Consider the following 144,179-nt stretch of genomic DNA (forward strand, 5'->3'; position numbering starts at 1 on the left):
GGCTTGGATTTGGGAGTCCACAACAACAATGCAAAACAAACTTCCCCTTGTGGAGTTAGTCTACTGTTAAAGTAAAAAGTTACTGGCTTCAGCATGTTTGAAGACGATGAAATGTTTCTGATTAATGAAATGGTGACACTATGAACCTCCTCTCCCACATTGGCCACTTATTGTAGCACTTGGATAAGATAAACCATTAACAGATAACATTTCAGATTTCATACTAACAAAAGCATTACTTTCCTGCTGAGTCTTGCAGTGTGCAAGTAGCCAGAGGTGAGTCTTGTCTGGACTTAGAAAAAGATCCAAATATATAAATATATTAAATATATTAACATTATGATTTCAAACTGTACATTTGGAGCTACAGGACGTAACACAATGTTCCTCTCTAGTTTGAGTACACCTGTTCTTTGTTTTGTCAATTCAGGTGTTACACTGGGTGTGTCAACATCGTGTGTCGGCATGACGACAGCAAACAACATTGCTGTAATGATGTAGTGTTAAGGCCGGAGGGCAGATGATGTCCTTTTTTGATGCACCATATTTACAAAAAGTGACAGTTAAGATGAGAGAGATTTACTCATCGTCTGGATGAGTGGAAGTGTCTGAATCAACTGGCGTACATTGCTTAGGTGTAAGTTTTATTGAAAGCTGATAACAGCATTTCTCCTTATTAGTCTTTTATATAGCAATGCTGACACTTTAAATGTTGTAATCAAAAATTTGTCACACCCAGATGTGTTCATGTGTCCTGAGACACATCTTTTCACTGGAATTAATTCCGGTAAGTCTTTGTTAATGCACCTTAATCTCAGCGTGTATATTTATTGCTCTGTCAAAACTGACAAAAAGAGGTTGGTTTCTGAGGCAACGCTGCAAAAACTTAGTTTATGTGCCTCAGGACACTGGTGTCTTTACAGGACCTGCATTTTCCAAAGTGGTTTGGTCTCTTAAACTGGAGAGAGACATTAGACCCCACCCACCATGTAAGAGACAAGTTCTACTGCATTTTTAGAAGGAACATGCAAACCATCCATTTAGTTCTGAGCTCTCTGTTTGTATGCTGACTGGTTAATAAATCACTTTCACTGGGGTAACAAGAAAAAAAAGAACAGAGAAAGAGAGAGAGAAAAACTTCACACTCCCAGTAAAACAGGATGAAACTAGTTCAATTTTTCCTCTCTCACACCTTACACCATACTAAATATATGTTTCATGTATAATACCAAAGCTTATGTGCTTGTGCTCAATAATTCTCTCTCTCTCTCTTTTTTTTTTTTTTTTAAATCTGTGTTTCCCAGTAAAACAAAAACACCAAGGCTTACATGCTCACACATGCACACAGTATAAACTGTGGTGCTCAGCTTGGGAATTTCACGGGCACTGGTGGACTTCTGCAGATGGGTGACAAAACATTATTTCAAAGGATTCCATTACATTTTTTTTTAATCTAAAAAAAGTCTGAATCATAAATCAGTGATGAACTTAACCATGTCCTGTGAGGCGAAGATGACACTGATCTTATTTTGAATGTTTTATTCCCACAAATATTTATTTTACATCATTTTTATAACAACAACCCTTCCCTGTGGGAACTTTCCTCAGTACTGATCAGCTGTGCCACACTGAAAACATTAAATCTGTTTGTTAAATAAAATAATACTAGTAAAGAACAATTAATTTCTTCCTAAACCTAAGTGTCAAAGTTATGAAAGCCAACAGAAGGAGAGGCTAAATAGAAAACTTTGTCAGTGGTAGCCACACCCAGCAATGTGTTAGTCACTGCAGCATGGTTGAATGGTGTATGCAGCAATCTCAAGTAAGTTGCTTCATAGCACAAAATAAGGATGACTTAAGTGCAAAAAATGTTTGAGCTTATTTCACATACATTTTAATGCTTAAAACGTTAGCCATCTCATTTTGTAATTGGTGTTCTGCATAAAAGGCACTCTTTACTTATTCTTTATTTTTTCATTCAACAGTTGTATACAATATTTGTTTATCTGTTGAGAATTTAATGTTGAAATAAATACCTTTATGAGGATTAAACTCTTTATATTTTTACTTTTACCACTAATAGAGAATGTAAGAAGCTGGAAAGAGGAGGAGGAGTGAATGGTCAAGAGTAGCAATGTGCAGGAGATCAGATATAAATGGTGGGGCCAGATTGTGGAGTACTTTGAATGTAATGTGGAAAAGTTTTAAGCTAGTTCTTTGTTTTACCGGGAGCCAGTGAAGTTGTTACAATCTGGAGGGATTTGTTGGGGAGATCAAAAAGAAGTGAGTTGCAGTAGTCAGCCCGGGAGGTAACAAGGTTGTGGACAAGGATGGCAGTGGTGTAGGGGGTGAGAGAGGGGAGGAGACGAGAAATGTTTCTCAAATGAAAATATGTAGACAGGTGGTAAGTGAGGTTGGTGGAAGTGAAGAGGATTGTTTGGTAGAGAGGTAGAGCTGGGTGTCATCCTCATAGCAATGAAAATTAATATTGTGTCCGTGAAAAATGTAACCAAGCGGAAGATTGTAGATAATAAAAAGGAGGGGCCCCAGGACTGAGCCCTGAGGCACACCTGCAGAGACCGGGAAAGAGTTTGATTGATGTGATTTCAGTCGAATGAATTGTGTGCAACCAGAAAGGTAAGGAGTGAACCAGGCAAGGGGGGTGTGAGTGAAGCCAATGGATGACAGTCTGTTGAGGAGAGTGCTATGAGAAATGGTGTCAAATGCTGCTGTGAGATCAAGAAGGACGAGAATGGAAAGTAAACCAGAATCTGAAGCTATAAGGTCATTGGAGATTTTGAGGAGTGCCGTTTCAGTACTATGAAGGGAACAAAAACCGGATTGAAAAGTTCGTAAATATTGTTTGTGATAAGATGGTTATAAAGTTGAGGAGCAACAGACTTTTCAAGGATTTTGGAAATGAAGGGTAAATTGGAAATTAGACAAAGGTTATGGAAATTAGTGGGACCCAAGCCAGGTTTTTTCAAGATAGATGTGACTGTAGCGGTTCTGAGTGCTGGGATGGTTCCAGAGACTAGAGAAGAGTGAATGATATTGGTCATAAGGGGAGCAAGTGAAGAGAGGCAGGTTTTAACAAAAGCTGTAGTGATTGGATTGAGCTGACAACTAGAGGGTTTGGATTTGAGGATAAATTCAGAGATGGCTTGGACGGAAGGGAGGATAAAACTGGAGAATGTGGTTATGCGGGATGAGTAGGGGGGCGGCGAAGTCTACTCAAGAGACTGCAGCTCCCCACGAGGCCAGGTGTTGGTGAATGTCAGAGATTTTGGAGACAAAGAAAGGAGAGAGTGGGGAAGAGAATCAGGTGGCTTTTTAATATTGGTGAAGAGAGAGAAGAGAGTTTTGGAGTTGTGTTGATTGGACTGAATTGAACCAGAGTAGTAAACAAATTTTGCTAAGGAGAGACTGTCCTTGTATAGTATTACATGATTATTGTACATTTCTTTGTGTGTGTGGTGAGTCCAGTTTTGTTATAGTCGTTCCAGTTGTCGTCCTTGGGATGTAAGCTGACGGAGGGCAGGAGTGAACCAGGGTGCAGTGCGGGTGAAGGAGACGGATCTGGTTTTCAGTGGAGCATGAGTATTCAGAAGAGTATAGAGATTGTTGTTATAGTGGGAAACCAGGTCATCAGGTGAGCAGTGTGCATTTCGACTGGGAAAATTGATGATATCAGGAGAAAAAGTCACAATGGGGAGCAGGGCATTCAGCCGCTCTGCTCCCCACCTCTGGGACTCTCTTCCCCCGATGTGCGTACCATAGACTCACTTCAAATCACAACTCAAAACACATTTGTTCAGACAGTCATATGTCATCTAGTCACACACTCACCATCTTTATGTTGTCCTCTATTCTGTTTTGTTTGTTTTGTTTTGTACTTATGTTTTTAACCATTTTAATGTTCTTCTGTACAGTGCCCCTGGGTGTTTTGAAAGGCTTTTTTTAAATAAAATGTATTATTATTATTATTATTATTATTATTAAAAGAGTTTTACATCTTTCACACTATACTCGACAGATTTCAGATTTGGTTTCAAGTATGATACAATTAAGCCATTTTACATTATTATAAATATTACAGTTTTGACAGTTGCAAGATAAAGTTATATTATCGTTCTTGCATTTTTACTGTATTGCTAAAATAAAAATGATGTCACTGAAAGCCTACTGTATGTTATATCTATTTAAATTTTTGACATCTGCACATAAGTCTTATGCATCTAAATAAATCTGTAACTGTCATCAAGCTGATGAATAAAAATTACTAATAGAATTATAACTTACATCTTTGATAATAATCCTTCTATTAACACTGAAAAATATTGTTTTTGTAACATGTCGCAACCATCCCAAAACAATGTTGCAACCGTCCCTGAGCCAGGGGACAGTTGCAACATCTAACTCCTTACATTCAAATGCAAATTGTGAAGAATGTACTTTCTGTAATCATCTTTAAATTGTTTTGACTATTAACAGACAGAAGTAAGTATATTGTATAAAAATTTGGTTTCTCTAATCCGAACCATCTCTGAGTAACAGTGTCAAATTCAAAGTTGCAACTGTCCCTGATCTCCCCCAATTACAATCAATGGGGTCGAAGTCTGTACAAACAACCAACAAAAGGTTACAGAACAACTCAAAACTGACGCATTCCCACTTCAACACAAGGATTAAGAAGTTTTTTTTTCTCCAGCCGATGGCTTCTCTGCTGACATTTCAGCTTTTTCTTCTGGTGGCATTTCTCCTCATTGTAAGTAAACATTGCGTAACATTAATTTGGATCTATTATACTGTGCTGAAAATCGGACTTTTAAACAGGTGTGGCTCCTCTCTGACTGAGAAGCAGCAGTTCGGTTAGCCACAGTTAAACAGTCAAGTACGCAGCTACATAAAGACAGGACATCTACATGGCTGGGTCGCGGAGCAGTTTTTAATTTCCTCTCCAGTAAAGATGCTGCTTTCATGAATACTGGATAAAGGAAGGGTTCATAAGGTTCTGGTGTCACATGTCACTTATTAGTTCTTTTCAGAATAGTGTATAGTTTATGGCATTTTGTAATTATGCATGATGATTGACTTTCTCCTCTTTCTTTGTTTACCTGCAGCTTGTGCTTGCAAGTGGAGAAGGAAATGGCCGAACGCTACAGAGACAGAAAAGAGAGTGGTTTCTAGCTCCCAGAAGACTCAAGGAAAACCAGGATTACACCACCTATGACTATATTGCCAAAGTGTGTACCTCTATGTTTTATTTCCCTGAGAAAGTCTGGTTATAACTGACATCCTGCTATTTAGTTCAGGTTTTCTTTTAGATAAACTGTATATACACACTCAGACTGATATTTTAATGTAGGTAAAATCATCATTTCAGTTTTTAAATTAACCATATTATTATTGAACTCATTGAATTGTCCACACCGGTTTCATCCTTAGTCTATCTTTGTTTTGTTTGTTTTTAAACGTAAGTGTGTAAGACAGCAGCTCCACGTACACCCACACCAGCAGGCCTCCGTCTTCGTAATGAGTCATTTCAGACACAGTTTATGATAATGGTTTTCTTTGTTCAGATATTTTAACAATCTCCATCTTGTCTTATTGTTTTTATAAACATTTTTTTAGATGTCTTTTAAGACCAACATAGTCTGGATGACTAACTGCAATGATAATAATTTCCAATTACATTTAAATTCTTCAACAGAAGTACTGTACCTAAGCTAGCCTTACACTTGTATTTTAAGGGGGTTAGATTTCCAGACGGTTTCATTCTGGATTTATTTGTATTTCAGATTCGCTCTGATATCGAGAGTTTTACAAGTATAATATATTCTATAGCCGGACCTGGTGTTGACGAGCCTCCTTTTGGAATATTTAGTGTTGACCAAAGGACTGGCTATGTGAAAGTCCACACTATTCTGGACCGAGAGGACATCCCCGTATATCGGGTAAGGGCGCTTCAAAACCTGAGTTATAAATTAGTAGAAGCTGTGCAATAAATTGTGTGTAGACTATGAATGAATTCTAAGCTATTTGTCTATTTCCTTTTAGTTAAAAGGGATTGTGAAATTCCTCAATGGGTCCCGTGCTGAAAATGATATTGACCTTGTAATTAAAGTTGTGGATGAAAACGACTGCAAACCTGTCATTAAAGCAGCACAAGTTGGCTTTGTCAACGAATCCAGTTCAATAGGTATCTTCAGATCTGCACTTTTATTACTAAGATGGCTTAGAAAACTCTAAAAGTAGTTTACTGCATTTAAACAACTGAATTTTTTGGGGAACTTTAGGCACTGTTGTCATGAAAGTGACAGCTACCGATGACGATGAGGAGAACACTCTCAGTTCCGCCATCTCCTACAGAATTGAAAGTCAGAGTAACATAGCTGGGATGTTCTACATCAACTCAAAAACTGGAGAGGTCATTGTTCGAAAGAACACTCTAGATAGAGAGGTACGTTGCAAGTGCTCCTTTTACATTAAGTAATCAATGACAAACATGCATTTTGTACATTCTTTAATATGTTTCTTTTTAGATATAACCAATTTTTGACATATCACTCATCTTGACTATAAGGATGACTTGAATCAACTAATCTGTGGACTCTAAATGTATTTATTTCTTTTAGAAACAAGACATATATAAGTTGAAGATTATTGCCTCTGACTTAGATGGACGACCCGGAGGAAACACTGGAACTGGAGAAATTGAGATTAAAATTCTGGACATTAATGACAATATTCCAACTCTGGAAAGAGAATCGGTAGGTGTGACACCGCCGCCGCAACCTTTTGTCCTTCTTTAAGTGATGGTGTTGATATGTTAATATGCATTTCCATTATAGTATGAGGGGAGTGTGGAGGAGAATATGGTCAGTGTGGAAGTTTTGAGGATAAAAGCCATCGACATGGATCTAATTTACACTGAAAACTGGCAGGCTGTGTACACCATTGTTTCCGGTAATGAGGGGGGTCATTTCACTATCACCACTGATTCTAAAACCAATGAGGGAATCATCACCATAAATAAGGTAAAGAGTTGTGCTGTGTATCTATTTTTATTTTGTACTGTAAAATGACAAATGCAAATTGGCTAAAAGTACATTTAAAAAATATATCTGAAAACATGCTAACTCTGTGCATTATCTGCAGGCCCTGGACTATGAGGAGGTGAAGATGCTAAATTTAGCTGTGAAAGTTTCCAACAAGGCAGAGTACAACTTTGGCAGTGGGGTTGTGGTAGAGACCCCATCAAAATCATACCCCATCAAAATTAACGTCATCAATCAGAAGGAAGGCCCCCGTTTCCAGCCAAGTGTAAAAGTGGTGACTGTCTCTGAGGACCACACGTCCATCTTCATCAACAAAGTCATTACTACTTATGCTGCGATTGACAGTGACACACTAAAGACTGCCACCAACGTGAGGTACTGTCACTAAGAGAGGACTTAAATATGAACCTGGGGTTAAATAACACTGAATTTCCATACTGTGGTCACTTTTAAGATTAGCATAAAGAAAACATCTGAATTACATTTTTTTTATATAAAGTTTTGATATATTTGATTTGCTAATAGATCTTCTGCACATTAGAGTATAACACGTTAGAACACATAATAATAAAAAACAAATTATTTAATATTTAAGATGTAAAATGTAACTTGTCTTTGGCCTTCAAACTGCTCAGATACAAATAAAACTTTAAACTAGGAGAACATATATCAGCAGGGTATCTGTACTTTTTAAACAGTGCAAACATTTTTTATTTATGACAGCAACAGCAGTAGCCTATCTGTACAGACTTTATAAACTGTAACTGAAACCTTAATGAAACTTAATGAAATTAAGGTTAAATTATCCAAATTAACTGACTTAGACCTACCAGAACTTTGTAGACCAAGTATTTATCTATCCCCACTAGTAAATTTATAAATATATAACATTTTCAAACCCTAAATTTGCTGTATAATTTAGGTAAAATCTGTAAATTTGTTCCACACTCTTAAGGTGGCTATAGCTGGATTAATTATTAATCCACCATGTCTCTAATGTTTGGCCTTTATTTATTAGCTTCTCTTTTCCAATTTAAAAAAATGTGAATAGAAGAAATAGTTGAATTATTACTGAAAAGCCCTTAAAGTCGATATCCAGACACATTATTTACTGTTCCATTTTTGAGGGGTTTTTATCTTTACATACATGTTTTTTGCTACATTGTCAGGTATGCAAAGATCCAAGATGAAGGTAACTGGTTGACTATTGATGAGAAGACAGCAGAAATCAAGTTAAATACTTTGCCTGACCGAGAGTCCAAGTTCTTGATCAATGGAACATATTATGCCAAAATTATTTGCGTCACCAATGGTGAGTTCTGCAAGATATTTTCATGTTTTTACTGCAGTCTGATCGATTGTCCCACAAATATTAATCTCTGATTCAATCTGGTTTTCAGAGGCGCCCTCAAAAACAGCGACAGGGACAATAGCCATTCAGGTGGAGGACTTCAATGATCACTGTCCTGAACTGACCTCCACAACTCAGAGCATGTGCCTTGAGGAAAATGCAATTTATATCTCAGCTGTAGACAAAGATTATTTTCCTAATGCAGCACCATTTGATTTCACTGTGATTCAAAAAGGCAGCGAACAGAAGTGGACAGTTGAGCCTTTTAATGGTAAGACCATCTGGATAGAACAACTGGTACTTAGCACGTCATTTCTAAGAGAAATTCAGTATTTAGCTCTTCTTTATTTTCAAAAGGAAAAGTTTGTCAAGAATTGCAACCAGTTGTGTGTGTGCTTTTAACTGTTTTTGTAAGAATAACACAAAAACACTATAGTTACAGGATTAAAGTAGCAAATCTATTATACTATAGAATAATTTGACTGTTACTCAAACTGAATGGTGCTCTTATACTTTTGCTATTCAAAGAACAATGTTGTAGGAGAAGTACCTGTATCAAAATAATGAAGAACAAAAGCGTAATTACAAGTTACAAGACCCCACAAACAGTTTCTTTTAATAACTTCTATTGCAGACTTTAACATTAAGGTCTTGTCTTTCTATAGAAACTACAATCATTCTGCGACACCAAGCCCGCTTGTGGCCAGGCATCTACAAAGTGGAATTAGAGATCAAGGACCAGCAAGGAAAGTCATGTGCCAATGTCCAGATAGTGGATGTGACGGTGTGCACATGCCAGGCTCCAGCGTCTTGTGAAGCATTTCAGCAAGACTTGGCCTAAGTGCTGTAGCATGAAAACAAGTCAAGATATATATATATATTTTTTTTTAATTGAATTTAATATCCAAAAATTTTAATAAAATAAGAAATAATAAATGTAAAATAGGTGTGCCCAGCTCCAGGCTTCAAAGGCCATAATCCTGCAGGTTTTTGATGTGTCCCTGCTCCAAAACCTCCTGACTCAAATTGATGAGTCATTGTGCAAACCTTAATACGCTGTTGGATCTATTTCGTTTAAGTCAGGTGTGTTGAAGCAGGAAACATTGGAAAATTTGCAGGACAGCGGCCCTCTCGGACCGACTTTGGGCACCCCTGGCCTAAAATAAAATAAAATAAAAACATTAGTGATGAAGAATTAATGTGCAGCAATCCGTCTCCTGTATTGTTTGTCGGACAAGGGGAACTTCCATCTCACTTCTCGGTTCATTATTGTCCTGAGCTCTCACAGAAAATGTCCGCCCTCTTGTTGCCAGCGTTACAGGAGTCAGTGTTACTTTTGCTTAATTACTGTAGATTGTAAAACTGGGGTCCTCCACTATGAAGGTAAAAATGTGCCAAAATGAACAAACTTGTAGATTTGATGTGAAAAAAATATAATGTGAGAACTTTCGCAACAACAAAACTGAACTTGTATGTCAGAATTTTCTTCTGTAAAGAAAACTAACACAAATGTGAACTGAGTTTGAAGTTACAGAGAACGATAGCCCATGCAAGATAGTGTGGATAAAGTTTGTAGTTCTAAGTCCAATTTTCACCTGCAGAGGATTTTCACACAAGCATGCTTTGAAAGTGAACACATAGAAAAGTATTTACAGATGTGTAGATTTATGTTTACACAAATAAAATTACATCTGACAAATTATCATCGTTATTTTACTCATACTTATTCCTTTTTTTGCAGATGTTAATTTTGTTTTACAACTTCAACATCATGGCATGGCGCCCACCGTGGTGAATGTGTTTGCTTGCATTGCTCTCGAATGCTAACTTTTTTTTCTTTTTGAGTGTTTTTGTGAATATTGCACTGCACAGATGTCGTGCAGTATTTACAACAGACAGGCATTACTGAACATTAGCAACTTTCACAGCACTGAGTTTAGTGGATTTGTACCAATAGATCTACAATTCATCGTGCACTCACGTGACCACCACCACCACCAGGACGACACCGGAGCAGCAACCTCAGGTCAGCCAGCTAACACGAAGTAGAACCCTTCAGAGACGGCAAAGAAGGTGCGGCAAAAGGGGAGGGCTCGACACTTGGCTTAAAGCCCCTGCTAGCCAACCACCGATACCCAGCCTCTTGCTGGCTAACGTGTGTCCCCTTGAGAACAAACTAGACAAGTTATGTGCCAGTATTACAACACAGGTCGTGTTCAACTACAGACACACTCCATTCATAGAAGTGATCGGATAGCAAACTAGGGAAAGGCAAAAGGGGGAGGTGTGTACGTGTTTATCAACAACACGTGGTGTGAAAATGTACGCACTGTTCATCAGCACTGTTCGCCTGATGTGGAGTGTTTACTGCTTAAGTGCCATCCCTTTTATCTACTAAGGGAGTTTACATCTGTATTTCTGTATTTCTTATTTTCAGTTTACATCTCTCCGCGAGCCAACTCTGAAGCAGCGCTAGGCAAGCTCCATGACGTCAGCATTCTAGAGACCACTCATCCTGATGGTGTGTTTATTGCTGCAGGTGACTTTAATCAGTGTAACCTACGGACTATACTTCCCAAATATCATCAACACGTAGACATTCCCACCCGTGATAAGAACAATTTGGATCTTGGATCCAATATAAAGGGTGCATACAGGGCTGCTTCGGACATTCGGACCACATCTCTTTGTTCCTGTACTCGGCATACAGACAAAGACTCCGGGGCTTAAAGTATTCCGGCACCGTGCCGGATCTCCTCTGAATTGTCTCTGAATTAGCTCTGAATTGTAGAAAATGAATTGAACAATGAACAATGTTAAAGCCAGAAATTACACATATTCATCTTCGAAAATAAGGCAAGGCAAGGCAAATTTATTTGTATAGCACATTTCATGTACAAGACAATTCAAATTACTTTACATAAAACATTTCAGCAGGGTGCAGAAAGCAATACAAGTGCATTAATAAAAAAAAACAAAAAAGAACAAAAAAGATTAAAAGAAATGCAATTAATGAAATAACAACAGAACGTAGATGCTAAAATAAAATAGATAAAATGCAAGAAATAAAATTTCAGTGTGGGGAAAGACAATATTAAAACATGATTCCAGCTTAAAAGAACCAGATGTAGATTTTGATTTCTAAATAAAAACTAGTTCCATGCAGCAGAGAACAGGTGGGTCCTTAACCTGGATTTAAATAAACTGAGGGTTTCAGCTGATCTGAGGCTTTCTGGGAGTTTGTTCCAGACATGTGGCACATAGAAGCTGAATGCAGCTTCTCCATGTCTGGTTCTGACTCTGGGAACTGATAAGAAACTGGAACCAGATGACCTGAGAGTTCTGGTAGGTTCATACTGGGTCAAGAGGTCACTGATGTATGTTGGTCCTAAACCATTCAGAGCTTTATAGACCAGCAGCAGAACTTTAAAGTCTATCCTCTGACAAACAGGCAGCCAGTGTAAAGACCTCAGAGCTGGACTGATGTGGTCCACTCTCTTAGTCTTAGCGAGGACTTGAGCAGACAAGTTCTGAATAAGCTGCAGGTGTCTAATTGATTTTTTAGGTAGACCTGTAAAAACACTGTTACAATAATCAAGCCGACTAAAGATGAAAGCATGGACTAGTTTTTCCAGGTCCTGCTGAGACATCAGATCTTTTACCCTCGATATATTCTTAAGGTGATAGTTGGCTGACTTTGTAATTCCCTTAATGTCTTTTTCAAAGTTAAGGTCTGAGTCCATCAAAACACCCAGATTTCTGGCCTGGTTGGTGGTTTTTAGGTGGATAGACTGAAGCTCTGTGGTGACCTTTAATAGTTTCTCTTTGGCTCCAAATACAATCACCTCAGTTTTGTTTTTGTTTAACTGAAGAAAGTTTAGACACATCCAGTCATGAATCTCCTCAATGCATTTACCAAGAGCCTGTACAGGGCCTCGATCTCCTGGTGACATTCTAATATATATCTGTGTGTCATCTGCATAGCTATGGTAACTAATGTTGTTTTTCTTTATGACCTGTGCCAGTGGGAGCATGTAGATGTTAAACAGAAGAGGCCCCAGGATGGAACCTTGGGGAACTCCACATGTAATTCTTGTCTGCTCAGATGTAAAATTAGTAATTAGTACCTTCTATTCTCTAAATAAGATTTAAACCAGTGTAGTGCAGTACCAGAGAGGCCCACCCAGTTCTCCAGTCGTTTAAGCAATATATTGTGGTCAACTGTATCAAATGCAGCATTGAGGTCCAGTAAGACTAAGACTGACATTTTTCCATTGTCTGTGTTCAAACATATGTCATTAATGACTTTGGTCAGAGCAGTCTCAGTGCTGTGTTGCTGTCTAAAACCTGACTGGAAGACATTGTAGCAGTTGTTTTGTGTTAGAAAGTCGCTTAGTTGATGAAAAACGGCTTTTTCGATTATCTTACTTAGAAAAGGAAGATTTGAGATCGGCCTGTAGTTGCTTATTTGTGTCTTATCTAGATTGTCCCTATTTAGGAAAGGTTTGATTACAGCTGTTTTTAGAAGTTCTGGGAAGACGCCGGAAATTAAAGACAAGTTCACAATCTGTAACAGATCTGGCTCCAGAGTCTTTGAGACCTTTTTGAAGAAACCTGTGGGCAGGATGTCCAAGTAGCAAGAGGAGGAGTTCAGCTGACATAAGATGTCACCCAGATCTTTGCTGTTAATGGGATTGAACTGTGTCATGGTGCTTAATCTGGTTTTCAATGGACACAGTATGTCTGTTGAACCTGCTGTTGATGAACAAACTGCTTGTCTGATATTCTGGATTTTTTCAGTGAAAAATTTGGCAAACTCATTGCAGGCCTCGGTGGAATAAAGTTCAGGTGCTACTGACACAGGAGGGTTTGTTAACCTGTCGACAATAGCAAATAAGACCCGAGCATTATGATAGTTTTTGCTAATAATGTCAGAGAAATAGGACTTTCTTGCATTCCTTAGTTGTAAATTGGAAGAGTGAAGTTTCTCTTTATACATGTGATAATGAACCTGTAGATTTGTTTTTCTCCATCTACGCTCAGCTTTCCGACACTCTCTTTTTCCATGCTTCACCAGTGTGGAATTTCTCCATGGAGACTTTTTCTTTCCAGAGACAACCTTCACCTTAATAGGAGCAATAGCATCTATAATATTTAACATTTTAGCATTAAAACTAGCAACAAGATCATTGGCTGAACCCCCGATAGGGCAGGTGTTAAAGACAAGATCTGGTTAATCATTCCACTTGTGTTTTCAATTATACACCGTTTTGTGATGACGTCTGTTGAGACATTTGTGTGAACAGGAACTATACACTCAAAGAAAACACAATAATGATCAGACAGGCCCACATCACACACAGTAACCATGGAAACATCCAAACCCTTAGAAATCACTAAGTCTAGAGTGTGTCCTTCAATGTGTGTAGGCTCTGTTATATGCTGAGTCAGCCAGACTGTTCTCCAGACTGTTACCCAGATCTTTAGTCGCTTTGTCCTGAGGGTTGTCTACATGGATGTTAAAATCACCAACAATAATTACACAAAGTCTAAACAGACTGCAGCCAGCAGTTCAATAAACTCATCATAAAATTCTGTGCAGCGCCCTATGTCATGTTTCTGTGTGTGTTTGTCTGAGTTTGCAGGTAGGGCTGAGCAGGTTGCCATAGGGACGGAGGGCGGAGGCTGTAGCCTCAATTGACACCACCTGCAGATCATCAGCATGCTCGTTAGTCGGCTCTACTCTTGGCTATTTAGGATCTAGCAGGAGCTCCAGTCTTCGCCAGATTGTCATTCTTTGCAGCGTGGTAATCAGGCCTCTTCCTCAATTAAATCTTTTCTTTTTCTTGGATTGTTGACCGTGTCATCTCTGTTCCACAGCCTAAGACCTTGATCCCTCGGTTAAACCACAGCACCCAGGATCTGGACTACTCCTCGCATCAAGCCACCTGCCTGCCTGCTCACCCTGCCTGCAACCAAGCTCACATCACCATCCACAGAGAACATCTCCTGGTTCACCCCTCCACTGTCAGTCTCACGCAGAAACACAGTAAGCCGCTGCCAAGCTGACACAACCCGGCATCTTTCCCTGAACCGCAATAACCCTCTGCCCTTTCCTAGAAAGAGTTGCCCGGACCTGGACCAAGCCACCAACACTTCTTATTAATAAACATTATCGCACCTTTCTCCTTGCTGTCTAAGTGTTCTGCTTTTGGGTCCACTTCCTGGTACCGTGGCCCTGGTGGGCTATAGAAATTTAGATAAATTATATTATAATAAGCTTTCAACTGAAGAGCCACGTATTCAAAAGAAAAACTTCCAAGAGATAACTACTTACACTGAAATGATTCATTAGATAAAACTGCAACCCCCCCCCCCCCCCCCTCCCCCTCCTTTTCAGTCTGACCTCACTGATAAAACTAAAGTTGGGAGGGGTTGATTCTATAAGAGTGGCTGCACTGTTATTTTGGTTTAACCAGGTTTCAGTTAAAAACATAAAATCAAGGTTGTGCTCAGTTATAAAATCATTAATTAAATGTTTTCCCTACTAATGACCTAACATTTAATAAAGCTAACTTGATGGGTTTAGAATAGTTTACTATATGTTTGGGGGCACGCTGTGGCTCACAGGGTATGTTAACTCTACTTGGAAACCTTTTAGAAAGCAGCTCTCTGTGTTCTGACCGAGCTGCATTTCTCCTTCTGTCGCAACACAGTACAGATATTTTTGAATCTTCTAATAAACAGGGGTCCAGCTGGACCTGGGAAAAATCATGACTGCTGTTATCTATGCAGCCCCTATTCTGGGGGACAAAAGCATACTGGGGCATGGGGTTAGTTTGGTCGCAATAGTGACCAGCTGCTTCATCTGGGAAGTGAAATCCAGGAGGGGTGGGGAGGATGGAGAGAGGGAGGGTGACTTGGATGGAGTATGATGAGATGAAGGGGGTGGGTCCTCACTAAGAGCTATGAAATTAACTGGATGTGTGGTACATACAGCTGACAGCCATGCATTCAGACTAAACAGCCTACTGAATCTCTCCACTCCTCTGATGGGAGGGAGAGGGCCACTGATGAATATCCTGGCATCCAGACAGCTGATCGTATCCAGCAATTCAGTAAAATCCTGCTTCAGCACCTCAAATTGTTTTTTCACAACATCATTCGACCCCACATGCAGGATGAGGTTTTCCACAGTTGGGTGCGCTGCCACAATTTGTGTAATTTTGCCTCTCACATCTGATACCATATCCTTGTGAAAGCACAGAATTTTTGTACATTTTCCACACACATTTCTCACGCCTTTCACACCGAAGTCACCAACAATCAGAGTCTGAGGCCCAGCCGTTTGCTTTTCTTGTCACCTTTTACTTTCTGATTTCTTTTTTGGTCTAACCTCGGTGTGTAGGGAGATTTCATTCCGATCATCAGATGTAGATCCAGAATCCTGCAGCAGTGGAGCAAACCTGTTCTGTAGTTGCATGTCTGGTTGTTGTGGAGAGGATTTGTTAGTTTTCCTTCTGATAACTGGCCATGACTGTGTCTTGCTAATGAGAGGGGTTGAGGATATGCTTGGTCTGGATGGTAGCCAGCCGGTCGCGTCACTAATCTTAGCAGACTGGGTTCTGCCTGTTACTCGTCCTCCCATTTCCCTGTGAGATGATTTACTCTTTGGCTTTGCACCAAGAGCATTCCAGGGAGGACTATCAGTGAAAGAGTTATTAGCTCGTACATCGTCCTCCTTTTTCTTTCCAGCTAAGTTTGTGCTAATTAGCTGTGTGTTAGCACAATCTTGTCCACTGTTTTTTATTAAAGGCAGGGTTGTTTCATTTCTAAACAATCCATTCACATCCACATTCACCTCGAGCTGTTGAATCTTTGTTTCCAGCATGTTGAACCTCTGTAGAAGTTTGTGATAGTCATCTGTAGAGAAGGGAGGCATCTTGCAGTTAGTTAGCTTTAGCTCCTGAGTAACTGTAGATAAGGCTTCCGCTATATGTAGGCCACGCTGACGTGACACTGACAATGTTGTAAGAGTCTTAAAAAATAGTAGTATCGAACCAAATCTACCACAAAACAGTCCCGGTGATTAATAAGTATCCAGGAGCTGTTGCTCATAAGTTTCTTGATTAGAAAAATAAGAATATTGGCAGAAAAATGCAAGCAGAGGAGGAGGACAAAGCAGAAAGCGTCAGCAGGGGACAGAAGCAGGAAGCATATAAAAAAAATAAGCAGAACTTGCTGCTGCATATGTTTTCAGTGTTCAGCAAATAGTGACAATATGCCACACTTCGTTTTTCTCCGCCGACTTAACCTGTAGCGAGAACGTTATCTCCGAGTGGTCTTGAACGCAGCATCCAAGCGAATGGTTGTTTCACCGAAATCAGAAAAAAAGGACAGTAAATTCATGAAACCGGGGAAAGACATCGTAATTGACAACAGCCTTAGAATCAAATGGCGCTGGGCATGGATAGAAGAAGGGGTGGAGACAACAAGTTTTTGGGAGCTGGTGCCAGAAACTAAGAGAGCCAGGTAGGCCTACTTGTTTCTGTGTTGTGATCGAAGAAGCTGGTTTATGCAAATAGTGGCAAAAAAGTTCTATGACGCCACGAAGGAGACCCCTGCAGCAGTTCACGCTCTCCAACACAAGTCGTTTGCCAGAAGCAACAGCCACAGCTGACGTAGCGGCCCTGATGACTAACCCATGTTAAAAAGGAGAGGAGAGGAGTCAAAGCCCAACCAAAAAAGAAAGAAGAAATAGAACAGGAAAAAAAAACGTGTCAATGAGCTGTGATGATTGCACTGGAGGCTTCAGTTTAGCAGTTCTCAGTTTCTGAAGTAAACTATTTATTCTATTCTATTCTACAGTCATTTAGCAGACGCTTTTATCCAAAGCGACTTACATTTGAGAGTAAGAACAACATAAGCATGAATTCAAACAAGATGGGACATCATAATTAAGTGATAGTCAGACCGCTTTGAGTCCAGTTGGACCCAGGTGCTAGATATTTATTTTCTATCCATTTCTAATGCAGTTTAATCAGGTCTTGGAGCACTTTAACATTTTTGTTGCTGTTGTTAATTGAACTGACTTGTAGTTTAGTGTATTAAATTGCATTTGTTTATTTTGTATTTTCTATAACCTAATTTGATATTGTTTTGAACAGAAACTATGAAAATGTTGCAATTTAAAATTACAATGTTATCTAAAGTTCAGTGTTGCTCTGCAACTGTTTTTTGTTTGATTGTTTGTTTGTTTTTTTCCATAAATGGCCCTTTACTAAATTAAATGATTGCTAAATTAATAATTTAAATTAATTAGCCTGACTGAGTTTCACATGTCTTATGCCCTGCGAAGCACAATGTCAAAGGTTGTTTGCTTATAGTGTGTATGCATCAGATCCACTGCACCTCCACTCCCCGGAAAAAGTTCAGACTCAGGCTTTTTTTTTAACTTTAAGCCCTGAGACTCAAACAATTAAATCCATTCACCAAACAGGTTAAGCTCTGGACACCTGAGACTGAGGACACACTGCAGGACCGTTTTGCTGCTACAGACTGGGAGGTGTTTGTGGGGGTTGACTCTTCTGTCAGTGTACAGGAGTATGCTGACTATGTGACTGGATACATCAGCACTTGTGTGAATAACATCGTGCCCACCAAACAAGACAGGAAGTTCCCCAACCAGAAGCCTTGGATAAACAATCAGATACGTCATATGCTGCGTGCTCGCTCCACTGCATTTAAATCTGGCAATGAGACTGAGTGCAAAGCTGCAAAATACAGACTGAGGAAGGCCATCAGAGCAGCCAAGCGGCAGTACAGAGAGAAGCTGGATGACTTCTACTCCACTGTTGAGCCTGGGCACATGTGGCAGGGTCTGCAGCACAAAACAGACTACAGGAGCAATAATAAAATTAATAAATAATAAATAATAAATAATAATAATAAAATCTCTAGGGTAGTTGTAGTTTTTCTGTTTCCTGAAGTACTGTTGCTCATATTTCTTGGAATGTCTTATCTTTAAATTGTAATTTTGCTGTTACTTTTTCCATTCACATTTTCACATCTTTTACCCTTTACCACCAAGGATCTTTGCTAGGAGGTTGTGGTTTTAGCCAAGAGACTGTTATAAAATTTTTTGCAATTGTAATTAGTAGGCCTATTTGAATTATTTTCTTAGTTTTTGGTTAACACAGTTTTTGGTATAATTCCCAATAAGAATATTTACAACTCAAGACTTAGTTTTTCCTTACAAATGCTTTTAATCTTTCTCCTTACGTTGTCTCTATTCTTTGATTACGGGACAATGCCAAAATATATGTGTGTAGCTTCCTGACAGGCCACATCCTTTCCACCACTTGTCAGAAATTTTACTATAATTTGATGTGTAAGTTGGGACAATGAAGTATTGCATTTTAGATTTCCATTCAAACTCTTGCCATGAAACACTACTCAACATTGTGTGTCCAGCTTGAAATCTTGAATCTTGAACTTAGGAATTACAACTTCATGAATCTGCTGCTGCAGTCACAGATGTGTTCTCACAAGTCACAGCGTGATGAAACTTTTGGCTCATTCCTTCTGCATTATTTGAGCCTAAACTAACTTCTAACTTGTGTCTGAAGATGTGAGAGCAGAGAAGGGGGAAGGGGGGGGGGGGTTAACCAATCAGAGTGAAGGGTCAGGAGACCAATGTGCCAGAAAATGATTGTTTGAATCCTAACTATGAATTTTCTAACAAATAAATAAATAAACAAGGATGGATCATTAGATCATTTTTGTTTTTTCTGGTCCTAAAGGGATCAGTTTATTTGTGGAAAGTTGGGTAGTTTGATTGCAGTTGCCAATATACATGGAAAATGTGCTGCATTGTAAAAATTCTTTAGAAAAATAAATACACCACCAACTCTGTGGGATACTTAATCATTTTATACCTCTCATCTTTAGACATTTATGAGTGCCACATGAACACTGGAAAAGATGCAAACTGATGTTAGCAGCCCAAGATGAAGGAAGGAGGGTTTAAGTAATTGCACACATTGGCAATGTTTATTAATGTTTCTGCCATACCATGAAAGTTTCAAGTTAAATAGTATAAGTATAAATACAATGAGCCACAGTGCAATAATTGTGCATTGATACACAATGACTGTTTATATACACAATATATTTACCATATAGAATAGAATAGAATAGAATAGAATAGAATAGAATAGAAATACTTTATTAATCCCTTTGGAGAGTCCTCAGGGAAATAAATGCTAGTGCAGAATATAAACCTTGTTAAAGTGACATGAGTAAATGACAGTGTTTCCAGCAGAAGGTAGGACTGGCCAGGGTCACTACAGAGTAGAGTTCACAGTTCAGAGAGCCTGAGGGAAGATGCTCCTCCTGAGTCTCTCTGGGTTCCCCTTAAAAGAAGATAACTAAATACTACAACGGTTTAATGTCCACCATTATATCTAACAAAGCTTGCAATAACTAAATGAGCCTTATGGGTCATCAGCAAGATAACAAAAACTTTAAAAATCTATTTACACAAAGTAACATTTGACCCTCAAATTGCTCTTTTCACATTTGTCTAATTTTACATTGTTAAGAACAACGCTGAATTTAATATTTGGTACGGATAATTGCTGGACTTCTCTGGTAGCTCAAAGAACTTCAGTTTGATGTCTCTATCAGTTATTATTTTCCAACGCTCTTTACTTATCCACAACAAATTATTTTTAATTAATGTTTATGGTATAAACTTTGCTCAAAATCCTGTTGAACACAATCTGATACTTGTCTGCTGTGCCCTAATAGATACCCAGAAGCAGAAAACTATATTATAATATTTTTAATATATCACATGGTAATAAATGGTAGATACCCCCCCAACAAATGTTAATATTTTTTTGTTACATTTTGTTACAGGGCCAAATAAAGACCTCAAATTTAAATAATTGGACTTTTTTTTTTTTACCATTTTTTCATGGGGCCATAACAGGTTAAACACAAAAATAAAATGCGGTCAAAGAAATGCATTGCCTTTGTGTCTTCTGTCCTAGATCATCAAAACTAGGAAGGTAACAGGTACCCAATGCTCTGCAGGTACTGCAGTGTTGCTAAATAAATGTCAGCACAGAAATTTGTCCATCCCAGTGGGTTCACAGCAGCAGTCAAGCCAACAAGTTCCTGCTGGTTCAGTGAGCATTCAGTCTTGGGTATGAAGATGCCAGAGTTGGGCTCACTGGGCAAGAGGCTGCTGCTTTCCCAGTCTACTTGTGAAATCTGTAGCACCTGTAAGATATAAGTCAAATATAATTATGTAGAAAACAAATTAAAAGTCTTAACAACTCTAATATTTGTACAGAAAACAAGCTGACCTCACCTAATTCCTGGGAATTCCAGCTGATTGGGAGAGAGGTTCCCTCTGCTAAAAGGGGATGACCATCAGAAATGACATATCACATAGAATCATGAGTATCCAGATATCAGTCAGTCTTTTCTGCATGGTAACACATCAACAACTATACATTTTGATAATAAACTTGGCAAATGGGGCTACTTTTGTATTCATGTTGGAATGATGGATTTTGCTTAGTAAAAAGAAAAAAAACTTGCCTTTGTTTGTGAACACTTCTCTGGTGCAATGCATTTTGTAAAAACCTTTAAAGAGTGGCTGTTTCATTTTAATTTCCATAGTATGATGTTTCTATTTAGACATAATTAAACTAGAATATCATATTAAACATTGTTGCTGTTACACAAATCTGCACAAAGGAAATCATTACATACAGTGTCTGTTATGAACTATTTCACAAAGTAATCACAGAAGGCTGCAGGTGTTTCATTGTTTTTTTTTCATATTTTCTAAACCATTTAATTATTAAAAATAAAATAAAAAAAAATAAAACAGATCAACTTATGGATGCATGAATGTACAACAAATTAGGCATTACAACTTATATAGGGATGTCTTTTCAATTAAAGGGTTATAATAAAAGTATAATATCTATTGTGTTAAACCAATGTTTAACATTTAATCCAGTTTTAACACAACAACCGATCTTGCTACAACCAACGTATTTAATGTGAATTGTGGGTACCATGCAGGCTGGTCTTTGTTTAATGTAGAAATGATTACTCAGACTGCTAATGTATCTATGCCAACTAGCTGTCAAATTTCATACAAGCCAGAGTGGTAGTCACATGAGCTCATTGTAATTCTTTAAACGCTTTCTTGGCATGTGTTTATCTACTCCTAAAACACACAACGGAAGACTCAAAACAACGTTTTTTTACAGAAGTAACTTACCCAGCTCATTTTGCCATAGCAATAGCTGACAGGATTGTATAATTGTGAAGACAGAAACGTACTTACCAAAACCAAGCAGGTCTAAATATCCTGTCACGAGCTGGCAGACTACAGTTTCTGAATGTGCGGCTACAGGCAGGGACTCAGCACGGACACACCTTAACACACCCTCCAAAACGCTGACGGTGACGCTGAGTTGCCTTTTTTTCTCATAACCTTTAGAAAAATGATTAGTACGCTTAATTTTACAAAATTTCTCCCAGGTCTGCACAGAGGTTGACCCCTAGCTTGCTCCTCCCCCCTCTGCAGCTCCACACAAGCATTCTGGCAGCAGGAACAGAACTGTGTTCCTCACTAACACCACAGGAATGTGAGGCTGAATGAAGCCTGGTCTGGGGGAGGCTGTGCTCCCACTATCTCTATAAACTGCTGATAAAACTGAGGATGTGTCATTTAAAACATATCCCATCTGAATCCACAGCAACTGTCAGGTTTTGTTCTGAAAGTGCTTAGGGAAGTCAGGTTATCTGGGGGGGGCTGCCACAGGAAAGGTGAGAAAAATGTCAGGAAGACAGCTTGCTGTGAGTCATGGGTGTGGACATAATGAAAGGGCTTGGATTTGAGAGTCCCCAACAACAATGCAAAACAAACTTCCCCTTGTGGAGTTAGTCTACTGTTAAAGTAAAAAGTTACTGGCTTCAGCGTGTTTGAAGAGGATTAAACATTTCTGATTAATGAAATGGTGACACTAAGACTGAAACTCCTCTCCCACATTGGCCACGTATTGTAGGGAAAGATAAACCATTAACAGATAACATTTCAGATTTCATACTAACAAAAGCATTACTTTCCTGCTGAGTCTTGCAGTGTGCAAGTAGCCAGAGGTGAGTCTTGTCTGGACTTAGAAAAAGATCCAAATATATAAATATATTAAATATATTAACATTATGATTTCAAATCTGGAGCTACAGGACGTTACACGTGTTCCTCTGTAGTTAGAGTACACCTGTTTTTTGTTCTGTCAATTCAGGTGTTACACTGGGTGTTTCAACATCGTGTTATGAAATGCAGTTTTCAACAGAAGTCGGCATGACAACATGACAACTTTGCTGGAATGATGACAGCAGGACAGATGCATCGTTTTTTGATGCACCATATTTACAAAAAGTGACAGTTAAGATGAGAGAGATTTACTCATCGTCTGGATGAGTGGAAGTGTCTGAATCAACTGGCGTACATTGCTTAGGTGTAAATTTCATCGAAAGCTGATAACAGCATTTCTCCTTATTAGTCTTTTATATAGCAATGCTGACACTTAAAATGTTGTAATCAAAAATTTGTCACACCCAGATGTGTTCATGTGTCCTGAGACACATCTTTTCACTGGAATTAATTCCAGTGAGTCTTTGTTAATGCACCTTAATCTCAGCGTGTATATTTATTGCTCTGTCAAAACTGACAAAAAGAGGTTGGTTTCTGAGGCAACGTTGCCAAAACTTAGTTTATGTGTCTCAGGACACTGGTGTCTTTACAGGACCTGCATTTTCCAAAGTGGTTTGGTCTCTTAAACTGGAGAGAGACATTAGACCCCACCCACCATGTAAGAGACAAGTTCTACTGCATTTTTAGAAGAAACATGCAAAAATAAGCCTGATAACAATTTGCTTAGATTTAAAAAAAAAAAAAAAAGGTGTATGCCAAAAACCTGTCTCTAATTCTTCTTCTTCTTTTTGTTTTTTTACTTTTATTTAATTTTTTATCATGTACTTCTCTGGCATCGCAAGACACCACTGCAAACCATCCATTTAGCTCTCTGTTTGTATGCTGACTGGCCAATAAATCACTTTCACAGAAAAAAAAAGAACAGAGAAAGAGAGAGAGAAAAACTTCACACTCCCGGTAAAACAGGATGAAACTAGTTCAATTTTTCCTCTCTCACACCTTATCCCATACTAAATATATGCTTCATGTATAATACCAAAGCTTATGTGCTTGTGCTCAATAATTCTCTCTCTCTCTCTCTTTTTTTTTTTTTTTTTTTAAATCTGTGTTTCCCAGTAAAACAAAAACACCAAGGCTTACATGCTCACACATGCACACAGTATAAACTGTGGTGCTCAGCTTGGGAATTTCACGGGCACTGGTGGACTTCTGCAGATGAGTGACAAAACATTATTTCAAAGGATTCCATTACATTTTTTTTTTAATCTAAAAAAGTCTGAATCATAAATCAGTGATGAACTTAACCATGTCCTGTGAGGCGAAGATGACACTGATCTTATTTTGAATGTTTTATTCCCACAAATATTTATTTTACATCATTTTTATAACAACAACCCTTCCCTGTGGGAACTTTCCTCAGTACTGATCAGCTGTGCCACACTGAAAACATTAAATCTGTTTGTTAAATAAAACAATGCTAGTAAAGAACAATTCATTTCTTCCTAAACCTAAGTGTCAAAGTTATGAAAGCCAACAGAAGGAGAGGCTAAAGAGAAAACTTTGTCAGTGGTAGCCACACCCAGCAATGTGTTAGTCACTGCAGCATGGTTGAATGGTGTATGCAGCAATCTCAAGTAAGTTGCTTCATAGCACAAAATACTGATAAAGACTAAAGTGCAAAAATGTTTGAGCTTATTTTACATACATTTTAATATATACATATATATATATATACATAAATATATAAATATATACATATTTAACAGCAAAACTTCAAAAAGCACATTTAACACATTTCATACTAATATCTGGAGTTAAGGGTGCATTCACACCTGGATAGTTCACTAGAGTCTGGCCGATCAGGGACTCAGTTCAGTTAGGAGGTGCAATATTCTTTTACACTCAAATGAATCAGGCCTTTTAAATAACGTGTTCCACTCTGAACCGAGAATTACTGAAGGAGAAGACGAGACACACAATGAAGAAGAAAAGATGGGGTAATACACTGAGGTGGAATGAGTAATGTTGACCCCAAAGGATGGTGCGGGTGTAGCACCGCCCCTGTTTCACACACATATTTTCAATCCAGACTTATAAAAAACATCTGTACTCAGAGTGTGTCCACTCCTAGTTGCTCCCCTCTTGTTTGAGTCCACAAGTTTCTTTTGTTGTTGTTGTTTTTTCAGAAGGCTGCACCTTAACATTGTGGCTATGCAGGCTGTATAGAGCAGGATCTTTTCCCCGCCTGTTATCAGCACTTACGACCAGTGAAACGGAGAGAGGTCCCGCCCAGCTGTAAAAGTTCTCCCTGCCCTTCCATGGGGTCGAAGTCTGTACACACAACCAACAGAAGGTTACCGAAGAACTCAAACTGACGCGTTCCCACTTCAACACAAGGATTAAGAAGTTTTTTTTTCTCCAGCTGATGGCTTCTCTGCTGACATTTCGGCTTTTTGTTCTGACGGCATTCCTCCTCATTGTAAGTAAACGATGCTTAACATTATTATTTTGGATCTATTATACTGTGCTGAAAATCGGACTTTAAAACAGGTGTGGCTCCTCTCTGCCTGAGAAGCAGCAGTTCGGTTAGCCACAGTTAAACAGTCAAGTACGCAGCTAAATAAAGACAGGACATCTACGCGGCTGGGTCGCAGAGCAGTTTTTAATTTCCTCTCCAGCAAAGCTGCTGCTTTCATGAATATTGGATAAAGGAAGGGTTGATGAGGTTCTGGTGTCACACGTCACTTATTAGTTCTTTTCAGATTAGTGTTATCTTTTATTTTTTAGTACTCATGGTTTGTTTTTATGGCATTTTTATTAATAAAACACAAGATCATCATATTTTTGACAAGCTTCAGCAGAATCTTTGCTTTGATCAAACCACATCTTTCTAAAACTCTCTAGATTCCCACTGAGTGACACAGAATAGTAGTGAAATTATCTTGGGAAAAGAGAGCAACAGCATTTTGTAATTATGCATGATGATTGACTTTCTCCTCTTTCTTTGTTTACCTGCAGCTTGTGCTTGTAAGTGGAGAAGGAAATGGCCGAACGCTACAGAGACAGAAAAGAGAGTGGTTTCTAGCTCCCAGAAGACTCAAGGAAAACCAGGATTACACCACCTATGACTATATTGCCAAAGTGTGTACCTCTATGTTTTATTTCCCTGAGAAAGTCTGGTTATAACTGACATCCTGCTATTTAGTTCAGGTTTTTTTTACATACAGTGTATATACACACTCAAACAGATATTTTAATGTAGGTAAAATCATCATTTTCAGTTTTTAAATTAACCATATTATTATTGAACTCATTGAATTGTCCACACCGGTTTCATCCTTAGTCTATCTTTGTTTTGTTTGTTTTTTAAGTGTGTAAGACAGCAGCTCCACGCACACCCACACCAGCAGGCCTCCGTCTTCGTAATGAGTCATTTCAGACACAGTTTATGATAATGGTTTTCTTTGTTCAGATATTTTAACAATCTCCATCTTGTCTTATTGTTTTTATAAACATTTTTTTTTAGATGTCTTTTAAGACCAACATAGTCTGGATGACTAACTGCAATGATAATAATTTCCAATTACATTTAAATTCTTCAACAGAAGTACTGTACCTAAGCTAGCCTTACACTTGTATTTTAAGGGGGTTAGATTTCCAGACGGTTTCATTCTGGATTTATTTGTATTTCAGATTCGCTCTGATAAGGAGAATTTTACAAGTATAATGTATTCTATAACTGGACCTGGTGTTGACGAGCCTCCTTTTGGAAGATTTAGTGTTGACCAAAGGACTGGCTATGTCAAAGTCCACACTATTCTGGACCGAGAGGACATCCCCGTATATCAGGTAAGGGCACTTCAAAACCTGAGTTATAAATTAGTAGAAGCTGTGCAATAAATTGTGTGTAGACTATGAATGAATTGTAAGCTATTTGTCTATTTCCTTTTAGTTAAAAGGGATTGCGAAATTCTTCAATGGGTCCAGTGCTGAAAATGATACTGACCTTGTAATTAAAGTTGAGGATGAAAACGACTGCAAACCTGTCATTAAAATAGCACAAGTTGGCTTTGTCAACGAATCCAGTTCAACAGGTATCTTCAGATCTGCACTTTTATTACTAAGATGGCTTGGAAAACTGTAAAAGTAGTTTACTGCATTTAAACAACTGAATTTTTTGGTGAATTTTAGGTACTGTTGTCATGAAAGTGACAGCTACCGATGACGATGAGGAGAACACTCTCAGTTCCGCCATCTCCTACAGAATTGAAAGTCAGAGTAACATAGCTGAGATGTTCTACATCAACCCAAAAACTGGAGAGGTCATTGTTCAAAAGAACACTCTAGATAGAGAGGTACGTTGCAAGTGCCCCTTTTACATTAAGTAATGAATGACAAACATGCATTTTGTACATTCTTTAATATGTTTCTTTTTAGATATAACCAATTTTTGACATATCACTCATCTTGACTATAAGGATGACTTAAATCAACTAATCTGTGGACTCTAAATGTATTTATTTCTTTTAGAAACAAGACATATATAAGTTGAAGATTATTGCCTCTGACTTAGATGGACGACCCGGAGGAAACACTGGAACTGGAGAAATTGAGATTAAAATTCTGGACATTAATGACAATATTCCAACTCTGGAAAGAGAATCGGTAGGTGTGACACCGCCACCGCAACCTTTTGTCCTTCTTTAAGTGATGGTGTTGATATGTTAATATGCATTTCCATTATAGTATGAGGGGAGTGTGGAGGAGAATATGGTCAATGTGGAAGTTTTGAGGATAAAAGCCATCGACATGGATCTAATTTACACTGAAAACTGGCAGGCTGTGTACACCATTGTTTCCGGTAATGAGGGGGGTCATTTCACTATCACCACTGATTCTAAAACCAATGAGGGAATCATCACCATTAATAAGGTAAAGAGTTGTGCTGTGTATCTATTTTTATTTTGTACTGTAAAATGACAAATGCAAATTGGCTAAAAGTACATTTAAAAAATATATCTGAAAACATGCTAACTCTGTGCATTACCTGCAGGCCCTGGACTATGAGGAGGTGAAGATGCTAAATTTAGCTGTGAAAGTTTCCAACAAGGCAGAGTACAACTTTGGCAGTGGGGTTGTGGTAGGGACCCCATCAAAATCATACCCCATCAAAATTAACGTCATCAATCAGAAGGAAGGCCCCCGTTTCCAGCCAAGTGTAAAAGTGGTGACTGTCTCTGAGGACCACACGTCCATCTTCATCAACAAAGTCATTACTACTTATGCTGCGATTGACAGTGACACACTAAAGACTGCCACCAACGTGAGGTACTGTCACTAAGAGAGGACTTAAATATGAACCTGGGGTTAAATAACACTGAATTTCCATACTGTGGTCACTTTTAAGATTAGCATAAAGAAAACATCTGGATTACACTTTTTTTATATTAAGTTTTGATATATTTGATTTGCTAATAGATCTTCTGCACATTAGAGTATAACACGTTAGAACACATAATAATAATAAAAACAAATAGTTTATCTAATATTTTCTCACTTTTTGCATTTAAAAGGGTTAATTTTATAGCACATTTTATTAAGCATCCAAGCCTTTAGTGAGCATATTCACAGACATTTTTAAATCGAATAATTAAATAGAATAAATTTGTTACCAAATTTTTCAATCTGGTATTTACTGGCCATTTTCTGCCAGATTTAACTTGTCTTTGGCCTTCAAACTGCTCAGATACAAATAAAACTAGGAGAACATATATCAGCAGGGTATCTGTACTTTTTAAACACTGCAAACATTTTTGACTTATGAAAGCAACAGCAGTAGCATATCTGTACAGACTTTATAAACTGTATCTGAAACCTTAATGAAACTTAATGAAATTAAGCTTAAATTATCCAAATTAACTGACTTAGACCTACCAGAACTTTGTAGACCAAGTATTTATCTATCCCCACTAGTAAATTTATAAGTATATAACATTTTCAAACCCTAAATTTGCTGTATAATTTAGGTAAAAATTAAGGTGGCTATAGCTTGATATATTATTATCCACCATGTCTCTGATGTTTGGCCTTTATTTATTAGCTTCTCTTTTCCAATTTAAAAAAATGTGAATAGAAGAAATTGTTGAATTATTACTGAAAAGCCCTTAAAGTCGATATCCAGACACATTATTTACTGTTCCATTTTTGAGGGTTTTTATCTTTACATACATGTTTTTTGCTACATTGTCAGGTATGCAAAGATCGACGATAAAGGTAACTGGTTGACTATTGATGAGAAGACAGCAGAAATCAAGTTAAATACTTTGCCTGACCGAGAGTCCAAGTTCTTGATCAATGGAACATATTATGCCAAAATTATTTGCGTCACCAATGGTGAGTTCTGCAAGATATTTTCATGTTTTTACTGCAGTCTGATCGATTGTCCCACAAATATTAATCTCTGATTCAATCTGGTTTTCAGAGGCGCCCTCAAAAACAGCGACAGGGACAATAGCCATTCAGGTGGAGGACTTCAATGATCACTGTCCTGAACTGACCTCCACAACTCAGAGCATGTGCCTTGAGGAAAATGCAATTTATATCTCAGCTGTAGACAAAGATTATTTTCCTAATGCAGCACCATTAGATTTCACTGTGATTCAAAAAGGCAGCGAACAGAAGTGGACAGTTGAGCCTTTTAATGGTAAGACCATCTGGATAGAACAACTGGTACTTAGCACGTCATTTCTAAGAGAAATTCAGTATTTAGCTCTTCTTTATTTTTAAAAAGCTAAATTTGTCAAGAATTGCAACCAGTTGTGTGTGTGCTTTTAACGGTTTTTGTAAGAATAACACAAAAACACTGTAGTTACAGGATTAAAGTAGCAAATCTATTATACACTAGAATCATTTGACTGTCACTCAAACTGAATGGTGCTCCTATACTTTTGCTATATTGTCTTTCTATAGAAACTACAGTCATTCTGCGAGATCAAGCCCGCTTGTGGCCAGGCATCTACAAAGTGGCATTGGAGATCAAGGACCAGCAAGGAAAGTCATGCGCCAATGTCCAGATAGTGGATGTGACGGTGTGCACATGCCTTCAAAACACTAAAACCTGTGTGGGTCGGAGTAACAAGACTGCAGTTTTTGGAGCAGCTGGTGTTCTGCTTCTACTGCTTGGTCTTCTGCTGCTGCTTTGTGAGTAGACTAGTTGATTACCAATTATTTTTTGTTTTGTTTTTTTTCCTTCGTTGCCTCTTCATGGTTACACATTTGTAAAGTTTCCAAACACAACAAGCTGTATAGACAAATTAAGAAGAAAGAGTGAGTCATAAGTTACGAAAATAAGATAGTAGTTCCAGGATGCATTACCCAGTTAGGAAGATAAAGTTCAATGCTGAAGAAAGCAATTTGCTGCTCCAGAGTTTACCTTAATTTGATTTGAACATGCATGTGTAAAAATGTCTTTTTCAAAGTGTAAATTGTGTTTGCTTCTCAGTGGTGCCCCTTCTGCTGCTCTTCTGCCTGTGTGGAGTTGCACCAGGAGACTTCAAGCCTATTCCTTTTGATACAAAACAACAACTGATTGCATATCACACAGAGGGGCAGGGAGAAGACAAGGTACTGGCACACTAATGTATCTTACAAAAGGTTTAGACATTTGGCACACTGTAAATGCCCCATCCCTGACTGGATCCCCCATGTTATTTCTCACAGGAAGTTCCGCTTCTACAAGTCCCAGTGATGGTTGAAAGTGGCACACTGAACACCAAAGACATCAACAACTATGGGGGGAAGGGATATCTTGGAGGTTTGGTTGAATCAGGAGGAGAAGCCTTAGGTGGTGCTATTAACATGAGTACTGTGACAGCTGAGAATATGCACCTGTACAACCAATACGGACATTTCAGTAGGCAAGAAGGAATGGAATTTATGGATGGAGGGATGATGGCAGGACAAGACATGGGTTTTTCCCGTTACACCGGCGGGGCCTTCAGTGGGATGGCTCTGTCTGATCATTTCTTGGGGGAGTACTTTTTAACAGTGAGTATATAAATTTAATTATTTAATTGTATAGCTAGAAATTCAGTTTGTTATGAGCTGGATCATACAGAGTTGCAATATACACTACTGTGTTTGTTCAGCTGTCATTAAAGTCATATGCATACTATTTTTTTTTATTTGCAGAAATCAAACAATGCTTCACAACAGTCTCAGGAGAAAGACACGCTCCTGGTCTATGACTATGAAGGTCAAGAGTCGCTGGCAGGTTCTGTAGGTTGTTGCAGCCTCCTTGATAATGAAGATGACCTTACATTTCTCAACGACCTTGGGCCAAAATTCAAAACCCTGGCTGAGATTTGTCATGGATCCACCCTGGAGAGTGAGTCAGGGATTGGAGGAATTTCTAAACCCCCAGTTAGGCCGGTATCTCCAGCCGTGCCGTCCACTTCGACCCACACACATGCCCATACACACTCAGAAACAGTCAGGGACAGGGATCGGGTAAACACCCTCAACACCTCCAATGTGGCATCTGGGTCCTCTACGTTTATCCAAGAGGAGCGAATCACTAAGAGATCCCAAGGTTCAGCAGCCACTTCTAATGTGCATGTCCAGGACAAAATAATCATTCCTAATCAGACGCTGCTCATACAGCAACCCGCCATGTACTATGCTGCTACACCCATGTATGTAGTGGAATCAAAGCCCCAGATGGTGCTTATGACAGGAGGAGCCCAGCAGGCTGTTGGCCAAATGGGGCTAAGTCAAGGGATGGTGCAGGTTGGTGGTCTGCAGCACCCTCATGGCATGGTACTTGTTGAAGGGAAGGTCGGAATGAGTGGAGCAACAGGGCAGGCTGCACAGGGCCTTTCACTAGGATCTGGCTCCAGGTCCACACAAATGTTAGTGGCTGAGAATGGATCCTCAGGAAGAGAGCAAGGCTTTGTTCAGATAGAAAAGAGATCCACAGAGTCTGACTTTGACATGAGAGGTCAAGGTGTGCAGGTGAAATCTTTTTCACACGGTTCACACAGTTCTACAGGTTTAAATGAGGAGTCAACACTGATAGCTGCACCCAAGTTGCAAGGCAGCCAGAGAGTGGTTGTACAACATAAAAAAGTCTTGGTCACAGAGAGAGGTTTTGAGTCTTAACACAGGAGCCTAAATTAACTGCTTTTTTAGATGCCACACCTTTAATGATATATAGAGTGAGATGCACTACAGCACATCTTTTTGCAAAGAGATATAACTTTTTTTTTAAAGTAGGCATTGCATGATGCCTGTCATGATAGCTTAGCAAAGGGAAGGACTTGCAAACACAGGGTGATTTTTTTCATGTCTTAGCCAATGAATGACCAGTTAGGTGCCATGTGACAGCTTTAAAAGCTCTGCAATTTTATTTCAGGTACCAGAGTAAGGAAACACAATACTAACTTGCTGTTTATAATTACCTCCTACTACCCACACAAAAATAAAATCACTTACTTTGTTCTAACTAAAGCTAGAAGCGAGAAAGTGCATAGAGTAAAAAGACAAAAAACAAAGATAACAAGGAAGACATGTGACGTCTCTGCCTAACCCAGCTCCCAGCCTGCTAAGCCTCCTTCTGAAGGTTGTACAGTCACCATAGCACTCATTTGAAAAACCAATGTTCCCTTAATGCAGCTTAATAAACACAACCAACCCTCCTCAGCAATGCCTTAAAAAACAAGCAAAACAAAGTACATGTGCATTCCTGAATTGTATAATAAAGTGTTAAGTGCCAAAGCTGCAGGCATTTTGTATTATAGCACAAGTTTCCTATTTCTTACAAGTTTACACTATTTTGTGCCATAATTACTGTCTGTGTTTTCTGTTTTTGTTTTTTGTTGGTGTGTGTGGATTGCCAGAATTATACAAGATGAGCTTGCAAAGCACTGAAAGGCATGTTGGTGTGACACTAATACTGCTGTTATCAGTATGATCAATAAGTATTTTCATATTTTATTTGCTGTAAAATGTTGCTGTGTAGTAGTAAAGCAGCTTTAAAATTATGATATTTCTGTTTTGTAAGTTTTGCGCCTGCTGTCATAATAAAATCAAACAATGAGATAGTTATTAATACATTTGTCTTCTGTCAACCATGATCTTGAAGTGATGTAATGTTAAATTAAACAATTGTGTGTGTGTAATATCTTTAATTATAATAAGATGACTTTTAATTCTTGCTGAAGGTATTGGGATGAAATGTTAGTGACTTAGTTTAAAGATATTTTTTTAAAATAAAAAGTTTTCTTGATCCAAAATGTTTCCAACTCTTTTTTGAAAATGTTTGTTTCAGCTGAGACATTCAGAAGCTTGCTTTGTTTTAAAATTCCCTCCCTAAACATCCTCACGTTCACTCTGCAGCAGCTCCACGAATGTAAGGTCAAACTGGATTTAGAGATCTATTCATAAGAGACAGAAATATACATATATATATATATATATATATATATATATATATATATAGATTTCAACATGGAAAAACTTAACTCCAGGCTAAAGAAAACAGTAAATGAAACTAAAAATAAGGTGCATGAAACTTCTGCATAGTCCCAGAAACTCTTCATAGACTCTGAAATATGTTTGTCCTGGATGTTAGTTGCATTTTTTTTTTCGGGGAGGCTAAAACATCTTTCAAAGTGGAAGGTTCACATTTCGTTTTTTGCTCTGTGAAGCAAACAGGAGCATTCCTGCGCCCAACAACAGGGTGCTCTGTTCAGTCAGCTTTCACACAGGAACAGCAGAAAGAGGAAAATCAGGTTTCAGACACTGATTATGCAGGTCAAACCCAAAATAGGCTGAGTGGTCTAAATTGAGATTTAGCTTTTAAAAGCCTACAGTTTTCATTTGGGAATTCATCTTTTAAAAGCAGACATAGTATGTATGTTGTGTGGTTTTTTTTTTTCAATTTTATAAAGAATATTTAAACACTGCAGAGAGAATTTGTGTCATGGGAACTGCTTTCATGCATGGCTTGAAACAGGTGAAAGAGGTAAGAGGGTAGGGGAGCTAGGAGAAACTTTAACCCTTTCAGAGAAACTTGGCTTTGTCTGGTCTTCTTCATCTGATGTAAAAGTTGTGGCCACAGAAATCCACATTCAAGCTTGCTGTTAAACTTCCAGCATTTTTACACTTCCTTCTTTCTCTCTCTCTCTCATTTTTAAATTGTCAAAATGCTACAGTCATACAACAAATACACCTAAATGTTCTTCATCAAATTAAAAAAAAGGAGAGAAAGACAAACAAGCGTTGACCCACTTTTTTCTGTTCTTTTTTTTCTGCTGTGTTTTTTTTTTTTTTTAAACCACGTTTGCTCTTAAATTCATAATTCATGTTAGAAGCACATGTTTTTTATCAACTGTCAGGAGCATTCTTGCTTTCTGGGGTGTGACTGGGGTGTGGCAGAACCCAATCAACTCTGAGAGAAAATTTCACAACAGTTCTCACTTCATGAGTCTTCCTGAGTGGCATTGCAACATGTTTCTTGACAGGAGGCCCAGACATCATACCAGTTTGAATATCTCACTTTTGTGTCATGCATCACATTCTTAGCTTATCGGTGATCAGTTTTTGTTTTGACGCTATTGGGAAGACTTACTGCTGCACAAAGCACATCAGTCTAATGCCTATTTGCCAAATAATGCAAGAGATAAAGATGTCATGGTGGCTGTGTTCATTATTCAAACATGCTTCTTGAAACTCAAACCACAAGAATGCATTTAGTCAAGCATAGTCTTATGTTTCTGTTATACATGCTTATATAAAGAAATGGGGACTTGAAGAGACATGATTTGGCTATAATTAAAGCTTTATAGTCAAATAAATAATATGATTAATCACTTCTTAGTACATTATCATGTTATGATGGTGACACACAGAACTTGGATATTATGCAGGTCAAACCCAAAATAGGCTGAGTGGTTTAAATTGAGATTTGGCTTTTAAAAACCTACAGTTTTCATTTGGGAATTCATCTTTTAAAAGCAGACATAGTATGTATGTTGTGTGGGTGTGTTTTTTTTTAATTTTCTAAAGAATATTTAAGCCCTGCAGAGAGAATTTGTGTCATGGGAACTGCTCTCATGCATGGCTTTTCAACCGAAACAGGTGAAAGAGGTAATAGGGTAGGGGAGCTAGGAGAGACTTTAACCCTTTCAGAGAAACTTGGCTTTGTCTGGTCTTCTTCATCTGATGTAAAAGTTGTGGCCACAGAAATCCACATTCAAGCTTGCTGTTAAACTTCCAGCATTTTTACACTTCCTTCTTTCTCTCTCTCTCTCATTTTTAAATTGTCAAAATGCTACAAAGTCATACAACAAATACACCTAAATGTTCTTCATCAAATAAAAAAAAAAAAGGAGAGAAAGACAAACAAGCGTTGACCCACTTTTTTCTGTTCTTTTTATTTTGCTGTTTTTTTTTTTTTTTTTTTTTAAACCACGTTTGCTTTTAAAGCATTCTTGCTTTCTGGGGTGTGGCTGAATCCAAACATCTCTGTGAGAAAATTTCACAGTTCTCACTTTATGAGTCTTCCTGAGTGGCATTGCAATATGTTTCTTGACAGGAGGCCCAGACATCATACCAGTTCATGTCATATCATCACTCACTTTTGTGTCATGCATCACATTCTTAGCTTATCAGTGATCAGTTTTTGTTTTGACGCTATTGGGAAGACTTACTGCTGCACAAAGCACATCAGTCTAATGCCTATTTGCCAAATAAGGCAATAGATCAAGCTGTCATGGTGGCTGTGTTCATTATTCAAACATACTTCTTGAAATTCAAACCACAAGAATGCATTTAGTCAAGCATTTTCCATCATATGTTTCTGTTATACATGCTTATATAAAGGAATAGGGACTTGAAGAGACATGATTTGGCTATAATTAAAGCTATAGAGTCAAATAAATCATATGATTAATCACTTCTTAGTACATTATCATGTTATAATGGTGACACACAGAACTTGGATATTAACCTGTATAATACACCAAACCCTGTTAAAATGGCTCACAATATATTGTATTGTAAAAATGTATAATGTTTCCTAAAACCTCTCTGCATTGCTGTTTTCTGCCAGTTAAACACAAACAAGAAACTGCATTTGTTTGGTACAGTTCTCAGTTGCTTGTAATTTGTTATTTTTGGAGGGCGTGTATCTCACAGTAACTCACAATAAATTATCATTTTTAAAAGTTTATGGTCATTAAAGAACTTATCAACCACTGCAGACATGTGGTTCACAAGCATTGTAGATATTCAATAATTCTTGGACAAAACTGCACAATTTGAAGAAAGCATAGCGTGAAGGATGGTTTGGATCTTTTATTTGAGACCATTGACCATAAATGCATGATAAAGTGAATGTTACAAAACTGTGATAAGGACAAGACTGTTTTTTTTTTTACTTGCAAAGCATGACTTGGAGAAACTAACACTACAGTGATTGCATATTTCAGATTCTACCAGACTCAACAGCTTTGTCAGTATAAGCAATGCCTAAATGCAGCATTATTTGGCTAAAACAGCAACATTTCATAATGACCTGGGCAATAAACATCTGCATGTCTACCACACTTGATATTATCTCATTGCACTTCTCCAGCAACAGCTATTACTAAGAACTGATTTAATGTCATGTCAGTGTTTTTTGTAATCAGTGGCGAACATCATGGCGGACCTCTTCCTCATCTTCTATCTCATCTTCTTCATATTCACCCATTTCATCAGCTGTGGCATCCTGGTACTGCTGGTACTCAGACACTAGGTCATTCATGTTGCTCTCAGCCTCAGTGAACTCCATCTCATCCATTCCCTCTCCGGTGTACCAGTGGAGGAAGGCCTTGCGGCGGAACATGGCAGTGAACTGCTCAGAGATCCTCCTGAACAGCTCTTGGATGGCTGTGCTGTTGCCAATGAAGGTGGCAGACATCTTGAGGCCCCTTGGAGGGATGTCGCAAACAGCAGTCTTGACATTGTTGGGTATCCATTCTACGAAATAGCTGCTGTTCTTGTTCTGGACGCTCAACATCTGCTCATCCACTTCTTTCATTGACATACGGCCACGGAAGATGGCTGCTACTGTGAGGTAGCGTCCATGACGAGGGTCACATGCTGCCATCATGTTCTTGGCATCAAACATTTGCTGTGTGAGCTCTGGCACAGAGAGGGCACGATACTGCTGGCTGCCCCTGCTTGTGAGAGGTGCAAAGCCTGGCATGAAGAAATGCAAGCGGGGGAAGGGCACCATGTTGACAGCTAGCTTACGGAGGTCAGCGTTAAGCTGGCCAGGGAAGCGCAGGCAGGTGGTCACCCCACTCATGGTGGCTGATACCAGATGGTTTAGGTCTCCATAGGTGGGTGTGGTCAGCTTCAAAGTGCGGAAGCAGATATCATACAGGGCCTCATTGTCAATACTGAAGGTTTCATCTGTGTTTTCCACTAGCTGGTGGACAGAGAGGGTGGCATTGTAAGGCTCCACTACAGTATCAGAGACTTTTGGGGAAGGCATGACACTGAAGGTGTTCATGATGCGATCTGGGTACTCCTCACGGATCTTGCTGATGAGCAATGTGCCCATCCCTGAACCCGTGCCTCCACCCAAGGAGTGGGTGAGCTGAAAACCCTGGAGGCAGTCACAGTTTTCAGACTCCTTTCTCACCACATCCAGGACTGAGTCCACAAGCTCAGCTCCTTCGGTGTAGTGACCCTTGGCCCAGTTATTTCCTGCGCCACTTTGACCTGCATGATGTGAGGTTTAAAGACAGTTAATGTTGAGATTTGTATAACATTTATGAAAAAAATGAATCCAGGAAAAACAGCAAATGAGTACCAGTGACAATAATGGCAATGCTAACAAGGTGAATAAAAAGTAACCTCTAAAAAAAAAAAATATATATATATATATGTATATATATATATATATATACTTGCTAGAAATTAACATATTGAACATAAAAGATTAGAATATCACCATGCTGACAGTGACACTGAGCTAAAGGCACCAGTACACCTCAATAAACCTTACATTAGTAAGCAGAACTCTAAACTTTCTGGGCACATTTGACAGCCCAGATATTAAAATTAATATCATATCCATAAAGCATTACTGGATAATTGATCAATCAGCTCCTATTTGTTACAGCTTATTGATGAAGATGTATTTCCTGGTAAGAAAAAGTAGATAGTTATTCTGTACTGCAGAATTTGGATCCTCTCTTCTCATTTGTGATCATCAGAGTGTGTCCTGCTTTCTCTTTTTTGTTCTTTCTATTTTGCTAAGTCACTGGCGCTCTCTCCGTCTGACACAGCTGCATATGGCCAATCCATCACACTATTGGCACTTCACTAAGAGACTGCAGAAGCATTGTGCTTGGTATATACAGTGCTGTGCAAGGCTCTCAGGTGAAACTAAGCCCAGCTTTATGGGATCTGACAGCAGTTGCTGACATGATGCTGTATGTGCAGTTGATTCGGGATGTGTGTTGACATTTGGATTTACAGTCCACTCACCAAAGACAAAGTTATCAGGCCTAAAAAGCTGCCCAAATGGTCCAGAGCGAACTGAATCCATGGTTCCTGGCTCCAGGTCCACCAGAATGGCACGGGGTACAAATTTGCTGCCTTTGAGGAAAAGGAAGGAACAAGGGGAGGTAATAGATTGAGGACTGAAGTAAGATATAAACAGTCTCATGATGACATGTTCATGATAACAGAACATCCTTAGAGAGCTACATACAAAACAGTCTTCATTCTTTAAAAAAGTTATACTTGCCTAAACAGAATACACAGTGCTGTCTGCTAAGGGCATATGCCTGTCTAAGTAAGCGTTTTTTAAAAAGTGCGTTTTACTATGCTCCACCCTCTCTGTATGTGACACACCTAGCAAGCAAACTGCTGCAGCATGCTGCACTGCTTATTCTGGACTAGCAGGGCTTCTAAATTGCTGAGCTCTGCAGAGTCTATTCAGAGGTGCTGCTTTCCACTATAAATATCTTTTCTTATTCTCACTGCTAAACTTTTAGGTTTACCGGAATTTTTAAAAATTATGCCAATCTTCAGTCTGTGTATTTTAAGGAGAATTTGGTTATTTGGATGTTCAGTCCTCATGCATTAGTGACTCATTAAGTGATGCTGATGACTGCGTGCAACATGGAAACAAATGCTCAATAATGCCTGCTGCTGGGGAATATGATAGGGGTAGACATCTGTGCGTGCAGGCCTTCATTTAGTCAAAGCACAGCTTGATCTCAACCCAGGCAACACCTGGAGTTAAATGCCTACTGATTTGTTGCTTTTGCAAAGCTTCAGCCTAAATGATGAAACACGAAAAAAGTGATACATGATGGATGCATCTCAATTCATCAGGAAATGTCTGCCTGACATAATGTACAGAAGCTAAGAACAAAAATGTAGGATGAATTAGGGATGACCTTCGACATGTCACATCAATAATATCAGATATTGACGTGACACTAAGATGGAGCACTGGAGACCAGCTATACAGAGACTGCAGATACCTGTACTCCCTAGAGAAAGACAGAGAGAAGGAGTGGGGGAAGGAAGGAACACAGAGATATATTTTAGCAGGCTCACTGTCCTAATTTTTCTTTTTTTTTTTTTCTTTAAAAAAAAAAAGAGCTACTTTCCCCTGCAGCTAAATCAGTGACATTGACATACTGTAGCATTGTAATGAGGCCTATATAGCATAAGGCCATGCAGTGATAATAATGAACAATTTATGCGAGTAAATGATTCTGATGAAAATAAGTGACTTTATGAAAACAAACTTGGAAATGTCATTTTTGATACCTGATGCCTCATTGTAGTAGACATTTATCCTCTCCAGCTGCAGGTCACTGTCACCTTGGTAACTGCCGGTAGGATCTATGCCATGCTCATCACTTATCACCTCCCAGAACTAATGCAAGACAAACACCACATTTCCTTGATATTGTTGGGAGAAATTTAGAAAACACACATGGTGTGAAAACGAGTTTAAAACAATTTGCGTCAAGACCTTTTTTTTTTTTTTTTTTTTTTTTTTACTGCGCATCTGTTTGAAGGCAAAATGACACACAGCAGTTGGGGCCACGTCGCTGCAGCCGCTGTCTTCAAAGCCCAGATGGACTGAACCCCACCCTGCACCTTTATAAAGCCATTAACAGTTTTTTTGTTTTCTTTTTTTCCAAAGGAAAAATATTCCCCGTGTCACGTCAGATTTTTTTTAATGACTCGACTTTTAATAGTATTAAATCTAAAATAAAAAAGGAAAAGAAAACATGTACAGAATTAAATTAGAATAATTATCTTATACCTTCGCCCCGATCTGATTTCCACATTGTCCAGCCTGGATGTGAACGATTTCCCTCATGGTGATGCGGGCAGAGAGCTTCCTTTCTCGACTTAACCGAGGTCCACTCTTCAGTCTGTTGCCGTTGTGTTTCTCAAAATCAGCACTTGCTTCCTTTCTTGGGTGAACGTTGAGCCGGCGAGATAGATAAACGTGCTGCTGATCGCATGACGTTAGCGCGACACAGCATCCCTTTCAACCAATAGGAGCGTCCCGGTTTGATGCAGCGGAACGGAGGATCATGCCGCATCATCCTCCTGACATCACCCTGTCCCATGCAGGGAAATTTTAGCTTCTTTTTGCTGGATCGAGGTTGTTCTGCACAGTTCTGTTAAATGTTTGCACTGCCAAGAAATTTCAGACCCTGGTCGGTGTAATACAGAAGATTGCAGCTACAGCTGACTAATGTTTAGCTAGCTGCCTGTGAAAGAACCTGTAGTTCATAACAATACATTAACATAAAAATGATTAGTATTCTTACCTTTATCTTCCATTAAACTCACATATAATGCTACATTACTTTAAGGAAAAGGCTACTAACCGATTTGAATTATTTAAAGAATATCATAAAAAATGAGGTGAGCTCTTTTCACGTTCCTCGTTGGTCTTTTTTTCCTCCTAACGAATGTATTGCTGAGTCTTACACAGTCCCACCTCATGTTAGCTGTTAGCTAGCATGGAATTAGCACAAAATTTAGTATTTTTAAAATTTACTGAATTAAAAAAAATCTGTAAAATGTTTAGCATAACTGAACAACAGCAGATATTTTAATAAAGGTGAGTAAGAATACAAATAAAAGACATCTTTAACAGTTGCCCAACGCTAACATCTGAATGCTAAATCTGAGAAAACATATAAAAAAACACTATACCTAATCCTTAATCCCTAGCCATGCATTTCTAAATAATAAAGAATGATACTACAATGGAACACAATAATTAACTTTTAAAGTTATGTGTGGGAAGTGATCAGAAAACTGTGGTCAAGTATATTATTAGCAAAGATTAGCAAGCCCTTTTGTGGCTATAGCATGTATGTAACATAGACAATTTAAATTTTATTTAATTTGATATTAATCTTACCATGAATTATAATGATATACTGCAATCTCTTGCAGCTACGCAAAGTGTCATAATTAGTAAAGACACCTAATTCAGGTGCACATTTAAAAATGCAAGGACATGGTCACCTCTGCCAGAGACCAGATGGTCAAAGCTGGTCCCCTTCCTTGGCTGTAATATCTCCACAATGATGTTCCACTAAATTTTGGACAGACATACAAAGATTTATCCAAACAACTGGAGGTTTCTTCTTCTATAAGAATAACATTTAGATAAATCATTTTAAGTGAAAAGTTAAATTCAAAAAAGGCTTAAGAATTTGTGGCAGTTTCCCTTTTTTACCAGGTTGCTAATCAATTCTTGTTTGCAGCAGTTATATTTTTTTAGTATAGTACTTTAATACTTCAGGATCAGTGTTTAATAAGACCATAAAAAGATTATAGAAAAACAACTCACAGATAGCTATATTTGATCAATAAATAGTGGTTTATTTAAACAACAGGTATGGCTTATATACAAGTGCATTGTCTGTTAAAACAACAACAAAATTAAACCAAACAAGTGGAGCTAAATGTACAATCCATGGTTTTTACATTCATTCAAATCTCCAGTCAAAGAGATTTTGAGTCGTTCGACTGAGAGAAGCAAAACCTGAAATATGCGCACTGGGAACTTGATGTTCTTTTACTAGACTTAATAGCCAGGTTCAAAACAAGTCTCACCAGTCCACACTAAGATTTATGATCCTTCATCTTGTGGACACTGGATGCCTCCACAGATGTTCTATTTACAAGTCCAAATCAATCTGTCTTTGTTTTTTCTTTTTTTGTTTGTTTTTTTTTTTTTTTTTGCTTTTCCAACAATGAATATCTGCCAATCTACCCTGTCGCTGGTGCTTACATTGCTTTTACTGAGCGTCATCTCAAACTTACTCCAAATAAAGACAAGCTACGTGCATACTATAGCACTGTAGTCTCTCGCCTCAGCACTGAAACAGCTGCATGGCAGAAAGTGGAAGTAACAGATCTCACAGGAGACACTGGTTGTGTTGTGCTGTGTCACTGACTACACTGGTGTTTTATGGGATTTTGGAAATACACAGTTTAAATTCTGCAATATGCACACTGAAATGGATACCGACATTCACAGACAATAACAACTCTCGAGTTACATGAGGCTACAGACCACTGCAGTCAACACGCTCTCAGATGCCAAACGTTTCTCATGAAAACCAACATCAAGGCCCTCCCCTACCCCCACCCCATGTGGATCTATTGCAAAAGTGTACAGGTAACTAGCAATTTCCCTTTTTTTTTTGTTTTTTTAAATTGTAAAGACATCAACTCTGCCACCATATGATTGCAGTTCATTGTGCTTCGAGGTGCAACATACACACCAAATGTCTGACATTAAACAAATATATGAATATCTAATGTGGTGAAAAGGGTAAAATACTACCCTAAACAACTGGGTCCAAGTAGCATTTCAGAATCAACTGCAGGTAGATTTGCTCAATCATTTATAAACCCAAAGACATGCAGCTTTTTGGATGAGTACATAGACTTTGAGTTTTGGTGAGTAAAGTACCTGTAAGGTTCTTTATAGGTGTATGGTAACAGAGTCAAATAGGTGTGGTGATGCCTTTGACACCGTAACAGTTCACCAATAGTCCCTGGATATATGATCTATTGAGTTTTATCACATTTGAAATGACAAGACATCATTCAGTAGGCTCGAAAGTTTTACAGTACTGTGTAGTTATTATTATTATCATCATTATTACCATTGGTATTATTAATCATTATTGTGAGGCTTTTTGTAAACAGTGGCATATCCATCATCACACATCCTTTTTTAGTCAAGTATTATAAGCTCAAATGTAAGAATTATTACAACGCTCAAGTTACACATGTATTCAAGTCAAGTATCCTGCTGTCCACAGATGGACATGGGCTTTGGAAGAAAAGTGCTTCCCTAAGAAATACTCAATAAGTTTATGTATTTATAAGGGTATTTTCTAATTGCCATTTTGACAAGTGTATAGTATTTTCAATTTAAGGTAAGCTTAGTTTGTGTAGCTGTATGAAAACACTGATGTACATTAACTATGTTAATGCTATATGATTTGAATGCAACAACAGTTCACAATCACATCAGACATTTTGGAGTCTGTAGGTTTCATTTTTAAAAATAGCCTTTTTTCTTTTTTTTATGGTTTTGTTAACGCCTCCACAATAATGTGCATGCTTTGTCCCCCTCTGCACAAATAAAGTGCCACAAATACTGTAAGAATAAAGCATAGCTCTGTACAATAAGGGCACACCATTGGAGACTCTCCACATAAGACCTTGAATTTAAAAAACAAATCTGAGTCAAGGCCAAAAGCTAGTTATCCACTTACTAACATGATCACATTTACCAAAAAATTGCACCCCAGAAATTTCATAGGCTGAAATTAAATTTGGAAAACTAAAGTTTGATCAGATACTTTCCAACTGCTTATACGATAATCTTTTTGTGCTGACAAAAGCAGATAGCCTCCATTTCATCTGACTTCTAACCAATCAAAAGGTGACAGCTTTCAGTCTTCTTCTGTATTTAAGAATAATTTAATAGCGTATTGTCAGGTATTTCCCCAAATAGGTAAATACTGTACTAACATTTTGGCACTATGTCTACATTTACTTTTGGTCAGGGTAGTTTTTGGCTTGCATATATGAAAAAAAAAAAAATCCAATTTGGATTGTTTATCATTAAAATGGAAAAAAGTATTTTGCAACATTCAGAATTTTTTTTCTCCATATAAGTAAGGCGACATTTATTGATTTATTGTATAAATATGTAAGATGAACATTTTATTTGAGCAAAAGTACCACTGATTTTTTTTGTTTGCTTTTAGCATCATTGCATTTCTTCACCAGTGCTGATGACATGTCTCAATGATTGTGGGTATTGTCTTCAAAATGACAGACAGTGATTTCCCCATTCGTTTACATCTGAGTAGTTCTTACGCTGGTGATATCCAGAAGTTATTGTCACATTGTCACAAACCAGCCTGTGGCACTCTGTCATTTTTGTGTAGTCACATTTATTGGCTAAATGCACGAAGACGGGAGGAAGGTGGAGGGATATTGAGAAATGTAAAGCAGCTCCGTAAGACAAATCTTTTCTACTCCAGGGGGGAACAGTCTTCATGAATTACCTGAAGTCTGAGCAGGACAGTTAGTCCCCCACCCCCACCCCCCACACCGTTGCCACCTCCTCCAGCGGTGTTAATATGGGTGGCTGCCTCTTGGTGCAACACTTAAAGCTTCATTTTCTGTCTGCAGCACTGAATCACGACGACAATGTACTGTTGACGGTGCTGTTTTCTGTGCTGGTACTCTCTCTGCCCATGATAGAGAGGACACCAGAGTCTATGGGGGAGGACACAGAGTCCATTAAAGAGGAGAGAGGTGCTGCTTCTGTGCATGCTGAATCTGTGATGGAACTTGGTACTGAATCCAAGACGAGGGAAACTGCTGATTCTGGTACAATGTCTGTGACAGTCAGCGTAGTTGATTCTGGTGTTGAGGTATTCACAATGTCTGTGACAGGGAGAACAGCAGGAGGCGCTGCAGTCTTTACCGTATGCGTTAAAGGGGGAGTGGAAGAGTCTGCTGAGGTCAAATGGCCTGAATCAATAGGTGGGGGAGGTGTAGATGTTGGTGAAACAGTATCTGGACTTGGGGGAGAAGAGGAATGAGTTGAGAGATCTTTAACACAAGGAGAGGTAGAATCTAACTGGGGCAACTGAGAGTCTCTAATGTAAGGAGTTGATCCATCTACTATTTCTAACTGGATGGGAATGCCAGAATTTGGGGTTATGGAAGGTGGAGGGTCTGTCACAGGAACAGGAGACGGAGAGAGACTGTCATGTATAGATGGAGAAGGGCTGTCTGCTAAAGTGGCATGAGCATCCTCAAGCAAAGGTGGATCAGACTTTGTGATGACTGTGTCGGCGTCATCGCCTACTGGGTTAGGAGACTCTAATGTAGAGATAGGTGGAGGCTCAATGACAGGTGTTGTACAGACCAATACAGAGGTGAGCACAGTTTGGGGGATAGAGGAAGAGTCCAGTGAAGCAGCAGGGTTTGAGTCATCTTCACTTGCAAGGGAAGGAACCATTTTATTTATTTCAGTGGAGTTACGATCGGTCAGTGTTTCAATGGAATTCAGGACTATTGCAGAAGTTTCTTCAGCATCAGATAAAAGTGGGTCTGTAACCGATGGAGCTTTGTGTAAGGGACTGGAAGACAGCAGGTGCTCTTTAGTAGCATGTATTGCACCATCTTTACTCACGGCTGTTATAGGGGTTGGGGAGGAAGATGAAAGTGAACAACCATTGGGGTCTTTGGGCTCAGGTTCGCCAGGGTGCACCTCCATAAACATGGCTGCTGACACATCTCCTGGCAATGCAGCAGTTATGTCGACACCTGAAGAAGCGGTAGAGTCCATGGTTGACACCACCGTGGCGGCTGCCTCATGGAGTGGCGTGTCATGCACTCTGGTGTAATCCCTGCTGCTCTCAGACTGGTGCAGCAAGAGGCGCTGTTCTCCAGGTTTCCTTGGGGGAAGCAAAGGTTGGCGAGTGTAGCTCTCACCATCAGCCAGGGTCTCAGGGAGGGCTTGGTAGCGTGTCTCCGGCAACAGGAGAATGCAAATGATGCAAATGAGGGTGCAACAGGCAAAAATGATGTGGTGAAGAAAGTAGCCCTTCTGATTGTGTAGTTCCATGATGGGTGCAGTGAGCATACCAAAGCCAGCGCTGGCTAGCACCAATCCCAGACCACCACCCCTATGAGCAGACAGAAAGTGTTAAACACCTAGTAGCATGTAGGCATGTTCACACATAATTTAAAACTACATTTAAATGCTGATATCTCCAACAGTTAAGACACGTCAAGTCCTAGATATTTACCTTAATCACATAAATTTCCATGTATAATTCTGACCTGTTGTATTATCAGACAGCAGCAGAGAGTGCTGCAGTTCCACCAAACCTTACTCTCAACGTAATTCATTTCTCTCCTGTAATTGCCTACATTAACCACCAGATGGAGCTCTGGAAGCACTTTCATCAAAACAAAACCTATTAAATAACCCCACCCAATTAACATTAAGAGTAGCATCGTATTCTCAAAGGAGATGGATAATTTGCACAAGGTCTGGATTATATTGACTCTAAACCATGGCATTGTTTTCTTCAGCTCACTCATTTCATTACATCATGTAACAGGAGGTGGCGCTGTTAATTAATCTGCTGGATGTGCTGTCATGACAACAATAATACCTGTGATGACACTGTGGTGAAAATCCACCACAATATCAAATGCATTACAGAAATATTAAATGCAACAAAACAAAATGTTAAAAAGAAGTCTTAAAAATTTCAGGAACTAGTCAAACTCATTACTTTTACACCTTTGTTTTGCAAAAACACTGTTTCCAAAGTGAAACCCTCTACTCCCACCCTCTGATGATAGAGTCAGTAGATTTACCTGATCACAGTGGGAGTGATCTCAGCACAGAAGAAGATGCTCAGGTTGCTGACTGCGTGGGAGGAGAACATACCGATGATGGAAAAGGCAATGGAGAAGTTCTTTTTCAGCGTATCTGATTTATCTGCTGACAAAGCAGGAGAGACACATAGCAGTTTTCACTCAGCAGTCTTTGTAATTAGTAAAAGGATATCAGTGTCATTTATAGGGGATTGGGGAACATATTTTTCTTGTATGCTTTTCTGACATTTTTATTACTATCATTTGCATCAAGCATTATTCTTTAAAATGAGACAATAAAATATTAAAAGACAGGGAAACGAGTTTTATAAGATATTGTACTTTTTGTGAAAAAAAAAAAAATCTGGTTCAAATGATTTATTTGAAACTGATTCAGTGACTTGATTTCTATAGCTTATCAAATTTGAGTAGGTTAAGCACCACTAAAATATTTATCCATTCTTTAAGCAAAATACTTTGGAAATATCTGAGGGAAGCAATAAAAACAAGTAAAATAGAACAGATTTTAAATTAAAATTACCTCAACTGTGCAATATGATAAACATGTTATATTACTCAGGCACAAAGGAACTTGGAGTTTTATAAACTGGATCATGAAGTCATGCAGGCCTTTTATGGTTTTGTGATGGTACAATATAATTTTCTAGCTGCACCAAGACATCCTCCTGGTAAAGTGGCAATAAACTCGGTCAAAGACAATGGAATGCCTTTCAACACAAATGTTTATTGTGATGACTTACTGAGAAATAGGCTTACCAATAAAAGCCAGTTTAATCCTAAAATGAGTTGAATACAGAGCATTATGAATAAGACATGTAGAGGAGTGCATGGAGATCAGAGGGGACTGCTCTGTAATCAGTGCTTGCTTCCCACAGGAGCTCAATGTAGAGAGAAATGGAGAACAGTGCTCTCAGTAACAAAGAGCCTCAGCATCGTCAAAAGGAAGGGGATAAATATGTGAAAAGATTGTCATAATTACATCTAGGACCTTATTATAAGTGTCTGCAGGGCTAGTACAGGCCAAATGCAACTTCATTTCCAAACCTCTGCAGGAAAATGCAGCAACCTAAATGGTTGGATTCATGGTTTAAAACAATGCAAATATCACAGTGGAAAAAATGAAACTCATACATGATTAGTGGGACATCTAGAATATTCAATTACTGATCACTTCTTCCAACTCAAACATTATCAGCAAACACAAGTAAAAGGACTATAAACAAACAGATGAACATACCAATATTCAGGTGATAACTGTACTTCCCCAGCACTAGAAAATTAAAGAGATTGACACGAGTGAGAAAAATCATTACAAACACTCCAACAAGATATTCAAACCAGATATGCACAGATGTTGAGTTAAGCTTGTTAATAGTGTCATAACACAAGCAGTTTCAGAGAGAACATGACACAAGTGATGACTCTGGTTAAACATTAAATCTAGCTTTGGTTGAAACTGAACAAAACTGGGATGTACTGTTTTCATCAACTAGAGGACTTTTGGTACTTATTGACTACACCAGCACAATCATGTTTTGTTAGCTAAAACCCAGCTTACAGCAAATATGTTTGACATATGAGGGAGATAAGAGATAAAAACTACCAAAGGCCAGAATGTTTCTCATCAGAGGGCGGCCAGTGCATTTGGACTTGTGACAAACAGAGATCACATTTTTATAAAGCATGATTTACAAATAATGATGCAAGTATTTTCTCTAATACTTTCAAGTGTTGCAGTTTGTAATAAAGAGTGTGACAGAGTGGAGACATGTACCAGGACTCTATACCAGCTAAATGGAGTTCAGCCATCAATAATTTATTTATCTGTGTTTTTACTACTGTGACATGTCAAAAAGAATTAAAAATGGCTTATTGAATGTTAGGTGGACATCTGAGTCCCTATGAAGACTCTTGTCAAATAGTAGCTGAATTACAAACTCCCAACCAAACACAACTTTATAAGTTTTTGTATTCTGTTAATTACATAATTCAAGTAGCTGCAGTGAACTGCCTTGAACATCTGACAGAATAAGATTGTTAGCGCGTGTGTGGAAACATTATAGACATGATTCCTAAAGGTAAAGGTAAGTAGTCTGAATAATATTATGAAAAGATAAGATATGTGGGAAAGACGAGCCGGATCACAGAAAATGTAGTCTGCCGTTTAACTGACACCAAGTGTAGGGACAAAATTATCCTTAAGAATTCACAGATTGCATTTTGTGGACTGAAACACACTGACATTGTAGGTAGTTGTTTACAAACTGATGTATACACTCCTGTTTGTGCAGTGAGCCTTGCAATCCATTATGTTTGTAATGACTCTAGAGATTATTTGCACTGGGATTACAAGCATTAGACTACAAACAGGGGAAGAAATAGTGTGCAACTATCTTTTCTGGAAGTCATTTATCAGTAAAAATAATTTTTTAAAAACATTTTTTTTACCTGCAAACTGGAAAAATAAGAGTGACAGGATAAGGAAAAAGACATTTCTTTCATTTTCTTGGATTAGTTAACACTGCAGCCACTTCAAGTTGGCGAGCTTTTGAAGTCTCAGTAACTGATTCCAAAGTTTTTATTTCAGGTTATTTGTGCCCTAAGAAAATACACTTTACATTAAATCGGCTTAATTAAGCTAAATAAATACCCAAATTTTCATTTAACTTGTTGGAGGTATAATTATTGTTATATGTGAGAAAATGCCATCAATAGAAACAGCAGGTGTTAGCAATCTTTCTTGGCCCGAATTACCACCGTTTATCATCAAAGTATTTCATTTTTGCTAATCCTATTCTAATAGATAAAAGGAAAGTTACATGCTGGAATATGTAAGTCCAGGTTTAAGACAAGCCAGGTTTTTCTTTAGCTTATACACTCTAAGCTAAAATAAGCTAAGCTACTAACTTGCTGCCTGTAGCTTTATATCTGACCAAACCAGCTGCATTTTACTCATCAAAAAATGTATAGAAAGAAAATAGCTCTCTATCTAAAAATGTTAAATGAGCAATTTAATATAACAGGTCATGATAAGCAATCTCTAAATTTATTCTAAATTTCATCAATACTTAGCTTAGTACTCACAGTTGAGCAGACCCAGCTGCAGCAGTGAAGCCAGGGCAGTGACTATCATGAACATAAGAAGGCCACCTCGTCGGCCCATCAGGCCTACAGCTGGGCACAGGGCAATGCATGAGGTCACTGCAATGCCTGCCATTGTGTAATAGTCTGCATAGAAGCTGTGGAACATAGTGGTTTCCTGGGTATCCTGATCCATCATGCTGCGAGCAAAGCAGTGGTGGATCCCATAACCTGTTAGCCTGGGTGAAAAGGTACAAAAGGATAAGCAGCTAGCTTAAGGCAAAGGGGAAAACACACACAATGCAGTGGCTAAACAAAAGAATATTTGATTTGAGTCAGCAGTAACACAGAAAATATAAACGTTCCAAACAATTCAAACAAAAGCTGGGAGGAGAGGGAAGAGAAACAATTTAATATCATCTGTTGGCTCTTGTGTAAGTCCATGTCACAAAACTGCACAGACATAAACACGGAGTTGATGGCACAGAACACACCTCACAGGCACATACAAAAATACAAGCAAGCACTCACATCCTCTCTTCCTGGTTGTCTAATGTTTCCTAACGACAAAACTCATGAAAAATTTACGCTGACTGAGGGAGTCAGGGACACCGTGCACTGAAGCAGATATAAAGCTGGGTCTGCTGAGCTACAGATGAGGCTTCAGATGGAGAGACGAGGAGAGGGGAGATCCCATCGGAGATGAAAACAAAGAGCAACCAATCAGGAAGTGAGGGCTAAAGATCAATGATGTATTGAACTTGCAAGTTGATGGTGGTCTCTAGAATGCACAAAATGGTGCAACTGACTGGCATTGCCCACACATGCATACAAGCATGCATTCCTGTTTTTTTTCTCCACGTTTTCAGGTGCAACTTGAAATAAATGTCCTGCTGGGTTTCTGGGTTTCACCAATACATGAAAGTAATACTTACGAGTTGACACATAGAACAACAATGTTCTTCCATAGGTTCCTTGTCCCCACCATTTTCACGATGCATGTCTTTTTGGGTTTCTTTTGAAGAGCTCTTTGTAGTTCTAGAAACAAACAAACCATGTTAAAACTCAAAAGATGCTCTTAAAGAAGGTGCATTTACATTATGTTACAACACCACAATATTACATGTACAATACACTGCCTGGCCAAAAATAAAGTCGCCAACTGGATTTAACTAAGCAAAAAGGACATACTAAGGAAAGTCCTCGATACCCTATACAATTTTCGAAACTATAGATGGGGGAAAAAAAATTTCTTTAAATCATAGTTAGAACACCACAAAAACAGCACAGCCCAAACAATACAACAAAAATATATTAATAAATATATGATTTAAATGGTCAGATAAATTATTTTAAAGATCTATTAGCTCTGCAAAGATATATTTTTCTGACAAAAAATATCAAAACTAGAAAAACTTAAACCACTAGTTAATGTATTTATTAACATAAATAACAATAAGTGTCCTTTTCCTCACAATACTTGAGAAGAGCTCAAGTAACAATGGAACAAACTAGTTAGGATCATTTTTAACTAGATTAATTTAAAAAAAACGTAAAGATTAACTAAATGTTTTTGTCTACAGCCTACATTAATATCTAACTCTAATCCAAGGTGGGATCAGTGAGTGGCAGCTTTGTGTGATTAATTTTAAGTCTGGTCACGGAGCAAAGGTGAGCATCTGCTGCTCTAAATGTTTGGTGAAATCAGATCAAAGAAAAACAACAGTAGAACTCAGGGCTATGTTTAAAAGTGAAAGTAAGACCATTTCCACACGCCCAATGTGAAGGGAATTTAAGGGATTGGGACTGAACAGTTGTGTAGCCATTAGAAAACCACTCATCAGTGAAGCTAGGGAGCACAAAGACTGGACTCTAGAGCAATGGAAGAAGGTCATAATGAGTCCAGATTTACCCAGTTCCAGAATGATGGGAGCATCAGAGTAAGAACAGACACAGAAGAAGTGATGCAGCCATCATGCCTTGTGCCTACTGTACAAGCCTATGGGAGCAGTGCTGTGATCTAGCGTTGCTGCAGTTGCTTAGGTCTAGGTTCAGCAACATTATGTGGCCTAAGAATGAGGTCAGCTGGCTACCTGATTATACTGAATGAGCAGGTTATTCCATAAATGGATTTTTTTTCTTCTCAGTTGGCATGGGCATATTCCAAGATGACAATGCCAGAATTCATCAGGCTCAATTTGTGAAAGAGCGGTTCAGGGAGCATGAAACGTCATTTTTACACATGGATTGGCCAGCGCATCCCCATCTTTGGGATGTGCTGGAGAAGGTTTTTTAAGCAGTGGTCAGACTCATTATCATCAACACAAGATATTAGTGAAAACTTAATGGATGGAAATAAATCTTGTGACATTGCAGAAGCTTTTTGAAACAATGCCACAGCGAATGTGTGCCAGAATCAAAGCTAAGTGCAGTCCAACAATGAATATTAGTGTGTGACCCTTTGTTTAATTGAATTTTTTTTAATAAATTTTGTTTTTCTCTTTTGTTTTTTTTTTCTTTTGGCCAGGTAGTGTATATTGGCTGCAAGCATTAATACATTTCCACATGCCAGGGCTGAATATTTAGAAGAGTTTCAGCTATCTGAGTATTTGAATATATTTAAGATGGGAGAGAGAAAATGCAACAACCCAACAACTCAAATCTTTTAAACTGTACAAAATCTACGAGCTCTTGAAACTGTTTTTTTTTCAGCTTAAGGGTAAAATTATGTAGATTTCTTTTCTTTACCTTATTATAAACTCATCAATGGACCTGTACAACAAAGCAGGTTCAACATATCCAGCATATATTCTGGTTAATCGCCTCAACTATGCCCTACAATATAGATTTCACTAAATTATAATCAAAAATGTTAGTTATCAGCTCTGTGAGTTAACCCAGGTTTTTTGCATCTAGATAAATGCCTGTTTATGTAAAGAAGGAGGCCATGCAATGGACTTGTTATCTGTCCAGGGTGTTAATTGCCTCACGCTTGATAATTGTTAGGAAACGGTCCAGCTCTCCCTGTGACCCTGCATTGGAATAAGCAGATACAGAGTGGATGGATGAATGTGAAAAAGGTGGTGTGGACACCAGATCACCATTTAGTTGCATGAATTGCTCTCGTACTTAATGAGCAAATGTGACTTTTATTACAACTGTGTATCTCAAGCAGTATGTCGCAGATTCTTTTTTTTTTTTTTTTTGGTCTATCTATTTATGTAGGAAATACATTTAAGAGCAGCAGAAGCATGCTTATACTTATACAGAAATCTTTACTGTTCCAAATTGCAAATGTTATTTGTGACCGTTACCGTTACCTGGTTAGCATCTATGGTCCAAATGATGACAGCCCTGCATTTTTTCAGAATATATTTCTCACTCTGTCCACATTACAATGTATGTACAATATTGGTGGTGATTTTAATTGTGCTTTAGTGACCTCAAAAGATAGCTTCAATAATCTCTGCTCACATACAGACAAGGAAATATTTAGATTTGGTTGAAATATGGAGGGAACAACATCCAGATACTATTGAATATTCCTGTTCCTAGTAAACATATGACATATAGAAATGGAAACAATTTAGTATGTTGGAACAAGATTTTTGCACTACACACAACTGACTGAAAGCAACTGAATTGCAAATTATGAGAACCACATATAAATAAGTTATCCATGGACAAAGTTGCATTTAAATTTAATGTGGTTAAAACAGTCAAGGAGAAAAATATGGTAAACTATTGGCCTGGCGAATAAGGAAACAGTCAGACAGGAAAATCCACAGCGTCAAGACACCTGCAGGCGGGGTGATTTTAGAACAGACAATAACACATTTAGGAATTTTTACAAGTCCTTGTATACATCATAGTGTTTAAATGATTTACAGTCAAAATTCCTATTTAGATCGGTTAAAGTTCCAGACTGTTAGGTTTTAGTTGTCTAGTAAGTTAATTAACTTTTAAGACATTTAACACAATGGATCTGAACAGGAATATACATATATAAAATCTCATTTAAGTAATTTGTTGCATACTCTGTCCAAATCCTAATCTTGTTTAAAAAAAAACAAATTTAAAAATAAGTTTCAGCCTCAGACTTATTTTTAGAGAAAATGTGGAAGAGAAACTTCCTCTGAGTCCATAATTATTTATGTATTTATTTTAATTTTCACAAAGAATTAATTGTTCTGTAGGTGGATGGTGATAGACTCTGATTAAAAAAGGCTCTCTTTGGTACTATTGGACTATTTTATTATATAGTTTGAAAGAGCAGAAAGGGGATCAGACCGAGGGAGTGATGTGCAGCAAAGGGGCCCAGGCTGGGTTTTGAACCTGGGCCATCTGCTTGAGGAGCTGTAGCCTCTGCAGATTAGCCAGCTGCACAGCCAGTTCAGCTAAATGCTGTCTCAGGAACCACCTTAAAGACACCCAAAAAAAAACAAACAAAAAAAAAAACCCCCCCCACAGAATTCAGTCAGGAAATTGCTAAGCCACTAGTGCTACCTTTTAGTACAAGTCCTTGGACAAAATGTTCACTATAATTACAATGGTCAGCATGGTGCAGTGTATAGATGGACGTGTGTACAACATCTTGTAGCACAACTTCAGTCTGCCTCGACATTCTGGAGGTAGTCTGAGACAGGTTTGCAAAGAATTTCTCAAAACCTTTTAAAAGTTTGGAAAAACACAAACCAGAACTACAGTTTTGTTTAGAAAAGCTTTTCTATTGCTGCTATGTCATGTCCTTTCTTCTCAGGGAAGCACTCTGCTCTCACTCAAGTGTACTCTGTTGTTTTCCCGCAATAACTGGCATCCTATCAGATTACAGAGCAAAACTTTTTTTTATGTGAGACTTCTGTAGGGATCCCTTTGATAAGTTGTCAATCCAAATACAAGGTAAAATAGAACACAAGTTAAATAATTCCAGAATTTTCCCTTAATATTTCTATGTGGGTTTGCTTTCTCTAATTCAAGTTATTAAAGATTTATGACGGTCGAAGTGCTTTGATGAGTCAAGTACAACCCTGCTTTATTTCAACCACACAAAATTCCATAGAAATTTTTAATGAGAAGTTTACAACCTATACAATAAACACCCTGCTGCTTTGTAAGGGAGGTCTGACAGTGCACACCAGTGTTCCTGAGCGAGAAATGTCCCTGCCCTACAGGTGATATGTGACACAGCACCTAGTGGATGTTATGGTATCAGACTGCAGGTTGCCATAGCAACACATCTCTACTGTACTTTGTCGTTGACTCAGAAATATGACAGCACTCCACACCACCCCCTCAAGGTTATGTCTGGCTGAAAAACTCAGTCTTTCCAGTGATTTCTTGGCAAAGCGTCAAGCTGCTGAGTAAAATTATTCCTTCTTTAGATCTGTGATTATCATTCAGCTGAATTGAAAAGATGGCGTAATCAGTGCTTCACATGCATCACTCATGTGTAAGTGCTAGAACTCCTCTTCTGTAGCAGCAATAAGAGCATTCAATGCTCAACAATGAACTTAAAAGTAAGAAAATGTACTGTTGGGGAAAGCCTATCACTATAAACACAAGACAGGATAAATTAAAACCTATGGCAATGTGTTCTACCCTACATGCTGAATCAACACACACCCTATGAATTCTCAAACAGTACAGTCAGTTTCACGCACTTCTTATTTTTCAAAGTAATGATAACCACACTAACTAATCAGACAACAGAAACAGAAAGAAATTACCATGATAGTCCTGCTGTAGCTCAATGCAAATGTGATCTTCTATGACAACAACATAATTCAGTCTACTTTGGCCCTGCCAGGTCTCCTGTGTGCACACAGTTACCTGAGGTCAAAGTGTTTGACCTGCAGCCGTCTACAATCTGACCATTGTCGAGTCAGCTCATGTTCACCCACCCAGGAAATAATGAAATTAATGAATGTCTGAGAGTGTCATAATGTAATGTTCAACACCCACTGCAGCCTCTTTAGTGGCATGTTGCTATGGTAACTAGACAGGAAATCGACATAACCTTGTCAATCTGTCTAATTTAGGAAAAGGAAAGGAAAGCACAGCTGGAGAAACAAATGCGTTTCAAACAGTGAACAGCAAATGTATAAAGGTGACAACATAAAGTGTATAAGTTCAATACTACACATTATCAACACATCAAAATGGGGAAGAAAAATACAGAAGTTATTCTGATTTCTGTAAAGTTGACATTGACACAAGTTCATCACCTGTGAGGATGTTATCTGCATCAAGCTCCATGTTGACTTTATTCTTCTTTGCGATGTGTCCCATGATCCATTTGGAGCGGCAGTACTGCTGAGTGGCCAGCAGCCAACGCAATGACTCAGGGAAGATCCTGTCAAAAAGATGGGGGATGGCCTCATTAATATGATATTAAAAAAGGAATCACAATGGAAAGAGTCCTTCTGCTGAAAGACTGAGATCTCACTTAGCTAGAAGTGCTATGGTGCATCTTTATTTAATCTATTATTAAAGATGAAGGCTTCTTTCTTGCCTGTGTTCTACCTCTCCACCAAGTTTTATGAAATTTGATTTGCATTTTTTTTTTTTTTTTTTGTGACATAATGAACCTTCATATCTCCCATGGCTGTCACCATGGCAAAGAAACATGTCAACACTGAAGAAAAGTGCAGGATTAATCTTTGCTATGGTGTAGCTTTACAGTCATTTCCACAATTACTTCATTAATTCAGCTTTTGCCTATAACCTAAGTTTGGTTTAATCAAGAAACTAAACATGGCCCCATTCTTTTTAAACTAAAGGCCAAGTGGAGCTTTCATGCATTTGTATATCTAGGTAGTGTGTGTATGGCTGTGTGTAGATCAATGCAACAGAATGTAACACCAATGGCCACATGGCTAGATTGAAAAATAAATAAATAAAAAAAGCCCTGAACCACTAAGTTTAGGTTTAATATTAGGTAATATTTCTAAAAGACGGCATATGCCAAAAGGTTTCACCTCCAAACTGCTGAGGTGTGAGGATCATAATTAACATTACCTCTGAAGGCACATTGATTGATTGATTGATTGATTGATTGATTGATTGATTGATTGATTGATTGATTGATTGATTGATTGATTGATTGATTGATTGATTGATTGATGTGCTTTATTTCGAGCAGACAAAACAAAAGTATGTTCTACTATCAGAGTAGGAGTACTGAATTATTTTACCAAAAATATAAATAAATAAAAAGTACAAATCCAAATATATGCAAGAAATAAACTTTGGAAAACTAATTACAGACTATCTAGCATGAAAAGGAGCAGGATGAAGTCCGCGACCCCCCTCCCCTTACTAGTCACAATACTGTGTCCCACACAAATGAAAGACCGGTATTATTGTTTGATCAGATTTGTGCTTTGAAATACTTTTATTTCTTAATCAAAAAGGTGGTGCACCACCACACCTGTAGTTTCACATCATATGGAATGCTGATTGACAGTGGAGGAAGGTAAACAAGTTAATTTACTCAGGTACAATCATAAGATTGCACTATACTTATGTATTCCACTTTCATGGTAAATATATGGAAACATCTATAAATGCTGATTGTTCCAAACCTTTGTCTTTTACACATACAGATCCCAGCTACCTCACACAATAATGGCACGTTAAAATAAATAGTAGAAAAACCACAAGTAGATTTTGTTGGAACGTTAGTAAAAGCATAACAGAAGTCAGAGCAAGACATTGAATTTAGCTGGAAATTCTTTGCTGGGAAATGTACTCATATTCTCTCCAAAAGATGTTAAAATCTTCCAAAGCATTTAGGTTTAATTGAGACTACAGAAAAACTGGCCATTGTAGATAATAATTTATACCACTTTTTTAAAAACATCAGATTCAAACAGTAACAAAAACACATAGCTCAGTACCTTATCACAGCACATTGCTAAAGTGTTTTTCTTACCAAATGTAGGACAGCATAAGCAGCAGGGGACAGATGATGACAGCTTGAAGTACCTGCCAGTCACGACAGAGGTACGCCACACCGGGCAGGAGGAGCTGACCACCCAAAACCACAAAATTGGCCACCATTGTCATGGAAAACCGCCATCCTGGCAGGCACAGCTCAATCCCTGGCAGACAGAAAAAACAGGTGAGAGATTAAAAAAAAAAAGTCTGCATTAGTTGTTGCGTGAAAACACAGAAAGGACCCAAAAGGTTTTTGGCTTAGTATATAAAGAAGATTGAAATAATATAAATTGGCTTTCAGGCAGACAACTGTCAGACCTCTCTGTGGTATAGATGGTTGACCAGACTGGAGAACCTAAAACAAACTAGTTAGAACTGATTTGTTTATTGGGCAGTTTAAAAAAACATGTTAAATTTACCAGATCCAACAACAGAAGAAACTTCCAGTGACATTACAATAGTCAAAACCAACACAACATAAATTATGTAAAGACATTTGGGTTATCATAATCATCATATCATAATGTGTTTACTGTGGTCCCTCAAGAGGAGTTTTATAGTAGTATCTCATTATTCATTTTAAAATAATAAGATCACAGTTGATGATTCAGCCACTAAAACAGGACACGCCAGACAAGGTGAGGTAGACAGGCCAGAACAAAGATCCTGACAATGCTATTTTGAAAGAAAAGACACATCTGACACAACAAAATACTTACAAATAACGACTCCCACTGTATTAAATACACATTTAAACACTTTGCCTGTTGCCACACTTTTAAAACTTACAATGAAACCACTGCAATGTGAGAAAATAGGAAATATTGCTCATATGTGATGAAACATTTCTTATTCTACATTCTTTACTGTTGGAATTTCTTAGTTTTGTTCTGCTAGATGTGAATATAAATTAAAACTTTTGGAAATTTGATTGGAACATTTCATAGATCAAATCCTTATCTGATTAACAAAAAGGCAAAACTTTATACCGTCAATTAATCGCAATGTTTAGTTGTTGTTCAGAGACAGTAGACCAATGAAAACAGTAAGCTGCTGTGAGGGTGAACTAACTAGAAAAAGGCTCCTTGTACTCATTTCTCTGCTATCAGAATGGCCCCGATTCATTCACCCAGTCATTAGCATGCACACCACAATGGCAGCCAGCAACCCCAGACAGTCCAACCCTTTTCTTACTGCAGTACAGAGGCTAGCTTCCCATCAAACCACAGAAAATGAACGCTACTGTTATGCTGCTGTTCTCAATAAATCAATTGTCCTGCTTCATTTATCCTTTTTTTTGATACATCACATTTTTCCCCCTAAGAGGTCTCCTTTGCTGCCCAGAAACTTCAGATGGGCCTTTCAAGGTGACAGGGCCAGCATAATACAGTGGGTGTTGGCGGCCCCCACTTCATTCCAGTGGAAAAGATAGGAATTTCAATTAGGACTTGCCCCCCTCTGAGGACATGAATAATGTTCTCTGTTCACAGACACTATCGCAGCTGGAATGACAAAGCCAATGAGTGGAGAGCAGGGCGATGGGTGGAAGACCCGCTGAGTTTGAACCACCTAACCTCAAGACTCCATGTCTGCGTCCTGCTGGGAGGAAAGTGCCGGTTCACTGCTTATAGAACTGCTTGGGATTTGAATTCTTCTTCGGTTATGTATAAGATGTCGTGTGCGTTGAACAGGTCACTGCACTGTAAAGAATTCATATTGTGGTAAGCTGTGGAGAAATGTTCATGTGCACCAAAATACAGACGTGGCATGAAAACTAAAAGAAATTGAAGCAAAAAGAACCCTTGTTTTTTAAGAATGGAAAGGCTTTTATCTACCATGTAGGAAGGGTCACAGACTGGTTTCATTAGTAGGAGAATGTGATGCATCGCCAGCTATAATACTTGTGGGAAATGTGGGACCAATTTCATCGACAGTATGGTGTTCCACTCCACCAGTGGAGTTTCAAAGACTTGTAGAATTAATGCCAAAGCACACAGAGCCCAACAACTTACAAAGACACTTAATGTAATTTATTCCCCTTCAATTTGCTACCTGCCAGTATATATAGTTTAACTAATATGAACTACTGAATGAGCACCTGAGGCTGAAAGACAAGGCCTGAGCTACTTACTCCTGGTGACCCTAATCCTTTAACAAACCACTAGGTCAGCATTCCCCGAACGCTTTGCTGAAGCCTCTGTCCCATTGACATAAATCTATCAAACTAATCTGATGACACAATAAATAACTTTCCAAAGTTGCAAATCAAGGCATTCTAGAGAGACGAACCAAACGAAACACATAAGATGATACAAAACAGACTAATTTAAATACATTTGTAGACATAATGACACCGTGAGGACATAAAAATGACATCATCAATGATCAGACCAATAGCCAATTAGTAAATGATAATCCCCAAAGAAGATTTGACTGGTTTGCTGACTTTGGCAATACAGGAGTATGAGCCACACTCTGGCGCAGGTTGCAGCAGCTGCTAGACATCTGTCAAGCAAGCAGCACTATCAAGGAGGCCTATTGTTTCAGCAGTGAGAGAGGTTGGTTTACCACTACAGGCACTAAGTGCAGCCACTCCTTGTATTCACAGGCTGATGTCATGACCTTTTGCTGGTCACATGAGTTCCATGGCTCTATGCCATTATTCCTTTTCCTAATCCCGCCTGCTTGATCTGTGAAGTATAACGATTCTGATAGGAAGGAGGTAGCATTTTCTACTTTGAAAAAAAATTATGGCATAGTTACCATTTACTGTTGGTTGCAATTGCATCAGTCCAACAATCAAGGCGTTCTGGCAGAAGTCACAGGTGAATAGCTGCCATCCCTAAGCTAACAGTGTATCCCTTCTTTCCCTCGTGTCCTTAACTTTACAACTGGGAATTCCAGATCATCAGAGTAAACTTTACCATTAACCCGAATCTTTGAATCACTACCCACTTCTCTGATTCATTCAGCAACTAAAAACAAGTCTGGTGTCTGTTCATTAAAGAGTGATTCATCCTGCTATAGACAACCAATTAAAGCTCTATAAATGAGTCTTCCTGCATAGCCAGCTACCAAGATATACCCATTAAAACAGAAACAGAAAGAAGGCCACAATGGAGATAAACATTAATGAGATCAACACAGCTGTACAGCTGACTCACAACTAAAAATCAGCATTTTTTTCTTATAGCAACACTGTTCCAACAGCATAGGCAGAACACATAAATCACTTACTACTGATTAGTAACAGAGAGCAAAACAAAATGTCACTACATCCTATACAGAAATAAGCCAACATGAACACAATGTGGAGCTGTGTCAATGGTACTTGCCTCATGACATTCAGGCGTTAGCATTGCAAAGAATCCATCATTTACAAACAGACCAGAATTACAAGGTCATCTGCAGATTGCAAAAACACATTCATTCATAACTGGGCTCTAATGGAGGTGGTGCAGCTCTGAATGGTCGCACTGAACGGTGGGGTGATAAATATATGATTGTTGAGGGGAGAATGTGCCCGTCAGCCTCTCAGTTTGGAGTTTAGAGGACACTTATGCCTTAAAGCAAATATCAAATTGGTGTTGAACTGAACTAAAATCTGTGATCTAGTGCCTATGAAAGTCACAGCATGTGGCTTCCATTGTTTAGACTTTCAAAGTTTTTGTCATAGACAGATTCAGGCATATGCAAAGCTGCTGATGAGATCTTTTATGTGGCAGACAAGTGCTGTGCTGTCAACCAACAGCACTTCCCTGATTAAAGTCCAACGAACCTTGGTCTTTGGCTGGCATTACTGCAGACTGAACTGTTTTTGAAGGGAAGGCAAACTGAAACCTCTCTGGAGTATAGTGATTACATAGAGGAAGAACCGAACAGCATTGAGGTGACTGTAAAGTCCTGTTTAAGCCACCATTAATTAGGAATGTCTCAGAATAGTTCAATGCTCTTAAGGTATCCTTCATATTCCAGTAGAAAATAATCACCTGAGAAACCCTGGCAGAAAGCCAATGCACTAATGGAGCATGAAAACACTTATGCTGACTAGGTCAAAGGCCTTTGTCAGATCAATTAAGGGCATGATAAAATGGTCTTTGCCTATTGGCATTTGGTTTAGTTTTTGAAGCTGGGGGATCCAACAGGTAGTAGATTCAATCATATTCTGAGCATAAATGTGCAGGTTCAAACTGCAATTTTTTTCACAATTACTAGCAAAAAAAAAAAAAAACAACAACTTCAAAATAACTTTTGCAGGAAGTATTTTCCCCCCTCGCTTCTTTAAATATAGAGTGACTGTGTTAGTACTCAAACATCATGAGGTATCCTCCACGCTTCTCTTGTGAGCACCAAAAATGGGCTATTGACTTAGGATAAGGCTATGCTCATTGATTAGTCTCTTATCTGGAGATGCACAGAATGCCATTTAGCCCTAACTAGCCACGAGCACTTCCCTTTGATCTATGTGTGCAGACATTCTTAGCAATCAGGCCAGTAAAACACCAACAGGGGAGTATTTTCTTTTGATAATATTTATGTGAGAATGTGTTTGTAACTATCCCACAAGTCTACCAATTGCATCTCTTTCTTTGCATGCATAAAATAAAATAAAAAATAAAATAAAAATCAGCACGAAACAAGCTATCAATTCTCAGGAAGTTACTATCTGAGCACGGAGTGACCAACATAAAGCTGAACTGAAACACAGACTTGCCAAACACAAAAGCATGATCATCTGAAAGAAGAACTGAAACAACATTCTTAAAATATTTATCAAAGGAAAGAACAAAGGCTGCCAACAGTAATTTGGCCAATAACTGGACTTCACTCAGGAATGTGTGGTGTAAGATAATGTGAGGTTATGGCATACATAGTCCCACACACAGTAAAAGAAGTAACAAATTATTCCCTCTACCTCAAACACGTGCATTTTATATCAGGCCATGCAGTCTTTTTTTTAAAAACAGAAAGAGCTTGACTCAATTCCAAAAAGCAAAAACATCCTTACCTAACCTAACATATGCAAAGAAACATTTTGGCAGCAGAGGAAGTTTGCTGAGCAGCACAACATGCTAGCGCTGCACAAAAGGGAACTTTAACCCTGCTCAGAGAATAAAAAAGACTGAGTGCGCACCTTAACCCATTTATCAGCAGACAGCTGGAGCAGATTATGGAGAGCAGAGAGGATGGTTTACCCTATGTTGCATGAAAGACACTTTCCTCTCTGTGAAAAGTTGTTGTGCTTTGTACACAACTTCCAGTCTACATCCTATCCTGCCTCTACGGACACTGCACCACCCCCTTCTTTCATTACAGTCATTAGTCATAGTATGGTCAGACTAAATCAAAAGTTGTATTAGTGTAAAGTGAATTCAGGCCAGATTTAGCATACACATAAATCTCTTTAACAGAGAACACTGCGTGTCAGACTGTTCCTACAATAAAAGATATGATGTTCTCACAAAGGAACAATCTAGTTAGATAACAACACAAAACTTTTATTTTTCTGTGCTGCCTTGAGCCCCTTCTGTGTGCATGGATAAATGCCTGAGGAAAGCGGAGGGCACCGCTGAGAAAAAGCTTCTCATTATAGCTCACACTGAGGAAGGCAAAGCTGACCTGGCCTGGCTAACCTGACAAAACACAAGGTGGGACTGCAGCAGGGAATCTCCATGGCACATCATCCGGTCAAACAGAGGAAGATTGTTCCACTGTGGAAAAAGAAGGTAAAATACACACCAACAGCTGGGGGTACGAACATGACCAGAAAAAGACAAATTAAATATACATTTGGGATACATACAACAAGTTCTTATATTAGCAATTTGTTATACTGTTCCTAAAAGTGAAAATGTGCTTAAAAGTACTTGATTTTCTCTATTTTCTACAACTTCAGGGTGTCTGAAAGTTAAAAAAAAAAGATACCGTTAACTTTGTTATGAACATTATTTTATCAACACATGCTTTACTAATAGTAAAATCACATCTTTTCTGACAGTGATATGTAGGGATGGACAATATTAAAATCTCAGTTATAAAATAGAAATAAAACTGCTTCCTTTGGGGAAAACATGTGTTGATAACATTTTTGAGACCATAAATTTACCATGCCAGCTTGATAATTGTTAATAAACAAATAATAAGCCCATTTAGGTTTATATTTATATGGATTTTACACTGTTAATTTATGTTCCATAAATCTATGAAATATGTTGTGTAGTCCATAAAATACTTTGAATTCATTATGAATCATTGCACGAAAACAAAACTGCCAACATGAATTATCATACATACATACATACATACATACAGACATACTCCTTATTGAGCTACAGTTAAACTAGCTTACTAACATCAGGGGCAGTTAAAGCATAGCTAGTCATGCCTGTTATTATATATACTTCCCTCCCTTGGCTCACTAGTAAAGATCTGTCTTTTATTTCCACCTGTGTAAATAATGACTGTACTAACAAAGTACATGTACAAAAGGAGTGACAGCAAACACTGTCCACACAACATCACTTTCTGTGCATGTCAGCAGCAATATTACTTTATGGATACAAATACGAAGTGTTTAATCCTCCCTTGCGATAACCACAATTTCTAATATGCATACACTCGTCTCCTGTATAGAAATCTCATTACTCTATTTCTAACTCCAAACGCACAGAACAAGAAAAAAGCCAAATTGGTAGCCTGTAAAGCTATAGTGTAAAAACACAGCGTGATGTGTGGTGACATGAATATGAGCAAGACAGAGAACTGGATCAGTTTTATTACCTGGATTTTTAGCGAGTATAACCAGGCTCGGCTTGGGATGTCGTTCATATTTTTATTGGGCTATGTTATATCATATATATCATATCTTATTTTACCTTTGTAATTTGCAAACATGCAGCTCCATGTTTAGACAAAATAGGACATCGGGCAATATAAGACTTTTCATCTCCATTTCTCATACTATTATGTTAATAAATCCTAATCCTAAATTCTCTGAAATCCTAATCCTCAAAGACATCCCTTAACACTGCTTTAGTTTCCTCTCTTAGTTTTGTTCAATTCCTACATGCCAGTGGGATAATGATTATGTTGTTTGATCCCATAAACACACACAAATGAGTAAAGATAGAAAAATAATGCAATTCAAAATTAAAACCATAGCAAACATATTGAAAAAGAAACATTGATTTCAGACTTTTTAAAGCAAAAAGAAATGTTAAAATCTCTCAATATAAAGCATCTTTTAAATAATGTCACATACAAGTTACACTACATTATCTCATTTCATCATGTTATTAATTATGAAATTATCACTACATTGAGCCTTCCCTGAAGCTGTTTGAAACCTCCCTGGGGAGGCCCATCTCCCAGTTTGAGAACATCTACCTCTGTACTGGCCAACAACAGCGAGCTGATTGGTTTCCCCAAACATGTGTGGGTGTGATAACATGTAGATCATCACATGACCATTCACGTCAAATGTTATACACAAGACAGTATAGTCTTTCATGATGTAAAACCCAAGACTAAGACAGAGCTGTGTGGTTTGTCAGCCATTATGCTTTAGTCTCCTTGTGGTTGTGGCTTTGTATGTCTGCTGGATTTCACTTTATATCCGCTTCCCTCTCATACACACACCCACCCAAGACATGTAAAGGCATGCCTCCTCCGATTCAAACATAAAAAGGGAGCAAGTTCTCCAGGTCAAATACATTCACAGAAAAGTGTTCTCCTTTCTTCAAGTCAGAGTAAAATAAACATCCTCCTTTTTTAAACATTCCTAGTGAAAACCAAGATATTATAGGTGTAAGATGAAAAACAATAAGGAAAGTAGGAGAAACTTCTTTTTAACTCCCCCAATTCAGATAGTCAGATAGTCACAGGGGCTCTGGACCTCTGCCACCCACAGAGAGCACAATCGCTGTGTCTCGAGCTGATCACAAATTTCTCACACAAATACCTCGTGCAGCCAGCTAGCATGACTCAACTGACTGAAGCACAGTGTGTTTGTAGGTTTGTGGGGCAGCAGGGGGGCTTTGGGCTAGGGGTAAGGAAGTTAAGGGTGTTAACTGTTAAAATACTTTAGTGGACAGTACCACGGTGCAATAGGCATATGAACCCTGTGCTGTGATGCTAAAAAGACTAGCTTACACTGATGGCGCACTGTGGTATAAATAGAAACTCAGTATCATATGACTTTCTATAGCTATCGGCTTTTCTATTTTGCTGTTATACTCTGGAGTCAACACACTGTATGTCAGCAATGGAGAAAGGTGCGTTATATCACAAAGCTAACTTAAAATAGAGAAACACCAAATTTCTCCTCACTGCATTGGTGCAACTCCCTCTTAATCAAGCACTCGTACATTATAAAAATCTTTTTTACCCTCCATCAAATTCAGGCATTTCTCAGCCTTCCTTTTTTTAAATCTTACTGCTTACACATTAATAGTTCACACTCTCCAATTATTTGAGACCACCCTGCCACCAACTCGGTCTTCTAATTTCTTCTGCCTCTCTGTGTGGCAGTGAGCAGCAACACTACATCTGTCACTTGAGTCTTGCTGCGGGCTTGCCTTCGACAGGCCATCCTGGTGGAACAGATAGCACTTGTGTGCAAATTGGTTCAAAACCTTAAAAGAGGCTCACCTGTCGAAACTTAATGGCTTTTCTGATTGATGCCTCAAGGACTAAATTAAGTGATGAACTTACTTTCAAATCACCAGATTTATTAAAAGTGTAAATGTTTTAGTTAAATCGATTTAATTATCCCCATTTTACTGTTGTTGTTCAATGGATTGAAATGATGGCACAGAATGTACCCAATCTTCAGGATGCATGGAATAATTCTTAGCTAAACACGGGTATATAAAGAAAGGGAGATTATAGTATAATGTATCCAGTACAAACACAGCTGAAGCTTTCCTTTGTACATAGAGGTAAACAAAGAATATCATGTGTTTACATGTCATGTGACAGACATGTCATGCATCAAGACTGTTGTTTGCTTAACTTTTTGCATGTGGTCCACTTTTATGTGAATTCAGATAATTTACTTGACACAATTATTCTTTCCAGTAAGGTGATATTGAAACAACTGTGTTCCTGTGTTCTTGAAGAAGATCAAGTGTAGTTTTGTCAATACACAGAAGCTACGGGGCAAATATCATGTGACAAGAGGCCACACATGAATGGAAATAAAGGGTGATGATATGCCAACAAAAAAATTCAAACATGGAGCTAACCTACAAATCTCTGCTCAAGCTGAGTATACTCTGATGCATTAGTGGGAACAGATCTAATATGGTAGATAGTGATAATTTCTGAAGAGTTATTAGCTGTTTAGCCAAAGCCACTGAAGCAGCTCATGTGGAGAGATTGGTATTAGTATTCAATGAATACCTACTGCCCGAAATGGGAAACCCTGCAAAAACAAAAAGCAGGAATTATATCACTGTATGTTTTTTTGCTTGCTTTTGCTCATAAATGAAGAACTGGTAGTCTGATATATAATTACTGCCTGCAGGACGAAACAGTGGAAAATACTGTATTTACTGTTGATGCAAGGGGATCAACAAGGGTTATTTAACCAGGCTCCATAGCCCTGGCACTAGTGCTTTATCCAGGCGTAACAAGCGCTGAGCTTTCACATTGCACTTTGAACACGGGTACATACTCTAAGGTTACAGATGACTGTAAAGCTGCAGCTGACTATGTTTACTTTTCAATCAGCACTTTGTAGCTTTCTGCATTGAAGAGTATATCAAAGAATACAAATTACAAAGAACTAAAGTAAAATAGGTTTCAGAAATGTCCGGCAGAATGTAATAAAATCAAGACTAAGAGAGATGGTGGAAAAACCTAAAACTTCAAAAAATAAGTCCAACAAACAAAGAACTATAAAGGAAAACCATCTATATGTTGGCAGACAAAGACTCAAATGGAGTTTGGAATATTTTTCTGCTCTAAATCAATAGTGGAAAGCGTATATCCTTTATATCCATTGGAAAGGTCAGGTGTTGCTTAACTGTCTTATTCTTAGTCTTATTATTTTCTCTTATTATATTATATTATATAGCAAGTTGTGTCACTCGCAACACATAGAACAAATGTTTCATAACCATTCATTAGTTGCTGATGCACTGAATAAGAACAAACTGTATTTTTGTTTTGAGTTGTTTTTGTGTTGTCTTCAATAACTCCCTGTCTCGCTACCTGAATGCTTTTTTTTTTTAAGTTTAGCAGCTTTTTCAGGTCACTGGTGATCCAAGGCCTGTTAATAGGGAAGCACCACACTGTTCTTGTTGGGACAATGCTGTGCACACAGAAGATATAATCTGTCACACACTCAGTCATGGCATTGATGTCCTCTCCGTGTGGCTCACAGAGGACTTTTCAATCTGTGGCATCACCGCATCCTCTCAGAGCATCTTCAGCTTCATTAGACTAGGTTTTAATAGTCTGAGTGATGATTGGTTGCTACTGAACGATTGGTTTGTAGGTGGAGGTAAGAAGAAACAGAGTATTCCTAAACGAGGCAGGGCAGAGAAGCTGTATGCATTTGCATAAAATAAGTCCAATATCTTATTTTCTTTGGTGGAGCAGCTGACAATATGTTGGAATGTTGGTATTGTAGCAGAGAGGGAGATGTTGTTGAAGCCTCCAAAGATCGCAGTGAATGTGTTAGGATGCTGTGTTTGTAGCTTAACAATGATGAAGCCGATGGCTGTATCTCCAGCAGTACCAGGTATGATACATAACGCTATAGTCTTAAAGCAGTGTACAGACACATTAGAGTCCAGGATGTGTTCATGCAGCCATGTCTCAGTGAAACACATAATCCCACACTCCCTGTATTCTTTTAGAGACCTTGTTATCACCATTTTGTTAGCTGGCAATCTCACAGTACCTATTAGAATGGTTGGAAGAAATGGTTTGAATTGCCACCATTTTTCTCTCTGCATCCTCTTCACTTCCTCTTCAACTCCTTTGGAATTTGGTGTGTTTTTGTTGTTTATCTTGGTTTTGAAGAACTTAATCAGTGGATACCACTTTTCCATTGCCATAGAAACTTAAAATAACTGTCTTGAAAAAAAATCCGAACGAGCTTGAAATGATCTTCTTGAAAAACTAACTTGACAGTGATTGTCTTGGAAAAAAAGTTGATTGTATTTAAAAAAAAAAAAACAATTAAACAGTACGTTCAGGCCTACCACAGTTTGCTGCCACCATACACTGTTTTCTAGAGTGGAATGACAACGCAAAAATAATCATGCAGGTTAGTAGAAGTGTAGTGAAAATATGTTAATTCTGCAAAACTGCTATTAACTCCATCACCCTCTAAATTCCAACTGCCAGGCTGAAACCCTCATGTCACAACAATGGATGCAGATGTCATGTTAAATTTCCTAAAGCTCAACACTGTATAGTTTATCTCCACCCATTTACCTCCATCTGCCGTGTCCTCGCTCCTTTGTCCAAGGAGCAGTCGTTAACTGTTATTCTATTTTGGGTGAGTGGTAAAGCTTTTCAAGGTGTACAGTGAGGAGTAAATTAGAATGACAAGGACACTGGGGGCCCCTTTTTTCATTATGTCGTCCTTGTTCCTCTCCCTCCCTCCCTTTCCCAACCTCCCTCTGCAATGGACAGTTATCGTAGCCAAAGAGGCTTTTAAGGATCCATCTCTGAGACCAGAATGTTCATCAGCTGCAACAGCAATTATCAGGGAGCTATCAACAAGTCCCTTTCCTCCCATTCTAGCTCAACGGTGCCCTGAACAAATCACTCAAACCTTTGCTGCTCAGAGAGAAGGTCACATGAACAAAGAGGATTCGTCCAAACATACACTACTGTCAGCACAATCTTCTAGCAGTGACATGTGAAAATGGGGTTCAGACAAGTTGCCACTTCATCCCGAATCCCTTCTGTCATTATCAGATTATTGATAGCAGTAACAAGGATTAAAATCTCAGTAAGCGATAGCTGGTGCACCTAAATGAAAATAAAAGAGTTCAATTTAAGTATGAGCAGACTGACAGTTTCTCAGTAATGAGAATATATCCCAACAAAGACATTTAGCTTAAGTGTTCAGAGGACACTGCAACACAGTTACTCTTCTTTAAGCTGAATGCAACCCTCAGCTAGAGACTAGAACTACGGTGGAATGGCTTTTTGATTAGGTCTGTCAGGTTGTTAGGAAGAGCATCAACGGAGGGAAGCTATGGGGGATTATGAGGGGACAGTATGGACGAAATTAATATAAAAATTATTTAATTAGACAACTTAAACAGAAATTTAGTCGACTAAACAATGACTTGACTGAGACATAACCTCCAGAACCACAATGACCACAGTTACACGCTTTTAATTCGGAATTAACTATTTAGAATTAAGTAATTTGGAATTAAAGTATTCTCCTTCGCGTTTACATGGAAATAGTGATTCTGAATTGAGGTCTACATGAAAAACACGTTTAATCGCCTTTATTTAATTCCGTTTAAGATCTCGGGGTTGGGGAGAGTTCTGATTAGACAAGAGGCGTACAAGATGTATTTACGTGTACCACAAGAAAACAAACTCCTGCTTCTTTTCTTTTCAGCTACAACATGGAAGAGCACATGAGAACCATTTTCAAGGGAACGAGCATGCGCAGAGCAACCAGAATTAATTTAAAGGAGAATGAGCATATACACGATCGAGGGATTATTAAATTCAGATTTAAAATTAGAATAAACCAGCTACTTATTTTGGATTTAAGTTAAATTTGGAATTTTTTTTTTTTTTTTACATTCGGCATTAGGTGTTTACTATTTAATAATTTTTAAAGGCGATTTCATTTTATTCTGAATGAAAGGGGAATTAAAACTCATGTAAATGTGGTTAATGAAAGAGATAAAATATACAAGCAATTAACCAAAGTGGAAGGAATGCTTGTATCATTTAGAAGTGGTTAATCAAAAAAAAGGGCTGATACCAAAAATCGATGAAGTACTACAACATGAATCCATCTTTAATAGTAGGGATGTAACAGAAAAATGGAAATTGGAAGCAAATGGAAGCATAACTGATGAGGACTGGCAGGAAACACTCGGGTCTGGACATAAAGAAACCAGCAGCCTCATGGGTGGAGTTTGAGTGGAAAGTGGTAAAGATGTGTTATTTTATCACACAATTTTTACCTCAAAATACAGTAATACAATAAATTCATGTTGGAGGGAATGTGGTTTGGTGGGGGACTTTACCCATATAATTTTGGATTGCCCAACATTCATAGATTTCTGGAAAGGTGTCCAAAAAGAGACAGAAAGAGTCCTGCATGTTTACACTTTGATTCAACTTTGTTCATACTAGGGATTTTATGTACGGATCTCACAGACAGAAACGATACATATTTAATACGAGTCTTGCTTACGACAGCAAAGACAATTATTACAATCTCCCAGCTGAAACCACAACGCCCCAGTATCATGCAGTGGAAGAACAAAGTAAAATAGGTTTTTATAATGGAACAGCAAGACTTCAGCTAAAACTAGGAACAGTTGAGAAAAGATGGAAACCAGACCACAAATAATAGAGCTCTAGACCTCATGATTTTTTAAAAATCTTTTCTTTTCCAAATCTTCTTCATCTTGGATCGGTAGGTACATCTAACTGTACTATAAACTCAGTTTAAGGATTGCAGGTATGTATTGTATGTGCATTTTATTTGGTGTAAATGCTGTATATGCATGTGTAGGTTGTATGTATGTACATTGTGTAAATGCACTCATGTATATCAGACTGAACTGATATGAGGGAAATGGGTGAACTAATGAGCATTTCCATGTGACTTGTTACTGATGGATAAAAAAAAAAATAATAATAAAATTTATTTGTAGGTATACAAGATCTAGTGGTGACTCATTTTGTGCAAATAAAGAATAAAAAGAATCTTTCAATGAAAATCTAGATTTCCATTTTAAAGAGAGAATTTAATAGCAAAATATAATACTGATAAAAGAAAAATACACAGAAAGGATACAGCCGCATTTATTTTTGATAAACACTGAACCTGAAGTGCAACAAAAGTTCTTCTTACTTTCTAAACAGGCCAAACAAACCAGTTTGACCAAAAGGAAACTAAAGAATGTAAACCAACACGAGGAATATACCATCCCATTTCTTTTTACAGAGTAGGCCTTTGTTTTCCACAGTCATTTTCTTCCATCCACATTCTATACAGTTTATTCAAATTCAGGGTCACGGGAAAGCTGGAGCGTATTAGAAGACGAGAGGTCTCCACCACAGGGCCAACACAGAGAGACAAACAACCGTTCTCCTTCACACTCACCCCTAGGGAGAATTTAGAGTAACCAATTAACCTTGTCTTGTCTTTGGAATGTGGGAAGAAGCTGGAGTCCCACCCGGAGAGAACCCATGCATACACGGGAAGAACATGCAAACTCCACACACAGAAGCCCCAGTTCGAACCCCAGCCGAGGCTCGAACCAGCAACATTCTTGCTGCGAGGCCACGGTGCTAACCACCACACCACCGTTCAGCCTTCCAGTTATTTCTACATTGTAAATTACACAATTTTTCCTATCAGCTAATCTTAGTGTAAAAAAAAACAAGAATCTCCTTGAAAAACCAGAAAATAAGCAGGCTTTAAAGTGTTAAAGTGCAACCTGAAGTGCAAGTCAAGTTAAATGTATCTGCTTCTTCTACTGTATCAGCTGCACCAAAGACACTCCAGATAATATAATTAGGCAAAACAATCAATATATACATTTAACAGACACATATAGAACCCAAAAACCAACAAATGTGCACCCAAATTACTCAATCTACACATAAATCTTTGTTTTTCTCCTCTTATTCATAGAGCTTTGGTTCTTATACTTCCAAACTCCAAATTATGGGACTAAAGGTGATGTCAAAATACCCTAAAGGGTATGCTAAACATAAATAAACCTAGTGGGATTTGTTTGTATTGGCCACATTCTGTTAGAATCAACTTTGTGCATTTAGCCACCATGTGCATATTCAGCTTCATGAAGATCTTGTTAAAGCCATTAACTGTGTAAGAGATGAACATGATTATGCTAGTCCTTTTGAAAACATTTTGAGGCCTAATTTTTAAACCTGACCTTAAAGAAAAAAATGTTTGGGGGGGGTATGACTGGCTTGACCGACATGCCTAGCAGTCTGCGAGAGTGACTGATAAGAAGTTTGAGAGGGACATGCCAGGAGGTTTGTCCACAGGGGAGCTTGAGTCTCTAGCACACTGTTTCGATTTATGACTAATTTTATAATCATTATCAGTGAAGTAGACAATACATCTTTCACACATATTATGTCTTCTTCTCAATTGAAATTTGAAGCATTTTATATTCACTTTTATTGGGGCTGTCACACAAAACATTGCAAAACTGTAAAAAAGCTTGCTAGTGCAAAATAGAGCCCTGATCCACACTCCATTCAAGCTCACAGTGGAAATGCAGCACTGCAGATTTTCCCCAGTTGCTCTACACTCTGAATTTGTGAGCTTGGTTTATCCCACAGTGTATCCAGTTGATCATATGCAAATCCGCACAGACTTTACTATTAACAGTAAAGTTAAGGTTCCACATAGTGTTATGTTTGATGATATTGTTAAGAAATTAGGAAATATCCTATATCAGAATTTATAAGCATTTTGTTTAAGGGAAATTTTACAGACTACAAAATAAAAAAAAAAAGACTATGCAATTGATTAGATGGATATGAACAAATAATCGCAAAATTAACCACAATAAAGTTTTTTAGTTGTAATATGCACATCAAATTTAGCTGTTTTTCTAACTGCTTTGACCAAATGTGGAGAGAATATTACTATCTGACTTAAAATAATAGTAAACACAAAAAGGGAATTTGGCTTCTTTCTTTAAAATGAATTAGGATGGCTACAGCAAAATGTCACAAAACTTACAAAATGGTCATCCACAGCAAGTGGATGACGTCATGGTGGCTATGTCCATACAATCTTGGTAGCTAATAGCTACCTTAGCATCAGGTAAAAGCTGCAAACAACTTGCAACTTAAATTTTTCACTGGCTCATACATATGCTTTTGTTTTCAACATTGTGGAATCTGTCTAACAACAAATATCTAAAACCAGCAATGAGTGGGACTTTTTCAACAAAGAATACCCCGCCATATTTAGTTCATATTCTGAGTTACTTACTGAGGACGTAGAGAGAAAGGGTGATCCCTGCCAGGCAGAAGCCCTCAAAGAAGCGCAAGGTGCTGAACATGGGGACGTTGACAGAGAAAGCCACAGCCAGACCAAACACCAGCATGAACAGTACAGATATGATTAGGACTGGGTGTCGGCCAAACCTACAGAGTAAGATAAAAGTGAAAATGATGCTTTTAATACAGTAAAAATATATGTTTTAATTCTACATATCTGCAAAAGCTGTAAAAATCTTACCAGTCTGCTAGAATTCCAAACACCAGGTATCCAAAGATTGATCCCACCAACAGGGAGAACTTAGCAATATGAACTTTCCATGCCGAGTCACACACCAGACTCCACTGTTGAGAAAAAAAAAACAAGGAAATTAAGCTGGATAAAAAATACGAAGGTGGGAAATCCAAGTTATTTTTGAAAATGATGGCTTCATAAAGCAATAGAAGTTGTTAATATAACCTGGTAGTGCTTTCTTTCATTTATAAATATAGCATGTTTATGCTAAACCTACAGTGACATCTGAAAGGGTCACACACATCCAAAAGGTTGGTGGCATTTGGCCTTTGCAAATAAACATCAGGGATTGCATGCTCTATTTAAGCCTGTTATAAGGATAGAGACTACATGAGCAAACATTTTGTTTATTATTCATTTTTGCTCCTCCTACTGTGTCAGGATAGCATATGACAGGCGCTGCTTTTTCTCATTTCCCACAGTACCTCTCAACAGCAGAATTATTCCTGGAGTGCAAACAATGCAGTAGGTGCTTGTTTTGGCATGCACCACACACACACAGAGACACACACACAAACTTTTTTCTTCTATAGAGCAGAAGAGGTGAATACTGAGGTTTTTATGGGAACACATGCTTTGCAAGCTGTCCTTGCCAACAGAAGAAACACTTTGGAGCACACAGGGGGTGTGGTGGCCACAGCAGGTGCAGTGTGTGTGTGTCTGATCAGCACTGAGTAAAAACATGCCCCCATAACCACACACTCTCACTGTAAACAAAATGTATAAATAAATACTGTATGTTGAGATCTGCGGAGCTGCAATCCTTCATGACATCAACGCATAGTGCCCTGTAAAGAATGGAACGCTCCAGGATTACCCAGAGCCGCCCAGCCATCACATGACCCAGGCATGCCACCCATTCATGGTGTCAGTATCAATGTCAGCAGAGAAAAAGACAGAGAGAGGAAAACAAGTTCCTGTTGCGCAACCAAGAGTCTGTGGAAAACCAAGGGTGCATGAAAAACAGAAGCTACTCTCGTCTGACAGCGTGATAAATCTATAAATACACTGATATGATACTTTCAGACTGTGATTACTCAGGGTCTAGCAGCAGTTTGATGATTTTGCAGAACAAACGTGTTGCTGACCACATGCAGATGACCAGTAATGTAAATCGCTAACATCAGCTTTCCCAAGTCACATGTCACACTCAAAGCAGCAACGTCTCTTAAGTGTTGAGTAACCTTGAAATGTGTTGACAGATTAGCAGAGCATGGTGGGTTTTCATTACAGACCTTCATTAATGTGCTTTGTTTAGAAGCACCAGCCAATTAGTATGTACTATGAACCATGTCTCTTTCTAAACCAATACTCATGAGCACCAAAGAATGTCAAATATTCAAATAAAGGGAAATCCCATCTGTAACTTTGATTCAGTGCCAGCACGAATCAAATACTTGCAGCCTGTCACCTCTGCTCCTATTATTTCTGTCACTTGGTTTTTATTGTCTTGTTTGTCTGGAATAAATGAACAGAAGTGTGTCTAGAGTTGGGTTGGACTCATGTGAATCTTTTAGCAGACAGAAAATGGAGAACAATGAAGGACCTAGAGCAAATGAGTCAAAATCCCCTAGGAAGTTTGTTGACTTCTCTCAGGTGACTGACCACCAACGATTAGTCTGCAGCAGCAAGGCTCAGATGAAGGCGCTCTCAGTCACAGCTGTACATTTCTGCACTCGGTGAACTACTTGGTGGTGGGTGGAGGTTTCAAGGGAGGGGGAGAAGGCCTGGAGGGAGGGAAAGAAATGGAGGAAAGCATGGGAGGAAGGACCCCCTCCTTCTTCTCATGCTACAGAATTTTGTAACAAAAAGCCAAAGAGATAAGTAGGAAAACACAAAGAATCATGCAGAGATTTTAAACATATGAAAAGGATGGCAGGCTGAAAGGAGAGTGGGAGATAAGTGATGCTTAAAAGCAGTTGTGAGGAAAAAGCAGAAAACACATGGAGAGCTTGCTGCATAGATACTGCCTAGCAACAGACCATCACCAAGGTTATCTGACTTGGTCTGCTCCAAAGTCTACGTTTTAGCATGGCTGCCCTGCTGTCACAAAGGAGTTGAAAATCCTCCAGTGTGTTGTTAGGAGATGAAGGGCATGGGAGGATAAACTATCGTTAAAAGTGTGTGAATGAAAGCAAAGTAATAAACATAATGCACATTCTTTCAAGTTTTGTGAAAGAAAGAAGTCAAAACTTAACAACAAACAAAAATATAACATGAGCTGCAGTTATAGTTATAGTTTCCTGATATCAGCAAAGACAGATGGCTAAACAAGAAACCCCTGTCTGTAGGTCTATGATGCACAGCTGACCGTTAAGCATAACACACATTTATCCCCAAAATGTGCATCAACAACACACAAACACAATCAGAATTCCATCACAGGATCCTAAAAACAACCTTAAAACTTGGCCAAAGGTCAGAGTCAGACATCCCTACGTTGTTAATGCTCGTTACAAAAAAAAACCACCACTTATCAGGGACATGCCTGCAGCACACACTCTTGTCACACACACTCACAGAGCCTCAACAGAGTTTTATCTTCTAGTCACACAAGCGCCTTTCCTCCCAGCTGACGCTGTGAGAGGCTGTCATTGTGTGTTGACTGGGTATATGCAGTAGGGTCATCGCCTTTCGACAGCTGAGCGCATTTCAAAAGAGTCCCACACTGATCTAGGGTCTGTGGAAGGAGTCAACCAGCTGGGTAAACAGTATGAGGGACACAGAGCAGAGAGGCCTGCAATGGGTGTTCAACTACAGTATCATTTTTCAGATCTATGGGTGTGAAACCTCGTGTACAGCGATACCGGGGCCAAATGTACCCACCAATGTGCTTCTGCAACATATTATCTAAGTTACTACCTTATAGGACAAATGGAAAATCCTTAAAGTGTTCATGCTGTAGACTGAGGAAGAGGATTGCTCAATAGTTGCTCATTATTTCTCCATTCATCAACTCAACTGTTTAAATGTTTCAGATCAGTAATAGGTTGAAAATTAATTGAGGACTTTTTTATAATGAATAATTGATTTAAGTCAATCAATATGCAACAATGCATCTCATGATGAAGCAATTGCTGCTGTTTTAGGAACTTCTGATAAATTTTCATATTTTAGACAATTTAGAGACTCAACTAAAGTGATTAAATATAATCTATCATAGCTGTCCACCAGCCATTAACATCAATGGATTATTACAAGAGAAAAAACATAAACGGTTTAAAACATCCAAATGCCAAGTGTATCTGACTGTCACACAAAAACTAAACTCATGAGGCATCAGTATAGTGGTTAATTTGTGCTTTAAAAAGGTTCTCAGGCCAGTATTTCAGGAAAGCTGCTACCTACCTATCTGAATGGGAGCTGAGTGGGTAGGCTGCACAGAGACTATGTCTGAGTAATGATACATTCTCATTTCTAAGGCTCAGCTCAATTAATAGGGACCCTGAGGAGAGCTTTGACTCAATTAGGATGGGTCTCTACATTAACCATTTTGGATCCTTCACCACTTCAACCTCTGCTGCCACTCGCCAGGCCATGTTTGTATCACTCTAAGCAAAAAAATAAATAAATAAATAAAAAAGTCCCTATGAAAAGTCCCATATAATATGAATGGACAAGCACAGAAGTACAGGGTTAGAATGTATTTGTACATTCTAACTCTGCTCTGCTTTTTAAGGATTGAGTGTCACAGATAACTGAGACCACTCTTGTGCAGTTATGCCTATGCAATCCAAACACAAGGAGAAATGCCAGGTCATCACTTCCTGCTGTAATGCCACATCCTAATTCCTGTGCTATGGTGGGAAAAAGGGGGTCTTGGAAGAGAGAGGGGCTAGCTGTCAAAACAGACAAGACTAGTGACAAGTGTGCAGGTCAGTTATGCTTCAGATTTGGCTCCTCTTTGGGATTTGTCTGCATGTTATCTGATTCAGCTTCCCCTGACGCCAACCTTGTCAGAATGTGGATAGCATAGGTCAGGGAATATGAGCAGTTTGCCAGATAATTTAACCAACTGCTCAGACGTAGTGGTGTCAACATGACATTCACAGTTTTGGAGCAAAAGTCAGTACAAGCTTTAGCATCTACAAATTACAAACCTAAAATGACTAAAGCCGAATGTGCTTTAATACTTCCATGGACTTATTTTTATTTGACATCATGACAGAATCGCCTGCATGTAATATGGATCCACCCAATCAATGCTCCTCACGGATGACTTCATCTTCAGCTGCAGTTTCAGAGTATTAAAGCAAGTGTTTGCAAAACAGTTTATCACCATGACCTTTAATGCAACCCACGTCCCCAATGGATGGTAAATGAAATCAAGTATTTAACTGTGCCTCAGCTTGCAGCTAAGTAAAATGCCACCGCTGCATTTTATTTGCTTTATTTCAATGTGGACGTTATCAGTTACAAGCAGATGGACTGTTGGCATTACCCTGGAGGCAAGCTAAAGGTGCAAGACCCCCCTCCACAAAGCTCAGCGCAAAGCCAAGCTTCAAATCAAACTCTCAGCGATAATTGTTCTCATTATGACATGCTCCCCAAACTCCTAATAGGTTTTAGAAGCAATAAGATTAAAGAGCAATGATTCTCATTTCAGCATGTGAATGTAAATCCGTAGTTAATAGTTTTATTCATGCAGATGTCTTACTTCTGCTTCTCTGTTGTACTCAGTGATGGGAATAAAACTTGAATAATATATTTTTTGTTATTGGGATTTAGTCATTGCTTTCAAGATGACAGTCCAGTTACAGTGACTGCAAGCAGTTTAGTCTTTTAAGTGAAGCCTGTACAAAAAAAAATCTACCTTCAAAGAGAAAGGCATCATTGCTGAGAGCCACACATACTAAAAGTAGAAGTATCCACTGAGAATGCTGTAAGAATGTCTCATCTGTGTTTGGCAAGGGTAAAGGCAGGGCGGCCAATGTTTGGACAGGGATGGAGTTGCATTATTCTAGAGCGAACACTCATGACCTTTGCTCCAAATAAAAGGCCCAGTGTCTATTATTTCCACTTTTAGTTCCACAAGAGCAGGCAGTTTTACCCAATATGCCAATAGTGGCGTCTCCCTCTGCGTCAGGTCACCCATTGTGTCAGCTGCTACGATGACTCAATATCATGTTCTCACTTATGGAATTCTACTTGTCTGGGCTCCAATAACAATCTCTATAAAAAGAAATTAAAAAAAAAAAAATACTGAATAAAAATGACTTATCCAGGACGCCGCAACGTGAAGTATTAATGGAGGCTCAACCACAACCACCACATGAAGGCTGTTAAAAAGGACAATTGGGCTGCCTTCCTGCTTGTAACTGTGTTTTTTTACGACTGGAGTAAATAATGCAATAAGATCAGATTCAGATCTACTAGTCAAGTTATGTAAATGGGCCTCAATAGGTGTTAAAATGGACTGTCACTAATGCGGCGTATAACAACATCATGGAGAGGATCTCCATCCTCAAGATGGGCAGCTTACCTTAGTAACCACGTTCTGCACAAGCCCGGTGTGCAGCTCGAACGTCCACTCGCTGCACCGACATTGCATGTTGGCCGTGTCATTGTGGCTGCTGTAATTTCCACCGGCATAAACAGAAGCTGACCGCGCGGTGATGTTTTTTGGATTGTCCAACAACGAGGAATAACCTAAAGTCTGATTAGTCAGATTTGCCAAAGGCTGAATACATGTGTTGTTTGGCTGGGCAAGGAGGAAATTATCAGAGTACTGGCTGAATCCAATAAATAGCGCCGGAATCCATGTCAGCACTATCAGCTGTTTCTGGTATTTCCCAAATCCCCCGAGAAATGGCAGAACACTGTTGTCGATGCGTGTCAGCAGCCCCGGCGAGGTGGTTTCTGGGGACACGAAGCCGTTCTCCGGTTGATGTTCCCCCGTTTCGAGCTGCACCACGGCCATCGCGGTTTCGCCCATAGATGCCTCCGATGTGTAGCGATGCCGGGGTTGCAGTGCTACCCCCTGTCGACTCTACAATGCGTCAATGCCCCCAGCTCCGGCGGTGAAAGCCGTGCGCAGTCAATCACTGGAATGGAAATAAGACGCACCTCCTTGTTATCAGGAAGCACTTCCCTCCATTCGTCTGCCACCAAAACCCGCGCAGGGCTGACTGCGGACACAAACTCCGAAACAAAAGGCAGATTACAGTGGATTAGGTAACGAATATGAAAACTATTCCATCTTTTGTATCGTTCAAATCATTGCAGACTGTTTCTGTCGGTCAGCCGTGGCAGTTGAGCCCACGGAAGTGCTTCCTATTGGAGCCACAGGTAACACACCTGCCCATGAAGGCTGGGTGTTCCTGACTATCTTAACATGGCAGCTTGTAACCGCTAGCAACCGATTTTAAAAGAGAATGGATTCTGATGTCCTGAGTCAAAACCAAAAAAAAAAAAAAAAATCTTTCTCAGCCTATATTTTTACTAAAGAGACTTGAGTTTTTTGTTTGTTTTTGATTATTGTCCTCTTTCTTTTTTTTAGGTAGGCAATGCGGTTCAATGCGACTTGTAGCTATTTAAATGGTTCTCTTCATTATACTGTTCTCATTTCGACATAATCAGACTAAGATGAAACCTAACACTTGACAAGTTTCAATTATTTGTTTGAGATGGGGGAATTACCATTATGATTCCACTTAAATGTCATTCATAACATAATATTGTAGGATCTGGGAGGGTAAAGGGAAGAGGAAAAGAGATAGAAACTGTGCTGTTGTCTCCGCCCACTTAAAAAAAGAAAAAGCCACTGACAGAGCAACTCCGGGGAAAAGCCATTTGAATAAATACCTTGGACATGCAAAGAAAAATAAGGTGCGCCTAAAGAAACACGTTGAAGGATATATATATATATGTATATATATATATACATATATATATATATATATGTATGTATATGTGTATGCCAATATGAATCAGATATTAAAGCAGATATTTTACCATTCCATCTAAGAATTGAATATTTTGACTTTGATTGCAGAAACACTTAAAGCACTGGAAAATTAATTGGTTCTAATAAGAAAAAAAAACTAGCATTTTATCTATAGCATTTGTCTATAGATGGATGGATGGATGGATGGATGGATGGATGGATGGATAGATATACATATAGATAGGTAGATATATATATATATATATATATATATATATATATATATATATATATATATATATATATATATATAAATAACTTCTTTTTTGATAATATGATTAACTATTTTGACAGTATTTCACACTTTTTTAGAAATGTACATAGTAAAGCATTATTGTGCATCCATCCATTTTCTATACCCACTCTTGAACAAGAGACAGCTTCAGAAGTGTCTCCCCTGGGCTAAAGACAAAAAGGAATGGACTGCTGCTGAGTGGTCCAAAGTTATGTTCCCTGATGAAGGGAAATTTTGCATGTCCTCTGAAAATGAAAGTCCCAGAATCTGGACAAGAGAGGAGATGGACAGAATCCACATTGCATCATTGACTTTAGGTTCCACAGTCAGTGATGGTTTGGGGTGCCATATCATCTGCTGGTGTTGGTCCACTGTGTTTTCTTAGGTCCATGGTCAACATAACCATCTACCAGGAAGTTTTAGAGCACTTCATGCTTCCTACTGCTGACCAACTTTATGGAGGTGCAGATTTAATTTTCCAACAGGACTTGGTACCTGCACACACTGCCAAAGCTACCAGTACCTGGTTTAAGGACCATGTTATCTCTGTTCTGGCCAGCAAACTCCCCTGACCTTAACCCCTTAGAAAATATTTGGGGTATTATGAAGAGGAAGATGCAATATGCCAGACTGATGGACTCCATGGTACGCCACATTGCTGCAGTAAATCAGGCAAAAGAAGCCCCAACTAAGTACTGAGTGCTGTCCATGCTCATACTTTTCATACTTTAAATGTTGGGATTTTAATTAGTTGTCAGTTATAATCATCAAAATGAAAAGAAATAAACATTTGAAATATGTCAGTCTGTGAGGAATGAATGTCTACATTATACAAGTTTCACTTTTTGAATGGAATTACTTAAATAAATCAACTTTTTCATGATATTCTAATTGTATGCCAAGCACCTGTAAAGCCCACACTCAGCAAGCTTCATGATAATTAATTATGGTCTGAATTTCTTTTAAAACCTTCATAAAGACCCATTCATCCATAGTATCATATTAAAGAACTAATTTATTTCTAAACACATTTTTCTGTGCTGTAATGCCTGTTATTTTTTTTAAAAGCTTTAATGTTATGTGCACATTGTAGCACTTTGTTAAACTAACCTTGTTGTTTGTGCATTAAATAAAGTTGCAGTTATACCAGAATTCTCGAAACTAACGAAATTCAGTCATTTACCAGTATAATGAGATCGTGTTGAATCTTGGTGGGGTTTGAGTCACATCCTGAAAGGCTGTATTTATCTGGATGTTTGACAACAGATTGTAACGCCGTCTGTGGCACACGTTGATTTGGCAGTGCTGCCCCCTTACGGTCACAATGCGCTATTACATGACTATATTTCGTAAGGCGTTAAATCGTGTCCATTGCATTCCTGCAGGTTAATCCAAACTTAAGCAAAGGTTTTATTTTCACTATTTTAAACCTCTTCAACTTTATTACAAAATTATGCCTATTATGGGCCCTATGTTGAAAAACAAGATCCTGTTGTTACACTAGGAAAAAACTTTGATATGATCCCATCTACAAGATTTTTACAAATATTTTATTAATGAACACTTAGTTGTTTGTTATTATTACTGCGTCAGCTGCAAAAAAATAAAAATAAAAAAAAGCCTCATAAATAAGGACCAGGGGGGCATGTTTTGGCTGTAAAGTCTTGTTGCAGTTTGTTTTACTCTGGTGATCTCTAGAGGCAGAACAATGTAAATGCTGTTTGATTGCATTACCTTGTGCACAGTTTTTTTCCAATAATTTTGCAGCGTGTTTAATATTGTTGAACTGAAGTGTAAAGATCTTTTGTTTAGAAAAAATGTTTAAAATTTTTTTTAGATTAAATATGTATTATAAATTTAAACATGTTCATTGATTTCTTTGACTTTTCCATGCAGGTTTAAATGCATTCCAAGATATACCTGTAAACTGCACATTTTAAATACAACTAATAAATGAATTATGCTAATTTTTTATTATTATTATTTATTTATTTATTTATTTTTGCCTGTGGTTTCTTCTATTGCCAGACAGGTTAGACTAAAGAAAAGAAAGAAAAAAAACACAACAATAACAGGGCCTACATTTTTCTTGTACTTTTTTCACATCTATCAACTAGACAGTGCTTTTCATTGAAGTGTGTGAAATAATCTTTATGTCTGTGCCAACAGAAACCAGTTTACCATTGTACCGTCACTGTATTGCAGTGTGCTGTTTGTTTTCATTCAAACTTGATTATTACACTCCCTGGCAACTAACGCAGGTGTGTCCATAATCCGCCCCTGTGTGTTATGAGTCATCTCAGTGTAAGTGTGTGAACATAAGTGTGTTCTCGCTGGCTATCTCTGTGCCGTTAAACAGCTCATTGGTTATACATAAGGTGTAAAAAAGAAAAAGTCAAGGTGTGCCTACAGCTTTCACTCTGCAGTAATTCCAATCCGTTTTACTGTGAAAAAAATTCTTAGGCAAAAGAGATTTCATAATTATTTAATATGATCAATGTGATGTTCTTGCCTTTACAAATAATGTTACATAAAAGTGGTTCTACAGTTTTAGTATACTTCAGATGCAAAGTTCAACAGATAATAAAATGTGTGATTTATGACTTTGAGGATGGTATCAGCTTAGATAGGAAAGGACCACAACAAATTCATGGGTGGGGCTCTTGAAGTGTGGACTGTGGATAGATGACGGCGAGACATTAATGTAGGCATGCATGAAACAACCTTCAGTTTATCTTATTTCTGATAAGATAACATTGTTGGTATGGGCCTGCATTTCCAAAGACAGCACACAGGTTATGTAAAAGTGCACATCCAATCATCTTTGTTTTCAAGGCTGTAAAAACACAAAGGTCTTTGTTTTCCTGTTTTGTATCTTAACAACACTGAGAATTTCCACCAGCATCACTATGTTGATCACCAGCATCACTATGTTGATCAGTGTTTTAACTAAATTCTCCTTGACATCAGGAAATGTTTCTATCTTTGCAATGTTTCTGTGTTTGAGCCACACGGTTTTCGAGGACTAATCATCATGTTCTCTGTAATCTTAACTGTGTTTTGGGGAGTTTTTTGACCTGAGGGGGAGTTAACATCCTGCAGTAACGGACAAATTCCATGCTTAAGGATTCTCAGAGCTTCTGCTGTTATTTTTATACCACTTTTCCTGATGTTTCACTATGTTAGAAGAAACAAAAATGGAATCAAAAATCTTTTGATAATTTTCATTTCTTGCATTCTTTAACAAAATCTACATTTTATTTCATTAGGATTAGATTAGTAATCAGCGACAGTACAAGGGCAGCCTCAGGTTAACACGAGCGGGCGGCTCCTGTCATGATTCATAGTGACTCTCAGACTTGCTGACACTTGCAGACACAAGTATATCATTTACAGACATTGGAACTGACATCATGCACCGAGTACAAGGAGGGGAACAACTCCTGACAGCTGGTTTGATAGAATGCAGACAGTTCACATTGTCTTGTTTATTATAAGTAGCATAATTTCTTCTACATTCGTCAGACTTTCTGCTGTTTCCCATGAGAGGAGACGTTTCATCAAGGCTGTCTTATTAGTAAAGTTTTAGTCAGTCATGAGATCTCTTTTTAAGTTGAGTTGTTTGTTTTAAATACCAGTGTGTTGCAGGTGTGTGAGTGACAAAGTCGCTTCTGTGTGAGCCATAAATGTAGCAGAATCCATGCTGGGATTTTATCCAGAAAGCAAACAATGAGTTAAACATTTACTCTCAGCAAAGAAACGGAGACAGTTGTCCAAGCTTTTACTTTCTCTTTATTCTGCCCCATGCATGTCTGAACAAAGTATGTAAACAGACATAAAAAAAAAAATTAAGTTAGTTTTGAGTGAAATAATTCAGTTTAATCACACCAAATATTTTTTCCCCATTAGCTTAAGATGGAAAAGATTATAACTGATAACCTGTTTTCAGTTAACCTCAACTTTCACCAAGGTAATAATTACTGTCCTATTGTACAGTCCATCTTGTTTGATAAACAGTAGGTTGAAAAGTTACACATGTTTAGTCTTGTATTTGTCTTATGTGGGAAGAAGGTGTGTTAAAAGTGGGAAAATGGTAAGATTAAAACCAAATCTATCTGAGACTGCAGGGTGTGTCTCTTGGTGTGTCTTTGAGAATAGCTTTTTAGGAGTCACTATTATTTCTGGCAGCAAATGAACTTCTGAATGAGACACTAGTATTAATACAGTTTCAGTAATAAGTCAGATGGTTAGAAATTGGAAAAGTAAAGCAATTAAATACTTAAAACCTTTAAAGGTTCCATGTCTGGGCGTTGGTTTGTTAAAATGACTGGTTCAGTTTTTCCCCGTGACCTCTAGTCAGTCTGTGTCATCTTCTGTGCTCTAACACTTTCATGCGAAGTTGACGTGTCCTCACTGGCTATGGGTCGGGGATATAACACCAGAGGGCACAATATTGCCATCAGTGAAGCCAAAACTATTGTTGTGTGCCACTTCTTTAAAAAAAAAAACCAAAGGATTGCAGCTATTGTGCATAAATATATTCACACTGGTTTTTGTTTTCTTTTTTTTTCAGACCAAATTTTATCATAAAAGGAGTTAGCTATATATTCCAAGTTATTTCAGCATGTTTCATACCATGCTTCACACTGACACTAGGTGTGTGTGACCCTGCCTTCTCACCACCCTTATCTTTCTCACACCCTTTCACTTTTCAAAGCTCAGGCACTCCTTCTAGTGCTGTGTGCAGACAGGGGAGAGGTCAAAGCAGGGTTTGAGTAAACTGCAGGAAGGTCAGTTTAAAAATATAAATCTCAATAACACAAAATAGAATCCTTACTTGCTGTCACTTGGTTGTTCTTAGTTTAAGCTATAACACACTGTTGAATTCTCAAATGGACTTGCTTTGACCTCAAGAATGTTAAACTCTGGATGACAGATACTTTGTGCAACCACAATCTCTTCTCATTGCAGGGGAGGGTGAAAATGAGCTGGCTGCTGCAATCTTTAATTATTGTCAACTGCATAAAGCTCACTAGGCGTAAAATGAATCTACATTTGGTTCAGTAGCTGTGTAGCAAAGGGAATGAAAAAAATAAAAACATGGGGAAAAACATGGGAATACGTTGTCTTGTTATCTGTTTATGAAAAAGGGAGGAAGCGCTGTTATGTTGTGTTTGAGTTTTTTGAGTATTTTCTATTGTTTTCCGCAGTTGTTGCTTGGTGTTTTACACCTCAGAGCCTCCAACTGAAAAGCTACATATAACAGCCACAACATGACTGAAATTATGCAATAAATAACATATTTTGGGGGTCAAATTTCACAGAAGTCGCTCAAATTATCGCGACAAGTCGTCTGTAGATTATTTTGAAGAGTGCACATTGATATTTTATTTAAAGTTATTTGGTTATAATTAATATGAAAAAGTTTCTAAGTGAGCAATGCTCATCATTATTACAACACAGAACAAGTTCTTGGTAAAAGAAATGTCAGCATTACCATCCCCGCTAAGGCTGCAGCGTTTCGTAAATTCAACAAGGTGTGGTTTCTGTGTCCAAAAGCAGTCAGCTTCCGTCTATTCTCAGCAAACTATTATCTGCGCAACAGGAGACGGGGCGGGGAGAGGTGCTCGGTCTGTTTGCTGTTCGGACAGCAGATCAGGAAAACTAAGAGAAAACTTTATATTAAAAAAAGACAGAAAACGACTTAGCAAATAATGAGTTTATATGGCTCTAATCCCAGACTGGCCACTGTCGGCCAAAGGAGTAATTCACGACCGGATTTGTCAAATTTAAGAAACGACATGTTAGTCGGAGGAAACGGCTTCCATGGAGATTATCCAGCAATGGAGGGTGGATACACCTTCCAGACCTCCAGTTTCTCCAAGACCTCAATGCACGGTGGCGGCGGCGGCGGCGGCGGTGGAGGAGGAATGAAGGCGTACGCGACCATGGGTGGTGGGAGCGGAGGTGGAGGTGCTGGGGTCAGGTAATAACTTTAAAATCACCTGTTGTTTCCCAACCCAGAACGACGAAGAGAATTAATAAGAAATTGTGTAACAAAACAGTAAAGATACATTTTCACCTCTGCTGTGTCTAAACAGAAGAAAGCCATCTGTTAGTGAATGAATAGTTCTGTTTACCAGACCAGGTCATGTCACCAAACAGCCGTGTCTGTAACGCCATTGTAAGCTCACCTTTCACCAGCAAAGGAAATGTTGTTCTAAAAGTGTAATTTTCTCACATGTTCTGGCAAAATTTTTAGTAACACTCAGTGTCATTCCTGAAATGTTGCTCAATGGGGCAAACAAAGAAAATATTCGAACACACCCCTTCCCACTGATGTCAGTATCATAAATTTTCTTAAAAAAAAAAAAAAAAAAGGAAGAAGTCCAACTTAAAGCAAGAAAATGTTAAAGAACAGGATAAGTGTTTTAAAATTTTAGAGTTCTTTACAAAAAAGGAAAATAGAAATTACAACAGCCATCTGTTTAGTTTTTTGTCTTAGTGACCCTTGGTGACCCATTACTCTTAGGCTGACTTTCAAACGTTTAGAATGGATATATTTAGGATTAAATTAAAACTATAAATACATTTTAATGGAGAGTATCGATTTTTGTCTTTCTTTTTCTTTAAGAAACTTTGCTCAGTCAGTTACTGTTTCTCTGTGACCATTAACAAGGATTTATTGCAGTTTAGTAACCTATTAACTAACCTATTATATTCACAGTATACGTCTTGTTGTATTACATTTGTTTTTTTTTTTGTTTTGTTTTGTTTTTTATAAGACAATATTAAAACATCTTTCTTTTCCCTTCATATGTAGTGTACAAGTAATTCAGCAGAAAGCCTATTACCTGATGAATCAGTGTCAGGATTTTCTGGACAAAGCGAAGATGATTGTCAGCAGTGTAAGTAGCCAATGGCAAATTTATTTGTTAATGAAGGGGGTTTAATACAAAAACTTGGTATTTTGATGACTGCACAACTACACATGAGGAGTATTGTTTGACAGGGCTTAAGACTTCAGTATGCATTCTGTGTTTTATAGGGGGGGTCATCCATGGAAGCAAACAGGATGCTAGGCATTGCTGCAGAAATGATTGAGCAGCTGAAGGTCTGTGGCAGAGATCTGCACCAGCTGCATGTTCAAAATGATGTTTTCGCAAAGTAAGCCTAAACTCTGTGTTTTTTGCAGCCTGCAGGTTTACACTAGTGTTCTTGTGACTGAATTTAATTTAGTTAATGAGCTCAACCTTGCACATCTTCACAGCGTCGAACAGTTCCAGCAAATGCATGCCGCTATCCAACAAAAACTGCTCAGTTCCTCTACTATAAGAGGGAAAAGAGGCAGTGTGGGCAGTGATGGGGGACGGCTTTTTAGTGATGCCATGGCTTGGATTACTCAACAAAAGGTGAGCTCTTAAAAAAAAAAAAAAAAGAAAGAAACAACAAATAAAAGAAGAGACAATATTGTAAATAAGCAAATTATTGTTTCAGATGACACATTTTTACAATTATGTTGTAATTACTAATTTCAACACCTGGGATTTTACACATTTTATTGCGCTCAACAGCAGTTTTCTTATTAGATGTATTTAATTACAGCTTTTATTACAACTATTTTGAACATGTTTGTCCCGGTTTAATCATTGTAACTGCATGTATATTCTGGTGTGCACTGTTGGGTTTTTTTTATGCAGTAGGGGGTAGAGGAGACGCTTCCACTCTATCAATTATTCTAATCTAATGTAACCAAAACCATCTGGAGCCGCTGCCAAAACCTGATCTGTTAGAGAAGGAGGCCAAGAGAGTTGGAGAATGAAACAAAGCAGAGGAAAGAGAGAGAGAGAAAGAGAGAGAGCAAGAGAGAGAGTTGCCATTTGAGAAAGAGGTGCACTGAGAGGGTAGAATTAAATGGAGCAGAAACAGAGAGAGATGGCAACGACGATAAAGGAGCTATTGAAACATTTAGGAAAGAAGACGTAAAATGTGTAAGTGTAAAAGTGTAAAATCTGACACTTTCCACTGAGTCAGCCATTATGGGATAGGGCAGTTCAGTTGATCTCTAGCATGTTCATGGGAAAACGCCCTTCTTCCCTCCTGACCCAACCCTCCCACCCCTGACAGAAACACACCCTCTTATTCTGTTACCACTGTTTATTACTCTGTTTATTACCACTAATTTCCCTATTCTACCACATGTAGAAACCTTTCTTTATATATTAACTGTTGTAGTCTTTGTACTATAAGTATAAACCAGACAAAATATAATTTATTCTGCTGCTCACACTGACATTTCAGTACATACGTCTGTTGATATTTCACACTTAGTTGTAGTGCCGACGGTTAGGTTTGTCCCGCACAGCTAGAGAGAAATATTCGCAAAGGAAACAGGAGTGGTGGAGAACAAAAGGCTTGAGGGAAAAAAAGTTAGTCAAATGCCTGTAAGGAGCAGGGATGGGCTCAGGTTTGTTCGCTGGCAGTACTCCTATCAAAACTGAGTTTCTAACAATGTGGGGGTGGGGGGGCATAGTTGGAATAGTTTCCTACTGAACAGCAAGTTAATGATTATGTGCTGACACCTAGAGGGCCAAGAGGAACAGACAACTGAAAGGTCTTGGATTTGTGAATATCTAGTAAAGCATAACACTGGTGAAATTCTTGTTTTCTCTAAGCTTTTCAGTGGCATAAACATTCAAGCTTTAGAAGTAATGAATGAGCTTATGGTAGGGCCAGGTGCTACATCTGTGGCAGGGAGGCCCGCTTGTTGGATTTGGTCATTTGATGGAGTTTGTCTGAGCATAAAAAAGGAATTTATGCTTTATGCCAATAAAATGTCACTCTGCATTTTATAGCGCATGATTGAGACAGCTCAATGGGGAGAAGACTCCACTGCCATAGACAAGCAAATCATGAACCACAATAAATTCCATGGCTCGATCCAAAGAAGCCAAGAAGTGGACCGTGCCAGGGATGAACTGGTAAAATGTCTTTTTACAAGTTTGGTTCTTGTTTTTGAGTCCTTGAAGGTTTTTCTTTAACTCTTTTCGTTTGTAGCTAATGGTTCCCTAAAAAAATAGTTTGTGAATAGTATGATTTTTCTGTTCAACAGGTGAACAAAAACCTATTATAAGTGGAACAAAAATAATATTTCTCTCATAATCATAATAATAATATTTCATTTTATAAATATTTCTCTTCTGTTTTTTTTTTTTTTAGATGGGAGGGAATGACAAATACCATTCTGCCATCCTGGAACAAGAATGGGAGAGCCTGCAGGTAGACAGAGTTTCATTTTGTTAGATGTAGCATCTTTGTGAGTTATCATAGTTAAACTTACTATATTTATATGTCCGCCTTGTATTTGTTGTAGAAAATGTCAAACAACCGCCTGAATCAGCTGCGTGAGCTTCAGGGCATCATTGAGGAGATTTCCAGAGCCATCATGTGGGTGAATGATAGAGAGGAGGAGGAGCTTGTGTTTGACTGGGGAGACAAAAACATTGACCAATACATCCCCAGGAAGCAGGAAAGCTACTCTGTAAGAATCTCAATCTTTTAATAACATCTTTGGTATGTTGCTCATCACTGTCCATCATGTAGCTCTTTCAAATCCTTGCTTTCTGTTTATCTGGCAGAGGCTGATGAGAGACCTGGAGGAGAAGGAGAAGGAGTTAAACAAGCTGAAAGTGAGAGCAGATGGCCTCTTGAACAACAACCACCCAGCCTCAGATAAGATTGAGGTAAGGTGTTGTGTTTTTTCTGCAGCATCTCAAACCCCCATTTTCTTTGGTTTTTGTTTTGACGGTTCTATGTCCACTCACAGGCCTACATGGACACCCTGCAGACCCAATGGAGCTGGCTCCTCCAGATTACAAAATGCATTCATGTTCATTTGAAGGAGAATAGTGCCTACAGTCAAGTACGTGCTAGATCTTACTATTTGTCTGATGAAAATGGAGTCCTGTATCTTCACATGTGAGCAAACTTTTTATGTCCATCTTCAGTTTTTCAAGGAGGCCAATGAGACTTATGCAAAGCTGCAGAAGGAGCATGAGACGATCCGAAGCAAATTCACCTGTGACAAGAACACCTCGCTGGATAACCTCGTTGAACTCCTAAAATTACTGGAGGTATTATTATATGCCATTACTGTTAAGTGCAGGAAAATACCTACATGTATTCCCCTGCAGCCATGAAGCTGCACAAGAAAAATAATTAATTCTGTCGAGTGACATGGCTGTCAACAATTTCCATTCCTCTTAAGGTAGCTGAAACAGTCTGAATGAAATCAAGATTTCTTCATTAATTTTATGATGAAAACGTCTATTCTGGTTTTCATCACAGAAAGAGAAAGAACGGATCATGGAGAACAAGAGACAGGTTCAGAGTCTGGTCAACAAGTCCAAGTCCATCGTCAGGCTGAAACCTCGCAACCCTGAGGAGAAGAGCAGCAGCCCTGTCATGGTCCAGGCCTTGTGTGACTTTAAACAAGACCAGGTGTGGCATACAGTTTCTCTTCCATCACACATACACTGACAAACAGACACAAACAGATTATAAAGGGAAATATAACAAGTATAAGTCAGTGTGTCCCCTGAATTCCCTGTTTTATATTTCAGAAAGGTATATTAAAAGAGAATGAGGGCATCTTGAAAGACAACTCGCAGCGCAGCAAGTGGCTTGTGACAGGACCCGGAGGCCTTGACATGCTGATCCCTTCAGTGTGTCTGCTCATCCCACCTCCAAACCCGCTCAGCATTGGCCTTGCCAACAAGTAAGAAACATTCAGTGATGGGGAAGAATGCAAATCAGACATGAGCTGAGAAAATCCCACTAAGGTGCTGGTTAGGGCTGATGAAACTCTGTCTGCTGAGGTGGATTTATTTTAATTGTTGTACAAACATGTAATACATTATCTCATGTAAAGTACTTGATACTTTTTGGAACACTGTGTCTAGTCATTTAGACACATTGCTAAGATTAACTGTTGTCTTGTGGTCTTTTCAGAAATGAGCAGTACTATGAAGCTATCATGAGCATTTGGAATCAGCTCTACATCAACATCAAGAGTCTCATCTCATGGCAGTACTGCGTCAAAGACATCAACTATATCAACTCCCTCACCCTTAGTATGGTAAGGTTTAAAGTGCACACTGTTTTCAATATTTCTGGTTTCACCAGAGGCAGGGTTTTACTCCACTAATGTGTTTTCTGCTTAATTTAATCCATCTCATTTGTTTGCCAGCTGTCGAAGATGCGTCCTGAGGAGTACCGCAGTGTCATCAAAAGGCTGGAGACCCACTACCAGGAGTTCATGCGTACCAGTCAAGGTTCTGAAATATTTGGGGACGATGACAAGAAAACCATCCAGGGCCACTTTGACAAAGCTCAACAACACTATGATACACTGATCATCCAGCTGCCTACTTACAGTGAGTGTATATTGTCTTTGTCTTGCAGGCTTGATATAAGATGTTTTCTGTTTAGTACACCATTTAAGTCTTGTTGTCACTCTCAAAACATGACGTCTTTTAGAGGGGCACACATAACAGTTTATCATTTCTGACACAATAGCAGTGTTGGCTTTTACCTGCCAGGTTTGATAGGAAGAAAACGGATCTATCTGCACATCAAATAGCTCCTGAAAATTTTTTTTACTAGGAGTCATATGTGCTATTTAGAGTACCAGACCCTTTTTTTATACACCAAGCCACACCGTCTTGATTGCCGTCAGTACATTCAAGCAAGTGATTTGTCACACCTGTTTATGAGTGTAAAAAAGTACACACACACAAAGATGAGAAATGTATATATAAAAATATCATTGATATATCCAAAATACATCCGTCTAACATCAAATTCTGCACAGTAACAGTAATTTAAATTTAATCCAAGGTTAATTAATTGCATAAATACATTATATACGTGCAAGATGAATTATCACAAATGTATATATTCCAGAAAATGACTACTAATAATTTTTAACCCATAAAAAGCATCAGGCTATAAAAGCCATCATAGACACAAACAGTGTCAAATAATCCAACGTAAGAAATAGTCTCATCTGTACACTCAACCAGATTCATCATGTAGATTGCTAGTACAATGAGGGAAGGACATAATATTATCTCATTTTAAAAGACTGAAAATACTCAGAATCCTCATTCTACCCTTTGGAGGACTTTCGTTCACATTTAGGGTGAAGAGAATTTATATAAACTCTTTTGCATGGATGTTTTAGAACCTCAAGTTCAACATTAAAGGATAGACATATTAGGTTTTTGCAGCCACAGGACTAGATAAAACCTTACTTCTTATACTACTACAGGCACTACATGTGCCATGCCACATGAACACTTCTGGAAAAAAAAACTTAAAAGTTGTGTAGAATTGCTAGAAAAAAAATAGTACAACTATTTTTCTACATTAAATAAAGGATTTCTCACAATATTTTTTTTTTTAATAAAGGAGAAGATGGGGTGAAGACTGAGCCTCCAAAACAAGAGATTAAGAAGGTCACTTCTACAACTGTGACCAAAGTCAAGACCCAGCCTCCAACAGGAAGCTCTACTGTCAGCCTTACGGTGCTCAGCAGCCTGCAAGAACTTCGACGTCGGCTGGAGATGGTCGAATCTGGTCTCACCAGTCATCTCCACATTCCACTGGGTGATAACAGTGTGCACAATTGTTCAGTGCACATTCAAAAGCTGCAGGTATACCGCCTTTGATTTCTACATGTATCTGTACAAGTTTAGCCTCAAGAAAATGAAAAGAAATTAAGAAAATTAAGAAAAGAAAAGTAAGTGATTTAATAAAGGCTTCCAGTGGAAGGGGGTAAAAAATGCACATTTAACTAAATGCCACGTTCCTTTGCTTTCCAGGATGTGCACCAGGATCTGGAGTCAGTTCATGATGAGTACCTCCTCCTGAGGGAGATAATTACAAAACAGCTGAAGGGGGTACCTGCAGACTCCGAGCATGCCAAGTTCCTCCGCTCTGAACTGGAAATCATTAACCAAAAAGTGGGAGGCCTGCAGGGTCTCTACTCAGCCTACCTTCAGAGGTATCTACCTTTTCATTTATTGCCATATTCCAGGGAAGGCTGAACAAAACAAGTGCTTAGAAGAGAAACTGAGGCAACATATAGGAGCATAAAAATCACTTAATGTAATGATTGTGTTTGCAACAGACTGTCTGCACTGAAGGCCTTGCTTCAAAGCCTTCTGCAGGCTGAAGACATCATTAAAGCCTACGAGGCCCGGCTTACCGAGAAAGAAACCAGCTCCCTGGATGTCAGAGAGGTGGAGAACTATCAGAGGACACTAAAGGTTTGAAACATTTTCCTTATTTTTTTTTTATTTTTTTCATTTCTCTGCAGTTTCAATATTTGAAAAATGGCATTTTTTATGATTTTAGTTTCTTTTTAAAGCCTTGATGCATTACATTACATTAGTTTATGAATCCAGCCTCCTCATACTATAATGGTTTACTCAGGTACTGTCCTGATTAGCGATACTTGATAGTGTTGATACTCAGTCCTACTTTGTATTTCTACTCTATTATAATTCACCTGGAAATATTGTTTTGTTTTGTTTTTTTTAAACTCCTGATCTGAGTTTAATATTTCATAAAAAAAAAATTGATAACTCTTCTGTGTAATTCTCTGTTAAAGCAAATGAAAAATGAACTGGAGCAAAAAAGAGACCTGCTGACAGCTATGGAGTCTGACCTGGCTAAAGCAGTTCACTGGAATGGTCAGATTTCCGATCCCTTCCACAAGTGTGACGTGGATTTGTCCAAGTATTCCGACCTGGTCAACCAGATGTGTGATCGCTGGCGCCGCATCCACACAGAGATTGATAGAAGGTATAGCCGTATGGTCGGCACACGTAAACATTCATCATTGTTCGTAGCACCACCAAAAACATCCTTTCATTCCTTCCTGTTCCTCACATTTTTTCCACCTCAGAGTGGATGACTTGGGCAAGCAGGAGACACAGCTAATACAATATCAGCAGAATCACACTTCCACGGAGCAGTGGATAGACAATGCCAGGAAACGGCAAGACACCCTTCAGACGGTTAAGCTCAGTGATATCCAGACCCTAATGGACCACCTGAACCAACAAAAGGCATGTCTTTCCTTGTTTACACCAACCTTTTGTTATAAATAACTATATTTAAATAGAGCTGGTTTTAAACTGGAAGTTGCCACCATTTTTACTTTGACTGAGGCGTTCATAGCCAGGATGATATGTGAATGTTATACATTTTGTAGGCCAGCCACTGTTTCAAGTCTTGCAAAATAGAAGTTGTGCTTCAGATGGTTTACAAAATTTAAAGAGAGGATTTTTTTGTAGTTTTTTGTAGAAAAACTTGTAATGTCCCTTAAGAGGCAGCACAGACTGGGCCAACTTTTTTTTCTCTTTTGAACAGGCACTTCACAATGAAATTAAAGGCAAGAAGGAGAAGGTAGAGGATGTGAATAAAAGTGCAGACACATGTGCTGCCTCAATAAAGGTTGGTAGTTATTCACTGTTTACTTTTAAAATTCAACTTAAAATTTACTTTTGCATCGTGCCAATATGTCAAGTGTAAGTGTGGTTATAATGATATTGTGTGTTTTTAGGACTATGAGCTGCAGCTTGCTTCCTTCAGTTCAGGACTGGAAACTCTGCTTAATATTCATATCAAGAGAACTATGCTGCAGTCCCCTGCTTCTGTGGTCAGACAAGAGGTATGAGCATTAGCTTTCTATTAAATCAATCTTATTTTTATTTTTTTAATATTAATTTTTAAATGTTTAGAATATTGTTTTTCCTTAAACAATGGATTTTTCGCTTGTATTGTAAGCCCAAACTATGCTGTCAATCTTAATCACTTCAAATGCAATAAACTGTAAACTGCAGCTGTATTCATTCTCTAATAAAACCCACCAGGCCACTGACCTCCAGGCTCGCTACATAGAGCTACTTACCCGCTCTGGTGACTACTACAAGTTCCTTGGGGAGTTGCTAAAAAACATGGAGGAGCTGAAGGTAAGTATTAGATTTGTTTTTGTAAACAAATCATATTGTTCTTTTAAGTAAGTGAAATAATATATTTCAAGAGGCAAAGTTTAAGTGATCATATATCTTTGTCCAACTATATGAGAGCAGGTGATTGATGCACTTTCTGTTGTGGATTGTCTTCTCAGTTAAGGAACACCAGGATTGAGATGTTGGAGGAAGAACTGAGGCGTCTTAAGGAGGACCTCCAGGATCGCAGCCAGAAAAACAAGTCTCTAGAGGATGTTTTGGCCAGCTACAAGCTGGAACTCAGTCAGTCAAAAGATGAACTTTTTTCTCTGGAGGAGGTGAAGAGAACCACCGCAATGCAAGCTAATGCTGCCAAGGAAAGCCTGGACAGTACGCAAAACCAACTTCAAGATCTAAATGATCAGCTGATCCGCATTAAATACCAGCTGGATGAGGAAAAGAGGAAAAGAAGGCTGGCAGAAGAGCGCTACAACAGCCAGCAAGAAGAGTATGAGGCGGCAGTGCGCCGCAGACAGAAAGAATTGGAAGAGCTCAATTGGAAAAAGATTGACTTAGAGAAGTCTGTGAAGGACAAGGAACGTGAACTGGAGAGGCTGAAGATACAGCTAGATGAGGAGGCGTCACGTCGGCGTAATGCTGAATCAGATATCTCAAAGGTAAGAACACAGTGCACCCAGGAGATTAATCAACTAAAGCAGACTTACGAGACAGAGATCCACGTTACCAAGACCACCACTCTGAAAGCCTCACAACAGAAAGAAGAAGATGTGGCAGAACTGAGGCTGCAAGTGGAGCGACTCACTGCTGAGAAGAGAGATTTAGAGGATGAGCTGTGGAGACTGAGGCAGTCCATTGCTCTCACAGAGGATCAGAAAATCAAGGCAGAGAAGGAGGTCAGCCAGCAGAGGGCCTCAGTTACACAAGAGACGAGGATGCGCAGTGAGCTGGAAGTGCAGCTGAGAACACTCGTGCAACAGAGATCAGGAGATGAGATGAAATTAAAAGAAGCCAACAAAAATAATCAGGAAAAATCCAAACAGATAACCATGCTAACATTGAACCTAGAGGAAGAAGGGAAGAGGAGAAGAGCTCTGGAATCGGAAGTCAGTCACCTGAAACAAGCTGAAGCTGAGCTGAGGGCAAAGAACACCTCCTACCTTGAGGCAATTAACAAGCTGAAGATGTCTGAGCAGGAGATCCGCATCACCAGAGTCGAGCTGGAAAAGCAGACCAGTGAGAAAACCAAGGCTGAGCAGAGCTCCATCAGATTTCAGGGCCGCCTCCGGGAACTTCAGTGTTCTCTGGATGGGATTGAAGCTGAGTTGGAAAAGCAAAAGAAATCAGCACAGGAGGAGTTCACCCGTAGAAAGCGAATGGAGGCTGAGTTGGAAAGGATGACACATACCTGCAGAGAGCACACCACCACAATTACCTCGCTGAAATCTGTTCAGATTGAGGCCTCCAACTCGGGGAGAAAGTATGAGCAGGACCTCAATGCTCTCCAGGAGGCGCTGGACAAGAGCCTGAAAGATCACAAAGCCACCAAGGAGGAACTGGCAGCTGTGACAGCTGAGTTAAAAACACTGAAACAGAAGCTTCAGCAGGAACTGGTCAAAATACATGAGCTTAAGCAACGTAATGAAACCCTGTATAAGACCATTGAAGAGAAAAGCCGTCAGCTTAACGATTACACCACAGAGATTGAAAATCTGAAGACTTTGACACAGAAGCTAACAAAGGACAGACTGAAGTTAGAGGAAGAGCTGAGGGCAACAAGACAAGAGAGAGATGAACTGAAGATAAACAAAAATGCTGCAGATGGAGAGAGTCTCACTCAAATTTCAGCCTTGCATGTCCAGCTTCAGAGTAGCACCAAGAGGACAGCAGAACTCCAGGTTCTCATCGGTGACCTGACCAAGGAGAGAGAAAAACTTAAAATGGAAATAGAAAAATTCCAAAAGCAGTCAATTGAGGTATTTTTGATCGCACTGAAGGATCTTCCCTTCATAATGCAACTAAATCATAGTGCTGCTTGCATGGTTGGCTGTATGTGCTTTAAGAATGATACTGACCTCAAAGTAGCTCTGCAATATCTGTGAAAAGACTAAAACTTTTTTAATTGATTGAGCACAATATTCACTTATGAACGAATGCTTTTGTATATACATGCATGTCAGTCAACCCTTTAATAATGCCACTTTATGTCACTTAAAATTACCCATGCCACACTACAAAGCACATTAATAAACACTGTACACTAACATGTAGGGAAATGTATGCAAACCTATAAATGAAGGACACATAACTCTATCTTTGTGTGTGAATATTTTGAGTGTATTGATGGAAATTATATTACATCACATAACAGTATTCCCTTATTTCTCCACAGACATCTATGATGGTGCATGAGTCACAAACCCAATACAGCCAGATCCTGCTGGAGAGGGATAGTTTGCAATCCAAGCTTAAAGTGATGGAGCAGGACAAGAACCGCCAGCAGCGACTAGAAGAGGAGCTTGCTCGCATCAAGCTCTCTCTAGAGTCTGAGATACGTAACAAGCAGCGTCTGCAGGATGAAAATAATTCCATCCTTAATGACTTCAACCTTATGAAAAGCCAGTATGAACTGAAAAACAGCCAGATTAGGCAGTGTGAATCAGACAGGGACAAGGCTGATCGAGAGAGGCTGTCCCTGAAGAATGAGATTGAGAGACTCACAAGGGAGCTGAAGAGTGTCGATGAGAGGTACAAGAGCCGCCTGTTGATCTCAGAAAAGGAGGCATCTGAGCTAGCTCTAAAAAGAGATTCCCTGGAGAGAGAGATACAGAGATTAAAGCAGAGACCAAGCAGTCTGTGTAGGCAGACCCAGACAGATGAGAATGTCCTTACAATTGATCCATCAAAGCTCATGTTTGATGGTGTGCGCCGCAAAGTCACAGCCCATCAACTTTGTGACTGTGGTGTAATCAGTAAAGCCACCCTGGATGAGCTCCTGAAAGGGAAAAAGACAGTGGATGAAGTAGCTGTGGACATCCAGCTTAATCTAAAGGGTACAGGTGTTATTGCTGGAATGACAACAGGTTCTCATGGAAGAATGCCATTCACTGAAGCCAAACACAAGAATCTCCTCAGCCCAGAGAGTGCTCTTAGGCTCCTGGAAGCTCAAGCAGCAACAGGCTACATAGTGGACCCTGCGTTTAATGAGAGAATGCCTGTGGATACTGCCTCTTCCAGAGGGATTGTAGACACAGAAGACAGAGACACCTTGTTGACAGCTGAAGCAGCTAGCTCAGGCTTTAAAGATCCATACACTGGCAAAGTGTTGTCTGTAGGACAGGCATGCAAAACTGGCCGCATCGACAAGGAGACAGCTGTCCGCTTGCTCCAGGCTCAGGAGTCAGTTGGAGGAATATTGGACCCTGTTCTGAGTGTGTTCCTTCCAAAGGATCTGGCTTTGGATCGCAATCTTATAGATGAGGATCTCTACAGGGCTTTGAATAAAAAACCCACCTGCTATCTAGATCCAGCAACAGGAGAAGCGATAAGTTATAATGACCTCAGAAAGAAGTGTACAGTAGAACCTGTGTCAGGCTTGCTTCTGCTTCGCGGCCCTGAAAAACCCATGACAGTGAAAGGCATCCGTGGTGAAGTCTCTGTCACAGATCTTATCAAATCTGAACTACTGGATGAAACTGACCTGCAGAAGCTCGGTCAGGGCAAACTCACGAGCAAAGAAATTGAAGAGAAGCTAAAGTCTTATCTCTATGGCTCAACATGTATTGCAGGAATCTATGATGAGGCCAATGACAGAATACTGCCTTTTTATCAGGCAATGAAGGAAGGTCTGCTCATGAGAGGAACCACCCTGGAGCTTCTTGAGGCCCAAGCTGCATCTGGCTTCATCGTTGATCCTGTTGAAGGTGCCTTCCTGACAGTGGAGGAGGCCTCAAAGTGTGGCCTCATAGGGAAGGAGTTTAAGAATAAGCTGTTGTCTGCAGAAAAGGCTGTAACTGGATACAGAGATCCATCTACAGGAAAGACAATCTCCCTTTTCCAGGCTATTGAGAGAGATCTTATTGAGAAGGGTCACGGAATCCGGCTGCTTGAGGCTCAGATTGCAAGTGGTGGGTTAATTGACCCTTTAGAGAGCCACCGTATTGATGTTTCTGTTGCCTATAAAAAAGGATATTTTGATGAGGAAATGAATGAGATCTTAGCCTATGAAGGAGATGATACAAAAGGATTCTTTGACCCAAATACAAAGGAAAACTTGACCTATCTACAGCTAAAGGAAAGGTGCATCACAGATGCCCAAACTGGCCTGATCCTTCTGCCCCTCAGTGACAAGAGGAAGGCCAAGAAGTCACAAGAAAGCCGCACCAATGTTCTCCGCAAGAGGCGGGTTGTAATTGTTGACCCCGACACTGGCCTTGAGATGTCTGTCAGAGAAGCCTATCACCGGGAGCTAATTGACTATGACACTTTCCTGGACTTGTCAGAGCAGGAGTGTGAGTGGGAGGAAATCACCATCACAGGGTCAGATGGTTCTGCACGTTTGGTAATTGTGGATAGGAAAACTGGAACCCAGTATGACATTCAGGAATGCCTGGACACTGGTGTCATTGACCAAAAGTCTTTAGATCAGTATCGGGCTGGAACTCTAACTTTGACCCAGTTTGCTGACAAAATTATCAGCAGAACCAGCAGCACTGAGATGACCATTGCAGCCAGCAGTGTTGATGACATGGTCACTTGCACCAGCCCCACTCAAGCCAGACCATCTTCTCCTACTGTCCGTAAACGCTTCAACAGTATTTCAATTACAGTCTCCCCCCCAGATATGTTTGATGACCACTGCCCCGTGGGGGCCATATTTGACACAGAGACCTTGGAAAAGATAACTATTCCTGAGGGGCACAGAAGAGGCATAGTTGACACTATTACAGCACAAAGGTTGCTGGAGGCCCAGGCTTGCACAGGTGGTATTATCAACCCTGCTAGTGGCGAGAGACTATCTCTTGAAGACGCTGTCCATCAGAGCATCATTGATGAAAGCATGGCTGCGAAACTGAAACCAGCCCAGAAGGCTTACAATGGTTTTGAGGATGTGAAAACCAAAAGAAAGATGTCTGCAGCTGAGGCAGTAAAAGAGACATGGCTGCCTTATGAGGCTGGTCAGAGATTTTTGGAGTTTCAGTATCTGACAGGGGGCCTGATAGAGCCTGGCACTGGACGTCGTATCACCATCGAGGAAGCTATCCGCAGAGGTTGGCTAGATGGTCCAGGTGCCCAGAAGCTGCAGGATTCCCGGAGCCACCAGAAGATGCTAACCTGTCCTAAGACTAAACTGAAAATCTCATACAAGGAAGCCATGGACAGCTGCATGGTAGAGGAAAGCAATGGGATGAAGATGCTGCAGGCCTCCTCCATTTCAACAAAAGGTATTAGCAGTCCTTATAATGTCTCTAACCCAGGATCTCGCTCTGGGTCTAGGGCTGGGTCCAGGAGTGGATCTCGTAGAGGAAGTGTGGATTACTCCTCTACTTTCTCCTACAGCTTCTCTTCCAGCAGTGCCACCTATAGCTCTGACATTCACTCTTAATGCATGTCTTAGAAAATGTTAGCTGAGTCATGAGCACCCACTGCTTTGCATTTTATCTATTTTTTTTTTCCAAGTTTGCTTAAATAAAAAGTGTTTTGCTATTTACATGATTGGAAAGGGTTTGTTCAAATATGTTATCTGATTCTGAATTTTAATCTGATTCTGAATTTATATCTGTTTTGATGATTTATGTTTTTGAGAATTTAGTGTCTCAATAAGTGCTCAGTTCTTTTCATGATTTTGATATTAAACATAAGTGCTGAATATTTTTCATAACATGAGTTAACATTTAATCCTTTTCTTTTTTTCTATTGTTTTTGCCTGTTGACTAGAATTGATTTTAAATTGGCCTCATTTGTGTTTATTCAATTATTTACTTGTTTACTAGTCTAATATAGCTTCAGTCATACACATATTTTTCATTTTTAGACATTTTTTTAACCACAAATGTCCATTTTTATGCTTAAAATGTTTAACACAGTCATGATTTAGTCGGAAAAGGTTATGCCGCTTTAATGTACCTCTTGAGTAATTGCAAATAAAGTTGTCAGCAGTTTTAATGCAGTTTTTCTACTCATTTGTTCGCACCATTGTATATATATATATATATATATATATATATATATATATATACATACATATTATAAGCATCATGATTGGTTTCTGTGACAAGATTTTTCTGTTTTTAACTGAAGCCACTGGTTTTGTATATAACATCCTGATCCACTGGATTCAGTTTTTGTTAACGGGTCTTGAAAATAAAACGCTAATGAATGCATTTTCAGCATTCAGAGACAAAAACAAAGCTGAAAGAAACCTCCCCCCAAAACTAACAGGACTATTTTTCAAAGCTCAAGAAGAAAGTGTAGAGTTATGGTTCTCTGAAGACAGGGACGCTATGATGACCATAATGAGTATGCAATGTTGCACCGCTATACGTTCTTTATACAATTCTCAAGAAGTGTATAAAGGTGCTATAAATAGTTTAACTTTTGGTATCTTGCAGAGGAATGCTGCATACACGTTTATGCAAGAATACTATTAATCCAAAGCGAAATGTTAGTAAAATATTGGAAAGAAATTTTCCTCTGCAGAACATATGTTTTTGATACTTGCTGTGGAGTCTGATAATAATGTGCATGTATCTTTAGGCCTTCCCATGAGTTAATTTAAGTAGTACTTTTAAAGGAAGAGCAAATGAACGCTTGATTATCACTTTATGAGTAAATACCTTGGAATTTTATTGTTTTCATGGGTGAAGTCGGGGGTGTGGTTTGGGGATCCTGTACTCTTGGGGGTAACAGGAAGTCTCCGTCTGCGTGTGAAGAGTGAGGGTGAGAACAAATGGAGGGAGTCGGGGGTAGAGGGAGGAGGACACAGAGAGGGGAGGTGGAGTGAAGGAGGAGGGAACAAGGGAGGCAGGCTCGGCGGCGCAGGGGGAGGACTATCCCATGCCAGAACCTGCGGAGGCTGCAGCCTCAACCTGGACAAGAGGAAGTGGACTAGAGACTGAGCAGAAACAGCAGGAACAGCAGTTCAGAAAGCGAGTAAAGTCTTCCGTTTTTACCGCCGCAGAGAAAGCTGAAGAGAGCAGCAGGTCCAGCTGGGAAAAGTACGCGACCTCTGATCAGCCTGAGAGCACATTCCAGCAGAGGGAAATGAGCCTCTCAGTCCGCACTAAGCCTGTCTGACGGACTGGGGACTCTTTGGACTTTAGCGCACTCATTCTCAATCAACAGGGTGAAAAAGAAGAAGGAAAGTTCCTGCTTTCACTTTAGAAGGTAAGGCAAAGCGTGTGGTCTTTTTCAGTCAGACACAAGCAAGGGGGGTGGGGGGTGTCAAAGTCTGGTTGGTCAATGCTTAAAAGCAAGATTAGACCTCCACCCTCCAGAGTACGTTTAATCTTTTTTTCTTCTTCTTCTCAATCCTTTGCTCAGTCACATGTAATTTTTTAAACCATTTATTCAAAGCGTAAAATAGGCTACTTCTCTCTTTATTTACTTTGGCCCAAACCAGAGATGCTGTATGTGTTGCTGGCTGTGTGCGTGTGTCTATGTGTGCTCATTGCTCTTCAGTAAGGACTTTGTGGACAGAGAAAGGAGTCATTTACACTTGAGCAAAAACTCAACTTGTGATTTTTTTCCCCCCCAAACTGTGAAAGAGTATTATTGAAAGCATTTAAATTGAACTCCCTACAGCTTGGTCTGACCTCCCAGAGTCGTTTTAGATTTTAAATGTCTTCCTCAGTGAATTGTGTCTTGCACTGGCTATAATTTAGGGTTCCTTGCTATTGTGGGTTATGGTGCACCAAAGACCATTATAATGTGAAACATATGGGGACCATGATTGTGGAAGACTTGTACCCAGTAGTCTACAGAGCTCAAAAAGAAATGTGCCAGACTTTGTCCACTATTCTTCACAGTCTTCAGCCAGTGGTTAAATGATGGAGACAAACAGATTGAGGAGTCTCTTTTGTTTAAGCTACAGCTGCTTTGCAGTATTTGTGGCCTGAGGGCTTTGCCTCTCATGCAGCCATAGCTGATGACATGTACATGTGTCCTTACATCACAGCAGCTACAGCCCTGTTCACCTGGATTTCGGCTCCCTTGAAAATCAGACGGGCACCTGCATCCACACCCTCCTGCATACCTCTCTGTCAGCATAAACCATGCAAGTTGATCTGAACACTTTAAATTCACAATTAGCAGTCATTTTTTTAAGCAGCAGTCATAGCAATTTTTTTTAATAATGTGAGTAATAGAAATACCATCTCAACACTCACTATTCATCATTTTCTTTCTTTTTAAACTTTTTATTGGAAAGTCCTTACAAATGGCTCTCAGAGACAGTAATATGGGTTATCTTGACAGTGTGGGTTGGCAAAGCGTTGGGGTTGTGTACTGTAAACAGAACACTGATTGAAGCATGGGACTGAGCACTGGGGCATTTCATTTTGTCACAGTACTACACTACAGACACTTGGTTGACATGTGTAAGTCATTAAAACAGAGCAATCTAGAGAAAGAAGGAAGGAGAATGAAAGCAATAAAGGGGCACAAATAGGCAAGAAATGGGGGAAAGAGAGTGGGAGAGTGAAAGTGGGAACATAATCCATTTTGGAACGCATTCCACTATGACCTTGGGATAGAAAATGGAAATTAGGAAGCACTTTGGGAACTTTAACTGTGCACAGATTTGCTCAGACCTGAGACTATCATTTTTATTTCCTTCATAATACCTCATGAAAATGTGAGACAACTACACGCTAGAGTTCCAGGGCTGCAAAATAAACTTGCTAAAAATACCCAGCACCCACTTCTGTGGCTTTTTTTTCTTCTTCAGTATTTCTCATGGTTTGTTTATTTCAGTTCTTCAGCTATGAATGGGTGTCAAAGCCACAGCATAAACATACAGAGCCCCTGACAGGAAAAGGCCAGAACAAACTGTGGCCTTGTCCTTCTCTGGACTTTTACACCAGCCATGTCACTGCGGACATGTTATCCCACAGTATGAAATGCACACTTTTGCCAAGTATGAATAAAGAGCAGCTTGGAATTGGAACAATAAAAGCAGATTGTATCCAGTTGATTTGATGGCTATTAGACATGGATACTAAATACCAGCAGCCAGATGACAAAGACATTGAGCAAATCTGTTCTGCTTGTAGAACTACTGTCATTTGATGGGATTATTAATTATTATGAATAGTTCTTTTTGGAGTACAAACAGGAAGATAAAGCCACAAGGACATAATGTAGCTGAATGTAGTTTAAAATGTTTAAGTAAAAAAAAGATAGTCCAACAGGCAGCCTACAGGCAGCTAGATATTCTAAGGCATTTATTACACTTCAGATGTTACTCAAGTTTTTAAACAGTTTAGTAGATCATTAACCTGTCCAAAGTCTCCCAAGGAGACAATACTGTATAACCACATTTTCCAAATATGCAAAACACATGTATTGTCTTGCTGGGCTTGGATAAGATTTCGCACTACTTTGAGTGAAACTGCACTTTGGTATCCACTAGATAAAGTTAGTCCTGGTCAACTATATTTTTAAAATTCCTTTGTAGATTTCAGACATGTAAGCTAAGTTGAACAGATCAATAAAATGTCCATGTTGTCCAAAAATAGAGACCACAATATGTCAAATATAATCTAGAGACGTTTAAGCAAACAGAAGCAGTTCAGTTGTATTTTGGTGTGTGTATGGGGATGGTGTGTTTGATTGCTTTCATGTGTGTACATGCGTAATGCTTGTGAATTTTATGTTGTTTTCTTTTTCTCATCACCTACTGATTAGTCATATTTCAAATTATATAACAAAGACAAAGAAGATCCTTTAAGGCTTTACACTTGTGGGTTGCACCATCTTCATTATGCCTGTCTTCACAATCACAATCTAATGATCACCACAATATAATCAGTAATGGAAAATATAATCAGTGAGGTTGCAGACAGACTAATCACACCTAAACTATCATCCAAATGGATTTAGTTACTGGGGATTTGGTCGGTTTTGTTTTTTGTGATAGGTATGCACAGTTTTTGCCAGCTGCTGTCACCAGTCGACTCAAATATGAAGACAACTTATGAGGTCACTCTTCACAAATTTAGGCTATGATTTAACCCTTAGTGCCACGTGTCTGGATAATGAAATGGTTCTTTCTTCAGTTTGTGTCTGATGCCATGATGCCGCTTCTTTTATCTTGTGGTTCACCTGCTTGTGCAAAATGGAAGATTCCATACAGGGTGAGTCATTTGAAGGGTGTGGCTTTTGAAATAGAAACATACTTCATCCCCTTGATTGCACTATAATACAACATGCTATTCCTCTCAGGGTGTATTATACTTGTAAATGGAATGTTTATTTTATTTATTTTCAGCACCTTTCAGGGTAATTGAAAGAGAGGCATTTGCAATAGGTTCCAGCTAATGGTCATGCATGTGTAAACGTGGCTGACAGCACCAGCACTGCCTAGTCAAGCACTTACCTGCAGGGGTTGGAGCTGGGGGAGCTAGACACACCCTAATCCCCCAACTTCCTGACTTTGGTAAACCTGTTGCAGCTTGTTCACCATAGACCTGGACATCTGTTTTTTGTTGTTTGTTTGTTTGTTTTTGTTTTTTGGGTCTCCTTGTCTAACCTACTTCTCTGCCAACCTCTCTGTCCCATGGGTGGGCTCTGGATTTGAATATTTTGCCACTGCTTACTCTGCCTTTGTGGGCTAATGTTGTGCTTCAAACCAAGAACAAAAGCAGTGAGTGCAAATTAAAGACCAATTATCTTTAGTGCATGCTGAGGCAAGTTGGTCATGTTGGTTTGAATGTTGAGTGGGAGTAAGTTGTAGGCTACAGTTATAAAATGAGATTGATTATGGTAGTGCTGCACATGAATGAACACTGAGATGAAGTTTAGTACTTTTTTGTGCTTATTTACGGGATTTATTTGGATTGGTTGGAACCATTGGTTCAGCATTCTTGGGGAGGAGGTAGACCCCACCTAAGGGAGACTTAAATACATAAACATAACTATTAAATTTTAAAGAGACTTGTTTTAAAGAAGCACTACTAAATTGTGGAAGATTTTTCAGTGAGTCGCCCCTAACAGCTAATTTGCATCCTATCCTCCAGATACATTTACCTCTTTGTGCAAGTGTCTGTGGAGTAAATTTTACTAATGAGACAGTGATGACCAATCTTCAGTAAATAGCTGCTTGGCAATGGTCAATTTATTGCTATTCAGTTAGTTAACTAAATTGCTAAATATGGCTATTCTCACTAGCTGGCAGTAAAAATAACAGTCAAACAAATTCATAACACATGCATGGAAAATAGTGGTTCCTAGGGGGTGCAGTATCAGTTGATGGGACTGCTGCTCCCTGATGGCAGCCTTTCCCTCTTTCCACATGCTATGATGATGCTAACAAGTTTGAAACTATTGTAGTATGGTATTTTGTATATGGTATTTTTATATAGAAAATAAAATGTCTTTGTGTGTTGTTTTTTTTTTTTTTTTAGAATAAAAACATTTCACATAATGACTAGACCAACATATATTTATATTCTTTATTAGAAGAAGATGTTAGCTTAGTTTAAAGAAGTCTGTGAGTGCTAGCATTGCTAACAGTAGTAGCACCTCTTGAAGTAATATCAGAATGTTTTTCTAATGACACAGTAGTCCCACTCTACAAATATTATGTAGCTGTGCACACCAATAACTATGCAAGAGATTTAAAAAAAGTTCTTAAATACAAGTAATATATGTATGATAAAAAATACTATGCAGATTTAATGCAGACTAAAATAGATATTTAGTCAGATTAACTACCATACCTACATCTTTTCCTACTTTTTAATAGCCTATTAAATACTTATATGTAGTTTGTTTCCTTGGGAAAACAATTAGTAGTTAATTTGTTAGATAAAATACATTAATAGAATTATTTGTACATCATGACTGCTCCATAATTTTATTAGGCTTTTTGCTTTCTTCTTTAATATATATTCAGTCAATTATTTTTACCCTTTTGTTTACCTTATGTTATTTACATTTAAAGTGGTTTTTTAATAGATTATGAGATTGATTTTAGGTAGAGTAGCCACGTTTTGTGATGCTTGGCTGAAACTAATCAAGTGACCATGTTTAGCTAAACTAAACAGCTATTAGATAGATAGAAGTACTTTATTCATCCCAAGCTGGGAAATTAGCAGTAATAGTGGCTTGTTTGCTTTTGCTCATATGCTAAAGAGTAGTAAACTTTCTACTCAAAAAGAAGTCTCAACAAAAGAGAAACCTTTACACCAAATGGTTTTTTTAAAACACATTTTTTAACCAGTGATTATGTGCACCAAATAAAGTCAGTGCCTAACCTGATACACTTTCAGGTCACATTTAGGTTAGTTGTTGGGTAGAGTTTTCCATCTCTAGTTAGGTGTTGTACTTTGACACTTCCAAAATATTATGCTGCCTTCCTCCTCTGACCCAGCCATGGACATAAAGAGTCCTAAGTACTAGCTGATCTGTTCATTAATTTCCCATTAGTTGACAGTTTTTCCTTGGAGCACAGAGGAAATAGACTCGTTCCAACAGTCCCTGAGGACCTCCCCCAGCTTCCAGCACCTCTACCAACACACTCAAAAACCACTGCTCAGTTTCCCCGAGAGATGACCTCTTCACATGGACTCTTCATTCAGCTCTGAGGGTTGGTTTATGGCACCATACCCCCCCCCCCCCCCCCCCCCCCTTCTTCAACGTGGTGGACTGTAGCCTGCAGCCTTCTCAGACTTACTTGATGGGCATGTTCTTGTCCGTGGATTATTTAAAGTCATTCAAAAGGCACAATTATGTCTTTGTTAGCCTTAGAAATATGTTTCTGTTTTTGAATGTGTTTGTGTAAAATGTAAAACCTAAAGCAAAAATCAGACCCTGTTAAATGGTAAACTCCCATATATGGTTGTGCAGATCCATTATTTTTGTTGCTTAGGATTTGATTGAGTTTATTAATTAATATTCTAAAATACTTTCAAAATTAAACCTATAACACTTTTTCCATATATGCCATCATCAATCATCATCAGTGGCTTGTAGTGATGCCTGTAAAGATAGATGTAACCTTTTTGCAACTAAAATAGCATGATTTGTGAGGAATAAACTGCAAACCCTGTAGTTGAGATGCCTCGTGTATGACAAATTCTTTTGCTCCATTGAGTTATGGAATAAGTTCTCTGTTGACTGGGTTTGTGTCAACGCATCCCACAAATGTTCAATTCAATTGGAATCTGGGGAGTTTGGAGGCCAGGTCAACACCTTGGGCTCTTTGTTTTGTTATTTTTTCTGTGCGGTGAGCAATTTTCATGATGTAGCAAGGCTTCTATCAGGTAATTCCATTTCCATGAAAGGGTGTGGTTGATCTTTATTAATCTTTAACAGTTTTCGGTGTACATGTGAAAGTAGCATGCACATAAATGCCAGAGCCTGAGGTTTTCCACTATAATAAGATAGTCCACATTGTTTTCTTTGCCTGTTAGCAGTTTTAATTTTACACTTGATGGTTGATTCTTACTCTTAAAATTTTCAGTGTTGACTTGTCTGTTGTGTTATCTGTTGTTCAGTTTTCTGTCAGTTTAGCTAATCACTTCAATCCTGCTGTTGGGACTAGGCATCAGCTTGCTGTTTTCCAGCTGACAGACAGGCAGGCTGCACAGAGATGACTAGATAAGAGAGTAAGGGATGTGTCTGTGGTGGGGTGGCAGGGGGAGACAGGCTCTTTTTCTAGACCACTACAGCAGGAAGTTCATGGCCATGAGGTCACAGGGACACGCTGCCACTCAGGGATTTACAACAACTGGTTTCAACTGGAATTATTTTTTCTTTGTCACTGTTGCTCCAACTGACTATCTGTGGTAACAAGATTGTTGGTGGCCAGTCTTAAATACAGCTGTTCTGTAACTATCTTTAAAGTGCAGATAAGTTGAAATTATCTGTCATGTGTTTAAAAAGTCCTTGTTTTGTTTAAACCAGTACGGTATTTGTGACACCCAGTGTTAACCATTGCAGTTTAAACAAGACATCCTCTATCTTACAATCTCTAAATGAAGTCAGCCACTAAAGATATCTGTGGATAACCTGGACACAATGACTGAAGCTGAGGACTTTGACCATCAAATATTGACTTAAGTAGAGTCACCTGCTTAAAATAGGAATGTTGTAAGAGAGCTGAAGGGACTGATCTTTCTGTATGTCTGCTTTGAATTTTTTTAACAGGAAACATTCATGATGGAGGATGGATATGAGCTCGATCTGACATATATTACAGAACGTATCATTGCTGTGTCCTTCCCCTGGGGCTGCTCTGAGGAGATCTACTCGCACAACCTGAAGGATGTCACTCGAATGCTCAAGTCTAAGCATGCAGATAATTATCTGGTCAGTACTGCTTGTCCATGTGTTGCACCCTTAAATGTGCTGTTGCCAGGTGTCAAAGTGTTAGCAGTATTGATGCCACGGCTGACGGGCTTTCATAGGATCTGTGTTAAAGGAGGACACAGATCATCTGGAGAAAACATTTGAAGTGATGTGCTTCATTGTGTTTTTCTTTCTTTAGATTATTAACCTGTCTGAGAGAAGACATGATCTCTCTAAAATGAATCCTAAGGTAAGATTATTGCACCTTCTATTTTAACTGGAAGTTCTTAAAATTCCAGTCATATATACACTTTTGAAAGTAGGGGGGTAAAAAAAGTAGTGCACTGTAATCTATATCTTTACCAATCCTCTTTAATCAACTCTGTCTATCCAGACAGCCTTTTTAGACAATGCATCATTGATTACCACAGAGTGTGAGTTGTGAGATCTGGTATATGGCGTAATTACACTGAACAATAATGTGTTTTTAGACACTGGATACAGGTTGGCCAGACCTGCATGCTCCACCTCTGGACAAAATCTGCACCATCTGCAAGGCCATGGAGAGCTGGCTCAACGCTGACCCCCTACATGTGGTTGTTATACACTGCAGGGTGAGCGTCCATGAGCAGTTTTATGCCAGTTGTAAATTTCAGTTGCTGATTTATTCAAAAGCTCCAGATGAAACCATATTACCCATTTTAAATGATGAAAAAAAGGGATTATGGGTAAACTAAATGCTTTTGGCTAAATAAGCAATGATATGAGCTATGTGTTGGAGACCAAATGGAACCTTTAAAATGAAGCAAAGGCACAAGTGCCACATGATTATTGAATCATTCTATTACATTAATATTTATTTTTCACTTTTGTATTTTAGGGTGGCAAAGGTCGAATTGGTGTTGTCATTTCATCCTTTGTGCACTTCACTGATGTATCAGCCAGGTAACCATCACCGTATGCTGAAATTCTCTTGTCTTTTTTTTTGTCTCGTTCATTGAAGTCAGAATTTTTTTGAGTTTGGGTCTGGAGAACCCAGTCTAGAGTCATCAGCGGGACACAAGTCAACAACTGTAGGCCGTTCAGCAAGACACTTTACCCTTTCAAACTGCTCCCTGGCTGCTGAAACATGGCACCCCACTGCTCTCTAGTACATTTAGAGAAGTGTCAAATGCAGAGGTGAATTTTCCAATCAGGATTGATCAAGTAAAAAACTTTTATTATTATTGTTATATGAGTACACCCACTTATAGTGAACAATGTCAACAGCAAGCCACAACAATCCCTAAAAGCTCATTTTGTCAACCATAACCTATGTCATCAGTCAACCACAGTGATTTATTTAACCTCCTTTAATTTAAGGCTAACGTGATTCAGAAAGTGACTCAAAGAAAAGCTTCCTCTTTAAGATTCAAAGAAAAACCACACAATTTATGCAATGAATCACCCTGTATTGAATTGCATGAATCAACTTAGAAGCATGTTAGTTACTGTGATTCCCTCTGGCCACAGTGTCAGTTTCAAGAAGTGCATTCATGATGAAGAAAACCTGTTTGGACTTTCCACTCATTGTCAGTCAAACAAATTCGGAAGTTGCTGATGCTTCAGGGAGCTGTTAAGTCAAGAGATGTAGCAAACACAGAGATTTACACGGCCTGGTGCTATGTCATTATGCAGATCCTTTCTGCACACAGCAGACATCGTAGCATGAGCATACGTTGGCCCTCAATTTTGCTTATCCCTGATTTCCTAAGTGTTTGTGTCCCACTGAAGAAGACTAGTCCAGCTGGGTGAATGTAAAAGAAAAAAAGGGCTAAAAGAACAGGAGATGGGAATAAGGCCGATTTACAATGGAATAGATCAAGGGGGGTGCAGAGAGAGATGGCCAATGAGAGAAAAAACAGAGTTGTAGTGAAAGGCTGTAGCGCCTGTTGGTTTTAGGTCTGTCTGAATAGCCAAGCTGTGCACACACTCTGGCCTCTCTCTGTCCCCTTTTCCCTCACTGTGTTTACTTAAGGCTGGCATTCTCTTCCTCTCTGTTGGAATCCTCTGTCTCTCCAGTTACTTTCCCTCTTGTCAATTATCTGCGTGTATGCATGTGTGTTTGTGTGTGTGTGTGTGTATGTCTGACTTGTCCTAACTCAAATGAAGGTTAAAACTATTCAATTATAGTTCAGAGTGTAATCTCTCTCTGGAGTCATAATTACCTAAAGTGTTTAGCGCGTCTCTGTCTCCCTCAAAGTGCTGATCAGGCATTGGACCGTTTTGCCATGAGGAAATACTACGATGATAAAGTCTCAGCTCTGATGACACCTTCGCAGAAACGGTAAGACCCATAATAAAAGCACACCCTTCTGCTCTGAAACATGCATATCATTGTGTGTAGTTTCACTTGATGCATGTCGCCTTCCAGTCAGATTTCCGACCAAGCCGATTGAATAGAAAACACTGGTTGTCCCAGGGCTGTTTATCTATTTATTTTTAGTCAAAAGCTAGTTGTTGTTTATGGTTTTAATGAGAATGGTCCCATGGTGACCTGGTGTAATCCTAGCCATGTGTGATTCATCATTGCTCACACGGATGGTTAAAAATGGATTATTTTAGCAGCCCTGTCTCCATGTTTGTCTGTGATAAACATTCAACAATGATAACTGGGCCACACTAGATATTTGACCTTTTTTTGTTCTTTGCACAAAGTAATTTCTCATGTAGCATAAAATAAACTGTGATGTTGATCCCTACTTACTTACTCACACTATGCAATTTACTATGAAATTGGGAGATTTCATTGCTCTGTTTTGATACTTACAAGAATTTTTTTCCAGACAGACTTCAAAAAACATCTGTCTCTTAAAAACTTCAATAAGGTCAAACATGGATTGAACCAGTTTCCATGCTGTAGTCATTATCACATTCATCAAGCAAATGAGGTGTCCCCTGTGCTTAAGATTGTACAGAATAGGAATTTTTATTTTTATTTGTTTCTAAAACAATATGGGAAATATGAACAAGGATATTGTTTGAGAATATAGCTGCTGTGGCTAAACCAGTTCATTTGACTCTGGCAGTGGGCTCCGCTAGTAGAGTGAGTTGTTCCTTCCAGCACGATCACTGCTGAGGTGCTAATAAGTTAAGGAGAATAACCTTACTAAGGCTAATGGATACTGTTTAAGTGCAGTCCATTTACTCTTTTTGTTCTTCAATCTTTACCACAGTAATGCACTCTGTGCTAGCATTTGTCAGTGCCCCGACTGGCACCAACATCTGCCTTAAATTTTTGACTGGCACTAAGACTCCTTTACATTCCAGCATCCACTGGCTGCTTGTCACAGTCTGCATTGATTTAAACATTTTTTCTTATCATTTTCAGGAGCTTTCCTACAGGTTACCATGGTCAACTAAATCATTTAATCCCCACTACATGTTGATTCCAATACAGTACATTGATGCTGTACATTACGACTTAGTACTTAAGTGACTGGAAATTTACTTGGTGGATTAAGCTTCACTCGTTATTCCTTCAATGTCCTTTACATGTTTTCTGAACACACTCATGTATTTTCCATTTAGTAACTTTTTTGAAAGGTTTAACTATTTAATTTGAGGCTATTTAAGTGATAATGTAAAGTTGAATGACAGCTATCAAACTCTGAGCTGCCTGTAGCTAAGAGCTAACTGAGCCAACTCAGTCTTATAGTGAGCAATCCGGCTAATAAAGGTAGGTGGGCTAAAGCTAAGGCGCAATGTTAACCGACTAAAAACCGCGTTTGTGCTGCACTTCCTTCTTGCCACGGAGATTGGATACATGTTATTCAAAAGGACACACCCCTAATTATGCCAAATTTGAAGATTAAATAACATCCAAATGGAGGAGTTAGAAAAAAAAAATCCACCCCCTCATAGTTGTCATGAAGTTAAACTTGATCTATTAATCCTAAAATGTTTTTTGTACTAGGCTTTAATCGTTTATTTCTGCTGTGAAGTTGGTCTTTTTAACATGACCCTCTATGGGGATTTACTCTGTTTTGGAGCCAGCCCCTAGCGGATGAGGAGTGAACTGCAATTTTTTGCATTTTTGCATAGGCTTCACATTTCACCGCCGGAGGTTGCTGCTTGGTTATAACATGTTAGCTATCCATGTTGGATTAGCGTTTTTTCTGTTGTGGTAATCCTTGTAATAGTCCTGCTTAGTGCTAACATCCATATCTTTCCTGTCAGGTATGTTTGGATCCTCAACAGTTTACTAAGTGGATCTATGAAGATCAATGCGTCCCCCTTGTTCCTGCACTGCATCATTCTTCATGGGATACCAAACATTGATGCTGCCGGAGGTTAAACTCATTTTGTTTACCACAATACACAGCTGCAAGTCCAAGTGATAATACAGTTAAAAAAAATAAAATTCAGACACAACCACATCAGAGTTAAAGCCGAAGTCTTATATGAACTTTGTTTCTCACTATTCCAACGCACACTTGCATGTTCAGGCACATGGAGGTTGTGTACATAAACAGAACTGAGGTGGAGAACTTTCCAGTTCCTGCTGGAACCATGGGAATTCACACCATTGTGTTTTTATGTGGAAATTGCTGTTTTCACTAATTCAGTTTGAAACAACAAAGTTTGTCATCACATCATAGAGCTAAAATCCCTTTCTCACAACAACTCACGAGTTTTAGAATGTGAGCAAAGTAACATGAGAAGCTGCATAACAGCCTACTTCAGGTCATGCTGTCATGGCACTTATAAAAAAAAAAACATTCATTTTGAACTTTATCTTTTTTAGCATGTCGCCCATACATCAAGGTCTACCAAGGAATGCAAGCAGTGTATTCATCTGGAGTCTAGTAAGTAGATTACACGTGTAGTCACACAGTCATTTGAACACTATTGTTCACAACAAAGAATGTTGCTCCATTTTAAAGCAGCTTTTTGCTTAAGTTGGCTTAATGTTAATTTTAATTCAGAGTCACTGCTTTGTGTAAATATCTGTAATTGCTTCTACACTCTGGCTGTATTGACTGTCTTCTCTCCTGTTTGTGTAAGTCACATTGGTCCAGGCCACAGAGACCGTGTATGCATCACTCTGGAGCCCGCCCAGCTCCTGAAAGGGGACATCATGGTAAGAAAAAAAAAAACAATCTGCATTTGCAGAGATAGCAACATTTGTGCTGATTGCAGTGATCACGGCATGTTTTTGTTTCCTCTTGTAGATCAAATGCTATCATAAAAGTGACAGGACTTCGGAGCGTGAGGTTATTTTCCGGCTTCAGTTCCACACGGGAGCAGTGCAGGGTTACAACCTGATGTTTGAAAAAGAGGACATGGAGACTGCCAACAAAGGTACTCTTGAAAAACCCCGAGTGCAGGCCTCAACTTGCAACTGTTAGCCAACAGCAGTTCTTCTGCTCCACATAGCATCTGCAAGGCTGGGTCTGAAGTCAGTTTATATCTGGCACTTGTAATCTTGTTTTCCTGAACATGTTATATGTACTGAGAAAATCTACAACAACATCTTTTATCTTTCTGCTTCTGAATAGCTTACATTTATGACATTTCCTTGTATACTATCATTTCAGATCCAAGATTTCCAGACTATGGTAAAGTTGAGCTGGTGTTCTCCGAGGGACCAGAGAGGATCCCAGGTAGATTCTTACCTCTGGAGCATTTGTACATGAAGAAGTAGTTAGAAAGGCAGACACAGTGCGCTCTCCATTTTTATTTCCATACCTCCCCCTTATCCCCGTGGTGAGAGGGGATGTGGAATGCTGCAGAGGGGAAATGTAGTGTGAAGTGTGTGCTGACAGAGGAGTAAAGAATCACAGCATGTGCTGCCCCAGAACCCCACAGGAATGAAACTATGTGGGTCCCTATGATTTACAAAGTGCTACATTTGTGTTCTCGTGGTTTTTGTTTGTTTGTTTGTTTTTTTCTTGTTTTGTTGTTAGTAGAGTAATCTTCCACATTCTGGAAGTTCAATAGTTCGGGTTCCAAAGCTTTTTTTAATTTGAATTTAGAAGATGTGAATACGCAAATATGACAGGAAACAGAAAAACTTAGACAAAGAAATCCTCTAATGTAAGTTTAGAAACATACTTGAGTTTTTTTTTTGCCTGTTTTGAAATAATGCTTTTTGATATGCATGTAAAAACATTTAAATCACATTTGGCAAAGATTGAAATAATGTGATTTAGCAGCTGTCTCTAGTCCGAGCCAGGGCACATTAAACTCGAATGAATGTCATCTTTCCATGACAGAATATCCCAAATATATGCAGAGATTAAAATAATTCATGAGGACAACACCCCCCCCCCCCCTTGGACAACCCTTGTATGGATGTCCAACACAGTATTTTTTTAGAGGGGGGGGGGGTTAACACAGCCACAATAAACATGGCCTGCCACTCTCACAGTCTAGTCGTGTGCTTCAAACCAGTTAATGGGAAAGTGTTCAGTTCACATTTCTTATGACTTTTTAAAGGATTACTTCAGATTTTAGTTAGTTGGAATTCTTTACTTTGAACATAAACTAAACAAACAAACAAAAAGCAAACAAAAAACAGTCATTGAAATAAAAGTATAGCTATCACGTTAACATGGCAAACGATAATGTTAACTCAAATCTAAATCCATGTACAGTCATCGCAGTAAAAAAATAATAAATTTATGTTTGAAACGTGGTAGGAGGAAGCTGATGTTTATCTAAGCCTACCCCCATGTAATTGGCCATTACTGTCTAGTAGGGCTGGGCGATTAATCGATAAAATCGATAAATCGAATTTTCCATTTCTGGAGATTTATTTTTATGAAAATCGGGATTTTTTTTCCATAGTTAGTTAGCAGCAGACTTAGCCCTCCGTTCACACCAGAACGGTGTTTGTCTGACAGATTTTCAGTGAAATGACCCTTTACTCACGCCTGGGATTTAGCTGTGCATAAAACTGCAGTGAGAAATGCTGCTCTCTATGAGATGCAGAAGTCAACTTAACCCACAAACCCTAGTTAAGAGACAACCTTCATTAGGGGAATAATTCCTGCAGTGGATCCTGTATGATAAGGATCCAGATGGAAAGAGATCACGGATGCATTGTGTTGCATATTTCTATGTAAGATATGAAGTCGTTTATATGGTGGAAAAGCTATGACATTATGTGCTTTATTTTTGCTGGCATTCATCTATATAAACAAATAAGTGTTTTTAATAAGTTTATTTATGTTTTGTAAAAGAAAAGAAAATCAATTAAAATCGGAAATCGGATTTGGTTATAAAAAAATCTGAGATTTTATTTTTAGGCCATATCGCCCAGCCCTACTATCTAGTTATTTATAATATATTTTGCACACAAAACACAAACTATATCTATACATATACATATTGAATATAGTGTCATGTTACTTTCCTGTTTACTTATCAACAGTTATTTACCGTACATTGAAGAAAAATATTGTACATAATATTCTTTTAATAATCATACCTATTAAACTTTCACTGTGTCACCATTTAGAATATTTTACACTATGGCTGCATTATAAGTGTTTTTTTCTATTATTATTATTATTATTATTATTATAATTTCTAAACTGGTTTATAGTTGTACATCTTTTTAATTCCTCATTCATACTGTTCATAGAGATTTGCTTTGCTAGTGAATATTAATACAGTAAATAAATCTATTACTGTACTTTTCAAATACTTTATGTTTTGGCGTCATAAAAAAGGGAAAATGGTCAAAAATGACTAATTGAACTAATTTGCAAAAGTACATAAATTGCTTTGTCTTACTAAGAAATGAATGAGAACACCATCTCAGTATCACTTCGTGGTGAACATGAAGTTACAACCAAAGCTAGCTTGACTTGGCTTGTTTTTTTTTTTTAAACAGAGAAAGAACATTTAGCTTCCAATAACATAATCTAATAAATTAATAAATACACATGCTATCACCCTGAATGCACTGTTATTATTATTATTATTATTATTATTATTATTATTATTATTATTATTATTATTATTATTATTATTATTATTATTATTATATCCTGCTTTCAATGTGCAGAAGAAGAAATGGAAAAATAATTAATTCTATGAGCTAACTTTCCTTTGGCTTTAGCATCTCTGGTCAAGAAATATCTGCCATCCCCAGCTTATTAAACTTTTGTACAAGCTAAAACTCTTAATTCTTTCCTACTTGTTAGATTTGTTAAAAGAAAAGAAAAAAATTCTGTAGAATATCAACAATAACTGTTTTTTTATGCTTCAGGTGCAGACAGGTGGCATAATGGACCAGATGTTATTGTTGACTACAACACAGCAGATCCTCTAACCCGCTGGGACTCGTACCAGAACATCTGTGATGGTGAAGGTACAGCTGCTATGCTGCATTAACTGCAACATGAGTCATCGACTCATAAGACTTTGTTTTAACAACACCAAAGCCCACATGATGAATCACATACTAACTGAGCAAACATATTTCTATTTGTTTTGTAATAAAACAGTATAAAAATATTTTTATTTTTATTATTATTATTATTATCTTCCTACTTTCCTATCTTTCAGTTTAATCTGTTTCACTGTTACATAAACACACTAATTCTTTCTCATTAGGAATTAACTCAGTGTGACGGCCCCTGTGGCCCACGTTATTGTGATTTCATTAACATCCACACATGGTTAAAACAAACTTGGTTTATGGTAGAGTTGATGTTTAGGAACTTTACTCATGAGAGGAACTTTAAACCCAGGTAGGCAGGCCTTTGGAAACAAGACTTTGATTATGGTGAGAGAAGAGACTGGAGGCTGAGACTGATGGTGAGAATGGCAAGGATGGTTGTTTCTATGTAAAGTACAGAGAAACGCTTCTGTATGCAGGATATGCTGGGTTCAGAGGAAGAGTGGATAGTTCTCAAGAAATTTCTGTTTAGTTGTCTCATGAAATGAATAGGCATATTTTAGCCATCCCACACATACAGTATGCATGCTTTCACTACTGCTCCCACACACACACACACTCACGACTCAGAGCCACCCTGCTGGGGCGTCCCATCCTAGTTGTGGTTGTTGCTCTCCACTGAACCACAGAATTCACAACAACCTCCCAGAATAGAGCAACATGGTGGCGGCATTAAAAACACAGATCCACCCTTTTCCAGTATTCACTGAGGGTTCTTCAGCTTGAAGAAAACAAGCTTTCTTTTTATTTTATTTTCACTTAAAGTACCCCAACACATCCACATAGTTTTATGCCTACTTTTGGGAATGTGATGAAAGCACCACCAGTCAAAATTAAAAACTCATCAGAGCAAAGACACAAAAATAAATAACAACAAAAAAAGTTTCTTTTTTCTTTTATTTCAAAGCATTCATGTGGGATATTTACAGTCTTGTTTTCTCATGTAAACACAACTTGTGAGAGGAAAGACTGGGAGCTTTGCTGGAATTCAGCATGTACTTACCAGCAGCTCTCTGGCAGGTCCAGTTTGCTTCAGAGAGGCTGTCGCCTAGAGGCTGGTCAAGAGGAGGAAGTCTAAAAATCGTTTAACACTGTAGTGCTAAGTTTGAGAAAAGAAAACCTCATTTACTTCAGTGACTCTTTTGGATTTGCCAAAGTGTGTGTTTATCGTGACATGTGAATTAAGTTAAATTTTAGAAAATGACTTTCCCTGAAAGGTTCTTTACTTAAGTTTGTATAGCAGTATGGTGGTACGGTTATGTCTAAACTCACACTTTGTAGTCTCTCTGGAATCAGTGTAACCAAATTAGAATACAGAATCTATTCTTACCACTGGCCATATAAAAAACACAGTACTGACGCCCAAACTTATAAAACACATATAAACATGTTAGTAAAACTGAAATTGTGCTAAATTGAATTTCTTCAGCTTTGACTCACACATTAAAACAATTACGTTGGCAGTCAAGTTAGTGTTGCATGTATATGTTTGGCTAGATTCATTCTGGTACAGGCCCAGAAGTAACAGAAGAAGTATAGCTGCATCCCACTGGTTTAAAAAAAAGCAAAGCATACAGCATGCACAGAGCTGTTCAATTCATGAATTGACATGTTTGCCACCAGCTAAATTGTTTGACAGTTGTTTTGATTTGTGAAATAAAAAGTCAATTGGAAAAGCCCAATACTAACCAGCTGAAAGGTGGCATGTCACCATCCATTGTAGCAAATGTCTGTATTTGTCTACAAGGTGAATATTTCAAAGTATTTAGGCAAGCTTTAAGTGTATCTGGACTTAATGTACTTCTAAACATATTTAGTGATGGAACAGGATGAATAGACAGAGGATTACCACCATAAAACTGCCTGTATGGCCTGATATTGCTTCAAGTGATAATATTTAAAAACTGATTGTGGAAAATAAGGAAGATCATCGTCATATTTTTGACTCACATTTTTGGCATTTAGGAGGTGTGGAATAGTGAGAAACGAGGAAACGAGACAGAATGGAAAAGGCTTGGTAATTGCACAGCCATACACAACCAGACCTCCTGTGATAGGAGAGTAGCCTAGGGAAAAGTTGTGGTTTTTCTGCTCTCTGCACTGTAATTGGTGGATTTTTCAGGGACTGGTGTACCATAACAGCCAACGTGACGAATGCTAGATAAAACTGGTTTGACTGATTCTCTCAAGTTCACAAGCTAAGAACATACTATCTCTGTCTCGTCAGTGTTATCCAGATAGGTAAAACTGTTTTCCTTGAACCCCATAATTGGGTTTAGGGCACATCTGTTTCTTTCTAGTTTGGTACATAAGGACAGCAAACATATAATTTCTTTTGACACACCAAGACTGAGAGAAAAACAACTCGGCTACTACTTTTCATGAACGTTGCCCAGGGCTCCCAGCAGAAGTTAATGATCGCTTTAATTAAAAAGTGTCTTTTTACAGAGAGAAAATGTCTTGAGCTGCAGGAATGTTGTTTTCATCTTCAGATCCTTTCTGGGCCGTCCGCTCTCATTCTTTCTATTCCTCTTTTTTTTCGTCTCTTATTTTTCCCCAGTGGGGTAGTCCCCTAATGCAGGGGCTAGAGGTCGGGTTACTAGTTTCCTCTGGCCCACCTCTGCTCCATAGCTCCGCCTCACTTGTTTACATTCCTCTGCCCTTATTTGGAGATCTCAAGCCCCCCTTCCTCTCCTTCTCTTGTGTGGAGTTCAAACACTCTCACCTCAGCAGAGAAAGAAAGCTGGGCCAAGTTTTTCTATCTCTTGATTTTTGCCCCTTACCGCTGTGTAGAAGCCATGTCTGTCCTCATGAGTCTGCACTGTCTTTTGTCTTCCTCACATTTGTTTTTAACTGAGACTGAGATTACTTCATATGCTTAACTGACAGGGATGGTAAAGGTAAGAGATTTACCTGTTTGTGTGTGTGTGTTTTGGGGGTGGGAGGGTAGAGTGGAGACAGAAAAATGGCAAGAATTAAGGTGAGGAGAATAAAACCCTGATCCTGTCTTGCTTGAAGGAGTGTCACTAGCAGGATTTATTGGAAAACTTCTGATGGAGCTGACCTGCACTGAGCTCTGAGTGGAGCTGCTCAGAAAAGGATCCAGGTTTGTGAGAGTGGATGGTACAAACCATATACAACAGAAGCTTTGGGAGAGATGGTAGACAAGGCGAAGAGAGGGGGAGCTTTTATCATGCATATCTGGTATTCAGATCCTTGGGTCATGGTTTTACTGAAAGGCAAGTACTTAAGAGAAGCATAGGAGTCATGTTCCAGCTGTCTTTTGTTGAGGGAAAGTGACAGCAAAACAGCAGCTTAATTTGCTCCGTGTTTACTATTCTTCTCTTGCTGTCATTTTGCAGAAGTCTGAAACCTGATTTCTTAAATTGTTACCTTTGTCCTGATTTAACTCCGCCACACAAAATGTCTGACCTCTGTGATTTTTCTGTTACTTATGAGGATTAAGTATGTTGTTTGGACATATGCTGAGGTCAAGGGGCAAGTGAGAGTGAGTAGGGTGGCTTGATCGCAGTAGGGTGAGGAATGCAGGGGTCAGATGTGATCCATAGCCATCTGATTCTTGTAGCAGCATGCAGAAGATTTAACATCTCATCTATAACCTGCACATGAAGAACACCTTTGATTGTTGCTTATGTTGCGCTACTCATTACTAATTTGACATTTCACCTGGGGGCTTAATAGGAGAGGACAAATGCACTATGTCTTATTTTTAAGTTTTTCTAATGCATTTTTTTTCTGACACCTAAGTGATTTGTCTCAGTTTAGTAAGATGATTAACAAATTTTTTTCTGTCATTGTTTCTATGTCCTGGTTATTTGTCTGTCTTGTCTGGAATGTTGCCTTTAGGAGGTGAGGCGTGATTATAAGTGACCTTGTCAATCACAGATGCAGAATGTTGGAGTTTGTGGAATGACGTGACTGTGCATGTTAATAGAGTCTTGTCTTGTCTGTGGGTTTATGGTTTTCAGTTATTTGTCTTTGCAAGTTTGCTGTTTGTGTGTCTCTTTGTGTGCCCATACCAGCTGACTGTATGAAGGGCTGCATCTCTTCTATTTTGCAGCACCGCGTTCCCAAGGCCTTACCCAGGACAAACCAGCCAGCAAGAGGAGCCCTATTGGAGGAGAAGCCACACTGGGGCGAGGGGCTCGCACAACTTCCGCCACTTCGAGTCCTGACCATAGCGATCACGCCCTCTCTGTCAGTAGCGACTCAGGGCTGTCCAGCACCTCTCTGTTGCCAGACAACTCTACAACCATCACCTCCACCACCACCATCAAGACTAACCACGGACCCAGCCAGCAGGAAAAGGTCCAGCTGAAGCGGCTCCTAAGTGGTTTTGGTCTTGAGGATCCCTCACTGGAGGAGATGGGTGATCAAGGTCCAGGAATGGGCATTCAACAGATAGTCCCAGCACAAGTGCACATTAATGGAGATGCCCGACCCCGTGAAAGGGAAACGGACATCCTTGATGATGAAGTCGTTACGGGTCATGATATGCACAGTGTGGACAGTCTCGGGACACTATCATCCTCATGCCACAAGAGCAGTCAGAACTCCCTATTGTCAGATGGTTTTGGAAGTCCTGGAGTAGAGGAACATCAAAGCCAAAGCCAGCACCACCTGCATCATGCTGCACCTCCTCCTATGGAGGAGTATGAGAGATCTTATGGAGAGCCCAGGAAGGCCTGTCTGAACTCGAGGAGCAATTCTGTGGCCTCCTCTAATCCCAGCAGTGCTCCCACACCCAAGCAGCATGTGTACAGACAAGGAAGCTATTCTACACAGTCCTGGGTTCGTCAGCAGCAGATGGTTGCTGCACAGCAGTTTATCTACATGCCAGAGGATGGAAACGACACAGAAAGATACCCTGGGAACAAGCTGGGGGACAGTTCAGCCAAAGTGGGGCTGTCCACTGAACGACAGGACCTCATCAGAGACACAGCAGGCGATGTTGTGAGAAGCATGGCACCTCACAAGGAACAGGCAATGACCAACAATAACAATAATAACAAACGAGATGAGGAGTTCAAATCTCTGACGATGGATATTGACAATTCCATTGATCAGCTCAATCAGCTGATCATGGATCTGGATCCTACATTCGTGCCTATGTCGAGCCGTAGCAGCTCCATTAAGAAGAACGACGGGACACATGTCAATGGCTCAGTTGGCAAATGTTCAAATGGCGTCAATCTCAGATTCAACGATAGTAACACAGCAACGCTGAAAAACACACAGCAGACAGGTAAGCTAGTCAGACATGTGGGTGTGGTCGTGGAAAGAACTTTTCATTTACTTTTTAGGTAATTACCTGGATATGAAAAACATTCATGAAAAGTTGAGCATTTTTAATTCTAAGAAAACTAAAACTTGAATAGTTGTCTCCAACAGGATCAACTTTTCGTCCCCTTCAACCTGACAAAGAACACCTTCTCTCCCTCTCCCCTCTGGCATGTTTTAGTTAAAAAAAGCAGGGTTCTTGGCATGATTTCAGATGTTTTCCATGTGTTTCTGAAGAAAAGAGTGCGTCCAGACTTGTCTGAGTAGCTATCTGAGTACAGGATCAGTAAGGTACATGAAGAAAGAGAGAGCAGCTGTCATCGAACTTTGTGAAGACTGCTATGTTTTGCTGTCTGTTTGTAGACTGTTCAAAGTCAGTGTTTAAAATCTTATTTAAATCACAACAAAGAACTGCCTAGGTCACAGTTTCATCTGACCAGACTAATTTTTTCAGTATTTGTCACTATAATATTAAAACATTTCCATTACTTAATTTTAAGCTTGTTATGCAGTGTAATAAGTCTTCTGTTTACAATGGGAATCTATTAAAGCTGTTTCCACATTCAAGGAATATATCAATGATCTCCCATCCTATCTGCTCTCAGCTACTAGCTGCAAAATTTGATAGAAATTTAAGCATTATTTTAGTAATGAACATAATCAAACGTCCAAAAACATTCTGTACTATATTTGTAGGGATAAGTACCTCTCTATGCTACAAATATGCCAGCCTCTGGATATCAGATTTAGCTGACTGTTACAGGTTAGCCAAATTACACTACTGTGTGCACTGTTGACTTTAGAATAGTGATACTAAAACCCAGTGAGGAACAGAAAATATGGAAAGCTGTCTGGCCGCATGTTACACAGCATGAGCGCGTGGCTGCAAGTGGGGGTTAGGAATTTCCAGAAGAGGAACAAGTGAGCCCGCAGGCATAGTTTTTTCCATTTGATTTTAAGGCTTACCTGTCTGCGCGAATCAACAGAGGAGCTCCATTCTGAGAAATAACACTTAAGGCTAACTTTGCTATTTTGAAACAAGCTGTAGGAAGAAATGGATTGGTTGGTTTCAATTTTAGTTTTTTAAAATTTCACTTGTAACAGGTGTCAGGCCCTAGACTTTTTGTTTTTTGCCTAAGAGGATTGTTAAATAATTTTTTATCTTGTGTTTGATTTAAATGGTTTATCCTGTAGATTGAACAGACTGCAGTTGAGTTAGCTTTTGTCTTTTTGCATCTTTTCAGCAGTGCTTGTAAATGAACCCTATAGATCATCATTAGAAGTCAATGAGAATTGTACTGGGACGTTTTGTAGATTTTTCTCAAGAATTAAATGTTCTTAGATTTGTTAACAGATGTGGAGATGTTTGATAAACATAACAGGAACTCTATCCAGATTCCACTTTGCCACTTTGATTTACATTTAAGAGATTAGAAAAAGAAAATGTCCATGAAAAAGGTAAAACTTGTTCAAACTTCCACCAATGTGTGTAAAATTAAAAGCTTATATTTAAGCTTGACACAGTGTTTCTAATTTCAAAGAAAACTTACTACACATCTTAATTGCATCTGAGTTGGCGAACATAAACATAACTGCCTACATGACTCACCTGGTGTTGCTGCTCTGGGTCTGCAAACTCACCTGACTGACCAGCGCCTTTCCAGATATGATATACAATACTATCTAATAATAATAGTAATAATATTTAAGCTTTTCTTGATAAAGAGCCCTCTTTTTCCTCCTGTGTACAACACAGATGTTGTTTTTTGCCTGTACATGTTTGTTTCTGGTTAGGACAACTACTTCTTCTACTGAATTGCAACCACTTCCAATGTAGCCTGTGCTGCCACCTCATGGCGATGCAACACAGCCTAGTTTATTTGCTATATTTGATTCCATTTTTCTTAAAAAAAAAAAAATTAAAAGCAGCAGCTTGATCTTTGTAAAAAAATAGGGTTTTAATAAACTTTCAAAATTCTAAAAGGATGGATATTATGGCATTATAAGGGAATTGGTCAGAAAAAAAACTTGCTGGATACATCAACATGTTTAAGTTAGAATTATTCTACTTTTTAAATGTGATTCCTACATTTATATTTGTTTTGATGATAATGAGTTGTTCCATTATTTAATATCTTATGCTAGTTTTTGGTTCTGTAAAAAAGACATGTTTCATTCTAAGATTTTTCATTAGTGTGCTTGTTTGGTAATTTTCCACAGGACTTATAGTTGTCATATCAAACTATACTATTTTATTTTTATATTTTCCAATATATTGAATTTAGAAATCTAAATACGAAACTATAACTGATGCACCAACATTGTTAAGGATCTGAAAATTGTGTGGTCAAATGTTTTATGCCTCACAATAATGCACAAATAGATATTTTCAATCTGTACTTAAGGTCATATTATGGTGCAGACTTGAAAACACTGAAAGGAAGGTTTGAAAGATTAGTGTCATGTATATGCTTGCTGCTTGCTTTACACATCTCTTCACTGACTAGCATGGACAGAAGTATGCACACAGCACTGTTTGCACCAGACAAAAGTGAGTAATGATCCCAGGCATTAGCACTTCTGCGTCATTAGCATTCTTCAGGGCTGAGAGGTCGGAGCTCAATGGGAGGGCTCAAATTAACACCCTGGTGATGAGTGGCAGCACTTCTCAGAGGAATCACAACATATAACTCCCCCACTCCCCCTAACACACTCCCCCCCCCCCCACCCCCCCACACACACACCACACACACACACACACACATATACTACATGCCCTCTGCTAGCCCACCAGTGTGGTCACTGGCCACATTAGGATAAAAAATATATATATATATATATAAATATAAAAAAATATATATATATATATATTTTTTTTTTTTTTCTGTAAATTGGAGCAATTTGTACTTGAAAATGAAAAATGAGTGTAAAAGTATTGTGAAACTATTTAATTGCTTTGAGATTAAATTCATTTATGGTGAGAAAAAAAGAAACTGAAGCTGAATACCTCTCTGAAAGTTATCATAGGTGACGATACTACTGTTTTCCTTTCGATGAGCTTACATGCACCTACTTCATTGAAATCAGTGATGCCTGTAAACCTCTAAAAATGTGCTGCTGTCTACTTGTGTGTATGCAGCTGTCCAGTCCAATGATGTGCAAGTGGGTGTCACACGGAACCTAAGTTGCCAGAGGAGGGATGTAATGGATCACCCAGGTTTTTGTAACTCAGGGTGGGGTGAGACAGAGGACTGCAGGGGCCAGCAGGCTTACTGTGCCCCACAGTCACAGGTAGATTCAACATTTCTGCACACTTCTTCCCTTATGCTTTCCATATGCTTTTAAGATTTCCATGTATATATGTGTGTGTTGTTTGTTGCAGCATTCCATATTGTATAGAAGTGACAGTGTGGGTTACAGAGCCCAAGGCCCTGATTTGGACAGTGTAGTTGAGGCTGGTAGTGACATGACTCCACCCACTCCTGCCTTTCCCATCTCTCCACCTACACCTTATGGTAAGTATAGTATATTTTTTTTATGTTATTTGTTATTTGAGCATGTGGTTCTGTTGGACTTTTTTTCCACCCTCACATGCTTTGTGTTAACAGTAAAAAATATGGCAGAACTGACTGATCTAAGGCAAATTCCCTCTGCCAGCATGTCTTATGGAAGCTACAAAACAAATCATGGTGGGTTCAGAATTCTTTAAAATGCCTTAAAATGCCACAACGTCTATGACACCTTAACACAGTGGGTAATACAACTGAACAAAAAGTAAAAACACTTTTTTTCATACATTGTTGTATGAACTTTAATTTCTTCTAGCTAATTAAACACAGTAAGTGACACGAGAAAAACAGTGATTGAGAGGTAACTACAGGAATTTTCTTTCATGTCTGCTATCTGTCTGCACGTTGGGATACTCTCAGTCATTACTGCAGGTCTATTTTGGTTCACCTTTGATTTACTTAATAATGGTGGCATTGTTGTCGACAGTAGCTGAAAACAAAGCTGTCAGATATGTGCAAAAGCTGGGAGATTCCTAACCAATTTCTGTCATATGAGGAATGTCAATGTGGTCATAGCTTGAAAAAAAAGATAAATAATTTTGTTTTTAACAATATATATATATATATATATATATATATATATATGTATATATACACATATATATGTATATGTATATATATATATATATATATATATATATATATATATATATATATATATATATCTCCTGTGTATTTGTTGTGTTTTCTTGCACCAACCTTTCTATTGACTTTGTTATGAATTCTAAAATGCTGTCAGGACGAGTGATGGTTTAATTAATTTTTCTTATTGATGTGCTAATCAAATATATAAATCTTGCTGTGACTGGATGCCACATCTCAAGTAAAAACAGTGTCAATAAAAAGAAAACTCCCACTTTTCTCATTATGTCTCTTTGACCTTTTGTTTCCATGGAGATCTACAGTATGTTTTAAAGCTTGTAGAGCCTGGGAGCAGATCTGTGCCCCTGCTGTGCCTCTTTCTACCTCAGACACCCAGGCAAGAATCCCTGCATTCAGTTCAGCTGCATCTCCATGGTAACTGTGGGTCAGGAAGCATGGCACAAAAAAACTTTTATTCCCCCTTAAAAGTGTCTCTTTCTGTACAGAAGAAAAACTGGGACACCAGAACCAGCAACCTTTACAGCTTTGCGCCTCTGGTTTCTATAAAAAGTAATCCAGAGAAAATCTGGCTATAAAGTCTGAGCAGGAGCGTTAGCTTTTTAGTTGATGTTAGGCCTCCAGACTATGGCTGATTTTAAATGAAGCTTTTAGATAATTATGGCAGTAGGTTTTTAATTTCTAGCTGCGGTCGGGTTTGATTTGTTGACTCCATGGGTGGTGGCGGGGTAGTCGGTGATTGGCTTTATATTTAGACTATATAGCTGTGTTGAAGGCTGCGTGGAGAGTTTTCATTGCACTAAAACTTCAATATTGTTAGCATGAATAAAATCTTGTGTTTTTTTTTTTTTTGCATATACAAACCTCCCAGTTTCAGAAACTTTTGAATAATTTTATATAAATCTTTTGCTGTTTTGCTTCCTACTTGTATGTGTTGAAATTCATTTTAATTTGAAGATAAAATACTATTATGTTAATGTGATCTTAAATTTACTTGAAGCTTTCCATAATTGTTTTTTTTTTTTTTTTTTTATTTTGTTGACACCCATACAGAACCCCGTGGCTATTCTGAGATCAGTCATGTTGGGGTGGAGACTTTGCCAGATTCCTCCATTAACTGCCACATGATGCTAAGTTCATACTCTGCCTCCATTGTTGGGACCCACGAACAGACAGATGGGTAAAGATCTGACATTTAATGTTGTTTACCATCAGAGAAAAGAAGTTGGAAGCTAGTTATTTGGCCAGCCTAGCAGCACTTTGGTATTATTTGCAAGTGTTTATTAACAATATAAATGCTAATTTTCTTTGTCCCAACTGAAGCTCATGTATGAACCAGTCCTGGCCAGAGCATCCCGTCATAAGCCACCATTCCTCCCTAAGAAACTACCCGTCTGCCCTACAGCCACCACAGCCGTCAATGTCACTGGACTATGGTCACCACTCTCCTCCCCTGCACCACCCTGCCCCTAATTCCCACAGCTCTCCTCGAAGCAGCCAGCTGAGTCGTATGGCTCACTATGCCCTCAATCGCAGTCTGGCTCAAAGCTTTGACGAGCAAGATGACTCAACCCACAGCTATGGTACAGACTGTCCAAACATGAGCATTAACAGGGCTCTCTTAACCTCAGTGGATGGGGAGAATCAGTCTCAAACTCTCCAAATGCAGCCCCCATTGCTGCCTGAAAAAAAGCGGGCATCGGATGGAGAGCATTCATTGGGAACAGCCTCTCCAGCCCTCAGTGGATTCTCAAGTCCCCACAGTGGGAGCTCCCTGAGTATCCCTTTCCCCAATGTTTTGCCTGACTTGTCAGCTCAGATGCCACACTCAGCCTCACCTTTGCCAGGTAAGCTGTCAATTGGCTTGTGGGTGTCTTATCATTTGACTATCATACACAAATGAAAAATTCTATGATTACTGTGTTTTTCAGATGTACTGGCCAGTAAGCAGGTGACTGTGAAGTTTGTACAGGACACATCAAAGTTCTGGTACAAGCCAGATATCTCAAGGGATAAAGGTATGTGCTTCATATTTACTTTTATCTCAAAGTGAGAAAAATAAGCTTTTACAGTTTCTCAGTGAGTACATTTCTCTTCATTTAGCTATTTCAGTCTTGAAGGACAAAGAGCCTGGCTGCTTTATTGTGCGAGACAGTCACTCCTTCAAAGGGGCCTATGGTCTTGCTATGAAGGTGGCTACACCCCCTCCATCAGTTCTTCAACAGAGCAAAAAAGGTGGGTTGCATGTTGCTGGTTTATTCTGATTTTGAAAAAAATATTGTTATGAAAGGATTCCAGAAGATAACTTGCAATCTGTTTTTAAAATGAACAATAATCAAGGGAATTAATAGGACTCTGAAGAGAATATAAAGCTGTCTGGATACTGACATATGGAAGTTGGGAAAATTGTTAAGTTAATTTTGTCCAACTTTTGCTTAATTTCCACTCAAAAACTACTTGTTGACTTGCCTTCAGCTTCCATTCTTCATGAAAAGCCAAACTAAATTACCCTTATTTTTATCTCAGTGCTTTTAGTTGACATGATTAAGATACTAGAGATTGGTCCTGAACTATGGGCATCCTGGGAATCATGTTTAACACAATCACAAACAAAGCCATCTTCAGTTACAGCTCACTGTATTCACCGTCTTGGTGGAACCTGAGAGTCCCTGTCTCTTGTGTGTGAACTCTCATCATTCTGAGTTTCTCTCCTGGGCATTTTTATGATGAAACTAAACAGTCCTCTAATGCCTGATAGTCCTAGATGTACTGCTAATGTTTCACCCCACAACAAAGGATACACTGAGTCTATTAGCCCCTTCTGATCTCAGGTTATTTGGCAGGAAAGCTTCCCGTCCCACATAACTTTGTCTGATATAAAAGTTATATCCCAGGACTGGGGTTAAAATAGGTTATTTATTTGGAATAGAAGGATGTCTTTTTTTTTTTTTTTTTTCTTGGAATGTAAACAAAGTTTTCCAGAGAAAGCTGGCCAAACATTCTTTGGCCAAGTTTCAGCATTAAAACAAAGACTGATTGAACGATGATAGAGATTCAAACATAACCTTTTTCTTTTTTGGAAATGGGCTGAAGAACATTAAAGCCCACAAAGTGTATGTCGGAAGAGGGTCCAATTATTTACAAGGTATATTTAAGCCCCAAAAAAAAGAAGAGAGAAACACATAAGGAAACAAAGGATTCCCTTATTCACTCTGCAACCACACGGCATAGGAATGTTTTAACAGCCTCCCTTTCACTAAAACACAGGTCTTTACACCCATTTTTATCTTGAACGGAACAAAACCAAGAAAAAAATGTATAAAAAAAAAAAAAAGAAAAAAAAAACATTTTGGAAAAGGAGGTGCATTTATTGTTAAAGTAAGAAAAAAATACTGCATGATCCAAACTTAGATCTGACAGTTTCTCACCCTGGAAAAACAAATGTAGGGTTGCCTTTGTTTCTTTGACTATTCAACAACTCAATACAGCCTCTACTCTTATTCACAATTTACACAGGTGGCAAAGCAGCAGCCAGTCTGCAGTGGTTATTTTGTCTTGATGATCACAGACAACCAAAATCCTTTAATGCAGATCAGACAGCTGAGCTGTTCTGAACAGATTTAGTTTCTATAGTGGATTTGTAGAAAACAAGGCATTCATAATCATAAGGAGTCCAAGCATTTGTTATTTTCAGTAAAGATCCAAGGCTTCATGCTGGAATTCAGCAATATTTACAGGAAAAACAGTAATAATTTAAAATAAAATGAATAAGTACAAATTATTATAATGAAACAAAAATGTGTCTTTTCGGATGGGTATTTAATATATAATGTTTAACATTTTTATTCCAGTTTTTATTGCTCTGGACTAAACATTAAAGGCTGAAACCTAATATTTTTAGGCTTACGTACCCTGACTTGAAGGGAAATGATGAAATTCACAAAGTTGAGGTTTTTTTTTCTCTTTTTTTTAACAGAGATGAATCACCACCTCTGTAGTCCAGCACATCTGTGGTGACATGACACAGTCCAGCACTGTACTTTGAGCTCAAGGGATTGTAACCCCTTAAAAATGTGAAACCTAACCGATCTAATGAAACAGGGTTTTCTCCCAGTCTTTGTATTAACTTTTCTTAACAAAAACTCCTCCTGCCTCCTGACAATCACTCCTGTTGAATCCTAGTCCTTTTAATGTCTGCATAGAGTGGCTGTTAAACTTTAGCCTGAGAAGTGATGCAGCATTAGATACACAGTGTATAGGGCGGATTACTAAAGTGGACTATTTTGAGTATGTCATCTCTGTTGGTTCCACTTTTTCTTACAGGAGGAGATCTAGCCAATGAATTAGTACGCCACTTTCTGATTGAATGCACACAGAAAGGAGTCCGACTGAAGGGTTGTCCCAACGAGCCCTATTTTGGTGAGTTCCAGATAAAAACCTGTGACGTTATCTGCGTGTTTGGCTTCACTTACAACACATAGCAAGCAGTCATAAGCAATACTGTCCTCTATTGGTGTGTGGTGCAATGTACCAGTTTTTTCCTCCCTTCTGTTCTAATTACATGTTTGTAGCTTTGATGAATATATATATATATATATATATATATATATATATATATATATATATATATAAATATATATATATACACAAACATGCAATTAGAATAGAAGGGAGGAAAAAACTGGTATATATGTATATATGTCTTTTTTATTTCTTGTCTTGCCATTTTTCTCATTTTCACATGTGAATTTCACTAATGAATGCTTTCTTCTTCTTTGTATTTATTTCATTTCTTTGACTTAGATTTCAGTAATGATGCAAGATAAGCATCAGGCGGTGTGGACCCATGCAGTAAACTATAATTTTGTTTTCGTATGGCTTTTTTTTTTTTTTTTACAGGAAGCTTAACTGCGTTGGTCTGTCAACATTCAATCACTCCTTTGGCCCTGCCTTGTAAACTTATTATACCTGACAGTGGTAAACACTCTCACACATCCACACCAAATTACATTTTGTTTATTTTGCATGTTTATGGTAAGAATAGAAAGTAGGTTTCATTTAAGCTTTTGTAGCTTACCATATAACTGACACAACTGTCTGTTTATGTCTGTGGCCATTTATAAGTATATTAGTAGCTGCTGATGTCTGACTTTTTTTTCTGCTCATAGATCCTCTTGAAGACGTTGTGGAGAACACCTCCCACTCAGTCAAAAACTGTGTTGCTGACTTGCTAAAACAGGGTGCAGGTAATCAGACTTCTTAGATCACTCACTATGAATAAAAATTCAGACAAAAGCAAAGACTGAGATAAACACTTCCACAGTACCTGGGTGTGATTCAGTGACTGTTTTAGAAACGGGTCATTTTAGGGGTTGTGTTATTATGCGCTGTGTCACCTAAAACACTCACTCTTCCTTTGTTTGCACTTTGTAAGCCCAAATGTAATTTGAACTTGTTTGTTTGCTGCAGCCTGTAATGTGTGGTACCTGGGCTCTGTGGAGATGGAGTCACTAACAGGCGTTCAGGCAGTGCAGAAAGCCACCTCTATGGTCCTGAGCGCCGAAGCTCCACCAATCTCCACTGTGGTCCATTTCAAAGTTTCTTCTCAGGGAATCACCCTCACAGACAACCAGAGGAAGTGAGTATAATACAGTTTTACTCTGTTCATACAAAGATGCAACAGATTTCCTCCATACTTTACCCTCTCTCTAGGCTCTTCTTCAGGAGGCATTACAATGTCAATACCGTGATATATTGTGCTCTGGACCCTCAAGACAGAAGGTGTGTATGATGCAATGTGTTCTCACGTGTAATTCATAGGTTATTATCCTGGTCGTTTGTGGTGGAAAAATTGAATATCACAGAAGTATATTCAGTGAATTTTACTTAATTTAAGCTTATAACACTTTTATTACTGGTTATAGGTGGAATAAAGACGGCTGCTCATCAGCAAAGTAAGTAAATGATTAAAATTTTCTCTATAGTGTGCAAATAAAACACAGTAAAAGCAGCTGTTTCTGAAAGCACTTGGTCAATATGAGGTAGGTGACAATGCAGCTGTTAACGACTTTACTCCACCTTTGCAGAATCTTTGGCTTTGTGGCGAGAAAAACCGGCACTTCCATGGGCAACATATGTCACCTGTTTGCAGAGCATGACCCTGAGCAGCCTGCAAGCGCCATCGTCAACTTTGTGTCTAAGGTGATGATTGGCTCACAAAGGAGTAAGTAGGATGGAGCTGATCACCTGGACAGACATTTACTGAGTAGATGCAGCAAGCAAAAGACTGAACAACGGACTACAGTAAATATGATGAGTGACGTTGGTGATGACATGGACTTAAATCCTGGATATTAACTGGATGTTCCAGGGATGCTCATGATTACTATTATCAAAAAAACCAGTACACACACACATATATATATATAAATATATATATATATATATGTATGTCTGTATTAGAATGAAAAAATGTTTCTCTACTGGTTTATAACTATGTCGAAAAATCATTACAACACAGTTTACAATGACTGCTTTCCTTGTTCATGCATATCATTGTATTGACAAATCAACAGAATTTGCTCCTATAGATGCATTTATTATTTTCTAATACAGTATTTATCCAAACTGAATTAATTCAAACAATTAACAAACATTTAGTTGTATCTGACAGAAAAAAACAAAGAAACTTTTCTGCTTTCTTTTTCTTGGTTTGGGATTAAAAATAAAATCAATTAAGCAAATATGTATAATTTGGACTTTGGATCTACATTTGTTTTGTTTTTTTAATCTATGCAGTGTATTTAATTTTAGACTATGGTTCCCTGTACATCTGTATTATGTAAGTTGTTTCTTTGTACCTGATAGATTATTCTTGTGTTGATGCTTTTGAGCTTGACCACTTTAAAAAGATGGAAGCATGTGGTGTGTTTCTGGTCATGTGTGTTCAATTAAGAGAAATTGGAATATTATAGATAGATAGATAGATAGATAGATAGATAGATAGATAGATAGATAGATAGATAGATAGATAGATAGATAGATAGATAGATAGATAGATAGATAAAACTATTCAAAGGACACAGGCGGCTGTATTGAAAGAACTTTAAAAAAGGCGGGGGGGGGGGGGCTGAATTTTGGTGTTGGAATTGCACAAATATATGTTCTATCAAACTTACTCAGTTTTTCATCTGTCAATGACATATACAATACACTTGGTCTGGGAAAAAGTTAGAACTGTTGATTATCCAAGCTAATTGTTAAAATTGAATATAAGATGATGATAATTGTATGTGTGTGTGTGTGTGTGTGTGTGTGTGTGTGTGTATGTACTGGATAACCATTTTTATCCAGAGAGGGACCTACAGTCACAACAAAGCTGTTGTATTTTTTATTAACTATTATCTGTACCTCATACTTATCTCATAGAATACTGTGCATTTGTGTATAACATGTTATTTGTGAACAGCTTATTTGTTTATTGACTTTGCATTGTCTATGTGTTATTGTAAATAAACAGTGAAACAATATTTAATCTGGATAATGTAGGTTCACAGTGGCCAGGCAAACCAGTAAAGATTTCAGAAAGTTACTAATCAAGATGTGTGGCAATGATGTAAAAGACAACTCTTTGCTGATGCTCATATTGATAAAACAAACAAGATGCAATGTGTTGACTAGTTGAAACTGCAGAGCTGTCTGTGGATAGATTTGTACCCATTTCTAAAGAAATGTGATATCTGCTTTTTATCTTTCTGGAAAACTTGTAGCTGTGTAGAGCTTCGCTTTGACCCAGAATATCTGCATAATGGCAATTTTAAAATATAAAATGCATGGACACCTTAGTGAACAGGCATAACAGCCAAAAGCCAGGGGTCAAGGAGGCCAAATGTTACATAAACCAAAAAACCAAATACATAATATCGGAAATACAAAACTACATTGGCTATAGATAGATATAAAGTAATAAAAATGTGTGTCACAAATAACCAAGTGACCATAAAAAAGCAAGAATTTTTTTTTTTTAAATTAGCAGATATAAATCAGTCAAAACTAAACCTCACAGCAACTTTAGAATAATGCAAAAACAACCAAAGTAGGTAAAAAAAAAAACAAACAAAAACACACACACACACAAACATACTACAGGCAATTTATTCTGTTGCAACAAATATTCCTGTATTGTACTGGTGTGTTGCAACGCTTGATTAAAAACACTGGTTCATCAAATCAGATATTTTTGTCACTATGTAAGCTTACTGGCTCAGCAAAGTTCAGAGGTTAAACAGTGCTGCACTGTACGAGTCTGCAATGGCAACAGGCTGCTCAAGCAAGCTGCTGATATACCTGGTGTCAAACCACATCAACAGGAGTGTTAGTCACAGGCACATTTTGTTGTTGAAGACTTCTATTTCACAGTTTACCCCAACTACAATAAGTCTATGACGTAGGTCCAACATTAAAATGATCTGTCAAAACAAGGGAAAATAATGAGAAATTGGAACAATCATCATGTTGCATTTCCTATAACTGTGCTGAAAAATGCAATTCTGTTCCATTTACAGCCAGCAGAGGATGCTAAGAACAAAAAAATAAAAAAAAGTCTTTATTGACAGCACATTCCACCTTTTATTTATTTATTTTTACTTTTTCTTGCAGCTGTGGTCATTAGAGACCAAAGTAAACAGGAGTGAATTGCCACATATGCACATGCAGTTAAATAAGGATTTTAAGTCCTCACAAATCTGTACAGGTTGTTTAATTGGTGCTGATGGGATAAAAGTGCAGAGCCAAGCCTTAAAAAAGGGGGAAAGTGGTAACAGTATAGGTCCTCCTTCCTCCCACCTCACTTCTGTCACTGCAGGTGGTGAGGGTGAAGAATTCCCAGGGAGGGTAAGAAGGAAGCAAAAACCCAGGTATAGTGTGGTGACTGTAGAGTGCCCAAAGCCTGTCTTTCTCTGTTATTTACTGCAGAATGGCCTTAAAATTAAAGAAGCTGGGGAAAGTCCAGAATGCCATCTGTGGACCAGAATGAGAGTGAAGGTTAAATCGAGTCTGGTTTTTGGAGATATAGGTATGAGAAATATGAAGGAACTATGTCAAGAATAGTTTTATATATAAAAATTAGTCACTGTGAAAGCCTGTGTACATAGAGGGACGGCCATTTAGCTGTAGTGTAAAAAGTGCATTGTTGTGTGTAATTTCCACAGCGTAATGGTTCACAGGATCTTGTTTCTTAAGATAGTAACTAGGGGCATTTAGAAACTAATACTAATACAAAAAACAGAACTACAGTATAATGTCAAGTGTACAGTTTACATTAAAATATATTATAATCTGTACAGTTTACATTATACTACTGGCTTGTTTTTATGCAAACAAGGTGGCAAATGTACAAGGATATTTTTGTTCTTTTAATTAGATTAGATTACAGTAGATTAATTTTTAGTATAAGGTAACTATGCAGAAGTACATCTAAGTTGAAGTGCATAAGCAGTAATTGTATATGTACAGAAATGCAGGTACGCAATATATAAATGTGAGAAGATTTATTGCTACAGTTATGTACAGCTGGCTACAAATATTTGCTATATGTAACTATGCAGTATGTACGGTGATGTAGATTGTGATCATTACCAATATTTCTTAGCATAAACAATAAGGAAATTTATGTTTGGTGGATTATTTCTTTGTTGTAAAAATGTTTCTTGACAGTAAATATTTTTAAATTATTTATTTAACAAAAACAAAGCCAAAATAGGGAAGCAGTGTGTGGAAAACTAAATATACTCCATGATTTAATAGCTTGTAGAACCACGTTTAGATGCAATAAATTGATGTAATTATTTTCTTAATGATGTTATCAGTCTCTCACATTGTTGTGGAGGAGTTTGGGCCCACCCTTCTTTGCAAAGTTGCTTCTCTTTTTTCTTTCTCCTGGTAACCTTTTCAAAACCTTTTCTTTTTCTAAATCTACCGTCATCAACTGTAGCTTGTGTTAATGTACCATTAACTGTTTTAATTGTGTTTTGGGAGAGACACATACTACCATCAAAAGTAATGTCTTTTCCAAGCAGGTAGATGGTTATGTCAAATCTCATTCGGCATGACTTACAGCAGACAGTTTGCCAGCAAACACAAATTAAGGTAACAAACGTGTTTTTGAACAACGGGAGGATGTCAGAGAGAAACCATGCATGCACACGGAATGCACACAGAAAAGCCACGGTCGAGGTTTCAACCAGGAACCTTCTTTCTTTGTGGTGATAGCGCTAGCCACAACACAAACAGACCTGTGGTGCAATAAAAAAGGAGATCCAGACATCAATCACCACAAACCTTAGAGCAGCTGAAATCTTGTAGTTAACAAAAATGGACACCAACTGTGCTGAAAAAAAAACTAACAATTGGTACCCATGTTCTCTAAATTGTTCATTTTAAGTGCACAAAAAGTGCATTTAAGAGAGGGCTGACATCAAACTTTTGTAAACATAGATCTCTCCCAACTTGTTGGATGTGTTACTAGTACCAAACTTTGTTTTTTTTAAAATATATTTTCTTAATAAAATGAGACATGAAGGCACTGAAAATCATTCAGTCTGTTTTAGTATAAAATTTAATTTAATTGCTTGTTTAATTTAAGAAAATTCCTTAATTCTCTGGAAAGGGGGCTTGTGTTCATTTGTTTATTTATTGGCAAAAATAGCATCATACGATTGGGTTTTGCTCCCAATTTTCTGCTATAATTACTTCTATTGTGATAACATTCCTGACCTGAATAAAAGAAAGACACTAATTAGGACTGTCACACATAGTATGCTGGTCCCAACAAGCAACAGCTTTACAATACACTTCACAGCTTTCCACAAGTCTCTTCAAGTTTTTGCAGCTAATGTGGATGTGAAAGGTCTTGTTTATCAAGTTAACAAAACTAATTCTCATTCCTCCAGCACCCCAACTCTGCAACATTTTTATGGCCATTTAATTCGAGGGGCAGGATTCATCTCTTTTTTCTCTGAGGCAGAACAAAGGTTGGGTGACAAAAATAGAAAGTTCACTCCGGGATGGCTGCACAATATGAGGCCCCTGCTTAATTTTCAGCAGAGACGAAGACCAGAAAAGTACGCAAGACAAACAACGGCCTTTCGTAACAGGCCACGGGAGATCAGGTCAGGAATTTACTGAAAACAATGCAAAATTGATTAACTTCACTTTTTTTTTTGCCACAAACAGAGAGAGACCAAATAGTTTCTGATGTTTTAGTATTGACTGTATAAAAATGTGTGCCATTAGCAGAAGCATAGTGATTTGGAGAGCTTTTAGGTGGCTGATGTCTGGCACTATGACAGGGGAGGGGTCTCAGCAAGGCCATGGTCTGGCAAACTGGAAAAACTGGGATCATGTGATAGGTGTGTGAAATGGAATTGGGTTCATGGTGTGGTTTGAAAAAAGTAGCAAATGCTGACAAGGAAAGGCTGTGGTTTTTAACACATCTGTAATTCTAACAAATAAGCTTATGCAATGCATAGAGACTGCCTTACATTTACATGGTATTTTTCTTCTTAAATAGGGATTTTATTTTGCTCATATTTCTCTTTTATATTTAAGAACTACTCAAAAGCTTCTGATATGATATCTGGCAATATACAGCATTATTTTGGGTACAAGCAGTCCTGGGTGGGGATTGCTGGTGGATAGGTGGTCTTTTCATTTGATTAGAAGCAGTCAGACACAGTTATAACTTTTTATGTTGGCTGCTCAACAGCAACAGCAATAAATATATTTTCTATATCCTTTCTTTCCATTTCAGTGACAAACCACAGATCACCATCACTTATAAAATAGATGAGGTACCATATGGCCTACATCTGCAAAACATATTTTTCCCTCCACACACTGTAATTTTTCTTTGTTTATATACTGTATGAATAATAGTTTGTCAGTGTCTGCAGAAAAAGAAATGACACATAACATCGCCAGAGTAAATTACATTCTCTGATTAATTCTAATATAAACCATTTCTCACCACTGCTGTGGGTCACAAATGCTCAAAGGGAAAAACGAGATAAATAAAGCATAAATGAGACAGCACATTTTGTTAAATTGAAAACCACCAGAATTGCAACACATGTTTAGATTCAAATGAGACTTCTTGTGAAATTCATTTTCTTGGAGTTACAAGGCACAGTGACTGAGTTAATGAAGTGTGGTGAGAAAAATCTAAATTTTAGACATGACAGAACTTGTGCATACAGTACAAATGTGAATGCATGTTTAAATTTCTATAATGCCAAAATGAGACAAAGGAAATCTGGGTGTGGGGGATTAGGAGCCCAAGGAGAGTGGCGCCACTTTCATCTTGATCAGGCTAAACATGGCTGAATTTCTCTCCCTCAGCACTCTACTCTGTGCAAGCCTAATTACAGTTTAGGACTGTCTCAGGGGCCAAGCCTCCAAAAATGGGGACCATGACAGTTTCATAACCAGACCACTCCAAAAAATGATTAACCAACCTTGGACGCAGATGAAAGGTGGCCTCTAGCCTCATGGCTTTTTATATTGTTCACTATTCAAACCACATCTAATAATCAGAAAACTGTTGAAATTCTGTATGGGTGCCAGGCAGAGCAGAATCAAAGAGAAGGATTATCGTATTAATCACAATAGAAACCTTTGCTTCCAATTCATGTGTGATGAGAGTCTGCTAGAAAAACCCTAAGACAGGAGCAATTATAGGAGAGGTGGTCATGAGACTGGTGGGGAAAAAGAATAACAGTGAACGTACCAGACGTTGTCATGTGATCTGCTGTGGCCTTCATTCCTCTCCTACTCCAACACACCTCCACACTGTGTAACCGCACAGACGCACAGACGATACACATACACACTAGACTGCCACAGTCTTTCCAAATACCAAGTAAGAATGAGGAAAAGTTTGCACACACACACACCTTTACTGGTTCAAGCCAGACTTGTTCTGGACACATCCAGCTGATTAAATATATATATATATATATATATATATATATATATATATATATATATGTGTGTGTGTGTGTTTTAATCTATGAACTTTAGTAATACAAATTCTTTTGCACTTTCTTTCTAATACTATGCTTCACTCAAAGAAAATCACACACACACAAAAAAGTTGAAGCTGCACGAGATGGAATAAATTGGACATGCATAAACATAATTCAACCAAATAACTTTTCATGAGAGGAAATATTGATAAGTTGATCAAATTCCACTAATGCAGACAATGTTTTCACTCTGTATTTTAAGTTTAATTCCTTTAAGTCCTTAGTGACTGATGTTGTTTTATTAGGATATATATATAAAACAACATCAGTACTCATGTGTATGCCAACTATAAATAAACTATTCATATTTTAATATATAAAAGTGAGAGCATGCCCCATGCTACACTCATTCAAGCAGCTAGTTGATATTTAACAAAGGGTTCTTGTAAAAAAAAGAAAGTAAACTAAATTCAGGCTACTGGAGACAGCTCAGCCTACTCATAAGGCTTCAAGCAAATGTACCTGATTTGTCCAAATCATCTTAAAGTAGTAAAAAATTGCACCAGATTACGTTGGAGAGTGTGGTTGACCAGCCTTTGACAGCATGTTATATTAAACACATGTACAGTAATCTCATGTGTGTGCAAAAGCACATTCTTCACACTCTCTCTTTATTGAGTGGCTGCTCTGTGGGACAACATTCCTCCAGCAAATTTCTCTTGCTCTCCTTTGCTATGCTGAATATGCACAGGTGGCTGTGAGACCCCCTTCCAAAGAGCTAAGAGCACAAGAAAGAGAGGAAAGTCAGCAAGGCTTTTTCAGCATATGAAAAAAAATGTTTGGCATTCCACGAGCACTGCTTTGCTGTGTCTGTTAACAGATGGGAGTGTGCCAGGGTTTGCTGCCAATATATTTGACATCAACTTTCCAAAAAATGTAAAAGCAAGAGAAATGGTTTAACTCAATCTTTTTGATTTGTTGTTGCTGGTGTATTTTCTCTCATATGTGACCAGTTAATGGTGGCCCTAAAATGCTACAGATACTTTACTTACATGTGTGGTATGTGTCCTTACTTTAAGGTTTGCTTTTTAGCACTGACAAATGAGCTGGACTTGCTTAACTATGTCACACATCTAAACATGTTCAGAGACAAATGCTTTAAAATATGTTTGAACAGCATGTGCCAAAAGTGCATGTTTAAAAATGACACAAAAACATTGAATGCTGATGTGATATTCAATTTAAATTACATCACAGCACATTTCAATTATATAATCATGTGCAGTGGTGGAAAGAATGAAATTTAGTCTCCTGATACATTTTGGAATGTATAGGTTCTCTACCGCTACTCCAGCTTCCTCCTAAACAAACAAACAACAACAACAACAACAAATGCATGTAAAACTAATTGGTGTTTTTTTATTCTCCCTATGAGTGGTTGGTTGTCTCTCTGTGCTGGCTCTGTGACGGACTGAAGATCTGTCCAGGGTAAAGATAACAGATGGATGGATGGACAATGTGCATTATGATATATATCATATATCATAGCTTTATATGATATCATTAGTGCATGTTCATTAATAAAAATTGAGTATTTAGTTGCTGAGAAGCAAATTGTAAAACCCCTCTGCTTTGCAGAAAAAAAGAAGAAAAAGAGAAATCTTTTCTTTTCAATACATACTTCTTGTGACTTTAATGACTGAGCCATATTTACTATTGTGTTGTGTTTCTTCTGAAACCCATCTAGCATTTAACCGAAGAAGCCAGCGGCTGAAAATTCAAAAGGAAAATGCTCTTTCAGTTTTGTTTGATATGAGATGTAAGCTGCTCAACAGTAAAAAGCCTCCTTTGTCATATATTTAATCTCATGAAGTGCCAAATGATTTTAGTGAGCAATAGATCTGGACAGCAGGGCCAGTCTAGCACAGAAAGTGGTTTAGAATTCTCTTGAAGAAATTAGAGGCCATCCCTGAAAAACATGCCACCTGGATGTTGCTCCAAAACCAAAACCAGTATAGTACTGATGGCCCTGTTGCAAATGTCCTAGTTACTTTTGCCATTTGAACAAATGTATTCTTATGGCATCACATAACTTGGCATCACATAACTATTTTGATTACAAGCCAGACACTCTTTCTACTGTTTAGCTTAGACTACATAGCGTTTGTGATTTTTTTTTTTCGCTTTTCTTTAAGACATCTTATTATTAACTCAAAAACACCCCTATGATGATGACAAATCATGGACCCAGGTTTCCCTTGCCTGGACGTGGGTCACCAGGGCCCCCCCTGGAGCCAGGCCTGAAGGTGGGGC

General features: G+C 38.5%; 5 protein-coding genes and 1 long non-coding RNA gene across 12 annotated transcripts; 4 read left to right on the plus strand and 2 right to left on the minus strand.

Annotated features, from left to right (window-relative positions):
- The first annotated feature begins 4,630 nt into the window (after nucleotides 1–4,630).
- Nucleotides 4,631–32,759, plus strand: LOC121644850 (desmoglein-2-like). Of its 2 annotated transcripts, none has more exons than XM_041993089.1 (14): nucleotides 4,631–4,768; nucleotides 5,124–5,246; nucleotides 5,802–5,957; nucleotides 26,613–26,754; nucleotides 26,852–27,015; nucleotides 27,191–27,325; nucleotides 27,407–27,592; nucleotides 27,714–27,988; nucleotides 28,911–29,053; nucleotides 29,142–29,363; nucleotides 29,630–29,860; nucleotides 30,162–30,283; nucleotides 30,380–30,706; nucleotides 30,851–32,759. In XM_041993089.1, exons 1-14 carry the CDS (start codon nucleotides 4,715–4,717, stop codon nucleotides 31,817–31,819), a joined length of 3,249 nt encoding a protein of 1,082 aa, XP_041849023.1. In that variant the 5' UTR covers nucleotides 4,631–4,714; the 3' UTR covers nucleotides 31,820–32,759. The 2 variants fall into 2 exon arrangements, with proteins under 2 accessions (XP_041849023.1, XP_041849024.1); XM_041993090.1 differs by lacking the exons at nucleotides 4,631–4,768; nucleotides 5,124–5,246; nucleotides 5,802–5,957 and adding exons at nucleotides 24,982–25,139; nucleotides 25,679–25,801; nucleotides 26,354–26,509.
- Nucleotides 32,760–36,001: 3,242 nt separating this feature from the next.
- On the minus strand, nucleotides 36,002–40,211 carry LOC121645285 (tubulin beta-2A chain-like). Of its 2 annotated transcripts, XM_041993715.1 has the most exons (5): nucleotides 40,008–40,211; nucleotides 39,503–39,611; nucleotides 39,211–39,219; nucleotides 38,204–38,314; nucleotides 36,002–37,432 (listed from the first exon to the last, which is right to left on the minus strand). In XM_041993715.1, exons 1-5 carry the CDS (start codon nucleotides 40,062–40,064, stop codon nucleotides 36,348–36,350), a joined length of 1,371 nt encoding a protein of 456 aa, XP_041849649.1. In that variant the 5' UTR covers nucleotides 40,065–40,211; the 3' UTR covers nucleotides 36,002–36,347. The 2 variants fall into 2 exon arrangements, with proteins under 2 accessions (XP_041849649.1, XP_041849650.1); XM_041993716.1 differs by lacking the exon at nucleotides 39,211–39,219.
- Nucleotides 40,212–41,572: 1,361 nt separating this feature from the next.
- Nucleotides 41,573–80,478, minus strand: LOC121644192 (solute carrier family 22 member 23-like). 2 transcript variants are annotated; one of them, XM_041991965.1, is made up of 10 exons: nucleotides 79,675–80,478; nucleotides 74,139–74,242; nucleotides 73,890–74,044; nucleotides 57,681–57,849; nucleotides 55,972–56,099; nucleotides 50,683–50,785; nucleotides 49,751–49,986; nucleotides 47,904–47,936; nucleotides 46,646–46,769; nucleotides 41,573–45,942 (listed from the first exon to the last, which is right to left on the minus strand). In XM_041991965.1, exons 1-10 carry the CDS (start codon nucleotides 80,125–80,127, stop codon nucleotides 44,442–44,444), a joined length of 3,006 nt encoding a protein of 1,001 aa, XP_041847899.1. In that variant the 5' UTR covers nucleotides 80,128–80,478; the 3' UTR covers nucleotides 41,573–44,441. The 2 variants fall into 2 exon arrangements, with proteins under 2 accessions (XP_041847899.1, XP_041847898.1); XM_041991964.1 differs by having other exon boundaries at nucleotides 46,646–46,772; nucleotides 79,675–80,476.
- Nucleotides 80,479–86,971: 6,493 nt separating this feature from the next.
- Nucleotides 86,972–102,573, plus strand: LOC121644543 (desmoplakin-like). 2 transcript variants are annotated; one of them, XM_041992570.1, is made up of 24 exons: nucleotides 86,972–87,359; nucleotides 88,197–88,281; nucleotides 88,422–88,540; nucleotides 88,644–88,785; nucleotides 90,229–90,354; nucleotides 90,593–90,652; nucleotides 90,747–90,914; nucleotides 91,012–91,116; nucleotides 91,200–91,295; nucleotides 91,381–91,506; nucleotides 91,721–91,873; nucleotides 91,996–92,150; nucleotides 92,384–92,510; nucleotides 92,622–92,808; nucleotides 93,845–94,089; nucleotides 94,258–94,439; nucleotides 94,566–94,704; nucleotides 95,049–95,242; nucleotides 95,346–95,508; nucleotides 95,813–95,896; nucleotides 96,006–96,113; nucleotides 96,316–96,414; nucleotides 96,573–98,387; nucleotides 98,804–102,573. In XM_041992570.1, the coding sequence occupies exons 1-24, from the start codon at nucleotides 87,088–87,090 to the stop codon at nucleotides 102,014–102,016; spliced, it is 8,163 nt and encodes a 2,720-aa protein (XP_041848504.1). In that variant the 5' UTR covers nucleotides 86,972–87,087; the 3' UTR covers nucleotides 102,017–102,573. The 2 variants fall into 2 exon arrangements, with proteins under 2 accessions (XP_041848504.1, XP_041848505.1); XM_041992571.1 differs by having other exon boundaries at nucleotides 96,573–97,070.
- An 893-nt stretch (nucleotides 102,574–103,466) lies between these two features.
- On the plus strand, nucleotides 103,467–136,857 carry LOC121644544 (tensin-3-like). Of its 3 annotated transcripts, XM_041992572.1 has the most exons (27): nucleotides 103,468–103,797; nucleotides 110,782–110,943; nucleotides 111,122–111,172; nucleotides 111,414–111,536; nucleotides 111,803–111,867; nucleotides 113,165–113,248; nucleotides 115,141–115,253; nucleotides 115,709–115,769; nucleotides 115,969–116,044; nucleotides 116,136–116,265; nucleotides 116,502–116,567; nucleotides 119,183–119,284; nucleotides 123,456–124,640; nucleotides 127,815–127,966; nucleotides 128,058–128,190; nucleotides 128,284–128,364; nucleotides 129,898–130,024; nucleotides 130,168–130,691; nucleotides 130,776–130,862; nucleotides 130,948–131,079; nucleotides 133,168–133,263; nucleotides 133,744–133,821; nucleotides 134,013–134,090; nucleotides 134,314–134,482; nucleotides 134,557–134,625; nucleotides 134,769–134,798; nucleotides 134,931–136,857. In XM_041992572.1, exons 2-27 carry the CDS (start codon nucleotides 110,791–110,793, stop codon nucleotides 135,073–135,075), a joined length of 4,110 nt encoding a protein of 1,369 aa, XP_041848506.1. In that variant the 5' UTR covers nucleotides 103,468–103,797; nucleotides 110,782–110,790; the 3' UTR covers nucleotides 135,076–136,857. The 3 variants fall into 3 exon arrangements, with proteins under 3 accessions (XP_041848507.1, XP_041848506.1, XP_041848509.1); XM_041992573.1 differs by lacking the exon at nucleotides 128,284–128,364 and having other exon boundaries at nucleotides 103,467–103,797; XM_041992575.1 differs by lacking the exon at nucleotides 123,456–124,640 and having other exon boundaries at nucleotides 103,469–103,797.
- LOC121644545 lies at nucleotides 124,654–126,626 on the plus strand. The gene is made up of 2 exons (XR_006011288.1): nucleotides 124,654–125,195; nucleotides 125,324–126,626. It is a non-coding gene; the product is annotated as an uncharacterized LOC121644545 (long non-coding RNA).
- Nucleotides 136,858–144,179: the final 7,322 nt, after the last annotated feature.

Source organism: Melanotaenia boesemani, chromosome 8 (genome assembly GCF_017639745.1).
Source record: "Melanotaenia boesemani isolate fMelBoe1 chromosome 8, fMelBoe1.pri, whole genome shotgun sequence".
Classification (NCBI taxonomy): domain Eukaryota; kingdom Metazoa; phylum Chordata; class Actinopteri; order Atheriniformes; family Melanotaeniidae; genus Melanotaenia; species Melanotaenia boesemani.

Bases quoted from the DNA above. Each gene is read 5' to 3' on its own strand.
- LOC121644544 (XM_041992572.1), top strand. From the start codon at position 110,791: ATGATGGAGGATGGATATGAGCTCGATCTGACATATATTACAGAACGT. The intron at 115,254-115,708 runs GTTAAACTCATT...TATCTTTTTTAG, and splicing joins AAACATTGATGCTGCCGGAG to CATGTCGCCCATACATCAAG. The intron at 133,264-133,743 runs GTGAGTTCCAGA...TTTTTTTTACAG, and splicing joins TCCCAACGAGCCCTATTTTG to GAAGCTTAACTGCGTTGGTC.
- LOC121645285 (XM_041993715.1), bottom strand. From the start codon at position 40,064: ATGAGGGAAATCGTTCACATCCAGGCTGGACAATGTGGAAATCAGATC. The intron at 39,612-40,007 runs GTATAAGATAAT...GTCTTGCATTAG, and splicing joins GAAATCAGATCGGGGCGAAG to TTCTGGGAGGTGATAAGTGA. The intron at 37,433-38,203 runs GTGAGTGGACTG...CACATCATGCAG, and splicing joins GCCTGATAACTTTGTCTTTG to GTCAAAGTGGCGCAGGAAAT.
- LOC121644850 (XM_041993089.1), top strand. From the start codon at position 4,715: ATGGCTTCTCTGCTGACATTTCAGCTTTTTCTTCTGGTGGCATTTCTC. The intron at 4,769-5,123 runs GTAAGTAAACAT...GTTTACCTGCAG, and splicing joins TGGTGGCATTTCTCCTCATT to CTTGTGCTTGCAAGTGGAGA. The intron at 5,247-5,801 runs GTGTGTACCTCT...TTTGTATTTCAG, and splicing joins CCTATGACTATATTGCCAAA to ATTCGCTCTGATATCGAGAG.
- LOC121644192 (XM_041991964.1), bottom strand. From the start codon at position 80,127: ATGGGCGAAACCGCGATGGCCGTGGTGCAGCTCGAAACGGGGGAACAT. The intron at 50,786-55,971 runs GTGATGAACTTG...GTTTGTTTCTAG, and splicing joins TGCAGATAACATCCTCACAG to AACTACAAAGAGCTCTTCAA. The intron at 49,987-50,682 runs GTAAGTATTACT...CTTTTCACCCAG, and splicing joins GTTGTTCTATGTGTCAACTC to GCTAACAGGTTATGGGATCC.
- LOC121644543 (XM_041992570.1), top strand. From the start codon at position 87,088: ATGAGTTTATATGGCTCTAATCCCAGACTGGCCACTGTCGGCCAAAGG. The intron at 95,243-95,345 runs GTATAGCCGTAT...TTTCCACCTCAG, and splicing joins CACACAGAGATTGATAGAAG to AGTGGATGACTTGGGCAAGC. The intron at 98,388-98,803 runs GTATTTTTGATC...ATTTCTCCACAG, and splicing joins TCCAAAAGCAGTCAATTGAG to ACATCTATGATGGTGCATGA.